Consider the following 144,179-nt stretch of genomic DNA (forward strand, 5'->3'; position numbering starts at 1 on the left):
TAAATAAATTTATAACAACAACAAGAAAAGAAGTAAGGTCTTTGTTTCTTTTGTTGCATTTATCACTACCTGAAAGTTTTAGTTGCTTATTATCTGTCTTCCCCACTAAAATGTAAACTCCTTGTGGCTGCAGGGACTTTGTCTTGTTCATCACAGTATTCTTGGCACCTAAAGCAGGGCCTGACGCATAGTTAGTGGTCAATAGGGATTTGCCAAATGCATGCAAACCAAAATAAACTCTTATTATGAAGATTCAGAGACTTTTTTGTTTATTGTGATGTGATGGTATATTAGGATGAGACAGGTTCTTTTGGCAGAAGTTTATTTAACCACAGTTAAACAATTTTAACAGAAGTTTACTTCTCACTCACTGCAACTAGAGAAAGCCTGCATGCAGCAGCAAAGACCCAATGCAGCCAAAAATAAAATAAATCAATAATTTATTTATTTTAAAGAAAGAGATGCATTTCTAAGGAATAATTTCCAATGAGCCCAATCTCTTGCATCTTCCCATTCATAGAAAAGCACTAAAATCATTAACTTGAGATGTCTTTTTTTTGTGATTAGCAGTAATCTTTTGATGTTTGACTACATGTTTTTGTTTGGGTTTTTCTGTTGTTTTGTGGGTTTCGTTCAGCAAAAACTCCTATATATCCTGGCTCTTCCCTTACTTATTCAGAGCAGTTCCTCAGAGCTATCTGAGAGGCTGTCTCCCAGGCTATAGTCCTCAGTAAGTTCCCTGAATAAAAATGTAACTCGCGGCTTCCCTGGTGGCGCAGTGGTTGAGAATCTACCTGCCAATGCAAGGGACACAGGTTTGAACCCTGGTCTGGGAAGATCCCACATGCCGTGGAGCAACTAAGCTCGTGCACCATAACTACTGAGCCTGCGCTCCAGAGCCCGCGAGCCACAACTACTGAGTCTGCGTGCCACAACTACTGAAGCCCGCGCGCCTAGAGCCCGTGCTCTGCAACGAGAGAAGCCACTGCAGTGAGAAGCCGGTGCACCACAACGAAGAGTAGCCCCTGCTCACCGCCACTAGAGAAATGCTCGGGCACAGCAATGAAGACCCAACGCAGCCAAAAATAAATTTATTAAAAAAAAAAAAAAGTAACTCGCAACTTTTAGGTTGTGCATTTTTCTTTGGTGGACAACATAAGTATTTTGAACTTTATTCCAAGTATGATGGGGAATCATTGGAGAGTCTTAAGCAAGCGAGTACCCAATCTGATAATTAAAACAAAAATACAAACAAATCACCTTGGCTGCTACGTGATTAGTAGGAGGTGGGGCTAGTAATGTGGAAGCCACCTGACCAGTGAGGGACTATGTCAAAATCCAAGCAAGAGAGTGGACAGCATCTGTGTGACATCAGTAGAGTGAAAAACGGTTTAAAATTTGAGAGTATAAGTGAAAGGATTTGCTTATGTTTTCAGTAGGGGCACAAAAGGAAAAAAGAAGATTCAAAGAAAATGTTTAACTTTTGCCTTACAAACCGGAGTCCATTCAGGCAAATTTAACTGATCATATTTCTGTTAAGTTCGTCCAGTAAAAGGATACTTTGGGCAGACAGTGGTTGAGGACTTCGGGGGGGGGGAAAAATGAAGGGAATCAAATACAGTGACGGGGGAGCATTTGGGCGGGGGGAAGCACTGTGTTGTTGTTGTTTTCTTAAACAAAGCCAAAAGATGAGTTTATTGCAAGTGTTTCGACCTGCAAGCCCGGAAACTCAAGGGTATGGGAGCAATGTGTTCACTTTTACGTTGAGTTTTAAAGGATTCTGCGGAGCTGGCCTAGAACTCTGGGAGAAGAGTCTGGACTGGGTGATACCGTATTTCCTCTATTATAACAAACACACATGACTCCCCCCTACATTTACAGGTCTGGAAATCTTTTTCTCTCCTGTGACTGTGAATTTTCAACGTGGTAGGGGCTTTTCCCTTGCGGTGCACCTTACAAGCGACGGGGTCCTCCGAAATACAGCAGATTAGGGAGTCATCACCAGCGTGATCTCTGGGACCCAAATGAGATCGCTCACTTAGTTACTCCCCTCAACCTCTGGGAAATACTGTAGCAGCGACTTCACGGGATGTAAACTTCTTCACCACCCTCCGCCCGCCCCCTCCCGGACCCGCGGCCGCTCCTCTTTTCCGGGAACGAGCCACGGAGACAATACACATGCAGGCCCTCTAGCGTTCTTCCGCTCGGCGCCGCCTCGCCGGTCCCGCGCCCGCTCCCGCACGCCGCCCGGGAAGCGGCCTGTCCGCTTTCCCGGCAGAACGCCGACCAGACGCCGGACGCCCCCGGGGCCGCCCGGGAGCGCGCGGTGCCTCCGCCCGCGGCCCGGGCGACCCTCGCGCCCCCGCCCGGGCCCAGCCCGCCGGGGCTTCCCACAGAGGCGCCGGCCCGCCCCGCCTCCCCCACTCCGCGCGCGCCAACTCCCAGCTCACGGCCCTGATTGGCCGCCGCATTCCCGCTTTCCTTCCCGAACCGCCATTTTGAAAATCTTGTTGATTCTGGGCAGCCGAGAGAGCGGCGCAAGCGTCACGCCAGCGAGCAGCCAGCGCGCGTTCTCCTCGGTTCCTGTCGCCGCCGCCCGGAGCGTCTTCGTGCTCTCGCGCGGCAGGCCCGCGGCGGCCGGGACCCGTGGTGAGGGCCGCGTTGGCGAAGGAGAGGCCGAGAGGGCGCGCGGGGCCCTCCCGCACCGCCGCGGCCATTTGGACGGCGGCCTGGGGCGGGGGAGGGGACGCGGGCGGCAGGCGGCGCGGGCCGGTCGGTGGGAGGGGCGGCTAGGCGCCCGCGCTTTCCCGCCTCAGGACGGTCGGACTGCCTGCGGGGCAAGAGGGAAGCCGCCCCCAGGGAGTGAGAGCAGCAGACCCGGCTACGCTGGGAGGCAACTTTGCGGTCAGGTTCCCCGCGGCTCCCGGGGGCGGCCGGCTGGGGCCGCCGCGTCCTTCCAGCCGGGGGCGAGGGGACCGAGACGTGTGGCTTCCTCCCCGCCCGCAGGTCCACAGCATGTCCTCCTCCGGCCCTGCTGCGGAGGGAGAGGGAGCCCCCTCCCAGCCCGCGTCCGAGAAAGAGCCCGAAATGCCCGGTCCGAGAGAAGAAAGTGAAGAGGAGGACGAGGACGACGAGGAGGAGGAGGAAGAGGAAGAGAAAGGTGGGGAGGAAGTCTCGTTCTTAGTGATCGATTTTACAGAAAACGGTTTTCTGGCTGTTTTTGCGCTTAGAGACGCTAAATCGGAGTGATTTCAGTAAGAATGTTTGCGGAATGAGGGTTTTTTTGTGTTGAGCAGTAGCAGAGAAAATAACTTCGGGAATTCCAATTTTTTAAAAATTACTCGTTCCGTTGTTACTACTTTGGAGTGCAGTTTACTTCTCGCCAGCAACAGAGAAGTTCATAACATTTTATCATTTGACAGGAAGTTTGTGAGTTTCAGATCTGCTTTTTTAAAACTGCTAGCCTTGGGGGTTACTAAGGTAATGTCTTGTTTTTGCTAATTTAAGTACACGTCCTTTGCCTTTTGAAGTTATTGTAGGGTCCTAACTGAAATCATATATTAAGACTTGAAAAAGTTATTAATACGAGTCTTGGAAATATTTTAACAGTTTTAATTTATTTGCCGAACTTCAGCAGACGTTCTTTTCAAAGGCTTAGGAGAGTTACTTTCACGGGGAAACCCCGGTGAAAGCTGTTGCTCCCTTAGAAAGTAGTTAAATACGAAAGCAGTGAACTGTGAAAGAAAGTTAAATGAGAGCTCAGAGCTGTCTCAGTTTTGGTGTTGAGAGAGAGCGGTAGTAGCCTCTTTGGACGCACGAAACCGAGGAGCCTTAGAGAATTGAGTGGTATATGCTGCGTCAGTTCATCCAGGATGCATGGGGCAGTGCCCCTTAGTTGTGCCAACTTCCTAAAATGTTTCTAACCGCTTAAAGCTCCGTGTCACAGATCTTAGCCTTCTCTCGTGGTGTTAGCCCAATCTAGGTTTGTTTAATACTTGACTACCGCTCAACCAAACTTGGGAAGAGGTTTGAGGTTTTCGTCCCAAACCCAGGTTTCACTGTCAATTTTTTTTTTTTTTAAGTCTAAACCAGTCCACCGTCAGCACTTTTTATAAATACAATCTGGGTTGAGATTACACGGTGTGCCTTTTGTTTGTCTAAAGTGGTATGTGCTCTGAGGGGAAGCATGTCCACGTTTAAGTACAAAAACGCTTAGGAAAAATAGGAATTATTTTTAAATTATTCATAATATAACAACTGAAAATTGGCCGCAGTATCTCACTACTAGTCCAAGACTTTCTCAGCGCTTTTTCCTCCAATTTTTGGTTTTGGATGCCACCGAGATGATGAATTTCTTCACATCAGGAAGAAATTATAGAAGTCATGTAAAAATTCTATAAATGACCGGTACAGTAACGCTCGGGAGATTGATGGCAGTTTAAATTGTGATTTTTTTTTTTAACATGAAAATTTTAAAAAAAATTAGCCCCAGGCAGTTCTATAGTTGTCCTAATTTATTATTGTTCTCCTTTTACTCATTTGAGGTGTTTGTGGAGCAGTCGAAATTGTGGATGTTTTTATCCTACTTGGCCCTGAAAATTTAACTCTACTACTGAGGCATCATAGAAAGAAGGCACTGAAATTTGTGCCAAGTAAGGGGGTGGATTGACTTAGCTTGGCGGTGGTTTGGGGAGTGAGGGGAAGGGCGGTAGGAGATGCCTTGTAAAAGATGACTCCTAGGTTTCTGTCTTTGGCAGCTGGTGGATAATACTGCCATTTTCTGAAAGATTAGAATTCATGAAGGTGAGTGAGTTTGGAGATGATTATGACTTCTGTTTTGGATGCATTGAGATTGGTGCCTGTAGGACATGATGTGGAGCTGTTCAGTTGACAGCCTGAAGCTCAAGAGAAGGCTCTGGACTGGAGGTAGACCAGGAAAGTCATTAGCTTATAGATGGTAATCAGCAGCAAGCAAAGGGCTTATATCACTCAGGGAAAGGAAGCCGAGTGGTCACCAGCGTTGCTTTAGAGTGCTTTCTCTCCATGCTGCACACCATTGCCAGCATACACCTGCTGGAATCCCTTTCTTTTTACTAATTCTTTGTGGGCAGATCCTTACGTCTCCAAATCTTACCTGTCCTTCAAAGCCAGATCCAATGTTTTGGTCCTTTTTCCATAATCGAAAAAGAATTACTCTTTCATCAACTCAGAGAACTTTAAATTATATCTTTCTTAAAGTGTATTATCATCTTCTACTTTGGAGTATATTTGTGTCTCACGGACCCCAGTAGACATGATCTCTTTCAAGAAATATTCAGTTTCTTAATCATCTGTTGATGCCTCCTTAGTATCTAGTGCAACTTGGCACAAAACAGGCATGCAGGTGAATGAATGGAAGGACTTCCAGCAATCTATAGTGTCCTCTTATTTATCTGACTTTATCTCAGTCAGAAAGTAAATGGGTTTTAGAAAATCCAGCCTAGGGACTACCCTGGTGGCTCAGTGGTTAAGAATCTGCCTGCCAATGCAGGGGACACGGGTTCGAGCCCTGGTCCAGGAAGATCCCACATGCCTCAGAGCAGCTAAGCCCGTGTGCCACAACTACTGAGCCTGCGAGCCACAACTACTGAAGCCTGTGGGCCTAGAGCCCGTGCTCCGCAACAAGAGAAGCCACCGCAATGAGAAGCCTGCGCACCGCAACTAGAGAGAGCCTGTGTGCAGCAATGAAGACCCAACACAGCCAAAAATAAAAAAAAAGAAAATCCAGCATAATGTTTAAATTGTAAAATATATATATTACCTAGCTCAGGAAAAAAAAAGCAGTCCGGACTAAACATTGCAAAACTTTTTTACAGGGTTTTATGACCATTATTATGAACATCATTTATTGAACTACAAAGTAATACCCTCCCAATTGATTGACTTAAATGTAAACTTGTAGAATTTTACCCTAGCCATAGTAACTCCAGGCTTCTCTGCCTTACTGTTTTTCTTCTGTCAGCTTACTTAATTATTGCTTTGCCCTGAATATCTCTTGAAGTTCTTAAAATCTCGATCTAAACTTGCTGTTTTCTGATGTACGGTAAATGGAATCCCAATTAATAGAATTATGTCTAGTCAAATCGTAGGTTTAATGAGCACCTTGGCGATTTTTCACAAATAAAGTGACTGAACTTCCATAGCAATAATTGTAGCTGGATAGAAGTTTGTTTGCTTTCTGATTTTGTTTTTTAAACTGGTTCCCCTGTGGGATTGCCAGGTAAGTAAAGTGTTACTTTTAAAAACTTCAGCGATGCTATTAACTTATCACATATTTTCATCTCTTTTGTATCATTTGCTTCTCAAAATCATGCTCAGGAGAAGAGTTTATGTTTATGTAATAAAGTTAATACCTTCTTTAAGCTTTTTGTTATTTAAGAAGTATTAAATTAATTTCTAGAAAAGAGTCTCATCGTGGAAGGCAAGAGGGAAAAGAAAAAAGTAGAGAGGTTGACAATGCAAGTCTCTTCCTTGCAAAGAGAGCCATTTACAATTGCACAAGGTAAGTTTATGTTCCTTTCATTTTATAGTGAAAATGCCTAAATGTACAAAATGATGGATAGCAGTGCTTATTAGTTTTTAGTGTTTACTAAGTAGCAATATGTAACTGGTGTAATTCTATTTAATTTGCCCTATTAGAGCAGAAGTTATATGTAAATTATCCTGTAAAAATAATTCTCATTAAATTAAATGTTCTAACACATAATGGGTATTTAACTTTAACATGGTATTTTTTCCTAGGAAAGGGGCAGAAACTTTGTGAAATTGAAAGGATACATTTTTTTCTGAGTAAGAAGAAAACGGATGAACTTAGAAATCTACATAAACTGCTTTACAACAGACCAGGCACAGTAAGACCTTTTTTATATCTTTTACCTAGTAGTATACTTATGTGTTAAAATACTTCACAATGGAAGCATAATTTTAGTTCTGGAAAGGACTTAAGCAATCAACTAGATCAATCTCCATACCCTACAAGTGAGCCAGCTGACACACAGTTGAATGACTTATCACAGGACATGTAGCTGGATATTAGCCATTAGTATTTTAACATCCAGGGCTCTTTATACTGTAGTTGTTTTTAAGGCAAACTAAAAGTTCACATTGTGAAATCAAAATTATGATGATTTTAGTGATTTGTAACTGTATTAGAAGAAATTTATTTTTTGGATTTTTAAAAATTATATTTATTTATTTATTTGGCTGTGCTGGGTCTTAGTTGTGGCACGCGGGATCTAGTTCCCTGACCAGGGATCAAACCCAGGCCCCCTGTATTGGGAGCACGAAGTCTTAACCACTGGACCACGAGGGAAGTCCCTTTTTGGATGTTTCTAACCATTCAGAAATAAATGATACAGCATATTGTATCTCATTTTGAGGAAATATCTGTTAAATTAGGTGGTAATTTTTTTGCCAGTGTTAGAATAAATCAGTGTTTCATTTACTGAATTACTATACTGTACACACAACTTCAGTAGTCCATGTAAGTGAGGAGACTTTGCTTTGAGCTGTGAGTGGACAAAGTAAAGTTTGACGGTGTTTGACTGTCTGAAGCATGGTAAAATTTATTTTCATGTGTGTTACCTCATTCGACCCTGACAACAATCTAACCTACACAAGTCCCATCACTGCTAAATGGGATTAACTTTTGGAAGTGCTTTGTTCTTTTTAAAGAATCAATCCCTGACTTTCTGTTGGAAAATAAGAAATATTACTAGCAACTTGTATTTATTTAAGGAAAGGATGTCATTTTTTTAAAAAATGTTATTTATTTATTTATTTTGGCCGCACCGCACAGCTTGTGGGATCTTAGTTCCCTGACCGGGGACTGAACCCGGGCCCTTGGCAGTGAGAGCATGGAGCCCTAACCACTGGACAGCCAGGGAGTAGGCTGTCTTTTTAGTAACTTTGCACATCCCCTGGTGCTGTCAGGTAACATTTAGTTGTGGTTTTATAATTACTAGTAAAAAATCCCAGACGAAATACATTTCAATTCAAATTGTTATTTTCAAAGAATTGAGTTTGAACACTTTATAATGTTAATATTTTAGTAGCAAATACAGTTTTTCAATGTGAAGAAAAAATGTTGAATACACCAATATTATAATGTGGAGACAGGTGTGAAAATAAAGGTGTTGGCTTTGAAATTTTTTTGTGTACATTACTGGGTAATAAGTAGCATTAATAATAGGAGAAACATTTTCAGGTGTCCTCATTAAAGAAGAATGTGGGTCAGTTCAGTGGATTTCCATTTGAAAAAGGAAGTATCCAATATAAAAAGAAGGAAGAAATGTTGAAAAAGTAAGTTATTTTTATAAATATCATAGTTAATGTGCTTCAGACTTAATTTTAAACATTTAAATATAACTGCCCTTATGTTTTCAGTAGACTGCTGATTCTTTGCTTTAAATTCCAAGAGCATGTCATCATAAAGTATTAACTATTTCCGATAAATAGCGACTGTCAAGATTATTGAAAACTCAAAAGACATTTCTGTTTCTTAGAAGAATGATACAGGTAAATCATTCACACAGTCCAAAATTCAGGAGGTCCAAAGGAAATGTAGTGAAAACTCTTCCATTCCTGTTCCCTGCCAGCCACTCTGTTCTCCCACTTATAGGTACTGTTTAAACTATTTTGAAGTTAATCAATTTGATAGAAATCATTTCCATTCTAATGCAAACAAGATGATACATTCTTTAAAAGTTTTTTTTTAATGTGATGATATATTCTTATAAGAGTTTTTGTTTGTTAAGTCACCTGTAGTTTAAAAACTCTTGAGTATTAAAGGTCATTACCTATACCTTCTTCAAGACATTGTCAGTAGGAATACTCAGGGGAAATGTGTTGTTTAATCAGTCACCAGCCAGAAGAATTAACAAGTTTGTGAATTTTATAGTATTGAAAATTTTATGTTATATTTCAGTGAACCTAGTGAACTTATTTTCATATCACCTTTAAGATTTAATTGGTAAATGATGTTTTCCATTTATTAATAATTACATCTGGTTGTATTTTGTGCAGTAGTCAAGATTATTGGGGGAGTACTCCTAAGATTCAGAGAAACATTGGCTGTTTTCTTAATGTTTGTGGCTGAGCCAGTTTGGTTAGCTATTATCTTTATATTGTGGAGAATGTTTATAAACTTTCCTACATAATCACATTGGTTTCTTCCATTTTTTGTTTCAGATTTAGAAATGCCATGTTAAAGAGCATCTGCGAGGTTCTTGATTTGGAGCGGTCAGGTGTAAATAGTGAACTGGTGAAAAGGATCTTGAATTTCTTAATGCATCCAAAGCCTTCTGGCAAAGTGAGGATCACTTTTTACTATTTCAGTAACAAATCAGTTATTTGTAGTGTCTCCATTCTCTTTTTAATTAACATTGCCGTCAACATTCAGTAATATCTTTTACATTAAAAGAATATGCCTTCCGTTGACATATCTGCAACAATTTCATGATAGAAATAACAGAGAAGACATACGGATGTGTTTTCCCCTATCAGATGTAAAGGATGTAAGATTAAGAAAAATAATTGTTAACTAAATGTCAAATGGGACAGAAATACAAGGGAAATATCTAGAGTTATGTATATAGAAGGCACTTGAACAGAAACAGGTTGAGCTGAGGGTGAGGTGTTGGGCTGGTGAGGGAGGGTGTGTGACCTATAATCAGATCAGGAAAGGCAGGATGGTGTATTAAAGCTGGATATTTACTAGATACTGGAATAAGGTTATGAGAAAGTGACAGAAAAAAGCTGGCTCTTTGGAGTTTCTTGGACTATATTTCCAGAATCATCAAGAGAGCCCAGGAGCTGGACAGGGAAGTAAAAGTCTTATAGTTTTCACTACTCTTCTAAAATCTGGATTAGGTTTGCCCTGATTGTTTAACAGTAACAAAGGACATCACTGAGTTAAAATGTTTATTGAAGTGTTAATTATATGACCTTGCATTTTCAGTTTGTTTTCAATCTTTTAGCAGATATTTTCATATTTTCTCATTTTGATAGGAAAGAAATTGGGAAGAGATCTAGAGGGCCTAGGAGTTCAGGGGAACACCATCAGTGAGGGGAGAAGGGCATTAAGATTAGAAACGAGAAAATAGCTCTTTATTTTTGTCTGCTCTTGGTCCTGTTGACCATTAGCTGGATAGTGATACCTAAGGATATTTTTGTCATACAGCTGCAAACTGAAGGCGTATGGTAATGGGGGAGGAGGTGTTCTAGTTGATTTATTTAAAAGATGAGTTTGAACACTTATTTCCCCAGAAGCAATTACTAAGTTGCCTGAGTTATGAGGGATATGTTTATATTCAACGTTTCCTCAGTGATTTTCAAATGTGTTAGTCTCATGACCCCATTACTCTTTTAAAATCAATGAGGACCTCAAGAGCTTTTGTTTATGTGGGTTATTTTGATATTTACTGTATTCTAAATTAAAACTGAGAAGTTCTAAAATAACAACAGGCTCACTACATGTTAAAAGTAATATTTTGTATGAAAAATAACTACAAAATTCTAATGAGAAGAATGGCATTCTGTTTTTGCAAATCTGTTTATGTCTGGCTTAAGAGAAGACAGCTCTATTCTCATTTGCTTCTGCATTTCCTTTTGTTGCAATGTATTGATTTGCTTGAAGTACATGAAGAAAATCCAGCCACACACAGCTATGTATCTAGAAAAAGGAGGGATATTTTAAAAACCCTTCCAGATAATTGTGGATAGTCTCCTTTGATATAACACCAAAACTCTACAGTGGGGAGGTTCTTAAAGGTTAGTTGTAATGTGGTATCTAAAACCATGTTAATAAACTTGGACCTTTTATCTGTGCATATTTTGTAATATGCACTCTCCATTTGGAAAATGTTGGTTCCTTGAATTATGCATATCTTCCAAATGCTGGCGCATTTCATTGAACACTGTCAAAAAGTCAAATTCATTAATATAACCATTGTCTCATCAGGAAAAAAAAAAAATCTTTAGGTATTGGGAGGCTGTCAGGTCCATGATAGTGGATGTGAACTTTCCAAAATTTTAATTTTCACTTGAAATTTTGAAATTTATCATTGGCAATAAATACTGTCAGGTTTTTTTTGAGGTAACAGGCTCACATTTATTTCTGAGACTATGTCTATCGAATACCTAAGTCTGAATAGGCATAGTTTTTAAATTATTCTTTTAAAAATGATATTCCATGAAAAAAGGTAGCTTAGTTCACTGCTCAGTTGTGCAAGTGCTTTTCCTTGAGAAGATCAGTGAACTTCCTTATGTAGCCAAAGTACTCTATGTGTACCTCCCATTTTGTTACACTGATGTTATAAAGACATGTACTCAAAGGTTGAGAGTTAACACAGTATTTACTGTTTCATCAAGAACTGGTGTGTGGTTGTGAGGAATATGACTACAAACAGTTTGCTGCCTCCATCTTGATAAGGTACCAGTAGGTTTACCCACCTTTGCTTTTTGCACAATTACTACAAATGTCAACGCAGTGAAAAGAGTGAACAAATAATGCCTTGGTATTATTATGAAAATAGTTCTGACCTTTTGGAAAGGTCTCAGGAAACCGCAGGTTCCATGAACCAGACTTTGAGAACCACTGTTTTATCCTTTTTTATGGAATCTTACTCTTACATCCATTTTTCATATCTGATTCTGTGATGATTACTCCTTAATCTAATGGTATCAATCTCAGGCTATCTTCTGTGCTACCATATGCTTCCATCATTTAAGGAAAACACTATAAAGTCATTAATACTAATTTTTTCTGCTCTAGAATAGTCTTAAAATTATTGATTTAACATTGTTTTACTATCTTTTTGTACTTCTAGCTTGACTGTTAATCAGATTTTGTTTCCAAAAAGGGATGATGCTCTTGACATTGGATTCTGATTAATAGATTCAGCTATTTTTAGAACCAGTATAGGAAAGCTCTAAGGCGTTTATATATTATTACTTTTTAAAAATGAAAGTCTCTTCATTTATTTTTAGAAGTTGCATTTTCTTGATTGGTTTCTTGAATGATGCAGCATTCTTTCACTTTCTTGTATAAATTTATCCAGCACCCACTCCAGTCCTCATCTTACTGATTTCACATACAGATTATATTCTTATAACCTGCATCTGGTTTCTGAGCTGACATAGGGATATCACATTTTTCAAATATATTCATGTCTTGGATTTCATTTAGTGAGTGGTGAGAGTTCGGACGGTGAGTTACCTTTTCTCCAAACAAGCATATCAAAGAATTTATCCAGATGGATTTGTTTCCTGGTAATAGGTGGTAATGGCAGTAGTTCACATAACAAGGTTATCTGTATACATTCTAGGAGGTTTCTTGTGGAGAACCTCTCTGAGAAATACCTTTGGTCCACTAACTTATTTTCTGGAGGTACCTAGATTGGCTGTTTTCCAAGTCTATCTTTAGAGAAGGCTAGGTTGTTTGGGCAAGCTAGAGGCTGTCCTGTGGGTTGTAGATAGCCTGAAAATGCCACATTACAATACAAAGCAGCCACCTTTTCTTAATTTTTGTACAGGTAACAGTGACCCCTAAGACTGAAAGTTCCTGGAAGAGAAGGGACCTGTGGTTCTGCTAGTTTCATGAGAGATAGCTTAAAGTTTACAGTAACATTTATACAATCGCGTATCTTAAGGTTACGTTACAGAATTTTCCTTGTTGTAGAAAATAACATAGGCAAAAATAAAGACAAGAGATGCCCATGATTTTAGAAGTAAATTTTAATTCCTTAGTCTGTCTTTTCAGATCCTTTATGCAAGGTTATTTTATAGTCTTCAATTTCAGAAGTTAGTAAATACTCCCCTAAGAAAGCATTTAAAAATTAAATTTGTTAGTTAATCAAATTATTTTCCTCTCTGCTTTTTAAATATACATGGTTTAATTGAATATCAGTAATGGCAGTGGCACTTATTTTGTGGTTCTTAATTCGTTTCATAATTAACATGCTGAACACTTATTGCATATGTAAAATCATCAGTGAGAATATAATCCTGGCATTATTGAAAGTAGAACCCATAGGTAATATGAATATAAACTATATGTTTCATAAATTCAAGATGTGTAAAGTGAGGTTTTATTTCCTTTATGGATGATTCCTCCTGGTCGATTAGTGGGTCCCCTGAAACAAGAAGGCAGTGACAGTTTTAATGCTTGTAGGAGTGAAATAAATAGCAAGTCTAACTGAAAATATCGTCTTGATGAAGTATAAACAAATATCTGAACTTAACACAGTGTGCACTTGGGCTTCTAGTCCCGTATCAGAATGTAGAACACATACTTCTTTCAAATATGTGAAGAGTCTCTTGCCTAGAACCTAAGGTTCTAAAAAAATGAAAGGGTATTGGTAGTGCAGACAGAAAGGTTGACGTGACACATGAAGTTAAAGATGAATTCTCTGTAAAGCTGCTAAGCTTGGAAATAAAATTTCTTGAGACAGGAACAAGAAGAATTGAGTTGAGAAGTAGTTATCTTGGAAATATAATACCTCATTGACTTGGAAATATAATACCTCATTGATGTTATCCTTATTTTATGCAGCCATTGCCAAAATCTAAAAAGACTTCTAGCAAAGGCAACAAGAAGGAACGGAACAGTTCTGGAATGTCCAGGAAAGCTAAGCGAACCAAATGTCCTGAAATTCTGTCAGATGAATCTAGCAGTGATGAAGAGGAAAAGAAAAACAAAGAAGAGTCTTCAGATGATGAAGATAAAGAAAGTGAAGAGGAGGTAAAATGTTGGGGGGTTTTCCTCATTTCTTTCCTTGGAGAGAGTTAAATACTCCTGCTATATAATAGATTAAGACAGCATAGATTTGAAGGAACTATATGTGTACCATGTTGTTTTTAATTCCAAAGACACAGAAATGATTAAGGTAAGCCCTTTCTTTCTCTTAAGGAGCTTTTAGTTTTATTGCCATGCCAGAGTGTAAGAGTTGGAAAAGAATGAGGTTGCTGTGCACTAGGTTTGAGCTGGACCTTGAAGAGTAGAGTAGGTAAATGAAGGGGGAGGCGTACATATCCTGACAGGAGCACAAAGGAGACTTAAAGAAATTTTTCATAGTATATTAATATTTTATGATTGACTTGCACCATTTTATTCTGCTTTATGCAAAAAGCAAGGGGTTTAAGGACCACCGTTTTATCTCAGTTTGGGATTATTTAATGAGACTAGTGGCATTTGAAGTTTATTTGATTGGTGGGCAAATTTTGTGTCACTTAGGAATGCCTGTCATTTTCTTTTACTTGGGAGTATTCATAAAAGGTTGAGAATATTTAGTTTCCGAAGAAAAACTTTGGGAAGAGGAGAGCTGCTGAACCATGTAAGGGGTTAGCTTTACCCTCTCCTTAATATGTATCTTCAGTCAAGTAGATGAGGGAGAGGGTACAAGGAGGTGATTTCCTGTTATTGTTAACCGTGTTTTGCTGGCTCCGTTTTAACTTGTTTTGGTGCTCTCTTTAATGATCAGAACTTGCTCTGTAAATTGGGTAATCCCCCTTGTTTTATGTAGGGGCTTGATTAAGGTGGCTTGACATTTTGGACCAAGATGATTCTTTGGTGTTGGAGGGCTGTCTTGTGCATTGCAGAGTGTTTGCCCACTAGATGCCGGTAGCACATCCCTGCCCCCAGCCTCCAGCTGTGAAAACCAAAACTGTCTCTAGACATTGCCAAATGTCCCCTGAGGGCAAAATCACCTTCAGTTGATAACTGCTGGATTAGAGAAAATAAAGATGTGGTGAACTGTGATTTTATAGGTGTGCATTTTGTGTATACTTGTCTTTAGGTATTTAAAATCCATGCTTGTTTTAATGTCAGATTTTATAAAGACTTCTATAAAGCTAAGTATAGAATGCTTCATAATTTTAAAAAGGATACTACAGATCCAGCAGGTGTTTCATAACTAGTATCTTGATATATTTTTGGTGTGAAGGAAGATGAGTAATCTGAGCACTAGGGTTTTTATGGAATAGATTTTAAGGACATGTAGGAGGAAAATGTGTTATTTATATGTGAATATAAATAGTAGCAATTTTGCAGTAATAGATTTCCTCATTCAACAAATTTTTGGTTATCTACTATTGTGTATTCACTACGCTTCCCAAGACCTTTTTAAAGGCAGACTTAAAGCATGAAAAGTTGTCGTAGAATATAAACATCTAATATTTTTGTAGAAGCAAGATGATTAGGAGCATGGCCTTTGGAAACTGGGTTCAAATCCCAGCTGTACTCTGATTATCACTGTTTGACTTTGGGCAAGTTAGTTATAAATTCTGTGCCTCAGTTTCCCATCTTTAAAATGGGGATAATGATAGTACCAGCCTCCAAGGGTTGTATTAAGTGCCCTTATTTAAAGCACTTAGAGTAGTACTTGCCACAAGTACTATATAAGTATTAGCTGCTGCTATTACTATTAGTATTAAGACGGCGTTTTACCACATGCAAGATTTATAAGTCCAGTCTTCTTGTCATTACTAAGGTGCAGGTTAAAAAGTGAGGGTATTTTACACTCGTTTTCTCATTTGCTTTCCAGATTATTGTCCCTTTGTTCTGAATAGAGTTAGTTGACATCTGTGAATGTAGATGACTCCTGATTTATAACCATATTGGTTCCTGGAAAATGATCACAAATGGAACTGTCCCACTACAAATCAAAGCCTTTCTTTCTACGTTGCCTTAAACAAGGATCATTTGCTAGAAACCCAGGTCAAATGATGAAAATCCATGGAGAAAAAAAAACACAAAAATGCCTTTCAAACATTAAGTATATAAAGTCACACAATATAAAAGCTGTATCATAATGCTCTGTTTTCTGCTTAGGTTTTTCTACTTGGGCTGGTATTGACAGACTTCATAAAATATAATGCCAATAAAATCTGGACTGAGAAATCTTTCTTTTTTCCTGATAAATCACCCTCTAGCAAACATAGGTATTCTTCATTTCTTTAAAGACTCCTTCAAATTTAGGGCCATCCTCCTCAAAAACTTTATTGCTGATTCCATTGCTGTGAAAGGCTCTGATTGCCTTTGAAAGGTAAGTGCCGGCAGGAAGGATAGTATTTCTATATTTCTTTGTTTTCCCTTATTCTATTTTTTTGAAGAGTCTGTTAAGTGGCATTCTTGCTAGGGACTTCATAAACTGAGGTATTTTGGGTCAGTACTATGAAAGGACCTCTTTTCTAAGAGGCTATACAGAGGAATTGCAGGTTGATTGGAAAAGTTGAGGATTGCTTATAGATGTAATATTTTTTGCAGATTTTTTTTTCATGGAAAATTACTGGGTTAATATTTATTTTTATTTCCTGAAATGAAATTTTCCTTCATAGATAAGACTTCTCCCTGTTAAGATCAGCTTCTTGTTATATTTTAGATTCTTGGAGTAAATAACTGAGCTTGTTTCTTGTTTCCTCTGTAAATTGAGAGCTTTGGACCAAATAATCTATTTCATATTGCTGAAGTCAGAAGTTTTAAGCAGAAATCCAGTTCAAGTTATAGTTGTTCATTAGCCAGTTATATGAGGCTGAATATTATTCACCTACTACTTTCCACATTTAGCTGTGTGAAAGAGTAGGATACTTAATTTATAAGTAAATATTATTTTAAAATGTGGGTTTGAAATGACTGAAAACTGCAGTTAAAACAGAATTGGCAGGGTTTTTAGGGGTTTTTTTAAGTCTTTTATATGAAATATGTCACATTTAGCATGTTAGCCAGCAATTGCTAAGACATTTTGTTTGAGGTTCTCTGTACCTATACCTCTGTTTCTATGATATGCAGTGAGCTGTTCACAGCGATTTTTAATTCTCTTTTTCTTTAGAATTAATTCAAATAAGAAGGTGCTCTTTCTGAGTGTGACCTGGGTAATAATTCCTTTATAAAAGAGCTGGTCTAGGGCTTCCCTGGTGGCGCAGTGGTTGAGAGTCCGCCTGCCGATGCAGGGGACACGGGTTCGTGCCCCGGTCCGGGAGGATCCCACATGCCGCAGAGCGGCTGGGCCCAAGAACTGGTCTAAACTTCTTTATCACCTTGGCTCTTGGACATTTGCTTACTTAGGGCAGTAGAAGGAAAGCAATTTGGAACCAGGAAGAAACTGATAGATGAGGTTTTTGTGGGTTTTTTTTTGCAGTACGCGGGGCGGCCCCTCCTGTTGCGGAGCACAGGCTCCGGACGCGCAGGCTCAGCGGCCATGGCTCGGGCCCAGCCGCTCCGTGGCATGTGGGTTCCTCCTGGACCAGAGCACGAACCCGTGTCCCCTGCATCGACAGGCGGACTCTCAACCACTGCACCACCAGGGAAGCCCTAGATGAGGTTTCTTTAGAATGAGAGAATAGAGGTTTAATTATTTTCTGTAAACTTATTATGAAAATCAACTGATTTACACATTGGAGTAGATCTTTAGGGGAGGATTCCTGAAATGAACCAGTGAGATGAAACCATACTCAGGCATGCTGTTCACAACAGGTATTACCTTAGGTACAGAGAAATTATTGAGAGTACAGAAAGAAGAAAGGAGAAGCAGTGCTCTTCACATTAGAGAAAACAATTCTAATTCTGTTTTAGACCCTTAAAAGCTAGCTTAATGCTTCTTCAGTTTTTGTTTCCTAGTGTTTTTATAAATACTCTTTATCTCTAGGAAAGTATAAAACAGACTATGGATATTTACTTTGTGAGTATTGAATTTATCTGAATGTTCCCAGGTACATCAGGAATATCTTCAGCTCTGAATACTTAAAAGCCCTACTGATAATGTCCAAAACAGGAGTTCCCTTTTTCTTTCAGGACAAGAAGTCCACAGAGAGGCAATTCTGGGCCAGTAGAGCGGCTCAAGAAAGGTACTGAGAATTTGGGGACTGTCTCTTCCTGAGCCACCATCTTTACATGTGGCATTAAACCTCATGATCTCAGGATGATTGTTTTACCTTTAGGCATTGTATCCCTGTTCCAGATAAAAAAAAGAGTAAAGGGATTTCTTCTAGTGATGTTTTGGCTTTTTTCCCCCCTGGCAGGGATACCTTTTACCAGAGATCTCCATGTACATCTCATTGGCCGAAACTTTTTACCCAGCCACCTCTAATTGTAGGGGAGGCTAGTAAGACCCAAGTGTTAGCTTTCCTGCATCTATAGGAGGAAGGCAGATAAAAAGTGTGATGTTGAGTGAGCCATCCTACAATGTTTACCAAGTGAGAGAAATTTTCAGTTATAGTTTTGATAAACATTTGGACCATTTGAGGAATTATTTGGTAGTGGTGGGAGGGTGAACGTGAAAGCTTTGTTAGTCCTTAAATATGTTCTAAAAAATAAGAATTCCCCCATCTCAATCTGATCAGAGGAATTGCTGAATTATATAAACTATTGAAACCTTTTGTTGGAAGGCAAAATTGAATAATTACCACAATAAAATCTGTTTAGGGTTAAACTTGCTTTCATAATCTTTTGTGGAATATAGCAGGGTTTGCACATTCTTTACTCTTGGCGCTCCCGAGTTTTCTCAGCCAAGTTGTTAAAAGAATAGTGTATTTTAAGCTAATACTTATTTTGTTCATCTGTTCACCCAGTACAACCTTTCTGCTGTGAGGACAGGATTCTGGCTCTGTGACAGGCGTCTTTTTGGGAGACCCTCCTTCAATAGCCCTGCTGCCTATAAAAGATAGGTAAGCCTTCCCCCAAGAATTTTTTTTTTGCCTTCCTTCAAAAAGTGCTTGGGTCATTCCTCTGATTCTATACCTTCACGGTTATCAGACACATGGAAAATCTCCTTCAGATTTTTTAAAATTTATATTACTACAGTACATTGTAAAAAGTTTAGATGACAGTACGTTGTACTACCTGAAATTAATGGCAGCTCTCAGTTTTATCTGTTTTCCTTTAGCACATAAAAAAATACCTACAGTATTGGATGGTCCTGATTGAACCACTCACAGCATGTTCAAAAATGGCAAGCCAGAATCTTAGAAATAAATCCCATGAGAATTTGGAAACTAGCTTTTTTTTTTTTCCACCTAATTTTTTCCCATACATTTTGCTAAAAGACTCAAAGTCTTGCATCCTATTTGATTGAATAACAAAGGTGTTAAGTATCATAAGTACTTCCAACATTTTTACTTTATAATGCCATGTACTGTTTAATTACTGAAATATTCAGAATAGTTTTTAAAAGACTTAAAATAGGGGGCCAGTACTTGGTTTTAATGTAATCACTTTTCGATTGCTCAGTTCAATAAATAGTGTGCTAAGTGCTATTGGGGTTACAGAAGACATTTTCCTACCCAAATACCATTTGATTGATGCTTAATATAGGATTTCAAAAGAAAGAGAATCTCTGTGTGTTGATGAGTGAAAGCTTTGGGGAGAGATGGAAGAAATACCAATTGAAATTGACCTTGGGGATAGAAAGGAAAGTTGGACACATGAACAAAGATGGGGAGTAGGAAAGTACTGTGACAGACACGCTTGTTTGTGGTTAGGTAGTTTGTCCAGAAGTAAAGCAGTTAGAGATGAAGCTAGAGCAACGTACCTTGAAGCCAGACTATAGAGAACCCACGTGGTTGGGCATGCCTATGTAATACAACCTTTGGGGGTAGATTGATCATTCTCCTTCCTTCAGAATGGTTGTCTTATTCTACCTGAGCATTTTGCTAAGTGGAGAAAAGAGACATGACCTCTGTCTTCCAGGAATTGACAGTCTATCTGGGGAGAAGTGCCACTCATTCATTCCATAAGCATTTATTGGCGTGTAACGAGGAGGATACTGTTGAGATATGCTGTGTGCCATGTACTTTCACACCTTGCTTCTTATTTAGTCTTGACTCCATGAGAGAAAGTGATATATCCTCATTTTTGTACTTTGAAGATATAATAAATAACCAACTTTCCAGAGCTTTAGGTCATACTTCCGTCTTCAGCTCTATGTCCATATATGATTTTAAGCAGTAGCTTTAGGAAAGTTAATATGGGCATATATCCACTTCTGCAAAAATTTAAAACTAAAAGCTATTGACATAAAGGATCCTATTGATCTCTTTATCTGGCTCTGCCTTTTCCCTATATGTCTCCAGTAGTTCATCATGTAGACTAGGAGTTGGCAGACTATGGCCTGTATGCCAGATCCGTTTTTTTGGTACAGCATAGAAGCTAAGAATGGTTTTTCCATTTTTTAAATATTTGTAAAAAAAAAAAAGATGAATGTACAACAATGACCATATGAACCAGCAAAAGCTAAAATATTTACTGTCTGGCACTTCATAGAAAAGGCTTGGTGACAGATCTAGACCATATATTTCTCTCTCATTTTACTTGGTTTATAGCTAGGTGAGTAAGCTGTGGGGCTTTTAAAAAATACATGGGTCCCCAGGCTGCACACTTGATTTTTTTTCTCTCTCTCTTAAATGTACAACCTATTTAGGTAAGTTGTGTCAGAAGACTGATACTAAAAATCAAGAAGTTTGGCTCACTGCTATTGATAGAAAAAATGTTTGTCTTAGCAAGCAGAGTGATTCTAATGAAATAGAACCTCAGGGTTGGAATAGATCGTTAAAGTTATCTAGTCTTCAAGGATCTTTTCCCATCCCAGTTTTCCAAATAATTACATAGCAACTGCTGTGTGCTAGTTCTAAGCTCTGCAGTGGAGATCAAAAGACAAATAAGAGTCTCTGTGTTAAGCCGTTCAATCTAGTTGGTAGGAGGGAAGAGGTCAAAGATTAGGAGGGAGAAAGTACAGTAAAGTATAACTTAAGAGCTAAGAAAGTGGTTTGCTCCATTTGGAGTATTCACCTCTTTATAGGGGCAGGTAGGGAGCAGAGATCCAGACAGGGAAACTTCATAGGAAGTAGCAATTTGATCTGAGCCTTAAAGGATAAACAGGAGAGGTTGGCATAACAGAAGAAAGAGATTTGGAGAAAACTGCAAAATTGGATTACACCGAAGGCCTATCTTGGCTTCAAAACAAACAAACAAAAAATTCTAGAGAAATGATCTTGAGCCCATACAGCGTTAGGAGGTGAGGGCCAGAGACAGCCCTGATACTGAGTTTGGTTGTCCTTTGTTGCCCTTCTATATTTTCTGCCAACATTTTTTATTCTTTGTTATTATCAGTAACATTTGTATGTAACAGAAAAAGTTAAATTTAACAGTATGATAAATAGATTATGATATCATTGACTTACTGCATTGGTTTAGTTCAGTAGTTTCACCTCTGGCTTAAAGAAATATGTAGGTACATTAGTCATTTCTATAAGCAACTAATGCAGCAGGAGGCACACTGAATTTAATCAAGGTCTTGCTTCTTACTAGCTGTAAGACATTGGCTCACTTAACTACACAGATAAATTTTCCTCATTTATAATGAGATCAGCTGTCTTTGGATTTTTTTTTTTTTGCTTTGTTTTTTAGGTCATATGGATCATGTATGTGAAAATAGTGCTATACAAATGCCTTTTTTCTTTATCCTTTTAATTACATTTTTAACCATGTCCTGGGTTCAGAGTACAGGTAAACCAGATCCTGCAAATGATATACAGAGGTGAACATGGCAAGAAATATTTACATGGCTACTTTATGGTGAACACTCTTGTGGTTGTTAGGGACAGATAGAGCTAAATTAGATTGGTGTCTTTTCTTGTGGAGATTGTCAGATAACGCCCTTAAGAAACTTGTAGTGTAGTGGGAGAGGAGACATGTAACTACCTACAGTTTAAAAAACATAAATACATTAAATGTTTCTTTGGTGCCTTTTATGTATTCAGTCATTTGAGCCTCACAAAATTTTACAAACATGGCCATAGTTCGTCAAATCTGCAATGCCTGTAAGGCATCATTTTAATGTAGATTGCAAAATGTACCCCAGTATCTGAGATAAGGTGTGGGAGGGGGGGAGTGTTAAATTTAGCAAACTCTGGTATTATTACCTCCATTTTTACAGATGCGGAATCAGACACGGAAGGGTAAGTGACTTGCCTGAGAACGTGAGATTAGTCACTGGTGGAGTCAGGATTTGAACCAAGGAAGTTTGGCTCTAAAAACCTGTGTTCTAATTCACTGCTTCACAGTGCCTTCCAGAAAGAAGGGGCAAATGAATTGTAGGTCAAGTACTGTGGGATTACAGATTAATCAAGTTGGTGGTATTATGAAGATTTGGAGGAGTTGATTGCTAAATTGGGTTTAGACTCATGAGTGAGGTTTTCCTAAGTTGAGGAGGGGGAATGAAAGTAATGAAGACTTGAAAGGTCATGTAAAATTTAAGTAGGCATGTTTTTTAACTTTACTTCTCAGTTCTCCCAGGGCCCCTTTTCATTACCTCCAAAATACCAGATTGCCATGTTCACCTTAACTGCCAAAAATTGTACGTTGGGTTGCAATATCAAGGTCTGTCTTTTGAGATGCCTGTTTTCCAAAGTTACCTTTTTTTCCTATACATAATACCTTATCTTCAGGGCAGCTCAAATGATTCTTAGCAGCTGCAGGGCTAAAGCACATGATGTGAGTTATTTATCTTATTGCCTCCCTGCTCAAGATGAAACCCATAAGTATGAGTTTCTACAGAGTTTATTTTACTACTCAGTTTTCACTGTTTCCCCATGCCAACACTTACCAGTATGAAAAAGAGACGTTACTGAATTCCTCCCTTAAGTTTGTCACGGAGTAATTGGTAACTGGTTACTAAAGATAAGCGAATTCCAGTGTAAATAGCATAATTTGTTATTACAGAGATTTGGTTATTTGTGGGTCCAGTTCTGTCTACCAGAATGTAATGAAATAAGCATGATGTATCATGGTTAGTTAACACAGGTGTCACTGAGGCAGTCTTACTGCTATTCTATGTATCTATTCTATGTACTTGCCTTTTAAAGAAAACTTCAAGTTATTGGAGGAAATTACATTTGTATGATGAAAGAATTCCTTTACAAAAGGAAGCACTCATAATATTAGTAATAGCTAATATTTATTGTTTCCTCTGTGCCCAGCACCATTAAAAGTACTTTTGTGTATTAATGTACTTACTCCCCCTAAGACTACTGAGTACTACTATTTCCCTCATTTTATAAACAAGGGAACTAGGGCCCAAAGATGTACTGGGTCTGGAATTTGAAACTAGGCAGCTTGCCTCCAGAGCCTACACTTACTAGGTTGTATCTTCTGTAGTACTTCTGACAGTATGTTTGCAACCTTTTTGTTAATAGATGATAATAGGCTAGTTGTCCATTTAAAAAACCGTAGAACACTCTCCCTTTTAGAAGATTTAAATATAGAAAGAAGCTTAGCTTTAATTTTTTTGTTTGTCCAATTGTAACTTTTTTTAAAATGTTTGTTTGTTTGTTTGGCTGTGTTGGGTCTTTGTTTCTGTGCGAGGGCTTTCTCTAGTTTCAGCGAGCAGGGGCCACTCTTCATCGCGGTGCACGGGCCTCTCACTTGTGGCCTTTCTTGTTGCGGAGCACAGGCTCCAGATGTGCAGGCTCAGTAGTTGTGGCTCACGGGCCCAGTTGCTCCGCGGCATGTGGGATCTTCCAAGACCAGGGCTCGAACCTGTGTCCCCTGCATTGGCAGGCGGATTCTCAACCACTGCGCCACCAGGGAAGCCCCGATAGTAACATTTTATGGAGATGGCTTGATTATCCTTTATTTATCACTGCACAGTTTTATGCTTTATCAAACTATTACTACTCCCAATATGCAAGTTTAAAAATGGCACCATAGTGTGTGTTCTTTCTAAAATTTTACCTTATACCCTGGCCTTTAAAGGCTCTGAAAGTATTTTAATTATGTAACTATCTGATTTGAATGGGGATCAAGTGGTAATGTTTATAACATTGTTGCTCTCCCTTCCTCATCCCCCCCTATGCTTTCTGTAATAATTTAAGTTTATTATAAAGTATTTGAATGACCCGCAGGTCCAGATTTTATTAACTTTTGACTAACGAGTGATATATAATAGTCATTATTCTGTGTATTAAGTGTATCAACAGAACTTATGAATTTTTAGTATTTCTTTTCAGAGCCTCGTGTGGTTCTTAGGAATTAAGTGCATGCTTAATAAACTTAAAACTTAGTTCAGGTTAGTCATAGAAAATTGATGAACCATTGATGCCTTTCCGGCAACCCCTATGTCTGGAACACCTCTGAGAATTAGGAAAAAAGTATAAATGGCCTCTAAATAGCAAAAATCCATAGGTGAAGCTTATAGACTTTATTTTTAGAAGCATGTTGGCCCTTTGACACTGCTTAAATGCATTTTTTTAGTCGCAGTTAAACTAGATAGGTTAGCTAGTTCCCGGCCAACAGTGTATTATTGAGGTAGTGTAGGGTGATACTATACTTAAGTAACTGTTCAGTGGATGGCAGTGTAGCAAAAGGAAAGACAAGCACTAAAATCCAATGAACTGCACTTAGAAACAGCCTGAGCCCACCTAAGTTTAGAACAGGTTGGTCTATGTACTTTAATTTTCTTTAAGTTCAACATAATGTCTCTGTCCTTTAAAAAAAAAAAAAAAGGTTGAATTTTGATGGTCATCTGAAATTCAGAGTATAAAACATTTGGAGAAACATTCTGTCAAAAGTGATTTGCAGTGTTTTTGGTGTGTAAAGATGAGATTTTAAGTTATCTTGAGGTACTTGCCTTATATACAGGTACTTTGCCTTTGGGAACGTTAATGAAGAATTAACGTTTCCTAATTTCATAGACTCTGCTTAAGACAAAGCTACAGTGAACTATAATTTTATCATTTTAATCTAACCGTGTGTGTATACTTTGCTTTTATTTTATTAGCTGTGAGTTGGTGTTTAAGAAAACAAGTTCTGGAGTCAGATCTGTTTGAATCTCACTTCTTTATTTTATTATGTGACCGGACAAAACCTCTCTGAGCCTTCGTTTCCTCATACATTTATAAATAGTTTTTGAGCAGCTCCTTTGCACCATGCACTGTTTTAGGAGTTAGGGATATGTCAGTGAACACAAAAAGGTCAAAAAAATCCTGTCCTCGTGGAACTTACCTTTTAGTTGGGAGAGACTGACAATAAATAACAGAATATTAATAGTACCTGTATTTTAGAGTTTTTTTCAATATTAACTAAGGTCTGATGGGGTAGACCTTAGTTAAGGGACGGGTAGACAGTTTTCTATCTGTAGTGTGTAATAAATGTGAGCACCTAATAATTCAAATGTTTGATTCTTGACCTCACCTACTAGTCTCGTGTTGGGATAAAATTAAGTTCATTGAGTGTATTAGTCATCTCAAAAATTAATAATTAGTAATAAATTTTCATTGGTGATATTGAATACATTAGTTTTCTCTCATATTGTTGTGGGGTGTGGAGGAGTTGAGGGATCGCAGGTAATCTCTCATCAATGTATGTACTTTGTTTTTCTTTCCAACAGCCACCAAAAAAGACATCCAAAAGAGAAAAACCCAAACAGAAAGCCACTTCTAAAAGTAAAAAATCTGTAAAAAGTGCTAATGTTAAGAAGGCAGATAGCAGTACCACCAAGAAGAATCAAAATAGTTCCAAAAAAGGTATGTTAGAAATGACACATTTTCAGCAACCTAAAGATACACATTATATGCTATAATACAGTTTGGTTTTTTTTTTTTTTTTTTTTTTATAATACAGTTTTTAAGCATGTGTGGAAAATAGGTAAACTCTGAGGAACATTTGAGGGGGGAAAGTAGTATACCAGTTTTTTATAGTTCATAATTTTTTTAATCTAATACCTTTTCAAGGATCTGATGAACACTTATAGAATTCTTCCTAATCTGTCTTGAATATTAATTTACTTTGCTATATAAGAAAAATTTATTTTCATGTCATAAAATGTCTTACTTTTAGAAAGTGAATCTGAGGATAGTTCAGATGATGAACCTTTAATTAAAAAATTGAAGAAGCCTCCTACAGATGAAGAGTTAAAGGAAACAGTAAAGAAATTATTGGCCAGTGCTAACTTGGAGGAAGTCACAATGAAACAGATTTGCAAAGAGGTAATTGGACAAATGCTGAGATCATTTTGCTTCTGTTTGAAAAATTCTTTCACCCATCCCTCAGTTGGAAGCTAGATTCTTATGTGCATTCATTCATTGAACAAATATTTATTGAATTACCACATGCCAGGCATTCTTACAGGTGCTGGGATACCACTTTCAGTAAAATAGTCAAAACCTCTGTCCTATTGGAGTCATTTCATAAATAACATTTGAATGTATACAGTGACTAAAGTTAAGGTGATACATTTCAAACTCCGTAGGAGATGTTCTTTTCCTGATCTAGCAACTATTTTTATTGATGCATCCCTAGATTATGTTAGTTTAAATAAGCAGGATCTTGTGGACCACCTTATTTTCAATATTACTATGATAAATGAGATGTTATAGATTAGGTTCTTAGCTCAAACTTCTCTTAAGTTCTTCTGATGCTTCTCAGGAAATGAAATGATCTAGTCTTGAATATGATTCTGTAGCGATTCCATACTGTAGATCAAAATTGGAAGGTTTTAAAATCTAGTTTCTTATGGTAAAATGAAATTAAAATTTGAAATGTACCAAAGATGGAATATTCTTTACTTTTTTAAGACATACTGTTTTTCTTATTCAGCATTCGCTGAGCCTCTGCTGCATATCAGGCACTGGGATAGATGTTAGAGGTGGAGCAGGAGAAGCCATTCGTTGGCTTTAGGGGTCTTGTGTGATCTAGTGGGTAGAAAGAGGTAGCTGTTTTAGTCACTTAGTACAGTGTGTGAGAGCGGTGTTAGAAGAGTACAGAGGGTGCCACACCACCACAGAACAGAGGGTACCTGCTTGGGAATGGGGGTTGGGGGAGTCTGAAAAGGCATCTTGGAAGAGGTCTTAGAGCTTCAGCTTTCATACAGTTGAGGAACGTCAACACATTCACATAAAACATGACACATAATGACTGCGAGGAATAGTCAGTCATCAGTTTAATTTGGCTGAAGACTAGAGTTGGAAGGAATTCTTCACAGAAGTTAGGAGAGAATACTAAAGAATTCTGCAGATTTTATATGTGTTGTTACAGAGTTTGATTTTTCTCCCTGAAGCTAATGAGGAATTGGGAGGCAGGGTAGGTTATTGAAAGGTATTTGGCAGGAGCAGTCTAGGATGACCCTTAAAAAAAAAAAAAAAAGATTTTTATTTTTTAAGGGTCATCCTAGACGCATCAAGAAGAACGGACTGGTGAAGAATGAGACAAGAGTCAAGGGAAACCTTTACATCATAATCAGAGTTACAGGGCTGCCGTAATCCAAGTCTGAAATCAAGAGAGCCTGATCACAGGTTGCTCCGTGTGGGTGTAAGGGCTTGGGCGCATTAATCATAGTAGGGAGTAGAACAAAAGGCACCTCCTGAGGGAAAGATGGGTTTTGTTCTAGACATTTTAAGATGGGGTATTTGAAACATCCAAGTGGGAGAAATTGTGAACATTGTAATTCTCCAAGGTAGGAGAGAAACCTAGACTAGGATATTGCTGGGAGTTAAAACCAGAAGATAAGGTGGCCTAGAGAAGAAGGTAAAGGATGAGAAAGGCAAAGGACAGAGTCCTGGAGACCATTATCAAAGAGTTGGGAAGTTGTAAGAAATTGTAGAGTCAGTAGTAGAAGGAAGGCCAGAGAGAATAGTGCTGTTAAAGCCAAGCGAGGAGAGTTTCAAGAAGGGGCAGGGAGGGGTAGTTCCCTGTCTAAGAAAAGGTAATTAACGTACATGGGACAGTTGACAATGGCTGTGGAAAGTCGGGTCACAGAAAAGAAATATAAATGACCCGTAAACGTGAAAACATTAACCTTCCCTACTAATGAGGAAGATAGAAATCAAAAGGAAATACTTTTGCTTATTAGCTTTAACAAAATCTTTATAAAGATTAACAGTTTTCAAGGTTGTCAATGGAATAGGGAAACGTACTCTCATCCTTTAAGTTGTAATAACTTTGGAGAATAATTAGGTAGTATATTAAAAGTTAAATGGCAAATACCCTTTAACCCAGCCATTCCATTTCTAGGTCTCTATCCTAAAGACATAGTCACGTCTGCACTAAATGATTTCAGTAATGTTAAGTGTGTCTGTAATACTGAAAAGTCAGAAACCACCTAAATGGCCATCAATAGGGAAATGTTTAAACTGTACATCCATCTTTTTTGGAATATGAACTGTGTAGCAGTTCAGAAGAACATGGAAGAACCTTCCAGGTATTGTCCAATTTTTAAAACAGAGGTATTTCCCTATTTGTGTAAATACAGAAAAACTGTATTGCCATTGACATATTTGTATGTTTGTATATAAACTCATTTTTAAAGGTCTGGAAGAATACACGGCAACTTGATAACTGGTTTTCTTTTGGGGAGGGGGACACGGGCAGACTGAAGGGAAGCTGGAAGGGTGACTAGTTCTGTTCCTTTGATGGCTTCTGTGAACACATTTGTGTACTTTTAAGGGGATTATTAATAACATGGAGGGAGAGGTCGGGTGAGAAGAACTTAAGGGTGTTTTTGGACTCAGCAATTAAGAGGCAGTTGTTCACATAATAGCAACTTTGAAGGGTGGTAAATGCCAGGGTTGTCCCTTGGACTGAGAATGAATAGTGAGGACGAGAATTAATAGTGAGGAAAGTGAAAGCTGATTTAGTCATTAAATTGGGGGAAGATACAAGTTGATAAAATACTTTTTAAGGTCAGAGGGGAGTGGAAGCATGCGTTAGGCTAAGGGACAATTTTGGGAAAGGAGAAGACGAAGGTACAGGAGCATTGAGGGTTGGGTCCCTGCAGAGTTAGAGGAAACAGGACTGTTGATGAATCCAGACAGAAATGAACTGGAGGAGAACAGGCATGTCAGAAAGTTGAAGGAATTCATAGTAATGGCTTCTTGGCTGAGAGCAGGAGTGTGGGACGCTTGAATAAGGGGATGAAATTGCCACTGATGAGAATGTAAGGGGGACCTGATTAGAAATCCTTGGGATTTCTAGGGAGGCTTTGACATTGAATACCAAGTGGGACCATTTTTTTTTAAACTTACTTTATTCAAGTATAGTTGATAAAATGGAATCATTCTTTTCAAATTTGTTGCATTTTCGCACAGAATTTAACCATATAAAAGCTGGTAGTTAGACCAATTAAGGGTTGGAGTTTTGCAGAGAAAGAACAAAGGGCAAACAATTAGAGTAATGTAAATGATTGACTATATTTGCAGCGGTTGGCAAACTACAGCCTGTGGGCCTCTGTAACACAGACATATACCCATCCCTTTAAGTGTTGGCTATGGTAGCTTTTATGCTACAATGACATAGTTGAGTAGTTGTGACGGAAACTGTCACTGGAAAGCTGAAATCATTTACTGTCTAGCCCTCTACAGAAAACATTTGCTGACCTTGAATTAGACAGTAGGAGTGAAGCCAGCTTGGTGTATATGGCAGTTCAGGACCAGAAGTCATTGTAAAGTGAAGCAGCAGGTATCAAGTCGGAAAATTTAGAAAGTAAAAATTTAGGAGTGCAGGACTCAATGATACAACTTTGGGGAGGGGATTGAGCAGTGGTCTGGAGGCTGAAATTCATTAGAGTTGAAGTTCAGGAATCATAAGTAGTGTCAGATGATGTCACAGAAAAAATAAGAGGATACCTAAAATATCTGATAGATAACCTACCAATATCAAGCATTTAATCCATTTAACCTAAGGTCTATCTAGAAGTTTTCCTCATCCATGTTTATTGTTAGTTCAACTGAAACTCCCACTTTTATAAAACACTGAGAATGTGTTCATGCTAGTTTACTGCTCTATATACAGTATTATTAAAACTACTCATTTGTTGTAGAATGCTACATGGTGAACCACTGGTGGTTAGAACGTACTGTTCAAACTTACATGCAGGGCTTCCCTGGTGGCGCAGTGGTTGAGAGTCCGCCTGCCGATGCAGGGGACGCGGGTTCGTGCCCCGGTCCGGGAAGATCCCACATGCCGCGGAGCGGCTGGGCCCGTGAGCCATGGCCGCTGAGCCTGCGCGTCCGGAGCCTGTGCTCCGCGACGGGAGAGGCCACAACAGTGAGAGGCCCGCGTACCGCAAAAAAAAAAAACAAAAAAACAAAAAACAAACTTACATGCAGCTCTTTGTGCATAGCACACATTTCTTCATTATCCAAAGACAGAGAATATTATTGGATTTTTAAATCCACTTTTAACATTGTTTTTCCTTTTCACTATAGGTATATGAAAATTATCCTGCTTATGACTTAACTGAAAGAAAAGAGTTCATAAAAACAACTGTTAAAGAGGTAGCTATGTCCAACTTTTCGAACTTTGATCATTTTGGGCTTATAAGACAGAAGAAATTATGTGTATCAAATACTGTGTATTTTTCAAAATATTTATGTCAGTAAATATCACATGTGATGCTCAGATTTCCTCAAAATGGGAAAGATAGTTATTTTCATTCCCATTTTAGAGCTTAAAAATAAAGTTTGAACATTAGTGACAAAACCTGGCCTCAGATGAAGATGTGGGTTCAGTGTACATGGGTAGCTGGGCATCTCAGAGTTCATACAACCACTTGAGCACATGTTCCTTGCTGTCCACCAGTTAAAGGCAGGAGAAGATGAACAGTAGCTGTAGTCTTATATTGAGCCCAGCTGATTTCCCAAGGTCACAGTAGTAAAATAGGAGTTAAAAAATATAATGAGGTTTTATGTGTTCCAACTATTGTATGTTGGGTATGAGGAAATAACGTTTCTCTTTCATTACAGCTAATTTCTTAAGAGGACAGAAACAGATGACCTGTACCCATGGATTTAAAGATCTGATTTATACCATTATACCAGCAAAGAGAATGTATTTCCTTTTCTAAATTTTTGCAAGCATTGTGTTGGTAGAACTTCCTTCTGACCTTTTTATCTTGAGTGTTAGGTGAATTTGCGTTTGCGGTTTTAAATTGCATTTCTATGCAGTTTTTAGTTTAAATTTTTGCATGGCAGTAATTGTCTCTTGCTTTTATAGTTGTATTTTGTACATTTTGGATTTCTTTATATAAGAGTATAGATTCTTGAACTGTTGTAGTTTTTAGTGTGCGCGTAATATTAGCTTAAGACATGCTTTTAATCGTAGAACAGAAACGATCATAACTGGCATTTATACATGCAGAGACTATTGCAGTATTTAGCATATGAAATATTTTGAATACACATCTGTCAGTGTGAAAACTCAGTGGCAGTGTGTTCATCATATTAAAAATACACAAGCTTCAGCCGTCCAGATGACTGAATCGGAACTTTTCTCCTGCATGTGTATATATGTCAAATTGTCAGCATGACAAGAGTGACAGATGTTATTTTTGTATTTTTAAAAACGAATTTGTTGTATATAAAGTTTTTTTATTTCTTTTGTGCAGATCAATTTTTAAACTCATATAAGTACGTATCTTTACAGTTATTATAAACTATGAAATGTCAGTGTTCAGCCAGATGGTATGACGGAGCAGTGAAAGTCAGAATTCAGTGAAGAAAATACTGAAGGAACAGATAGTTCTCTGCTTTGCCTTGGAAGTGTCATCAATTTATAGTTTTAGTGTTAACCCTGCAGCAGTGTCTGTAGATACATTTTATAGTGAGGATAGACCAAAATCAACACATCAAAACTTCAAAAATTTGGGAGAGTTGGATTAATTAGAAGCACATTTCGCTTATAATAAATGATCTGATTTTTATTAACTGCTTTTGCCCATATAAAATGCTGATATTTACAGGAAACCTGGCCCACCTTTATAATTATGGTGAAAGTACCAGTTGTAATTCCAGATTAAGATAATGTGTAGACAGTAGTGGGTATCTGACAAAGTATTTCTCAAAAGTGATAATAGACTTATTTTTAACATTAAAGAAACTTAACATATTTGTGGAATCAGGGGTGTTAGGCTTTAAATTTTGGCCAATTAGGATTCTGGGTGATCAACATATGGACCATTCCTGAATGAGACTAATTTTGTCTTTTAAATTAACTGTCTTAATCGGTTTATTAAATTATGTCAATTTTAAAATAAAACATGCTGCTTATACAAGAATTCGGCCTTTGATAAACCATTGAGTGTTTAAAATATCTTTGCATCATAGAACAGAAATATATAAAAATGATATATATTGACTTAACAGGTGTTTTCACAGGTTTGACTTGTTTCTTGATAAAGTTATTAAGACATTAAAGAAAGGTATACTTAATACAAATGAATGGAATAAACAACTAAATGAGACTTAATAATTGGCATTTGGTTTTAAATATTTAATTTGTTCCTATAAACCTTGTCAATAAAAACAATAAATCACCACCTCTGTCTCTTTGCATTTGATGTTTTAACATGTATTTCAGAATAGAGATTTTTAAATGGATTTAGCCCCACAGCCTATATAATTTGGAGTGCTCATCAGTGGTAACTGACCAATTTTACTTTGAATTAAATACATTACAAAGAAATCACTAGGGAAAACTTGGAAGTCCTCTCACAAAACTAAGTCGATCAAAGTTAACAATTATGTGTGACCATTTACTTGAAAGGGATATACAATAATGCCTAGGACCTAAAAAGTCTAAAGAGTGTTTAAAGGTTGAGGGGGTTGAGTTGGTGTATGTGAAAGTTTGTGGTGAAGATGTATCTGCTTAAGAGTGTGCATTCACCACTATAGTGCACACTGTATTTGAAAAACAAGTTTTATTAAGCAGTTTTACACAATCAGCGGTTCACAGTCTGCAGTTAAAACATTGTGTATATTCACTGCTACTCAATTACAAAATCTTCAGACAGCAGTGAAAAACATACTCAACTCAAGAAAAGGTACCGTGGTTCTTTAAAGAACAAAATGTTAGGTGATGTCACTTGAGACAGGAAATGAGGGGTTTTTTTTAAAAATTTACCATACTTTATTTAGGTAGGTTTTCCCCTTGTTTGCTTATAGCAAGTTTAAGTGCCCAGAAACTAAAGTAATAATGTACTGTGAACCATTTCAACTTAAAATATTTTGCATTTATCACTCGACACATGCTATTCTCTTAACATTTTAATACATAAAACACTTGAAAGCAGAATACTTCCCAATCAGACCCAATGGGTCTCATCAGATAACCTAAATATCAACATTTTCCTGTGTTAACCTTGAAACCAATATACTGCTATTTGCTTTCTTTCAATTGTATAATACTTTGCTGGGGAGGGAGGTGTGTCTCAGCTCTGTCTATAGTTCACCGTGTGTTCTTTCTATAAAATACGATTTCTACTTATAAGCTGACTTTAAATTTTAAAAATACCTAATATTTTGAAAAGTGGTTTTAAAGTCATTTTGAGTCCTTTTTTAAGCTGACCAATATATTGAAAGAATTATTCAAAGACTTTTTAAAACAAAAGCACATAAATTACCCATATTTCTAACCTGTAAACTGAAGTTTCATGGCAAGATGGGCATCCTGAAGACCCTGAAATCAATGTTTATTTTTTCTTGTCATGAGTGAAAGAAGGAAAAAGTAAATATTTACCATGTACTCAGGCTTTTAAGATATGGCTTATAAAATGTGTAATATTTACCACAATATTACACATTTTTCTGCAGTTTTCCAGTGGACCTGCCTATGGAATACTGAAAACGTAATTCTATAAAAAATATTCCTAGAGACGTAATCAGTTATTCTAAAAAGAGGCAGTGGGGAGAGGCTTTAATTATTCTGACGAGATCCTTCTGCTAGTGGTTGCCAAAATTGAGGCTATTTAAAGTGTGCCATCCACCCAAACATGACAGAAAAATAGCCATATTCTATGTCTAAAGTATGAAGACCACACTATCTCTTCCCAATTCTCAGTGATACAATAACATGTACTGTTGAAGGAATTGAAAATTTTGCTGTTTTGCCAATGAGTGCACAAATCTAAAATATTTTATTATAAAAGATACTTGAATTTAAATTTCTTTTGAACACCCAATGGGAAGAAATATGTACAATATAAAATAGAAGTTTCATTTACCTTTGAAGAGTTTGTGCTGTATTCAAAAAGGAAAGATTTCTATCTAAATTTTAAGTAAAAGCTCAATATTGGAGGTATATAAAAATCTTAAGGCTCATTGGCAAAGATACTGATAAGTTGTCATAGAGGAAAAGTACATGGCTTTTTTTTTTTTTAATCCTGCTTTATTGACTGGTTTCTCAATGTGTGAAAATTGGTCAGCCAAAAAAAATGTCAGATTTAAAGGGAATCTCCAGCCATGGAAGGATCATATCCAAGGTCTTAATTTAAGGTTATATTCTGCCTTATTCTGAGATCCGGAAGATTTAGCGCTAGTCAGACCTATGGAAAATGCCATTAAATATAAGTGCTTACAGAAGGATTCTTGGGGCTAGTGCTTTCAGAGTGGTAAAATGGGTTTACATTACCATGCCGCCTTAGAACATTTCAGTTTTGCTACCCAGAGGATTTTTTGTTTGATTTTATCAAAGTGAGGTTTAACATGTTTTTCAGACTCCCATTTGGGAGAAGAAAGCTGGGTCCAGATAAATTCTGTTTAAAATGCCGCAATCTTACTTGCTTCTCGAACACCACTCAAATATGCCCCTGTAACAGTTTGTGGAAAATGCCTGTTTGTTGCCTGTAAAAAAAAAACAAATGTATAATATGAGATCATGTATAAAGAATTTAGATGAAAATCAAAAGGTAAATACAAACTTACACTTTCTCTGATCCTCCTAAAATAAAGATTGCTGTCGCTCCTGTGTGCTCACATGAACACTCTACTCACCCATCCATAGCACCATGTTTCACCAAATTTATTCTACAATATAGTCAGTGCTCCCATGAAGTACTGTGTGACATTCATTAAGATATTTTCTATGTATGCCATGTGCTGGAGTTAAGGATAATAAGACACAGTCCCCTCCCATCAGACAATCTTAGTTGTTAAAATCAGTGATAAGTAAAACAAGCACAAAAAATGAATCACAGTTCATCCACGGCTGGAATTTTGCTAGATGGGTATAACAGAAAGAGGTGGGTTACTCCAAGGACAGATCAGTTCAACAGGAAGGGAAAAGACAAAAGGTGAGGACTGTCAACAGGAGAACCTCACTTTCAAGGAGGTTATAGTGGGAACAGAATAAGCAAACCAGGAGGACAGGAAACTTGAATTAATGACCGTTAGGTATTAAAGACAAGGTCTGGGATGTGGTTATGGGAAAAGTAGCTGAAATGGGAGTTGAGTAGGTCATAGAAAAGGGAGGATAAGAAACAGATGAAGTTCCACGTGAACTAATTTAGGTTCCATGTCACCTAAACTGATGAATGGAATGGAAAACATCCAGGTGCCAAAGACTTTAATAAATGGGGGAATGACCAGGAGGTCAGTAGGAATACAATTACAGGGGGAGAGAGTCACAGAGTGACAGAAACTTAAAAGAAATGGCTTTTATAAGAAGATGAGGTAACAACTGTGTCAAAGCAGCAAAGGAAAGTCAAAAACTTCCAAACCCTGTTCATGACCCTTTGGCACATTAGTCTAATAGGGCCATCTCTTGGAAGCAGTTCACAGCTGTTGCCTGGAATGCAACCATTATGCTCTGTTCCTACAAAGTTGGCTCTTCACAGGCCAAGGAGGAATCAAAGACAGCTGTTTTTAAAATTACATTCTTTTGTAAAAATTCAAAAACCCTGAAGGGAAAAAATTAAAAACAGTATTTTAGATGAACCAGGAAGACCTGTATAATCCCAAACTACAATATACAAAGTATGAAGGCAGATCAAAGAGTGCTGAGAATTCACTTTATTCTGCTAAACTGGGTGGATGTGGGGGGTGGGTGGGAAATAGCAAAGGGAAACCAATTCACCCTGAAAAATCCTTTATAAATCTCAGCCATTGGTGCCATCTTGGAGGCAGAGGCTTGGCAAGGGTGAAAAACTGAGGACTGGTTTAAAAGACTATGAAGAGCGGGACTTCCCTGGTGGTGCAGTGGTTAAGAATCCGCCTGCCAATGCAGGCAACACAGGTGCGATCCCTGGTCCGGGAAGATCCCACGTGCTGCTGAGCAACTAAGAAACACAACTACTGAGCCTACAACTACTGAGCCACAGCTACTGAGCCTGTGCTCTCAAGCCTGTGCTCCACAACAAGAGAAGCCATGGCAATGAGAAGCCCACGCACTGCAATGAAGAGTAGCCCCCCACTAGATGCAACTAGAGAAAGCCCATGAGCAGCAACGAAGATGCAACATGGCCAAAAAAAAAAAAGACTTTGAAGAGCAATTTGGTCCCTCATCAGGTTCCCCACTCCCCCTACTGCAACCCCCAGGAGTTCTGAGGTACAGGGCAGGGGTAAGGTTCCAAACAAAATGCAATTAAGTATAACTAAGAGTAAGACTTCGAGTTTCCAGAATGCCAGGAGGTGAGCCTCTATCATGCAAATGAGAAACTAAGAGAAAAGAGCTATAGATAGATCCTGATGTTTGGGCCCCCAACCTCCAGTTGACAAGCTTGCTGGAACTTTCAGTTGGCTTTTTAAAAAGTGCCTCACTCAAATCTGAACAGTCAAGGACTGGACATTCGGACATATGGGAGGCAAAGACTAAAGTAAACAAAATAGGAACTCAGGAGCCATGTAAGGAGCAAGTTACAAAGCAAGAAGAAAATGCTACCAAAAAGGAATACTCTTAGAACAAGAAAGTGCTCATAAAGTAAAGGAGCCAACGTTTAAAAAATCGACTCAAGGTTTAGAATATAAAAAACAGCAAAGAGTAACAGCAAAGAAGATTAGATAATCAATTCAACAGTTCCAATATATGAAATAGAAGATCTAGAAATAAGAGAAAAATTGTAGGAATGAAATGAGCAGAGTAAAAAAAATCTAGAGGATGAAGGACACGAGCTCCAGGATTATAAGGAATGCAAAAAAAAGGCACAGAAAGGATTAGGAATCAGAACAGCAGAACATTTCTCAACAGAAGTAAATCAAGAAAGAAGAAAGGCTGACTTCACACCCATTAGGACAGCCATTATAAAAAAACAGAAAATAGTAAGTGTTGAAGAGGATGTGGAGAAACTGGACCCCTTGTGTGCTGTTTGTGGGAAGGTAAAGTGGTGCAGCTGCTGTGGAAAAGAGTGTGGTGGTTCCTCAAAAAACTAAAAAACGGAATTAATATATGATCCAGCAATTCCACTTCTGGGTATACACCCAAAATAACTGAAAGCAGGTTCTCAAAGAAATCTTTGTACACCCAGGTTCATAGCAGCACTATTCACAATAGCCAAAAAAGACAGAAGCACCTCAGGTGTCCATGACAGATGAACAGATAAACTAAATGTGATAGGTGCATATAATGGAATATTATTTAGTCTTAAAAAAGAAGGATATTCTGACACATGCCACAACGTGGATGCAATTTGAGGGCATTACGCTAAGCAAAATTAGCCAGTCACAAAAGGACAAATACTCTATGATTCCACTTATATGATGAGGTACCTAGAACAAATTCAGAGAGAGAGAGACAGTAAGTTGAATGGTGTTTGCTGGGAGCTGGGGGAGGGGGAGTTGTACACAGTTTCGGTTCTGCAGTATAAAAATGTCCTGGAGATGGATGGTAGCAATGGTTGTACAATAGTGTGGATGTATTTAATGTCTCTTAACTGGACACTTGAAGGTAGTTTAGGTGGTAAATTTTGTTATGTGTTGTTTGCCACAATTTTAAAAATAAATATTGAAAAAAAAGAAAAAAGAGAGGGATCTAGGAAATAAGAACCCCAAGCCTGGAAAGTGGTAAGGAGGAGTGCTGGGAGGACAGCTCTGCAGGAGTCCCCGGGATCAACCAGTGCAGCCTGGAGCAGAGGGAAGATGCCAGGAAAGGGGGTTTTGAGAAACAGAACCTACAGGCCGGCCAGAGGGATTCAACTGTGAATTAGAGACGACTCAAGAATGGGGAGGCTTTGGAATTTCCTGGCAGTCCAGTGGTTAAGACTCTGTGCTTCCACTGCAGGGGACACGGGTTCCATCCCTGGTCTGGGAACTAAGAGTCGTGCGTACAACGCAGCCAAAAAAAAAAAAAAAAAAAGAGTGGGGAGGCTTAAGGAGTGGTGTAAAAAGAATTAAGCTAGTGAAAAAAGAGGCCATTATGACCGAAGAGAAAACAGCTGTGTAAGAAAGGAATCAGCGAACGCCTTCCTTCCTGGCTCAGCAGTAAGCAGCCACACCATATAAGCACTGACACCAATTTAGTGAAAAGTGTGAAAAAACCAGGGTGGGCTAAACCTTTAACCTGATAGGACGTCGGGAGATAATGTCTAACTTCTTAAATCAGAAGACAACAGTATAAAAATCTTAAAGCATGAAGTAAATTCCAGAAGAAACAGGAGAAAGAGTTAAAAATGGCTGCTTGGGGAGTTTGAGGAGGATGCTGTCAGGGTACCTGCTGCTTGTTGCCGTAAGACTTTTGACGGCATTTGATGTTGCTTTTAAACTCTGGACATAGATCACTTTAATTAAAAGGAAGTGATCAAAATGAAAGCAATCAGGGTGGGAGTCCCCGTACACACCTCGCCAGCAAAAAAGATGGTTCCTTGTATTTCCTCAGCAAGGATGTCGTAGGCCTCACCACTGCCCCCTGTCTTCACGAAGCTGTATGCCATCTGGATCCAGGGGTCTGTGCTCCACCGGGTGACAAAATACTTCATGGGATCTGGGACTTCCTGTGTCAAGTAGAAGGAATTGGAAAACGGGATGAAGAAGGGACTTAGACTTGATGTAACCCAAAGTATAAAATTACAGTTCTTCCTCCATCTAGAAAGTGAGTTAATCCCTGTAGCATTCTGAGAGCAGTTCTCAGCATGACCCTCCAGCCCCCTTGCTGCTCTGCCCAGGCGCCGTCTCTGTGCATTTTCCTCTTTCGCTGCCCCAACTCTCTGACCTTCCCCAGCACACACACACATCTCTCCGCTTTAATACTTTATCATTCTGCCTGAGATGCTTTCTCCCACCTACCAGGGGCCATCACCAACAGCGAAGAGTCCAGGCATTCCCCTTCCCATCGCCTGAAACGCGCTGGACCAGGGGAGGAAAGGGACGGTCAGGGTCTTAGGACCTCTAACTGGAATTCTCAACAGGCTTCTTCACAAAGCAGCTACACAGGTTAGGTTTCACTCTACGTTTCAAATAATTTTCTAGGCTGACCTCTGCCAAGTGCCACCATGAAATAGATTTCTACGGAACCTGTGTTAAGTTCCAAATAACTGATTTGAAAACAAATTTTTGAACAAAAGCCCCAAGCTAATAAGAACTACTGTGAGATAGAATCACATCACGTGAAATAAGCGATACCCCGAGGGCCCCGCTCTCTTGAATGTATGTAACATTTGAGGCATTTTCATTTCTTTGTACTTCTGCTCCTTTATTTGAAAAAGTTACATGTCACGCCATTTATACATCTCCAGAGACTGTGAGATTTAGTAAATTGGCAAATAGAAAGTACCTTGAGCTTCTTGGAGAAAAGGGAGAGAAGAGACTTGCTGTGGGGTACAGAAAATTCTGGACAATGTCCCTTTGATTGGAAAACTGTTGTCAAAGCTTGCTAGGGTTTGGGTAAATACAGAATCTGTGGAAAATGCTGAGCCTTTTACCTCCTTAGGAAAGAATGGGGGTGTGCATGATGTGAGACAAAAGGAAGGAAGACAATCATGTAAGAGGAGGAATGGGGTACTATTATGCACTGTGTCCCCCCCGAATTCAGATGATGAAACCCTAACCCCCAGTACCTCAGAACATGACTGTATTTGAGATGCGGCCTTTGACGAGGTAATTAAGTCAAAATGGGATCATTAGGGTGGACCTTAATCCAGTGTGACAGGTGTCCTTCTAACAAGAGAGGATTAGAACACAGACAAGAGACAGAGACGCACCCATGTGAGGACACAGTGGGAAGGCAGCCGTCTGTGAGCCAAGGAGAGAAGCCTCAGGAGAAACCAACCCCTTGATCTGGCGACACCTTGATCTTGGACTTCTAGCCTCCAGAATTGTGAGAAAATAAATTTCTGTTGCTTGAACTACCCAGTTTGTGGCATTTTGTTATGGTGGCCTGAGCAAACTAATCCAGGTACTTAAGTGGAAAGTTGGATACTGAAAGAAATAAGAGAAATGTGGTCCACCGCCTCAAGGTCCTTCATTTCTGGTATTGATGGATTAGCTTTGGGTTCAAACCACTGCAAACAGTGAAGTTAGCAGCAAGCGTGTCTTTCTCTCTCTCTTTTTTTTAACATCTTTATTGGAGTATAATTGCTTTACAATGTTGCATTAGTTTCTGCTGTATAACAAAGTGAATCAGCTATACACCCACATGTATCCCCATATCCCTTCCCTCTTGCGTCTCCCTCCCACTCCCCCATCCCACCCCTCTAGGTGGTCACAAAGCACCGAGCTGATCTCCCTGTGCTGTGCGGCTAGTCTTTCTCTTTTCAAAGAGGGGTGTCTGACCTGCTCCTTGAAGAGCTCGCGCAGGGTGGCCATGCACTGCTGCAGCACCTGCTTGTCCTCCAGGCTCTTGACGGCCGCCACCGCCTCCCCCGCGATCACCGACATCAACACGCTGTGCTGCTTCTGGACACGTGACGGGAAAAGCACTTTACACTGTGGACTTCGGGCACCAAAGTCTCTAGACGCACAGCTCCAAACAGAGAAGGACCTCATCCTCACATCAAACGTCATCATTTCCTACTGTCCTGTAGCCTCCTTTCCATCACCCAGGCCACACGTACTCATTATTCGAATAATATTTACGCATTTTATTGTTCCCTGCTGGAAAAACTCCGGAAGTCATGTAAATATCAAATTCCGGGTTCTTTTGGCTTTTCCCTTCTAAGAACTTGTTTTAGAAGAAGTAGAATGACATTGACAAAGGAATTCTGCCGATCAAATAATGGGAAAAAACCTTCTCAAACAGTAAGGACATTTTGCCCTTGGCTCCCACGTGGAACCTTTGAAGATAAAGTGTATTGGAACAAAGAGTCAGGAGGCAAAACAACTGTGATTCTTTGGCAGGACATCATCACAACCGTCACTTGTGAACCCCAGGTATGTCCTCTCCTCGTCTTCCTTCCCCCACCAATCACATCCACCGACTCCCAGACCTGTCCTCACCTGCGCCAGTCATATCCCATCCCCCACCAGGGCTCCCTGGGGGACTCTCGGGGGGATACATTTCAAGCACAACTCGTGACTGTGCTGACACCCACTCTCCCTCCCATCAGCCTGAAGTAACACATTTCCACAGCAACGAATTCATTTCCCAGGGGACAATATTAGTACTTTAAGAAAATATGGCAGATATTGGGGCTCCTTTCCTACAGGAAAATGTCCCATCCAAGTGTCCCCCCAGAATATAAACAGACATCTGGAGTGTCCACTATGTCCATGAGTTCTTGGACTCAACACACAAGTAGTTACCAAACCAAATTCTGAAATGTAATAAGGGAATTCAAACCACATTCCACCAATGATTTTACCTGGGGATCCATGTCATAGAACACGGCAAAAAGCCCTCGCTTGCTGGCACTAGGAGAAACGTGACCAAAAAAGTCAGCCCCTTGGACTTTACTGTCCCAAAACCTATAGGGAAATTGCAAGGCAATCTGGAAAGCGAGCAAGAGAAAGGTGGTTAACAGCTTCTTGAAATCAGAAGTACAGCAATCTCTAAGAAGCCACCTATAGCTCTTAAATATTTCAATTTAAAAAAAAAAAAGATGTTCAAAAACCTCAAACATTTCTAAATACTCCCTTTCCATTCACCTACCTCCTTTGTTCTCTTTGTGACCATCTGGCTTTTTATGCCATTCAGTCCTGTACTCCCACAGATAACGGTGGGAACCACTGACAACTTCTAGGCTAATCTGAAGATGAAGAACATCCCTGAGACCTGGTCTCGAACCTTACATCCATGAGATAAATTCTTACTAATCATACGTCTGCTGGTATCTACTGTAGCGCTGAGAGATTCTGCTAAAGGAGGTTTTCAAGGCAAAGGATGTATAAAACACTCGTCACTGGGGCTAATTAGTGCAGGGTAGACATGGAAAGCAGAAAAAAAAAAAGAATTGCTTATTTATATACCCAGTTCAAATTCTGAATAACAAGTCATTCTCCTAAAATCAAAACTCCCAGACCTTAGCCAGCTCTCCTCTTTTTGTTTTGTTAATATCCTTTTATATTCTTCATGAACAATTACTCAAAGGAAAAGGAAATCTTCGAATTTGATTTGGATTCAAAAATGACCTGCTACTTGCCAATATCAGAAGTTAAGGAACCCCTGTCATCTGATACTCATCTCTCTACTTCTGAGGCTTAAGTAATTCAGTTACCTTTTCAATGATGCCTGCACCTAAGCTGTTGATAGCCTTCATCTTCTTGTCTGACAATGGTGGATTAAACTGAAGGGAACCTTTCTGCAGTAAGGCCAGGGGCACAGTGACTAACACCTGTGGGAAATAATGAACAGTTAACATACAAACAGCAACTGAATCTAGTACTCAGTGGGTTCATTTCCAGGAAAATCTTAACGCCTAAAGAACTGCCCACCCCCCTTTTTATTGCCAGTAATGAGATTATCAACATCCTATGTTGTTACACTGGTAAGAAGAATAACTGCCATGTACAGTTGTGCAGGCTGTTCACTGCACAAGAGTGGACTGGCTGAGCAGAAGCAACATTCATATGGAGGAATCTGCATTAAGGTTTTGATGCATTAATAACCCTGGGTAAGAAGAGTCAGCAGATCTCAATCCTGAAAAGCAATGCTGTAAGAGGAAATAGCCCTAAATACAGAGTCAGGAGAACTAGATTTTGTGTATCATTCCTGACACTTTCTAATGTGTGGCCAAGGTAATACCTGCCCAACTAACCTTAAAGGATTGGGGAAATGCTTAAAACTAAAACTCTTACAATATACATCAGTATGCTTCATAAATGGTAAAGCACATCACAAACATTAGGGATGATTATAATCATGTAAAGCCACACACCTTTTCTTTTAAAGGAGGAAACAATTTATTGCAGGTTTTCAACTAGTTTACAGAATCATTTAGAGCCTCCAAGAACAACTCACAAAACCAGACCATCAAAGAGCGTTGCTGTCTCTCCATACAATCAAGAAATTTCTGGTGAACCATCTGCTGAACAATCATCGACAGGAAGACACTAGAACTCACCAAAAAGGATACCCCATACCCAAAGACAGAGGAGAAGCTGCAGTGAGACGGTAAGAGGGGTGCAATCACAATAAAATCAAATCCCATAACTGCTGGGTGGGTGACTCATAAACTGGAGAGCACTTATACCACAGAAGTCCACCCACTGGAGTGAAGGTTCTAAGCCCCACGTCAGGCTTCCCAATCTGGGGGTCCAGAACCGGGAGGAGGAATTCCTAGAGAATCAGACTTTGAAGGCTAGCGGGATTTGACTGCAGGATTCCAACAGGACTGGGGGAAACAGAGACTCCACTCTTGGAGGGCACACACAAAGTAGTGTGCGCAGTGGGACCCAGGGGAAGGAGCAGTGACCCCATAGGAGACTGAACCAGACCTACCTGCTAGTGTTGGAGGGTCTCCTGCAGAGGCGGGGGGTGGCTGTGGCTCACTGTGAGGACAAGGACACTGGCAGTGGAAGTTCTGGGAAGTACTCCTTGGCATGAGTCCTCCCAGAGTCCACCATTAGCCCCACCAAAGAGCCGGATAGGCTCCAGTGCTGGGTTGCCTCAGGCCAAACAATTAACAGGGAGGGAACCCAGCCCCACCCATCAGCAGACAAGCAGATTAAAGTTTTACTGAGCTCTGCCCACCAGAGCAACACCCAGCTCTACCCACCACCAGTCCCTCCCATCAGGAAAGTTGCACAAGCCTCTTAGATAGCCTCATCCACCAGAGGGCGGACAGCAGAAGCAAGAAGAACTACAATCCTACAGCCTGTGGAACAAAAACCACATTCACAGACAGATAGACAAGATGAAAAGGCAGAGGGCTATGTACCAGATGAAGGAACAAGATAAAACCCCAGAGAAACAACTAAATGAAGTGGAGATAGGCAACCTTCCAGAAAAAGAATTCAGAATAATGATAGTGAAGATGATCCAGGACCTCAGAAAAAGAATGGAGGCAAAGATCGAAAAGATGCAAGAAATGTTTAGCAAAGACCTAGAAGAATTAAAAAACAAACACCTAGAAGAATTAAAGAACAAACAAACAGAGATAACTGAATACAATAACTGAAATGAAAACTACACTAGAAGGAATCAATAGCAGAATAACTGAGGCAGAAGAACGGATAAGTGACCTGGAAGACAGAATGGTGGAATTCACTGCTGCAGAACAGAATAAAGAAAAAGAATGAAAAGAAATGAAGACAGCCTAACAGACCTCTGGGACAACATTAAACGCAACAACATTCACATTATAGGGGTGCCAGAAGGAGAACAGAGAGAGAAAGGACCCGAGAAAATATTTGAAGAGATTATAGTCAAAAATTTCCCTAACATGGGAAAGGAAATAGCCACCCAAGTCCAGGAAGTACAGAGAGTCCCAGGCAGGGTAAACCCAAGGAGAAACATGCCGAGACACATAGTAATCAAACTGACAAAAATTAAAGACACAGAAAAATTACTGAAAGCAGCAAGGGAAAAACAACAAATAACATACAAGGGAACTCCCATAAGGTTAACAGCTGATTTCTCAGCAGAAACTCTACAAGCCAGAAGGGAGTGGCATGATATATGTAAAGTGATGAAAGAGAAGAACGTAAAACCAAGATTACTCTACCAGGCAAGGATCTCCTTCAGATTCGATGGAGAAATCAAAAGCTTTACAGACGAGCAAAAGCTAAGAGAATTCAGCACCACCAAACCAGCCCTACAACAAATGCTAAAGGAACTTCTCTAAGTGGGGAACACAAGAGAAGAAAAGGACCTACAAAAACAAACCTGAAACAATTAAGAAAATGGTCATAGGAATATACATATAGATAATTACCTTAAATGTGAAAGGATTAAATGCTCCAACCAAAAGACACAGGTTTGCTGAATGGATACAAAAACAAAAACCATATATATATGCTGTCTACAAGAGACCCACTTCAGACCTAGGGACACATACAGACTGAAAGTGAGAGGATGGAAAAAGAATTCCATGCAAATGGAAATCAAAAGAAAGCTGGAGTAGCAATTCTCATATCAGACAAAATAGACTTTAAAATAAAGACTATTACAAGAGACAAAGAAGGACACTACATAATGATCAAGGGATCTATCCAAGAAGAAAATATAACACCTGTAAATATTTATGCACCCACCATAGGAGCACCTCAATATGTAAGGCAACCACTAACAGCTATAAAAGAGGAAATCGACAGTAACACAATAATAGTGGGGGACTTTAACACCTCACTTACACCAATGGACAGATCATCCAGACAGAAAATTAATAAGGAAACACAAGCTTTAAATGACACAATAGACCAGATAGATTTAATTGATATTTATAGGACATTCCACCCCAAAACAGCAGATTACACTTTCTTCTCAAGTGCACATGGAACATTCTCCAGGATAGATCATATCCTGGGTCACAAATCAAGCCTCAGTAAATTTCAGAAAATTGAAATCATATCAAGCAACTTTTCCGACCACAACACTATGAGATTAGAAGTCAATTACAGGGAGAAAAATGTAAAAAACACAAACACATGGAGGTTAAACAATACGTTACTAAATAACCAAGACATCACTGAAGAAATCAAAGAGGAAATCAAAAAATACCGAGAGACAAATGACAACAAAAACACGATGATCCAAAACCTATGGGATGCAGCAAAAGCAGTTCTAAGAGGGAAGTTTATAGCAATACAATCCTAACTCAAGAAACAAGAAACATCTCAAATAAACAACCTAACCTTACACCTAAAGGAACTAGAGAAAGAACAAACAAAACCCAAAGTTAGTAGAAGGAAAGAAATCATAAAGATAAGACAGAAATAAATGAAATAGAAACGAAGAAAACAATAGCAAAGATCAATAAAACTAAAAGCTGGTTTTTTGAGAAGATAAGCAAAATTGATAAACCTTTAGCCAGACTCATCAAGAAAAAGAGGGAGAGGACTCAAATCAATAAAATTAGAAATGAAAAAGGAGACATTACAACGGACACTGCAGAAATACAAAGCATCCTAAGAGACTACTACAAGCAACTCTATGCCAATAAAATGGATACCCCGGAAGATATGGACAAATTCTTAGGAAGGTATAACCTTCTAAGACTGCACCAGAAAGAAACAGAAAATATGAACAGACCAATCACAAGCACTGAAACTGAAACTGTGATTAAAAATCTTCAAACAAACAAAAGTCCAAGACCAGATGGCTTCAAAGGTGAATTCTATCAAACATTTTGAGAAGAGCTAACACTGATCCTTCTCAAACTCTTTCCAAAAAATTGCAGAGGAAGGAACACTCCCACAATATCACCAATGAATATACACTGAAAAATCCTCAACAAAACACTAGCAAACAGAATCCAACAACACATTAAAAGGATCATACACCATGATCAAGTGGGATTTATCCCAAGGATGCAAGGATTCTTCAGTATATGCAAATCAATCAATGTGATACACCATATTAACAAACTGAAGAATAAAAACCATATGATCATCTCCATAGATGCAGAAAAAGCTTCTGACAAAATTCAACATCCATTTATGAAAAAAACTCTCCAGAAAGTGGGCACACAGGGAACCTACCTCAACATAATAAAGGCCATATATGACAAACCCACAGCAAACATCATTCTCAATGGTGAAAAACTGAAAGCATTTCCTCTAAGATCAGGAACAAGACAAGGATGTCCACTCTCACCACTACTATTCAACATAGTTTTGGAAGTCCTAGCCATGGCAATCAGAGTATAAAAAGAAGTAAAAGGAATACAAATTGGACAAGAAGAAGTAAAACTGTCACTGTTTGCAGATGACATGATACTATACACAGAGAATCCTAAAGATGCTACCAGAAAACTACTAGAGCTAATCAATGAATTTGGTAAAGTTGCAGGATACAAAATTAATGCACAGAAATCTCTTGCATTCTTATACACTAACAATGAAAAATCAGAAAGAGAAATTAAGGATAGAATACCATTCACCATTTCAACAAAAAGAATAAAATACCTAGGAATAAACCTACCTAAGGAGGTACAAGACCTGTATGCAGAAAACTATAAGACACTGATGAAAGAAATCAAAGATGACACAGATGGAGAGATATATCATGTTCTTGGATTGGAAGAATCAATATTGTGAAAATGACTATACTACTCAAAGCGATCTACAGATTCAATGCAATCCCTATCAAATTACCAGTGGCATTTTTTACAGAGCTAGAACAAAAAATCTTAAAATTTGTAGGAGACACAAAAGACCCCGAATAGCCAAAGCAGTCTTGAGGGAAAAAAACACAGCTGGAGGAATCAGACTCCTTGACTTCAGAGTATATTACAAAGCTACAGTAATTAAGACAATATGGTACTGGCACAAAAACAGAAATATAGAGTAGAATGGAACAGAATAGAAAGCCCAGAGATAAACCCACACAACTATGGTCAACTAATCTATGACAAAGGAAGCAAGGATATACAGTGGAGAAAAGACAGTCTCTTCAATAAGTGGTGCTGAGCAAACTGGACACCTACCTGTAAAAGAATGAAATTAGAACACTCCCTAACACCATACACAAAAATAAACTCAAAATGGATTAAAGACCTAAATGTAAGACCGGACACTATAAAACTCTCAGAGGACGGGCTTCCCTGGTTGCACAGTGGTTGAGAGTCCGCCTGCCGATGCAGGGGACACGGGTTCGTGCCCCGGTCTGGGAGGATCCCACATGCTGCGGAGCAGCTGGGCCCGTGAGCCATGGCCGCTGGGCCTGCGCGTCCGGAGCCTGTGCTCCGCAACGGGAGAGGCCACAACAGTGAGAGGCCCGCGTACCGCCAAAAAAAAAAAAACTCTCAGAGGAAAACATAGGAAGAACACTCTTTGACATAAATCACAGCAAGATCTTTTTTGATACATCTCCTGGAGTAATGGAAATAAAAACAAAAATAAACAAATGGGACCTAATGAAACTTAAAAGCTTTTGCACAGCAAAGAAAACTATAAACAAGAAGACAAGACAACCCTCAAAATGGGAGAAAATATTTGCAAATGAATTAATGGACAAAGGATTAATCTCCAAAATATATAAACAGCTCATGCAGCTCAATGTTTAAAAAAAACAGACAACCCAATCCACAAATGGGCAGGAGACCTAAATAGACATTTCCCCAAAGAACACATACAGATGGCCAAGAAGCACATGAAAAGCTGCTCAACATCACTAATTAGAGAAATGCAAATCAAAACTACAGTGAGGTATCACCTCACACCAGTTAGTATGGGCATCATCAGAAAATCTACAAACAACAAATGCTGGAGAGGGTGTGGAGAAAAGGGAACCCTCTTGTACTGTTGGTGGGAATGTAAATTGATACAGCCACTATGGAGAACAGTATGGAGGTTCCTTAAAAAACTAAAAGTAGAATTACCATATGACCCAGCAATCCCACTACTGGGCATATACCCTGAGAAAACCATAATTCAAAAAGAGTCATGTACCACAATGTTCATTGCAGCACCCTTTACAATAGCCAGGACATGGAAGCAACCTAAGTGTCCATCGACAGATGAATGGATAAAGAAGATGTGGCACATATATACAATGGAATATTACTCAGCCATAAAAAGGAACGAAACTGGATCATTTGTAGAGACGTGGATGGACCTAGAGACTGTCCTACAGAGTGAAGTAAGTCAGAAAGAGAAAAACAAATATCGTATATTAATGCATGTATGTGGAATCTAGAAAAATGGTACAGATGAACCGGTTTGCAGGGCAGAAATAGAGACACAGATGTAGAGAACAAACGTATGGACACCAAGGGGGGAAAGCGGGTGGTGAGGGGGTGGTGGTGGGATGAATTGGGAGATTGGGATTGACATGTATACACTGATGTGTATAAAATAGATAACTAAGAAGAAAAAAAAGAAATAAAAAGAAATTTCTGGCTCCAGAACCGTGTTACCACTGTCACAATCAGGAGCCATTACTACGGCTACCAGCTCCAGAAACATGCCACTTACCGAACAAGCTGTACCAGCAAAAGGGATACCTCATGCCCTGGCTCTTGACTCCCAGGTAGTAAATGAGTGGATCCTGGGACTGCTAATGTTTCAGCTGTGGAAGAACCCAACACCTAGACCATTTTGCTTGGCAGCAAAGGCAGCAGAAGTGAAGCAAAAGCCATACCACACCTCCCAAGTCTCATGCGAGTACGTCTGACTGGCTGGACCCAATTCATATTTAGACCCTCAGCTGCAAGGGAGCCTGGGAAGTGTGTGTGTGTGTATGTGTGTACTTTCCATCATCTGTAGTACAGGATAACACAGTTGGATGAGAAAGGATCTGAACACCAAGGAACATATCGACTGCTACCCTCATCAAAGATGTAGTCTATTGAAACCCCAACTCCAGGATCACAGGAAGTTCAGAGCTCTTCCTGTGATTTTGTCACTATTTTCTGCCATGTGAAAATTTTATAAAATATAAAACATGTTCTCTCTCCTCAATGTGATTATAGATAATAGCCACCATGCAACAAAAAAAAAAAAAAAGAAAAAAGGAACAATTACCCTCTTGGGTATATAAGACTATAAGTAAATAAGATCTAGATGTTTTCTTAATGACAAAAAAAAGCTTTCAGAAACACACAAACTCAGGTAAACAAATAGGCAAAAGATATAAACATACCCTGGTAAGGAACTAATGCTAGGTCTCAGTGGAAGCAGCCTAGGCTGAATTACAGTTTGTTAAGTGTTTATCAGTGTATGCTGTTGGATTGGAGATCTTTCGCTTATAAGCTGGGGAAGCTTGCAATTGAAACTTTGTGATTTGTGCTAACTACTAAAAATAAACATATTTGCTTTCCTCATTTCAGAGCAGGCTTTGAATCACAGCCTGAAACTATGTTCTAATTATTCTAAAGAGCCGGAATACAAAGAAAGAAAGCAAATATGCCTGGTCAGGGTCAGGCAGAGGGTGAACCAGCAGGGTAAGCACACCTAGCATGTTGTCCTGGATGCGAAGAGGCAAAGCCACAAAATACCAGAGGTTGAGCCATCAGCCGACTTCCAGTTTTATAAGGTGATATTAAAAAAATTTTTTATCACCAGGAAGAATATTAGATAGTAGCCTGATTCTCACCTGGGGACTCACAGATAAGAACACTGTTGCCCAGTGGTTCTTAACTCTGGTCACATGTTGGAATCACTTGGGAAGCTTTAAAAACATGACCAGACCAATTCAGCAAGAATCTCTGCAGGGTGGGGATTGGCAACCTTTCTTTTTAAGCACCTCCCAGGTGATTCTAAGGTGCAGCCAGGATTGAGAACTACTGCTACTCCAAAGTCTATATGACCAATACTCACTATCCAGCTAGTAAATGGCAGGAATAATATGAGGAACCATCCCCCTGGGCTCAGACACTCTACCTCGTCTTTCCCATCTGACATGCAATCCTTCATTTCTCTATGAATAGCAAGGACTGTGAAATATTTTTTTCGCTAGCTGCAAAGCATTAAAACACAGCTAGTTTAGGAACTAGTGATGGTTCATCAATTACACTTTTTGGTAATCACTTCAGACACAACTAAATTTAAATAAATCTATGGGGTTTATTAATCCCCCTCCACCCCCAACACTTTATTTTCCAACACTACAGAAATCTCAGTGTGATTTCATATATTACATTACATCACCTTTCACTGTCCGCCTACTAAAGCTGTTGACAAAAAATTCAAATGATATAAAAGTACTTCTGCCACTTTCAAGATAAAAATGCAGAGTGTTCTTGATCTGATTTAAAAAAAGTTTCCATGGTACAAAAACAAAAAACACTACCAACTTGGAAACCACTGAATTACACAAAGTAAAACAGGTTTTTAAAATGCAGGACTTCTCAGAGCCTTTAATGTGCTCTTATTTAACCCTAAACTTAGACTGTAGTATATACTACTTTACAAACTAATTTGGCCAAAGTTTTCTTCTCTTGTCAACTCTCAGAACTAATGTACCATAGAACCCACTCTGAGAAACACTATTCAGAATTCCATCTGCCACGAATCTATATAGTGTTTGAATAATTAAATCTGATTTGCATATCCACACACAACAAGTAGAGACACAGAGCTCTCCAGAGATTGAACAAGGCTCTGGGCAGATTGCCAAAGGCAAACTGCTTGGTGGAAAAGACTGGTCTCCCTTACTCCCAGGCCCCTGGCAGCACCTAGTGGAATCACAGCGCTTACCTTTTGTGCTGTACACGCTGTCCCATCTGTAGTGGTAACTTGCACTTCATCTCCAGAATAATCAATACTCTGTACCTGCTCAAGAAAAGCAGTTATGAAAAACATAATGAGGGATGGAACCATATGATCCAGGATCCTTTCCAATTCTCTTATTATGGGAGTTTACATTTCCAAGGCTATGGGGAATCATTTCCTGGCATTCAGAGAACTAAACAACAGTTATTGCTACTTCAGGGAACTCTCACTCAGCCCCTTATTAATGAAAATGCATCTCTGCCACTACTGTTTCCAAACAGCAATAGCTACCTCATCGACAAGGATAACGTGACTGATCATAGTATCAAAAGTATTTGCAGACACTGGCTGAACATCAAAGCAGGCACCTGTCTCCTGTGTAATCCACATGCCCCAAACTTCACATTCTCCAAACACCACCAAACCAGAGCCTCCCACCACTGTGGATACTCACTGGAGATCTGAGCCGAATGTCCAGTCCCTCTGCCAGTTTTTCCAAGATGACGGAGTACCCAGGAGTGAGGAGGGTGTGGTCACCGGCAAACTGGGCAAAGAATTCATTGTGGTCCCAGGAGCGAGCAGACACCTGGGAAACATCAGGAGAGGTTGGGAAACAAGAGGTGGTGTAAAGCCTGGAGTCTGCACCTGAGGGACAAAAACAGGAGCCCCAGGGTGGGAAAGGCCACCTCAGGCCAGAGGGCAGAGGGCAAAACAGAAAGGTGGGGGGGGGGCGTGAATAGATAAACCCAGGTGGATACCGCTGCCAGGGAAAGGAGATCTCTCAATAAAGCACAGGAAAGCTTATTTTAGAACAAAAGGTAGACATGATTTGGGCATGGGTACCACACCCTGATAAAAATGAAAGGTGTATTATACATCAACAGCCCTGGATAAGGAGAATTCCATGAGAGGAGAATTGCATTCAATCAACTCCGTATATAAATATGCCACCTAGATGTCTTCAACATGGAAATTCCCCAGACGCTGAAATGCAGCATGATTTTGGAAAAGTGTGATTCCAATTGCAAAGAATCACCAAATGGAAACATGAATTGCTGTCCCTGCCCGCCCCACCAAAGAGGATTATTAAGTGAGGGGTCATCCACAGAACCGCCATTCAATGTACAGCATATCCAAGTATCGAGATCACAGTTGGTGACATGAATTAGGCAAGTTTAAATTTATTTTAGCAAGATGAACAGATCCTAATTGCAAAGATGCTCTATCCTGGTTTCTTAGGAGCAGTGTTTTCAGCCCACAGTTGCACAGAAATGGCTCGAGGGCCCCCAAGGAGGGCAAGGGGAAGGCAAGGAGGGCGGTGGACACTGGCTCTTGCCCCCTCCCTGGCTCAGCCCAGCAGCCCTCCTGTATTCAGGTTTACGGACTGGGTGTCTTCACAGGCATGATTTGAAGACAGGTTTCTCTTGCTTTAAAAAAATTTTTTTTCAAAACCACTGTGGGTTTCATATACTCTAAAGTCCTGGTGTTCGATCTTTTAAGTAGCAGACCCATTGTTCCCCGTTTATCCAGACCATCCCAGGCTAAATATCTCAATATATAAAACACACACATACACAGAAACAAGCGTCTTCAAAGCCCACCTGATGGAGGTTGCTGCCACAGGCATATTCCAGGTTACTGAGATGGAACTGAAGGACTTCCTCCTCCAGCTCACTGAACTGGATTCCAGACTCGTTAATAAAAGCTTTGTAGATCTCCTCTATCTTTTCTGCCGTGGGAATGGAGCAAAGCAGAAAAAAACCTTTAACATTATTCTCGAATTCCTTATCTTTTGCGTTCCACCTCCTTCAACCTGCAAGACCCCAAACTTCTGAAGACCTTTCCCAGGTAAACTCAGGGGGAAAGAGTATCTGTCTTGATAAGGTTGGTTTCTCTCAGGAAGTAAAAGCTTATCTTAATGGGGAACAAAACTATGCAGGTTCTATGTCTTCAACCATGTTTCATTTCTACTTTGTTGAGAAACTATTTCTTCTTTTGCTCAAGATAAAGGAAAAGTAACCCTTGCACATATGAAGACAGAGAGAGGATTCCCATTCCCTTTCTGGTCCTACTGCCATCACCTTAAAGTCAAGTGTTTTTTTTTGTTTTTTTGTTTTTTTTATGGTACGTGGGCCTCTCACTGTCGTGGCCTCTCCCATTGTGGAGCACAGGCTCTGGACGCGCAGGCTCAGCAGCCATGGCTCACGGGCCCAGCCGCTCCGCGGTATGTGGGATCTTCCCGGACCGGGGCACGAACCCGTGTCCCCTGCACCGGCAGGCGGACTCTCAACCACTGCGCCACCAGGGAGGCCCTAAAGTCAAGTTCTTATAACAGCTCACCTCAACTAAGAGACCTATCATAGACTGACTACTGGCTATCTTCTCTCCCAAACATTCTAAATATTCCATCATGGACTTTCACCTTGCCAACCCTCTGGCTCAACACCTTTAATTACTGGTTCTCCATTGCCTATGTAATAAATTCCAAAAACCACAGCCAGACAGTGTTAGCACATTTTTAGCCTTTCCAAAGACAGCAAACACCACCGGTCCACTCACAGGCTCCGCTGCACTGCTTCTCAATCTTTTCCTGGTAAATGCCAACCCTGAAGAGTCTGCTACTATCACGCCCCTCCCTGGAATGCCCTCCCCACCCTGGTCCCATCCATCCTTTACAGACCAGCATCACCTGGTCACTACCAGCCTCAGGAATTGCTCCTTGGTTATCAACCCCCAGCACTTATCTATCCCATTCGCCTGGAACTTTCAACTACATATGCACCGCCCCGTGACATCGTTCCAATGATTGTCTTAGATTCCTTTTTTTGGGGGGTGGGGGAAGGCTTGTGCCTGACAAATTATAAGAATCTTAGCACAGGTTACTTCTTTATAACCTTCCCAGTGATGACAACCACCCAACAGATACACTGCATTCTCAAAGCTTCTATAAAGTATTGTGCACATGCTTGACTAGAAATAGAACTGGGTATCAGTTAACTTTTCTGACAACTCAAGGTTCTCATTAAAATGTTCCATTCTTATGCTAGACTGTAGTATGGGGATGTCTGTGGCACCTCTGTGCTAGGCTTTTGCCCCTAGACCACTGGGCTTTTTTCCACTTTTAATACCTTTTTGTAGCAATCCCATTCCTGCCTCCTGCTAGGTAGTTTCTATTTTCCTTTAGGTTTTGTAGACGTCTGGGAAGAACCAAGACTGCTAGAACAGTATAAACAGACTGAGAGAAGCCTTAGTGTGATTTCTACGTAAACAACATTTAAAAGCTTTAGTATATTTGCTTTGTGAAATTCACTCTAGCTTCTTAGTATTTATATTTTTGTCTTTTCAGCTAAATGCTAATAAGGTGAGAGCTCAGACAGCTGAGATACCGCTAGGCAGGCTCTGACTGTAACCTCATGTAGAGATGTGCACACTATTATTAAAGCTTTTCCAAAAATATACTAATAAGATGCAACAACTACTTACACAGTAAGTGTTGCTGATCTTCCCTTAATAACTTGTTTTAAGTAAAGCCAAGACAAAGCAATATTATTAACTTTTGTATTTGGTGGCTCTGAAAGAATCGTAAAGAAAAACCCCACCCAGCGACTATCACACATGTGCAAAAACACTAATCAGATGCTGAGAACATCCTGCAAGTCCGCCTAGTCACTGTCTTCATTTCCAGAAAATTCAACAACTCACCACTTGGTCTGGACACCACATTTGGTTAAATGTTCCCTGTCAACCCCAGTAAGTTTCTAAAAATGTTCTGTTATGGTTTGTCAGTCAACACTTACTAAGGGCGATTAGAATGTGGGTTGGTCTCAGAGGCGAAGAATTGAGGTCACGGGGTGGTGGGGGAGGGGGGTTGGCGGCGTGGGGCAGGCGGGGAGAGAGGATAAAAAGAGGAGACAAGACAGTCCCTGCTCTTGAGAAATGTACCCCAAACAGAGACAGAGCGTATTCCAGGACGGAGACTTGAGACCCCTCACACAGAAACACATAGCTGAAGCAAATTAATACCCTGCCAATTGAATTCAAATGCTCATACTGTAAGAAACTCCGACATGTTTCCAAGAATTACAAGTGAATACATTCAGGTCATGAAATCGTAGGTTAAATAAATATCAATTTAAGAAGCAATATAGTAAGATCTCAGCGGGCGCCCGCAGGGAAATGAGCTGTTACAAGTCAGGTTTTCTAAAGGGTTGTGGTGAATACTGTCCATTTAGTACCAAAGCCTAAAAACTTTGAATTCAAGTTCTTAAATCATAATACAGAGTCTTGCATTCTTAAACAAAATATACTGGAAAAAAATCTTAACCTACTGTCCAAAAAAGAAAAAGAAAAGAAATCCTTTCACACAGGAACTCTTATCTAGAAGAGTCATTATGTGGTGGCTTGTTATTCACATAGAGCTTACCACATGCTTCCTTAAAAGTAAGCTCTTCTGGGTCATCATGTGGTGGCTTGTTATTCACATAGAGCTTACCACATGCTTCATTAAAAGGAAGCTCTTCTGGGAAGTTGAAAATTAAACATTTAAATAATTTTTTTAAACACTGGCTATTGTGTAAAGACTTATGTGTGCGTGTGTGCATGCGCACACACACACACACACACACAAACATGCATCTAAAGGTCCCTGAGGCAGTTCTGCTCCCCTCTGTGGAACAGTCAGTTCAAAAGGAACGCTCCTAAGGACTATTCTTATTGCATCCATCCAGGCTTGTGGATGAATGATGCTACCGCTAATCAAGCTTAGGTTAGAATGAGACTCAGATGGAACAATCAGAACACCATTCTCCCCATACCTCCTAAAGGGACATCTTGGAGCTGAGTCTTATCCTTCCTCCACTCAGAGACCACATCCAAGAGAGCATTAAAATGAAAATCCATGCGCTTGTCAATAGTGGGGTCAGTTATTCTTCCACCTTCCTGAATTAAGTCACATCTTTCTCCAAATTTATGCATGCTGATGCCAAGCTTCAAAATAATAAGAATAAGAAGGTGAAAAGTTTTCCCTGAAAAAAACAGGTACAGGTTCTAAGCTGAAATCAGACAGAGCTCTCATGGAGAAAAGGGTCTAGGACCTCTCAAAAACAAATGCTGATTGGGGAATGGCAGCAAAGTAAGGCAGTGAAAAACCAGCATGGAATCTGAGAACGTAAGGGTGCCAGCAACAGCTTCTATGCCATGCCCTCCACAGCTTTCCAGCCAATATTTATCAATGTTTCAGACGCTATAGCTGTGCACCGCCTCTCTCTGCTCTGACATCCTATTTCCTCTATGGAATCTCATGTGAAAGAGCACACAAACACACAAACACTCACAGAAGTTGAAATTGAATTGACTGTCAATAAATAGTTCAGAAAAATCCTTGGGCCTACCATAGGTCTTCAAAGACACTAGGTAGGTTTGCCTGATGAAAGATTTGATTCTCAGATAAACAATGAATACTTTTTTTTTTTTTTAGTATAAGTATGTCCCAAATATTGCATGCAAAATACCCAGTGTAGGGCTTCCCTGGTGGCGCAGTGGTTGAGAGTCTGCCTGCCAATGCAGGGGACGTGGGTTCGAGCCCTGGTCTGGGAGGATCCCACATGCCGCGGAGAAACTGGCCCCGTGAGCCACAATTACTGAGCCTGCGCGTCTGGAGCCTGTGCTCCGCAATAAGAGAGGCCGCGATAGTGAGAGGCCCGTGTACCGTGATGAGTGGCCCCCGCTTGCCACAACTAGAGAAAGCCCTCACACAGAAACGAAGAGCCAACACAGCCATAAATAAATAAATAAATAAATAAATTAAAAAAAAATACCCAGTGTAATATTTGGGATATACTTATACTAAAAAAATTATTGTTATTTATCTGAAAGTCAAATTAAGTGGGCATTCTGTAATTTTATTTGCTTAACCTGGCAACCCTAACCAAGTGGCCTGTGAATAATGCACAAATACAGTTAAAGACCTTGGGGCAGGGGGGAATATTTTAAGTCCTCTAGTTCCACCTTCGCAGAAAGGAAGAACTATACTTGTTCTTATTTACTTTTCAGAGGGCATGAGGGGGCAAGAAATCATTTTGGGGTTGTTACATATTATTTAGAAGCATGTTAATACTGCACACAAGCAAACTGAGACAACTTTTTCTTTTCTTTATCTACAATACAAATCTTAAAGACACCCACTTGTTCACACATTAGTGCTACTGGGTTGTTAATACAGCCGTTGACAATCTGGGCTCCTCGTCCCACTGTGACGCCTGTGAAAGACTTATCATCCCACACTCGGCCTCCAATTCTGTCTTTGGCCTCCAGGACAGTCACCTAAAAAGACAATCAGGGAAGCTGAATAGGACGCAGTATAAATGTACAGTGACATTGTTAAATGAGTTTCATATCTGGTTAATGTATTATTATATTATTAGAGAAACAACTTTAAAAAGAGGGCAGTGTGCATATGATCCAGGAATCCCATTCCTGGGCATATATCCAGACAAAACTATAATTCAAAAAGATACATGCACCTCTATATTCACAGCAGCACTATTCACAACAGCCAAGACATGAAAACAACCTAAATGTCGAACGACAAATGGATAAAGATGTGGTACATATATACAATGGAATACTACTTAGCCATAAAAAAGAATGAAATAATGCCATTTGCAGCAACATGGATGGACCTAGAGATGATCATACTAAGTGAAGTAAGTCAGAAAGAAAGACAACTACTATATGATATCACTTATCTGTGGAATCTAAAATATGACACAAATGAACTTATTTACAAAACTGAAACAGACTCACAGACACAGAGAACAGATTTGTGGTTGCCAAGCGGGAGGGATGGATTGGGAGTTTGGGATTAGCAGATGCAAACTATTATATATAGAATGGATAAACAACAAGGTCCTACTGTAGAGCACAGGGAACTATATTCAATATCCTGTGATAAACCATAATGGAAAAGAATATGGAAAAGAATGTATACATACCTATATGTATAACTGAATCACTTTACTGTACAGCAGAAATTAACACACTGTAAATCAACACTACTTCAATAAAATAAATTTTTTTAAAAAGGAGGGCAGTGTGAATAGGAGCCGAAGTAGATGTTAAAAACAAACAACCCGGGGCCTCCCTGGTGGCGCAGTGGTTGAGAGTCCGCCTGCCGATGCAGGGGATGCGGGTTCGTGCCCCGGTCTGGGAGGATCCCATATGCCGCGGAGCGGCTGGGCCCGTGAGCCATGGCCGCTGGGCCTGCGCGTCCGGAGCCTGTGCTCCGCAACGGGGGAGGCCACAACAGTGAGAGGCCCGCGTACCACATAAAGGAAAAAAAAAAAACAAAAAACAAACAACCCAGGCTCTAGCAAGGAGTAAGTGAGTGGTCTTCTGGAGAAGCCCCTCAAACTGTTTCCTCTCAAATCCCAAAATGATAAGACTGGATGAACTAGCATGTGAAATGCATCCTGAAAGCTTTTATTAAATAGTATTCCGTTAAAAAAATTTAAAAAGTATTCTTTTTAAAAATTAAAAGGCACTCTTAAAAACTAAGTTAAAGAGGTGGTTTTGTCCTATGAAATATCTATGTCTGTAGCAAAATTCCTTTAGCATTGTAAACAGGCCTTAACTTCCCTATGACTATTATTAAAAAAAAAAAAAATGTCATTATATCTAAGTATGGCCTTACAGGCTTGGCCAAAGCAGGTTGGTCCCATACCCAGACCGTTTTATCTCCTCCAAATTTCTGATGCTGGTGGTGGTGGGAGCTGCTCTTAGGTGGACAGCCCTGTGGCTCAAAGAGCTTCACTGCCCTTGGCTGTAGTAACTGAAAATGTGAATCCTCTTCAGGGCAAAACCAGTCCTTTCATTTCTGGATCCCTAAAAGCACTCCTTCAAATTGCTCCAGGAGGTTCCCCGAGCTAACCATCTCTTAGGTTAGGAGGAGTCTACTTCCTAACCACGAGGGAGAGGGGTGGCCTCCCCAGGGTCTCCTTAGAGAAAGGGGAGAATAACAGAAGTCCCCTGAATATTCTTCTTCCTTGGACCTATATTTCTCATTTTCTCCAACTAGAAAGGCTACAGCTTGTGATTCTCCCCTCCCCACCTTCTTTCTCTGACTTCAGATGAACTCAGAACCATCCGTTTCTAGTTTCTTTTTAGTCTATAAGAGGAAGCTGAACATTAAAGACAGCACCCTTCCTAGACTTTGGCTAGGACTAACCTTCCTTGTAACATAATCTGTGGGTTTCCCAAGTGAAAAACGAACAAGAAACCTTGGCCCTAATATCTAATGCTGAAATACATAAATGACCAATTAAAACACCTCATAGCTTAATACCACTTAGACAATATTTTGAAATGCAAACACACTTCTTATACATTCAACTCAGATTCTTCTGTTTTGTCAGCAATATATATATAATCCAAGACGTAGGTCTTGCATTCCACCAAAAGGAAAACATCTTAGGCAGAGCCACTGAAAACTTTCTCATCGCCGAAACTCCTCCAGCAGAGAAAAATGTTGTGAAAAAGAAGTTGTTTCTTTCAGCCAGAGAGAATACAGCGAAAGACGAATTCAATTCTACCAAATTGATTTTCACGTTTGGTTTAACAGAAGACCAAAGTCCTTGCAAAACAAGTTTTTAAAAAAGGAGAAATAAGTCAGACATAGGAAGTCCCAGAAATCTGGAAGATTTGAATGAATCTAACAGAAATTAGATACTGAATTGCACAATTTCTGTTTTTTTGTAATCGTCTCTATTTTGGCTAATTTTAATTAGATACTGAATTGCACAATTTTTGTTTTTTTGTAATTGTCTCTATTTTGGCTAATTTTGAACAACTAGAATAAGGCAACATACTAGATAAAAAGAAATAATATCCTTCTCCTTGGAGAAGAAGGCTACCTCAAAAATATACAGTACTTTAAAAGTCACATAATTCTGTCTTAACCCTGGATTAACTAATTCAATCCTGCTTCCAAAAGCAAAGATTTTTGTTTTCCAGAGTAAGGTTCAAAGTGTGATTTGCATAAGAAAATGTAACTGGATAGTTCATTAACTTTTATGCAGGAAATGGTGAATATCCAAGCTGCTATTTGTTGTCTCAAACTATTGCAGAAACAAGGGCTTTTTCTTCACTGCTGTGTCAATAATGACATGTCAAGAGTTTCTGCTTTTTTTATTTTACTTTTTATTTTATTTTAGTTTTTGGCCACACCACATGGCATGCAGGATCTTAGTTCCCTGACCAGGGATCGAACCCGTGCCCCCTGCAGCGGGGGCGCGGAGTCTTAACCACTGGACCACCAGGGAAGTCCCAAGAATTTCTGCTTTAATATCATCTTAGAGTCTCTTGTGTCTTGCCCATCATAGTCTAAAATCCTGTCCAAAGCTGCTGGAGTTTCTATTTCCTCTACCTTTCTTTAATTAACCCAATTTCAAATTTTGTATCTTTTCTAGGATCTATTGTAAAGATATAAAGATATAATGTATTTAGCATTCTTTGCTAAAATCAGGAACTAGTTTCCAAGTCTTAGAACATTTGGACCAAAGGAGCAGTTAATCATCTGTTTCCGCCTCCATGTCCCCCAAATCTTACCTTAATTCCAAAGTTATGCAGTTGCCTAGCAGCTGCTAATCCTGCTGGACCAGCTCCAATAATGATGACTGATTTCTGTACCAAAAAAAAAAAAAAAAGAGAAAGGAAAAAGAAAAAAAATCCAATTAGAGCAATGAAAACAATGTAATAGAAGGTACTAACTGCCAAGCAACGTTCGTTCATCTGTATTTCCTTGATGTCCTGTCTGTACAAGTTATTTCCCTAAAGAATACATTAGTACTTGTCCTGAGTCAGCCCTTCCTCCTTTCTACCGCCTAGAGGAATAGTGACTGATATTCTCTTCCCTTGGAGAAATGCATATTCTACAAAAGTCTTGCCTCATAACTTTTATAGTGCTTACAGGAGTTTTACTTGTGTTATGAACATTAATGTACTAGCGTTTATCACGACCGATGGCGGTAGTATTGCTAGAGCTACGGTCACCTACGTTGTGGTAATCTTTAGGAAGAAGATGCTGGTCGGTGCCGACGGTGAGAACTCCTGTGTTGATGAGACCTTTCCTCGTCATAAAATAAAGTATCCTCTCCACTTCCTGAACACATCGGATGCGCACGAGACCCCGGACGATGATGTGAGGAATACATTTCTGAGGAGTAAGAGCTTCCTGTGTTTGGAAATAAAACCAAACTGTTAAAACCAACCAACCAACCAAAAACAACTCTTGGTTCCTCAGAAAGTGAAATGTAGAATTACCATATGACCCGGCAATTCCACTCCTATGTATTTACTGCAAAGAACTAAAAACATAGGTTCAAAAAAAATTCACAGCAGCACTATTCAAATTGCTGGAACAACCAAGTGTCCATCAGTGGATGAAAGGATAAAGGAAAGGTGGTCTCTCCATACATGGAATATTATTTGGTCATAAAAAGAAATGAGGGCTTCCCTGGTGGTGCAGTGGTTGACAGTCCGCCTGCCAATGCAGGGGACGTGGGTTCGTGCCCCGGTCCGGGAAGATCCCACATGCCGCGGAGCGGCTGGGCCCGTGAGCCATGGCCGCTGCGTGTCCGGAGCCTGTGCTCCGCAATGGGAGAGGCCACAACAGTGAGAGGCCCACGTACAGCAAAAAAAAAAAAAAAAAAAGAAATGAAGTGCTGATGCATGCTACAACAGGAATGAACCTTGAAAACATTATGCTGAGCAAAGAAGCTAGTTACAGAAGGCCACGTATGGTATGATTCCATTTGTATGAAATACCCAGAACAGGCAAATCTTATAGAGACAGAAAGTAGGCTAGTAGTTGTCAGAAGCTGGGGGAAGGGAGGAATGGGGAGTCTCTGCTTAATGGGTGTGGAGTTTCCCCTTGGGGTAATGAAAAAGTTCTAGAACTACACAGAAGTGATGGTTACACAATACTGTATACGTATTTAATGCCACTGAATTATCCATTTTACAATGGTTAAAAGGGTAAAACTGGTAAATTTTATGTTGTGTGTTTTACTACAATTTAAAGAAAAAAAAAAAAAACCTGTCCAGGTAATTGGAATTCATCATTTATCACTAAGATATATAGTAAGACCAAAGGAATGTCTGGCTGGCGAACGAAAAAAAGGAGAAAGGGACAAAAGCAGCACACAGCAATCTGCGTTTTATCACCTAAGTTTCCCCTCGCAGAGAATGACCCGAATGACTGACCCGGGGAGTGTGGAGGCAGACCATACCACAAATATATTCCTGACTCAATAAGCCACACAACAAAGGCCATTACAGAAAGCCAGGATGCTGTTTGCACTGGCAGCAGAAAGAGCTGGATACTCATCACTGGTAAGACGTGGGGGGAATGGACTTAGGAACTTGTAAAAAAAAAAAAAAAAAAAAAAAAGACACTGCCTTTCTCTTTTCACCCCAGCAGCTTTGGCAAGGCCTTGGTCTGTTTCAAAGATTCAAGAGTAATGTGGCCTCTGCCCAGTGTCACGAAGTTAGAACAGGCTTGGGCCGTGCGGGCGGTGGCGGAGGGGGGACAGGGCCCACCCCGGCCTTTCCTCTACTTGTCCCCAGGCCCCAGCTCCAACAGAACCTGAACACAGGAAGATGATTATATACTCAAAATGTGAAAGAAATAACATGTACAACATTGGCTTGGATTGCTGCAGAAGATTAAAACACGTGTTTGTATTCATGACGTTAAAAAAAAAATCACGATGAAAGATCCCGCCCTCTGCAAAGAAAGATCCTGCATGCCACAACTAAGACCTGACACAGCCATAAAAATAAAATAAATAAATAAAGATTTAAAAAATCATTTCAAAGTCTGACCCCTTTAAAGCTACCATATTTGAGTTTTCCCACTAGAGTATTAAATAGATACGATACTTGCTATCTTCTTATTACAAATTAAAATAGATCCACACTGATAAGTGGAGGATGTTTTTTTATAAGATTCTTCTCCTGTGTAAGTCAAATTTCAAAGTCAACTAAAAAGAAATGGGAAGAAAAATGAACCCAAGGCTGTTTCTGAAAAGTGCATCTTGACAACTTACTGACAGGAAATTCTGACCACAGTTTTGTTTAGTTCAGCAAATGTTTACTGAATACCTCCCTCAAGCCTACTGGAGAGGAAATGAATAATTCTACCTTGCCCAACCCACTCACCTGGGTGTAATTCATATAAACTGCATTTATAGCCATAACTTAATCAAGTCATCTCAGACTGGAGTCTAATTCAGTGAAATACCAGGGTGGAACTGGAATATCTTTCTTTAACCAAGATTTCTTTGGCAGTCTTGTAAAATGTTCTGCATTCAGCAGTCACTCAGATAATTGCAGAAGAAATCAATAAATTGGAAAAACACTACGGTCTGGAAAGCCTCTGCTTCAAAAAAAAAAACAAGGGCTTCCCTGGTGGCGCAGTGGTTGAGAGTCCGCCTGCCGTTGCAGGGGGACGCGGGTTCGTGCCCCGGTCTGGGAAGATCCCACATGCCGCGGAGCGGCTGGGCCCGTGAGCCATGGCCGCTGAGCCTGCGCGTCCGGAGCCTGTGCTCCGCAACGGGAGAGGCCACAACAGTGAGAGGCCCGTGTACTGCAAAAAACAAAAAACAAAAAACTCGTGGTCCCACCCTGCCCACCCTCTAATTTATCTTCATCCTTTTCAAGGTTGGCACTGTGTGAGGGCCCTAACATTTATGCAGTCCCAGCAAAAAGCGAATCGCTGGTCTCAGATGCTTGAGGATAACCAGGTGAGTCAGAATCCCGGCCCTCGAGGGGTTTATAATCCAATCTTTAATGTTTTATTCTTTTTTCTCCTGGTATTGTCATTGGAACTCCTTGAACCAAATTTTGCACACCATATAACTAGAGAGTGAGGAATTCTGATGACATATGGTCTAAAGCGGTGGTTCTCAGGAAGGGGAGACTTTGCCCCCATTTGGCAATATCTGGAGACATTTTTGGTTGTCACAACTGGGGGAAGGGGGTGCTATGGCATGTGGCGGGTAGAGGTCAGGGATGCTGCTTAAACATCCTACGATGCAGAGGACAGCCCCGACACAGAGAATATCCACCCAAATATCAAGAGTCCTGAGGTGGAGACACCCGGATCCAAAGTTTCTGTCCACAGACAAAGCAACTTCTCTCCTTAACAGAAGTCTGTGTCCATGTGCTGCTGGCTAACGCACGCTTCACTCACCTTGCAGTTAGTGTACCACAGGGCGAGGATGAGGTTCCTCAGAGCCAGGTACATGGTGGGGTCTCGGGAATACTCTGGGAACTCATAGAGCTCATCCAGCTCCATCACGTCTGGCCTCACGCACAAGGCTTTGCCGCACTCGTTGGGCTGGTAGAAAGGCTGGAAGTACCGGTTCATGCCTGGAACTGAGAGAAGACGCAGAATGGGCAAACCTCACAAGCTGTAAATTCTAAATCTGGCTAAATTGAAGAGCAAAAAGAAACCAGAAAGGAGAGCCTAGACAAGCTCCCCAGTCTGTCCTAAATAAATATTTCCACTTCCTCTGTCCAGTTAGACAAAATAGGCGTGAATTAAACATTTTTTTTCCCATTCTTTCTTCAAAAATTCAATTTCTGTGGCATGGAATTTTTTTTTTTTAATTTTTTGGCCACGCCACATGGCATGTGGGATCTACTTCCCCGACCAGGGATCAAACCTGTGTCCCCTGGATTGGAAGGATGGAGTCTTAACCACTGGACCACCAGGGAAGTCTGGAATTTTTTTTTAAATTTTTAATTGTGGTTAAAAAAAACATGTGCCATAAAATTTACCATCTTAATCATGTTTGAGTGTTACCGTTCAGTAGTGTTCAGTATATTCACATTGTTTTCCAACAGATCTCCAGAACATCTTCATCTTGCAAGACCAAAATTCCAAACCCAACTGAATGCCAAGTCTCCATGGATATAGATCTTAAAAGACACTTTCATTGGAATTTTTCTGATTATAAAATTAATAGGTTCATAGAAGTAAATAACAATCACTAACCACTGATAATCCTTGAGCAGTGTTAGCATTTAGGAGTATAGTCTAACCTTGGTTCTGTTTCTTTGAATAGAGAATATAAATATAACTGACGTTTTTTCTTACAAAGCCAGAAAAAAATGCAATAAAAAGGCTGTTTTTTCCTACCTGCTTTTCAAGAACAATGTCCCATGTCATTAAATATGACTTCAATGGACATATAATATTATCTTATTTATTATTTAACCACTGCCCTATTGCTGGGCACTTAAATTTCATCCAATTATTTCACTATTATAAACAATGCCACACAAATCTTTGGACTTACTTTTGATAATCTTTGATAATTTATTTAGGATAAATTCCTACATCCAAAGAACATCTATTTTAAGGTTTTTGATTCATGCTGCCAAACTGTCCTTCATAAATGTAGACACTAATGGTATCTGAGTTGCCTGTTTTATTCCTCCTTCATTAACACTGGGATTTATCACTTCAGCTTTGATTTTGACCACACCTGCATTTTTAGAGGGCCCAGTGTTATTAGTTAAAAACCTTAAGATAGGGCTACAATGTCAAAATCTACTTGCACCATCAAAGATGAAGTTTGTTAGCGTGCAGGAGATGATCTACAATTCTTGCTTGTACACCAAGAATTCTGACGGAGCATTTTAAAGATCCCTTTAAAGTAAATGGTTATCAGTCTGCCTGCCTTGACCTGAAGTTTTTTCAGGAGTGGGTTGTTTGGCGGAGATTAGCAATGGCATAATTAGAAGCAGAAAGACTCAGGGAGAAAAAAGAAGGGCGGCTCATAAGAGTCAAAACTTTCTTCTGGCATGTCAGAGTGAGTAGGTATTATCATCAAATTATGCAGCTATCCAACTTTCAAAGAAATGCTCATTAAACTCCATAGGCATGATTCCTAGACAAGTGTTACAGGCTTTCCCACTGACTGAGGGAAAAATTAACTGTCCAATATATACAGATGATATGAGTGATCCACAGTGAAACCAGATCCATGAAATAATGAGGTGCTTTGCAGCAGGGTGCACACATTTAAAAAAAAATCTTGGGCTCTCCTGGTGGCGCAGTGGTTGAGAGTCCGCCTGCCGATGCAGGGGACACGGGTTCGTGCCCCGGTCCGGGAGGATCCCACATGCCGCGGAGCGGCTGGGCCGGTGAGCCATGGCTGCTGAGCCTGTGCGTCCGGGAGCCTGTGCTCCGCAACGGGAGAGGCCACAACAGTGAGAGGCCCGCGTACCGCAAAAAAAAAAAAAAATCTTTTCCGTTCTGCTCACCCACATATTTCCAGGGCAAGGGCGGAGAGAGGAGGGAAAGCAGGGAGGGCCAGGACCAGCTCTCACCCAGCACAGAGGGGACTGCCTTGGAGTGCTCCAGCTTCCCAGGACTGGTGTCGCTGGCCGCGCGGTGCGTGCTGGTGCAGGACGGGCTCATGCCAACGCAGTCGGGGTAGTAGGCAGAGAGCAGGGGTGCTGCCACGCTATCTTTCAGCAAAGGAGGTAGGATGAGCATGGAGTACCACCAGTGGTTGGAAACTTCCGACACTCTCTGCAAGGGGGTGGAGCAGAACGAAGAGGGTCAACGGCAAACAGGAAATGTACACGCAGAGTCAGCCAAGGACAGACGGTTCTCGTCGTGTCATTCACTCTCATTCATCCTGAACCCTTCTACGCTGCCTTCTCCCACTCCATAGTCCTAGACCAGAGTTCTGCACAGGAAGATTTAGAAACAAAAAATGCCTGATGAGACCTGGAGAGAATGTTTCCTAGGCCGAGTTTTTTCAGATCTTCAGCAAGGGCCTCCCACTTTCCCTCCCTCAAAAAACCCCCACCAACACCAGGTAAGTCTTAAAGCGACCCCCACAGACTATACTGCAAGCCCAGGTTTGTTTAAGTCTGACAGGAGAAACTTCTTTCTGTTCCGTAATCATTTATCAACCATCCCTTCCCCCTTTTAACTGAGGATCTAAAGATAACTGAAATTACGAAATTCAGCAGAAAAAACAATTCTCTGGAGTAGCAGTCCAAACAGTACTGCTTTTTGCCAGAGGCTACTAAAAAAACTTCAGAGGGAAAAGTACATGACAATCATCAAAATAAAATGCTCCATGTAGAACTGAATTGAAAAAGCTATTTTCAGTCTTAAAATATGTGATCATATTCCAGAGCTGATTTAACATACGGAGTCATTCGATCAAAGCAGCCCTGTGATGACTAACTATTGTGATAAAAATAAAATTTACCTGGCTTCTAAAGCGAAACTGCCACATATCCTATGTTAGGCAGCCTTTGCTAAACATGATCTTGAATGTATGCTCCAAGAATTCTAGGAATCTGATAGAGGAGAACTCTGGGCTCAGGGACCCTCTGATGTTAGTTATCCAGGCTCCACGCAAATGCCACTTGCCATCAAGCAGGGGTTTGTGAACTCAAGATGCATTTTATATGCCCTTCAAAGTCCAAATCTGGGGCAAGCATTTTTCAGCTTACTACAAACCCTAACACACCCCATAAGTTACTCCCAGCTGCTTCACACATTTATTTTACTTGCCCGGCCCGTGAAGGCTTTTCAGTTTGCATTCTTTGTCCTCAAGGCTTGTTTTAGGTTTGGCTACCCTTGAGCAGCCTGTGCTGGACCAAAAAGAAGGAAAGCTTCAGTTCCTTCTCCAACGCACCAGGGCTGCCTCTATGGACCCCCTTCCTGGCTCAGAGTAAAACTGGGTGTTCAGATCCTGACACTAGAAATGGACCAAGTAGAGGGCAGAATGTAGATGCCTTAAAAAAACAAGGACCCCCCAAAATAAAATAAAGTAAACCAACCCAAAAAAAGGGAGAAAAAAGAGAGGAAAAAAAGAAAACAAACCACGCACCCAAGCGCTTCCCATTCTAACCCACTTCCTGGGCCTTGCAGCTGTGTTGGGAAATTAAGTCAGGACCCAAGAGAGACCCTGCCATCGCTACCTGCCCCAGGTTTTCTTCCCCTTGGAAGCCCACCTGAGGGCGCGCCAACCAGCCTCTGGCTTAGAGTAGGAGAAACTCAGTGACTAGTAAACGAACACGTGGTCTTGCTATTCCGAGTGTGTCAGCACACTCACCATTCCGCACACCTGACTATATAATTTTGTCGATATGCCATCAAATGTTCCATTCTCGCTTTTAATACACAAACCACTGAAGAAACTGTGCTGGATATAGTCAGTCTATTAGCATATTTAATGAAATGCCCACTACACTCGGTTAAAAAGTTGTCTCCCCAAATTCACGTCTACCCAGAACCTCAGAATGTGACCTTATTTGGAAACAAGGTCTTTGCAGATGTAATTTGTCACACTGCAGTAAAGTGAGCCCTGAATTCACTCTAATGGGTCCTTATAAGAAGAGAAGAGACACAGGGACCGGGAGACACACAAGAGGAAAAAGGTCATGTGAAGATGGAACAGAGATTGGAGTGACGTGGCTATAAGCCAAGGAATGCCAGGGGTTGCTGGCAATGCCAGAGCTGGAAAAGGCAAGGGAGAATCCTCTCTTAGAGACTTCAGTGGGAACACGGCTCTGCTAACACCCTAATTTCAGACTTATAGCCTCTGGAACTATGAGACAATAACCTTCTGTTGCTTTAAGCCCCCCAGGTGGTGGCAATTTGTCCCGGCAGCCCTAGGAAACTAATACAGGCACTCAAAATTCAGAAACTGCTTTAAAGGTAACCCCAGAATCCATAGGAATAGAAAAAGGGTAGCAGGTATAGGTGACATGGCTATAAACCTGCTCCGGACTCTTTCTTAACCAAAGACAAAAATAAATAATGGGCAGATGAATATCCAGGGACTCTTCCAAGCTTTTTAAAGTTCTTATATCCCAAGAATATGGCCTCTGTCCTAAAGTTCAGACTCCTTGCACGCAAAATGGTCTGAATACTAGGGGAAATATTCTTAAGGTATTTGTAAGTGTATTTAAAGTTATTTTTTCCTTTCTTTCTGTAATGTCATCCTGTCTACCCTAAATCCAGAAATTATTTAGGCCACTGCTTTACTATGGAAATGTTTGACGGTACAACTGTTTTTTTTTGTGTGTGTGTGTGTGTGCGCACGCACGCACACGCGTGGGCATCTCACACAGCCCTTTATGTAACAGAATAGATATGCTAGGTGTCAATTCTCCCTTTGCCTAAACATCAGTCACAGTCCGTGAGTTTCAGACACCTAGAAAAACTACAAACTATCTTGTATCGCTGTAATGCAGAATAACTCAGAAACTCAGAATCTTAAAAAATCATTTTCTGAAACAGCTATTGGATCTAGCTATGTGGCAAAATTGGCCAGCTCAGGTGGCAAAGTTTCCTAAGACAAATGAAATGTGATGAGGCTCTGCCAGCTGCTTCCCCTTCCACATCTGGGCAGGGATGGGACAAAGCAGTTATGCTGAGGTCAGAATACGTAAGAACACTCTCACAGCTGAATCTGGGCCAAAACCATCAAATTATGGGCCTCTTGTTCTTTTCCTGGAACGATTCAAGTGGAGAGAAAGTCATAAAGTCGCCCTTGAAAAACAAGTATAATAAGTCTGGTCTCTGTAGGAAGGCAAGGTGTCCGTTTCTTCCTTTTTGTTTCCTTTTAACATAGAGCAATAACATTTTTGTTTTTTTTTTTAAGTTGGGAGAGGATCACCCACAATACCACTATTGCTAGCATTTTCATCATGTTATCCTGTTAGATTAAAACCCCTTGGATCAGCAACCAAAAAAAGAGCGATACTCATAAAACTGTTATTGTCATTTACTTATAGCACTTATCACTGAAGATGTGACGCACTCTAGTCTAGAACATGCAGAAATACTCACGAGATCCTCTGGAAGGGAACAATGATCTGAGGTCTCAGGCTGCAAAAAACAATACAAAAAACAAGCGTTAATTAGGTTTAATTATAAAATATAGTCTTAAGTGTCAATTACCTTCAATAAGATACCCCTTTTCACTGATTAGACTGGTAAAAAAAAAAAAGTGTGATAAAACACCACATGAATGAGGGTGCGGGTAAGACTGCCTCTCTTGTAAGGATGTCTGGAAATCTAAAAGAATGTAACCACTCTGGAGAACAATTTGACAAAATATGAAACTTTTAAATGCATGATAATTTGGCATTATCTTGTATATATGCCCAGCAATTCCAGCCTTGCTATACAGACATACCTCAGAGACATTGTGGGTTCAGCTCCAGACCAACCATTGCAATAAAGCAAATACTGCAATAAAAGTGACTCAAACGAATTTTTTGGTTTCTCAGTGCATATAAAAGTTATGTTTACACTATGCTGTAGTTTACTAAGTGTGCAATAGCAAAAAAAATTACCATACATACTTTAATTGAAAAATATTTTATTGCTAAAAATGCTAACCGTCAATGCAGGGTTGCCACAAACCTTCAATTTGTAAAAAAGAAAAAAAAAAAATGCATATCTGCAAAGCGCAAAAAAGCAAAGCACAATAAAACAGGGCACACCTGTATTTTCTAGAGAGACCCTCATCCATGTGCACCAAGAGAAGGATTAGAAAATGTTCAAAGGAGCACTGTTTGTAAGAGAGAGAGGATAAACACAACCCAGAAAGAAGTCCATTGAGAGTAGAATGGAGAAATAAACTGTATTATAGTCAAGAGAATAAACTACAGCTACATGTTACAACGTGGATGCCCCTCACAAACATAATGGTGAGTGAAAGAAACCAGACCCAAGAGCATACATACTGTCTGACTCCATTTACATGAAGTTCAAAAGCAAGCAAAACAGCCATAGTGTTGCTATGTCAGAGGGGTAAGTAGAGATCCACAGCCATACCACCCTGGATGTGCCTAGTCTCTCTGGTCTCAGAAGCTAAGCAGGGGTGGGCCTGGTTAGTACTTGCACGGGGGAGAAGAGTTAGTAGGTAGTTACTCTGGGGAGGCAAGGGATGGACTCTGTGAGTGAAAGGGGGTGCAAAGGGGCTTCTGAGGGGTTGGTAAGTGTTCAGTTTCTTTACTGGGCGCTGGCTAAATGGGGACTCTGAAAATTCACTGAGGTATGCATTTTGACTTGTGCATTTTCTGTTTGTATGTTATATTTCAATGAAAAAAAGTTACCTAAATAAACTGAAGACTGGCATACCATATGGCCTGGGAAATCTGGCCCTTGGAATATATTCCAGAGAAACTCTTGCATGTGTGCATGAGCTAGGAGACACGTGCAAGAACGCTCACAGAGCACTGTGTGTAGCAGCCCAAAACCAGAAACAACCCTCACACCTATGAACAGGAGAATAGACATGTTGGGGTAGATTCACACGATGCAAAACTACACAGCAGGGAAAATGAATGAACCAGACCTGCAGGCATCAACATGGATGCAGCTGAAAAACCTCAACGTTAAGTAAGAGAACAAAGCTGCAGAGGAATACACACAATAGGATACAATTTACAACCAATATAAAAATATGCAAAACTTTACATGTTATTTAGGGTTTCATACATATTTATCAACTCTGTAACAAAAAGCAGAGGAAAAATAAATACAAAATTCGAAATACTGTTTGCTCTTGTAGGAGAGGCAGAGGAAGAAAACTACTGGGGGGAACCCAGGGAGTTGCAGAGGCACCGGTAACGGTCTGTTTCTAAAACCAGGTTGCGGGGTACACAGTGAGTGTTCACCTTCATCTTTTATTCCTCACACACAAGTTATAAATACTCTTATGGGTATAAGAATTATTTCATATTAAAAACAACTGTATAGGGACTTCCTTGGTGGTCCAGTGGTTAAGAATCCACCTTCCAATGCAGGGGACACGGGTTCGATCCCTAGTCGGGGAACCAAGATCCCACATGCCGTGGGGCAGCTGAACCCGTGTGGGGCAACTGCTGAGCCCGCACACCACAACTACAGAGCCCACGCGCTCTGGAGCCCGAACACCACAACTAGAGAGAAGCCCGAGAAGCCCGTACGCCACAAAGAAGAGCCTGCGTGCTGCAATGAAAGATCCCGCGCGCCACAACTAAGACCCAATGCAGCCAAAAATAAATAAATAATATTTAAAAAAACAAATAAACAAACAAAAAACTGGATATACTCTGACACAGCAATTTTATTTCTAGGAACTGATACTTCAAATACACTGAAAAATAGCACAGATACAAAGCTATTCATTACAGCACTCTCACTAACAGTAAATGTTTAAATGTCACCTAAATGCCCTTCAATCATACCAAATTCATCATGACATATCCGTTCAGTGGACTATTTATTACATAGTCTTTAAAGAGAAAGAGATCTTTACATACTGAAGCATACGTAAAGATCTTTAAGAAGCATCTTTAAGAAATATTAAATGACAAAAAGCAAGCTCCAAAACAGTGTGTGTTGTTTGCTACAATTCTTTTTAATGTTGTTCTACAAATAAACCTTTCCAGACTTTGTCCTTGGCAGAAGACCAAACTGAAAACCAAAAGGACTCTGGGTCAATAAACACCATTTAAATAAATATTTCAAAAGTTCAGGCTATGGGTGGTAATCAATCGCAATGGAGCAGGAGAGTCTCAAAGGAGGATTTCTTGGGCGAGGTGGGGGGAGATTTAAAAGATGTGATACCATCCTTAGAGGCTGGGATCTAAGAAGATCACAAAGCCTTCAACTTGAAGACGGATGGCAAAAGAGAAAGGCATTTAAGTTTTTCAAAAACAAGGACTCTGACACCTCAGAGCTCTCCTGGAAAAAAGTACTTGATGTTAAAGTACATCCAAGCAGGTGATGAATCAAAATAATGGGATAGAAGGAACTGTAGTAACAGAAATTGTGGGGAGCAGTAATTGCATATAAGTGCAGGAGTAAACAATGAATGGGATATGGTCATAGAAAAAAAGTGATATTCCAACAGAGCAAATTAAACTAACACAAAACAGCAAAACCCTAACAAAAATGGGAGAGAGAAAAAGGGGAGGTGGGCTGAAGTATGGTGTCATTTACTTTTCCCTCTGTCTTAGCAGGGTGTCAATTGATACAACCTAAAATTGAAACATGCAATTTTGTTAAAAAGCTAGAGCCATTCCAACTTATCCTCATCATGTATCTTCTTAACCTTTTAGGGAGTTTTTAGAAACCACTATTTCTTGAGATGAAGAAATAACTGTCCTATGTCCAGCAATTTCTTATTTCACTTTGGCTTCTTTTACTGACTTTAAATTCTGTTGTATTGAACTGAATCATTTTACATAAAACAAGCACAGTACTCCTCCTTGATATGAAGTTATCTATCTGCCAGGCCTTCTCCTTGTATACATGCATGAATTCTCTTGAATGAATCTCATTTAATAATGGTTATTTCATGATGATGATTGCATGAATTTTTTTAATCATCTTTTTTTCTATATTGCTTGAATTTTTCAATGATAACCAAATATCATTTGTCTGAAAACAAACTCATTCTAAAGAAAACAGACTTTTCAAAAACTACATAAATTGAAGAAATTGTAAATGACACACCTGAAGAAAAATCAAGTAATCAAAACAAGCGACATGGATAATCTGAACAATTAGTAGAGATGAAGTCAAAGTTAGATTCAATTATCAGCAAGTGAAAAAGAGGAGAGATTATGGATAACTCTAAACAGTGGTTAAACCAAAGCTAGTCAAAGCACAGCACAAAATGATTTTAATGTGAACTTTTCATATAAAAAATCACACCTAATATTTAGTAAGGTAACATTAGTATGCAAATATTCCAATATATATATTTTTAGAACTGTTCAGAAACTTCGCAGAAATAGGTTGAGTGAAAATGACCCAAAGGCTAGTGTCTATTAAAACAGTCTGCTATTTTTGACTGCTCCTTGGCTGAACTCTTCTTCAAACGTTATAATAACATGCCACTGAGTCTGCTTTTCCCTTGAGAAGTAATCTGGAGCACAGGTGCTGGTTAAGTTCAGTGCAACCATATTGTTCCCGCCAGCTGGACATGCTCCCCTTCACCACACAAGCTCACAGTACCTTCATCACTCAAACCCCAGTTTCCTTTGCTGTACCCACTCAGTCTGGAAAATCAATTACCCATTCCCTCGGGGTAAGCCCCCTCCCATTTTTTTCTCTTCTATCCCTCAGAGAGGTCTTCTACTCTGGAGGTTGAGCTCAAGAATCAATTTAGGGCTAAACTGAAAGGTTTTAGAACAGGGTTTGTTAATTCCGGGACCCTGACCCCTGACCCTGAAAGGTCAATGCTTTCCACTCTTCACACCCAAATCACCAATATCAACAGTAAAAGGATTCCGCCATAAATACCAGTGGCATTAAAAGGAGAATTAAGAGGACACTGCAAACAGCTTTAAGCTAACAAACTTGACAGTGTAGATGAAACAGACAAATTTCTTGAAAAACACAATGTTCTAAAATGGATAGAATAAACCACCTAAGTAGCTATGTATCTGTTATAGAAACTGAATTTGTAATTTCAAAACTTCTCACAAAGAAAATTGGCCCAAATGGCTTCACTAGTGAATTGTACCAAACACGAAATAAGAAATAATATTAACCATCCACAAACTTTTCAGTAATAGAGAAGGAAGATATATTTCTCATTTCATTTTATGAAGCCAGTGTAACTCTGACAGCAGAACCTGACAAGAACATTACAAGAAAAGAAAATGACAGAGACTAAACCTCATGAACACAGATACAAAATCCTTAATAAAATATTAGGAAACTGAATCCAACAATACAATGAAAGGATAATACATTGAGAACAAGTGGAATTTTTTCCCCCCAGGAATGCAAGGTTGCTTCAACATTCAAGAATCAGTGTAATTCACCACATTAAAGATTAAAGGAGAAAAACTGTATGATCATCATAAAAGATACAGAAAAAGTATTTGACAAAATCTAACATCCTTTCATAATAAAAAGTTCTCAGCAAACTAGGCATACAAAGGAACTTCCTCAATCTGATAAAGGGCATTTGTGAAAAGCCACAGCCAACATTACACATGATGATAAAACACTGAACACATCACTCCTAAGGTCAGGAACAAGGCAAGGAAGTCTGCTCTTCCACTTCTATTCAGCTCTGTACTGGTGGTCCTGACCAATGCAATAAGGTAAGTTAAAAAAATGAGCAAAAGGATAGTTTTTTAAAAAAGCAAAACAATCTTTATTCACAGTTGATATTGCAGAATTCCTCCCACCAAATAAATCTACAAAAATATAAATGGAATTTAAAGTGAAGTCAACAAAATCTCTGGGTATAAAGTCAATATGCAAAATTAAATCATATTTCTACATAATTGCAACAAACAACTTGAAAAGTTAAAAATAAATTCTACTTACAATCACAGAAAAAATAAGTATCTAGAAATAAATTTAACAGAATACATTCTCCTTTAAAACTAGAAAACACTGTTGGGAGAAATTAAAGACCCTGAAAAGATGGAGAGACAGACCACACCCATAGGTCAGAACAGGGGTTGGGAAACCTTTTATTTATTTATTTTTTTGAATTGTATTTTATTTTTTTATACAGCAGGTTCTTATTAGTTACCTATTTCATACATATTAGGGTATATATGTCAATCCCAATCTCCTAATTCATCCTACCACCACCACCGTCCCCTTGCCCCCACTTTGTGTCCATACATTTGGGGAAACCTTTTCTTTAAAAGGCCAGATGGCAGATATTTTAGTCTCTGTGGATCACATGGTCTCTGTTGCAACTACTCTGCCATTGTAGCATGAAAGCAGTCATACACAATACATGATGAATGAGCATGGCTGTGTTCCAATAAAACTTTATTTACAAAAACAGGTGGAGGGGGCCAGATTTGACCCATGAGCCATAGTTTGCTGACCCCTGGATTAGAAGACAAAAAAATGTAAAGATGTCAATTCTCCTTCAAATAATTTATAGCTTCAATGCATTCCAATCATAATCCCGAAAGTTTTTGTAAATACTGACAAGTTGATAAAATTTTTATAGAAATGTAAGGACCTAAAATAGCCTAAACAATCTTGGAAAAAAAAAAGTTGGAGGAATTTATACTACCTGACTTACTATAAAGATACAATAATCAAGACAGCAGGGTACTGAGTTAAGGATAAACAAAGAGATCAATGGGATAGAGTCCAGAAATTGGCTACAGGTATGGCCAGCTGACTTTTTTATAATGTTGTCAAAATAATTCAATGGGAAAAAAATTGTCTTTTGGACAACTAGATATTTATATGAAAAAAATTTGAATCTTGACCTATATCTTACATCAAAACCAAAAATTAACTTGAGATAGACTAGTGTCCTAAATATAAAGGCTAAAATAATAAACCTTCTCAAAGAAAACATAGGAGACTGTCTGTGCAAGTTGAAAGTTGCAATGATTTTGCAGAAAAAATACAAAAGGTTCTAAGCATAAAAAAAAAAACATGGATAAATTAGGCTGCAAAATTTAAAAACTGCTCATCAAAGGATCTATTAAGAAAATGAAAAGGCAAGACAAAGACAGGGAAAAATATTCAAGATAACATATCTCATTTCCAGATTACATAAAGAACTCCTACAAGACAAGACAAACCCAATTTTTAAGAGACGTGGACAGATATTTCTCCAAAGAGGAACTATGAATGGCCAATAAGCATATGAAAAGATGTTCAACATCACTAGTCATCAGGGAAATGCATTTTAAAACCACAATGATAAAACAATACATACCCACTAGAATGGCTAAAATTAAAAAAAAAAAAAAGTACCACCACCAAATGTTGTAGTCTGGTACAACAACTGTGGAAAACCATTTGGTAGTTTCTTACCCATAAATTTACCATACGACTCAGCAATTTCCTATGTATTTACCCTTCAGAAATGAAAACATAAGTCCACAAAAACACTTGCACAGAATGTTCATACAGATTTATTCATAACAGCAAAAAATTTTAAACACAAATACCCTTCAACAGGAGAATAAACAAATTATGATACATCCATACAATGGAACACTACTCAGCAATAAAATGGAAAAAACTACTGATCCATGCAAGAACATGGATGAATCTCAAAAGCTGTTTTACTCGATGAAAGAAACCAAACGCTAAAAAGTATATACTGACTGATTCCATTTTACAAAGTTCAAGAGCAGGCAAAACTCGGTTTAGGGTATGGCAATCTAAATAGTGTTTGCCTCTGGAGGGAGGCAAGGAAATGACTGGAATTTTTTAGGGTGGTGGAAACATCGTATATCTTGACTGGGGTACTGGCTACGTAGTGTGGACATTATCCAAAACTCAACGAAATTCAATTAAGATCTGTGCATGTAATTACAATATGTAATTATACCTCAATTTAAAAAATAACACGTAATTTTACATCTAGTAAAAATATCACCACTCAGTGTAGGTAAGGTTTTGATAAAATGATCACTCTGAGCTATAGTTCTTTAAACCTTTAAAAAGTTTTAGATATTTGTATCAAGTGCCTTAAAAAAATGTGCCTACCCTGGCGGTCCAGTGGTTAGGGCTCCGTGCCTCCAATGCAGGGGGCACGGGTTCGATCCCCGGTGGGGGAACTAAGATCCCACCTGCCACGTGGCGCGGCCAAAAAAAAAGTGCCTACCATAAGTACATGATCAAAGCACAAAAAAAGTTCTAGCAGGATAAATAAGTCGTTAAGAATGGTTATCTATTAGGGTGGGAAGGAAGAGATGGTTAAGGGGCACTTTCATTTTTTATTTGTATATAATATGTGTGTGTATATATTTACATATACATACATATATTCAATTCACTTTTTTAAAACCCGAGATTATATTCATGTAATAATTGTGTAAAATTTAAAACAATAAAACACAGAACTCCTAAATGTTCATACCCTTTTTCTCACCATTTCACTTTGCAAAATCTTCCAAATATATTTACAATAATTATGAGTCACTTTAATAATATTTGTATCTTAAATCCCAGGCTTTTAAAAACTTGATCATAAACTTTAGAGAGCTTTTCATCATTTCTTTAAAAAGAAAATATTTTGCTCGTGATAACTGCATATCTTTGTGAATATACAGCAAACCACTGAATTACATACTTTAAAAAGGTGAATTTTATGCTATGTGAATTAAATCAAAATTTTCAAAAAAGAAAGCCTCTTGCTTCTGAGATTACAATGATTCCTAATATTCTTTAATGTACTGATGGAACTAGAGACATTTTGTAGATGAATGCTTTAACACATTTAAGCAATTAACACATTTTTAAATGCGAAGTAATTATCAAATCTCAAAACAGGCACACTATACCAACTATGGAAGACTGCTAACAGTCCAAACATATATATCTTTTTCGCCTTACTAACAGGATCCTAATTTTGATTCTGTTATAAAATATTTTCTTCCAGTTATAAAATATTTTATAAAATATAAAACACGCAACAGTTATAAAATATTTTCTTCCTTGGTCCCTACTGCTGTTCAGAGTAGCTGCATGATACTATTCTGGCCAATGAGCTATAAATAGAAATCTACTGCTGGAACTTCCAGGAAAGTTCCTGGTTTCCCAATAAAAGAGGGAGAGACTTGGCTTGGGATACCCCAGCCTTTCCCATCTTTTCTGCTTTTAAGTTGGAATGATGGCTGACAGTGCAGTAATGATCTTGTGACAGAACTGGAAACTAAAAGGAGACTTCCTTGGATACCTACACCAACTCTGGACTGCCTGTTTCTAAACTGCTTATAATGAGAGAAAAATAAAAGCCTTAATTGGTTAAGCCATTGTAGTTAAGATTCTGTTATACGTAGGACAATATAATCCTGATACAATGATCAACAGAGTTATTGAAAAATATACACCATTATTATTTACTGACAACTAAATTAACACATCAATTAATTCAAAAGGAAAACCAACAGAGATCATACCTTAACAGCAGTATTTGGTTTCATACCACATCGGTACGTCTTTGCTATCTGTGGAGTCAGCTGGATTTCCTTGGTAAGTTGCCTCCATTTTCTACACTCAGGTTTTGTACATTGAACCTAGATGGAAAGTCAAAGTCAAGATCAATGGGTCGGCACCTCATGAGCTAGCATTTCTATCTTCCACCTCTCACTTTGCCATCTTCTTCACATGATTTGGTCAACAACCGTTCAGCACTTCCAAGTAAATACCTTTTCTTCCCCTTGTGCCATGGCCACCCATAAAATCCACTTTTACCCCATCAGTCTAATTTCTGATTCAATACTAGCTCAGGCCCCGAGAAGTGCAAAGGGGATCTTAGTACTGTTGTCAGAATGGCTTTCTAGCTCTAACCTAAGGAAAAAGAGTTAAATTTAGTTGCAGGTAGTCAAAAAGTATCACACTAAATGCATCAAAAAGTATCACACTAAATGCAATGTGGTATCCTGGATTGCATCCTGGAACACTAATGAAAACACTGAAGAAATCCAAATAAGTCTGTAATATAGTTATTAGTACTGTACCAATGTTAAGTTCTTAGTTCAAAATATAATCCTGGTGTGTTAGATGATAACAGTAGGAGAAACTGGGTGAAGGATATACAGGAACTCTGTACTATCCTTGCAAATTTTCTATAAATTTTAAATTATTCCAAAATAAAAAAGCATGCAGATATCCATCTGCAGAAGAATGAAGTTGGGCCCCTACTTAACACACATACTAAACTTAAAATGGATCAAACACCTTAATGTAAAGAGCTAAAATGATCAAATTCTTAGAAGAAAATATGAATCGATCTTCATGACCTCAGATTTGGCAGTGGATTCTTAGATATGACACCAAAAGCACAAGCATCAAAAGAAAAAAATGGATAAACTGAACTTCACCAAAATTTAAAACTTCTGTGCACTAAAGGACACTATCAAGAAGTGAAAAGACAACCTAAAGAATAGGAGAAAATATTTGCAAATCACTTATCTGATCAGGGCCCAGTATCCAGAATAGATAAAGAACACTCACAATTCAACAACAAAAAGACAAACAACCCAATTTAAAAATGGGCAAAAGACTTGAATAGACATTTCTCCAAAGAAGATATACAAATGCCAGCAAGCACAAGAAAAGATGCATTAGTCATTAGGGAAATGCAAATTAAAACCACAATGAGATACCACTTCACGCCCACTAATACAGCTATAATTTTAAAAAATGGTAAACATGAGTTGGTGAGGATGTGGAGAAATCTGAACTCTCACACATTGCTGGTGTGAATGAGAGATGGTGCAGCAGTTAGCTATGGAAAAGGGTTATCAGTTCCTCGAAAAGTTAAACATAGATTTACTATGATCCAACAATTTCATTCCTAGGAATGTACCCAGAAGAACTGAAAACAGATGTTCAAAAATATTTGTATACAAATATTCACAGCAGCACTGTTTGCAGTTAACTAAAAGGTGGCGATGACCCAAATGTCCATCAACAGATGAAGGGATAAGTAAAATGTGGCAGATCCATAGAGTGGAATATTATTCCCCCATGAAAAGGAATGAGGTCCTAATACATGCTACAAGGATGATTCTCAAGTGCACTACGTTAAGTGAAAGAAGTCAAATATGAAAGGTCACATACTGCATGATTCCTTAATATAAAATATCCAAAATGGTAAATCCATAAAGACAGAAAGCAGATTAGTGGTTGCCAGGGGCTGGAGGCAGGGAGGAATGGGAGGTGACTGCTGAATGGGCACAGGTTTCCTTTGTGGATGCTGAAAATGTTTTGGAATTAGACAGAGGTGGTGGTTGCACAACACTGTGAATGTACTAAATGCCATTGAGGTGTACACTTTAAAATGGTTAATTTTATGTGAATTTTTTGTGAATTGAAAGTTATGTGGGGACTTCCCTGGTGGCTCAGTGGTTAAGAATCCGCCTGCCAAAGCAGGGGACATGGGTTCGAACCCTGGTCCAGGAAGATCCCACATGCCACAGAGCAACTAAGCCCGTGTGCCACAACTACTGAGCCCAAGTGCCAAAACTACTGAGCCTGTGCTCTAGAGCCCGTGCTCCACAACAAGAGAAGCCACCGCAGCGAGAAGCACATGCACTGCAATGAAGAGTAGCCCCCCCTAGCCACAACTAGAGAAAGCCCCCTTGCAGCAATGAAGACCCAATGCAGCCAAAAAATAAATAAATAAAATAAATAAATTTTACAAATAGTTATGTGAATTTCACTTTAATTAAAAAATTTTTAAGTATGCAGAGAGAAGCTCAAATTACCTGTAATATTAAATAAATTAGCAAATCATTTATTAAATGATGTTATATTTATATTATATATGCAATTGCTAAAATAGGTTTTCAAAAAACGGCTAGATGGAAAAATGATATAAAGTTAAATTAATAAAAAAACTCGGGGCTTCCCTGGTGGCGCAGTGGTTGGTAGTCCGCCTGCCGATGCGGGGGACACGGGTTCGTGCCCCGGTCCGGGGAGATCCCACATGCCACGGAGCGGCTGGGCCCGTGAGCCATGGCTGCTGAGCCTGCGTGTCCGGAGACTATGCTCCGCAATGGGAGAGGCCACAACAGTGAGAGGCCCACGTACCACAAAAAAAAAAAAAAAAAAAAAAAAAAACTCAGTCAGCAAAAACTTACATGCAAAGTATGATTTTAAACCTAATTAGGATTTGTATATAAAGCATGAAATTGTGTTTAAACATACATAGAAAAACATGAATAGAAAAAAAGATGAGAGAGATATGCACCAAACTTAGCACTGACTATCACCAGCTGGTAATGAGTCTTTAGTTTCTTCTTTACACTATAGGTTGAATTACGTGATTTTTCTACAAGAATCAAAAATGTGATTTGCTTTAATAGTTACAGAAAGAATAAATGTAATTAAAGAAAACTTTCCTAAAAATTGGTATTTTCATCCATTCCTCTTGCATTTAGCTCTACAAATCCTTTACAGAACAGTAAAGCGTTATCTTCTTTACCCAGTAGGGAAGCTGCTGGTCTGCCATGAAAGCTTTGGGACTAGGTTCAGTTTTTCCATTGCTAGTCCATATTTTTTTCCACGTAGTATACTTGTCATATCCATCCTTATGGCTGAAAAAGAATAAAAATAAATATATCAAGCTATAAGTTATTCAGGTTTTCAAAACAGGTGGCAGAAATCTTACATAAAGGACTTAACCAGCCATATTTTAAGGAGGGGGGTAGTTATCATGGCACCCATAAAACAGGTGGCATTCCTATCAATTTTAGTACTTAAAACTATCAAGAAGGGATGGTTACCTGTCTGTCCAGCACCCTCTAGTTGTCAGCATCCTCCCCCTAATCTTTGCATTCTGCCCACATGCATTGGCACAGAAGAAGCAGCTCCTAGACGTTTCAGAATTTGCAAACTAAGGAGAATAACTGTCTCACAGCAGATGCTTTTTGAGCGCTGAGTGTGCACACACGTAAGTGTACACACATGCAAACTACAGCATCAAAGTCCTGGCCCACCGGTAGTCAGCACAGGTGTGGCTGAAACAGTGGAATAATTCAGTAAGCCTGGGGGCTCAGTCATAACCATCTGACCCCCTCCACCACCCAAGCCACCATCCCTTCCACCACGTAAACCTCAAACAATTATCAGAACAAACCTTCTATAGTAATGGTCAAAGCATTCATTACAGAAATGCTCCCCACAGGAGAGGTGATACCACCGGGATGTGTAGCCATTTTTGGCACATCTGAAAACAGCAAAAACGGGTAGCTTTGGTAATGAATAAACATTTCTTCTCATTTTGTTTTGTTTTTTCTAACATTTATCAAATCACACTTTTTTTTTAACATTTATCAAATTGCTTTATAAAAAAAAAATTAATCAAACACCTCCTAGTAGCCCTTTTGCCTTACCTCCAACAATCAGAATTACAGCAACCAGAATTATAACAGGGGAATCCTAACAACCAGATTACAGCAAGGGAAATGGAAAGGCCAACTGATACATAACAATGCATGGTGAGGACACAGGACTTAGATCAGTGGTACCCATCAGAAGGGCCTGGGACTTAGCAGTTTTATCAAGACTCCACGGAGTGATGATAGGGTTTCAGACGTGAAAGAAGGGATGCCAGTGGCCTTGCTGCATGTGAGTGAAGGAGCGAAGTGTGGTCTTTAGTAATAACATCTGGCCCGATACTAAACAGTGAACGAATCTGGCCAGCTGGAATGGGACCATCCAGCAGGCAATCTAGTAAATATAACCTACCACACAGCCAATCATGTAGTAAAAGAATGAAATATAATGCCACTATGAACAGTAACACCACCACCTCTTTGTGATTAAAAGAACAAAACAAAAAACCAAAAACAACAACAAAGAAAACACCCAGGATATGTTTTCCAGGTTTTACTGAATGTTAACTGAAGATTTTTCTCTGGAAGTAAACGGTTATGCTTGGGGGCTTCCCTGGTGATGCAGTGGTTGAGAGTCCGCCTGCCGATGCAGGGGACACGGGTTCGTGCCCCGGTCCGGGAAGATCCCACATGCCGCGGAGCGGCTGGGCCCGTGAGCCATGGCCGCTGAGCCTGCGCGTCCGGAGCCTGTGCTCCGCAACGGGAGAGGCCACAACAGGGAGAGGCCCGCGTACCGCAAAAAAAAAAAAAAAAAAAAAAAGGTTATTCTTGGGTCATCCTAATAAAAATGGCAAGAGTACAGTTAGCTACACAGCTTTAATGAGACCTGTATATATCTGTTGGAGGAGAAGGTATGTTATATGAGGGAGAAAAGCAGCACAGGGAAATAAGCATATACTTGTCTCTCCAGGGAGGTCAAGGTTCTCTCTCCTCTGCCCCCACCTCTTACCCCCATCCCATCCTCAAACTGTCCCCCCTGCCACCCCCTACCACCAGAGATACAGCCATTGTGGATGGGACTGGAGGACACGGATTGGCAGAGCTGGGCATGCTGTATACAAAATGGACGGGCAATGTCTCTGTTGTTGGATAACAAGTATCTCTATGTATCTTCAGGAAGACTATCTTTGAGGATGAATGCTCTCACCCGCAGGAAGGTGAGGCCAAGACCCACCATCTAAACAGACCTTTCAGAAGCGCTGGCAAAGCACACGGGACACGCGGCTGTACAGCCGGCTTTTTCGCATTTCCTGTACTTCTTCTCTGACCCACCATCTTCATCCTCGTCTGTCGTCTCTGTGGCCTTTTTCTTCACCTGAGAAAGAACCAGCTGAGGTTAAGAGTACACCGGCAGGGCCAAAGGCAAAGGCGGTGGGAGGTTTACTACTGAAATCACGTCCATGTTAGAAGTTCTAAACGTGAAGATCAACAGCATCCTGACAGTGGGGGAGGGGTTGATGATACAGCCATTTCCCTGAGACTGCACTGTGCAAATAACTCGCTAATTTGCTAGAAATTTAGAACTAGCACTTTGACAACAGCTCTCTGAGTAGAGAACTAAAATGCATATGAGCTTCTCTTAGGAAAAAGCAGTTTCAACTATACTTCAATAAAAAAATTTTAAAAATTTTAAAAAGCTGTATCATCAAAAATAAAAGCCACTCTCAAATTAAGATTCTTTTTCTTTACTTAGAGCAGTTATATCCTCTCAGTATTATAGATTTTCAAAACTAGGGCTTCCCTGGTGGCGCAGTGGTTGAGAATCTGCCTGCTAATGCAGGGGACACGGGTTCGAGCCCTGGTCTGGGAGGATTCCATGAGCCACAACTACTGAGCCTGCGCGTCGGGAGCCTGTGCTCCGCAACAAGAGAGGCCCGCGCACCGCGATGAAGAGTGGCCCTCACTTGCCACAACTAGAGAAAGCCCTCACACAGAAACGAAGACCCAACACAGCAAAAATAAATAAAATAAATTAATTTAAAAAACAAAACAAAAAACTAGACAAATTCTAGAAAAAGAATTACATCATTCAATATTTTTCTTTAAAAAAAAAAAAAAGTCCTACAAGAGAGATGGCAGCAAGTAACCTGCTAACAGCACCCAACCAACTACAAGCTGAGGTCCAAATTCCTATGAATGACACCAAGCGAAGCATGATCTGGCCCCAGCTCATATCCTGGAGGCAACCCTACAGCTGTGATTCTCTGAACACCCCATGCTGATTCACACTCTGCGCCTTTTATCTCTGCAGTTCCCTCTGCCAGATACACTTTTTTCCTACATTCTATCACTTTATCACAGATTGTCCCAAGGTGAATTTCTCCACTAGGCTGCAAGCCCCTTGAGGGCTGGAATTATAGCAACTCTAATTCTTCAGTCCCAATCACAGTAAGCCTGTTGTTCAAAACAGGTGCATTGAATGAACAAATGAGTGATACCTGCCTACCGGAGCTCCTCAAAGGAAGGCTATCTGGAGAATTATCAAAAGGTGCTTTTTTCTTTGTCCTCCCCCGTGGGGTTGCCATTGTATCAGAAAATCTGAAAACAAACAAACAAACATTAAATATTAGCATCTGCTAATACTTTCAACACTCTGGAGTCAAGTTATTATGTAATTTAGTTGGTAAGAGTATATGTGCCACAGTCAGATGGCCCGAGCGTGAAGCTATTGCTTTCAAGTTACTTAAGCTCGCTAAGACTACACCTCAGTGTTCTCATATATAAAATGGGCACAGCCAGAGTGTACCCTAGCATTGGTGTGAAGATTAAGTAAAATAACTAATTTAAAGCACCAGTCCTGGTATAAGTACTCAGTAAATGTTATCCATTAGTAGTATGTACATTTACATATAAAAATGTAACCACACGAATGACCAATAAACAACTGACACTACTGTTTATAAAATTCAATGAGTAAAAATATCTCATTTTTGTTTGTAATATTCCTCTCTATCTCACTGCATCTTCTTAGTTCCTGAATTTTGCTCTCTTATTATACTTTAAAAAGAACACTCATTCATTCCTTCTCAATAAAACCCAACAAACAAATCTCAGGCACACTGTCTAGTCACTACTGAATACAGGAATCTGGGTTGGATAGTCACTAATATTTTCCACTGGACAAATGTTATGAGTTCTCAAACTAGTCTAATAACAGCACAGTTAAAGAAACATTAAGAACCAAAAGTCTACACGAAAAATAATGCATAAAACCATGAATGATTAAGTTATCATATTAGTATTTTTTCAATTAAATTTGATAAGGAATGAAAAATGCTTAGCATAAGTACTCAACAGTGTATGGATCCTACAATTATCACACATCTCCTTCCTTGATCCATATTTACTACACACACACATACACTCACACAAAACGATAGCATGAGAAATAAACAGGACATACCTATAGATAAGAAAATGGAAAGTGGAAAAGTGCTTTCATCTTAAGATATAAATCCCACATATATGATCTTAATCTTGGGGAAAAGCTTTAAAGGGCCTGTAGTCCTATTGTTTCACTATAAACCGTAATCCTATTGTTTGCACTAACATTCATAAGCGCATTTTTCATGGATTATTAACATCACGTGTGAAGACTTTCAGTCTGCCATCTATAACAACTTTGAGAAATCTTGACACCGATGTTATGGATGGTTTTTCTTTGACTCAGTCTTCACCTTCTCAAAACCATTATGTTAGTTGTGAACAAATATACCTTATGCATATTCTGAAATGCATTACAGTTCTTCAACCATTAAAAAAATTGCCATTAGTGCCACAGCACTCATTATACAGTTGGATAAAGAACGAATGATTTTAAAAGTACTACTGTCTACCTATAATTCTTATACCCAGAGAAGGCTTTCTGGATCACATTTTCAAAATTTTGTCCAATCTAACCAATCTTTTTATGTAAAACATATATCCCACATTATTCATAAAATGAACCATGAATAAAGCATGTGTAAACAATGTATACAGTATACATTAAGTATTGCAGCAAAAATATTTGAGTCTAATGTGGGGTTTAGGAACATAAATAAAATCAGGTTCATGCAACATTTGACAGTGTTACCTGGGCAAGTAAGCACTCTCAAAAGAAAGCTCTCTCAAAAGAAAACATAGGGCTTCCCTGGTGGCACAGTGGTTGAGAGTCCTCCTGCTGATGCAGGGGACACAGGTTCGTGCCCAGGTCCGGGAAGATCCCACATGCCGCGGAGCGGCTGGGCCCGTGAGCCATGGCCGCTGAGCCTGCGCGTCCGGAGCCTGTGCTCCGCAACGGGAGAGGCCACAACAATGAGAGGCCCGCGTAGTGCAAAAAAAAAAAAAAAAAAAAAAAAAAAAGAAAGCACAGATTCTGGAAATTTCATCAAACATTTTAACCCAACTGTATACTGAAAAACATGTATTTGATTGCAATGAAGAAATATGTAATTCAAGAAATGGTTAAGAGGAAATGAAAACATTAGCTATAAAAGCCATTAAGAAATCTGTGTTGTCTGGGAAAAATATGATTGAAGATTTTTAGGGCAGTAATTTTGTCTCAGTTAATTATACAATTAACAGTTATGTACCTTCATCCTTTTTTTTGACACTTACTGTAATCTCTGTATTTTCACTGTTGCTGGGTTCTTGGGGCTTAAAATAGAGGAAAAAAATTTAAGTTGGAAGGACTACAGTTAATTGTGCTTTTAATATAGTCTTAGAAATATGATCAAAAGTGTCATTAAAACAAATTAGTTTACTGGAAGTGCTTTCCCACCTGGTTCTTCAAATTAATAAACTCACCTAACGTTAAGTATGATCAATTTGTTTCAGGTTCAATATGACTTTATAGGCATGTTTCTTCCTAATTTTAAATTCATAGCTTTGGTTTTCTTTCAATGTGACAAAAGAAAGAAAAAAAGGTTGGGGGGGCATAAATATATAGGTGAATATATCAATGTCTAGATTTCTACTTTAATAATTCCCAGGCTTTTTTCAGAAATAGCTTATTCAAAAAGCTTTTTAAAAAGACACAGAATTCATAAAAATATGAATCTAAAGAACTCCAGGTTGGAATAAAAATTTATAGCGGTGTTAGCATAATTTCTCAAAACCGGACAAAATACTAGAAACTTCTTCAGAGACAAAAGGAGCAAAAGTTTCCCTTTGGGCCACCTGAAATTCTACCCACAGTAATCAAATTTTCCGAAATATGGATCCAGTTCAATTGCCCGAATGCTTTGTTGACTACTTTCTCTGCATGGAAGATAATTAATTATTAATGGCCATTTTCTCCTGTACCTCCTGACGAAACCGTCCCTCCCACTCGCCTTCCTTCCACTAAAATAGGTTAAAAAAAAAAAAGTGTAAAAGCCTCGAGTTGTGTGTGCACAGGTGGAGTGACGGATCTCCCCAAAGGGAGTGGTCTATGGACGCCCGTACGCTCTCCCGAGGGAGGGCTGGGCCTCCAGCTGGCTAGGTTCCAGACCACGGAACCCCAACTCATTACAGCTGGGCCTGCCCATATTCCTTCCTCTTTCACCTGCCGGTTGCTAGGCTGTTGACTAACAGCTACCGTAATCGGGCCGCCCCCTAGGGGTTCCAGGTCCCGGCGGAGTTACCCCAGCAACCTGGCAATGCCGTTCGCGTCTCAACGCGTGGTCGCGGCGCCGCAGTCGAACTAATACCACCTGCGAGGCCGTGCCGGCTCCTCGCCGCCACGCTCTCGGCTGGGAAGAACAGCCAGGGAGTTCCTACTCCCGGACTGTGGGTCCCCCGCCTACTCCCCGCAGGTACTCCCCAGGTGACAGGGTACTGACAGCCCCCAGGAGGGAGCCCCAACGTTCCCTGTGCCAGATGCAGCCGCCTCTCTTTCTGAAAAGCTTTCTCGTCTCTTCTCCGAAGTCGAAGAAGCAACAGCCTCCCCGGGCTCACCTTTGCGTTGGAGGCGTGCAAGGAGTCGCGGCGAGAAGGCACCGCTGTACAGAAAGGAAATATTGCGGGGAGGGGGGGTTAGGAGAAACCCGCAGCACCGCGATGAACCGGGGAACCCGGTCGCTGCAACACCCCAGCCCGGGAATTCCCCCTTTCTCAGGCTGGGATCCCCACCTCTCACCCCCTACCAATCCGGGGAAGGAGGTATAGCCCCGAGGGCACCGGTCCGCCTCCCTCCCGGGCAAGGAGCGCTGCACGGGGGCAGGAGAGCGTGCACCCCGGCCAAGCTGCTTTGTGCAGAACTGTCACCCGAAATCCGCCGCCGCCCCCACGCCCGCCCCCGGAGCCGCGTGCCCCCCACCTCAGAGCGCAGGCGAGACCTCGCGCGCCGCCCGGAGCCGCGGGCGCCTCTCCGGAGCCGCGCGCCGAGCGCACAAGACGGCAGGATCCGCGCCGCGAGCTGCAGCCCCCGCTCGGCCGCCGCCGCCGCTGCTTCCGCCCCTGTCACGACGTGACCCGGGGTGGGAGGAGCCGGCGGGACGAGGGAGGAGTAGGGTACCCGCCTTCGCCTTCGCCGCGCTACTCGCCCCGCCCTGGCCATTTCCGCCGCTGAGCAAGCCGGGGAGCGTGGGGAGTGGGGCGGGGTCTGTGCGCCGCGGGAGGGGCGGGTCCGGGGGCGGGTCCGGGGGCGGGTCCAATAGCAGGGCTGAGCCTGGGGCTTAGGGACTCAGCTGGTGAGGCCCGCGGCAGCGCCAGAACCAGCAGCAGGCGACGGACAGCGCACAAGGTAGGCTCCGCCGGGTGCAGAGAGGGTGCGATGACCAATGGGACGTTTGCTAGGTGTGAGTGTGTGATCGGATTCCGGAACGGGGCGTCCCAGCCATCCGCGCCCTGAAATGGGCTCAGGGAGCCGAGTGGGAATGGGGAATAACGAGATCAGGTAGTGAATGACCTTTCTGAGTCCATGGTTAAAGTGACCCCAAAGCATTGTTGGGTATTGTTGATTTTAAGAAAAGAGAAGTACTTGCCGGGACAGTGAGGGGAACTGGGGTGCTGTAAATATTGTCTTGCTCCATGGTAATTGCATAGGTTGTATGCATGTATAAAAATTCACTGAGCCATACTCTTAAAATTTGTGCACTTTAGGGAAGTTATTCTTCAACTTACCAAAATTTTAAAATAAATCTAAAGTAGAAACATGTTTTTTTGAAAAGGTGAGGCGGAAACCAGTCTTGGGAGTCCACCCAAGGAGAACTTGGGCGACCAAACTAGCACATCTGATATTTCTGTGTATGGGTAAGAATGATTGTGAAATTTGCCTTTCCTGATTCTTATAATTTTGCACTTTTATCTTGCTTATAGGAAGAAATTTTTTATTTCTCCAGAAAAGGATGTGGACAAGTACAGGTTGAGAAGCTATGAGAACACCTAAGAAGTGATTAAGTTATATTCATGATGTTAAGTTATATTTCAAGTTTGTGTAAGAGGGGTAGAGTTGAACAATTCCAGGCTGCCCTGGCTCAGTGATAAAATTATTTTCCCTTTTGTTTTAAGTAGAGAACTGTTTATGAAGGCTCAAGTTCAGGTTCCAAAGTTTCTGGCTGAATGTGGAAATGGGAAAACTGCAACTCTCTTTTGCTTTTCTGTACCCAGTACATCAGATACTTCCCTCTGACCTCTCAGAAAACCCTGAGTGTCACCTCTTGACGTCGTCAGGGCCTTGCCAAAGCCATTTGTTAACAAATGTTTGCTGGGAAGTGAATTTGTGTTCCCAATTCCAAGAGAGGTGCCTTCTCCTTAAATCCTAAGCACACTGAAGCCAAATTTTGTCATAAAGGGAACTTTTCCTTGAATAACTGCTTTTCCATGAATAATGATTCATGGATGAATCATTAAATTAACTCCACCAAGAGTAACGTGCTAGTGTAATCCAAACTAAATTAGTTTCACTAATGACTCAAAGGATATGTTACAACTATTGTGTTGTATCATCCTTACATGACAAATTGCACGTTGAAAGGACAGACATTTTCCTCATACCTTCAGGTAGATTTGCAGTTATGTTCACATGTCCTTTTTTCTCAGTTCCCTTTGTAAAAAGGGGGAAAAAAAGGAACAAAGAGTGTTGTTCATCATCCAGTTATACTAAGGGTTAAATCACAACCCCTGCAGAGGGGGATGTACCCCCCAGGTGGTTTAGGACTTCAGGAGGGAGAATAAGGGTGAGGCATTCTGTGTTTTGTATAAATGGCCCCTAGATAGCATGCCTCAGGGAGAATTTCAATGGCCCCAGATTCTTGCATCTTCTTGTACAAAGAAATCACTAAAATCATTAACTCGAGGTATCTGTTCTTTGTGATTAGCAGTAATCTTTTACCAAGATGTATGCTAGACTACATGTTTTTCCTAGTCAAAAAAAAAATCTTATACATGTGGAGCATATATATTTGGAGCATTTCCTCAGAGGTATCTGAAAGGCTCTCTCCCAGGCTATCATCCTCAGTTAGGTCCCCGAATAAAATTGAAACTCACAACTCTTATGTTGTGTGTTTTTCTTTAGGTCAATGCCTTTGTGTGCATTTTCCCATACCAAAAAAAAAGCTATAAGAAAATTATTTGAAAATGCAAACTTGTGGGGTAGAGATGGGATATTGAATCTGTGCATCTACTTTTGCTTCCTCCCGAAACTCCACCAAAACAACAGCAGGATTTTTAAAGACATAAAGGGAAGACAGAAGAGAAGATAAAAGCAATAAAAATTTGAAACCTAGAAAGCAGATGGACGAGTGATAAAGGATTTTGCAGACTGAAGAAAGCTAAATTCTAAACCAGCAATGGGGAAAGCCAATGAGCAATCCTATTTGCATTATAGAATCCCCCAATGCTCAGGAATTAGCAGCACCAGGTACCTCAGGGAGATGGAAGGGTATGGTTGAAATTAGGAGGATTGCTTGAAATTCTGGTTCCTAAAAGGCTAAGTCCCCAGATCCCTTTCCCAATTCCCTGCAACCAAGTATCTCTTCTTCACCACACCAGCAGACTTTGGGGAGGTTTATTCCCTGGAGAGGGTACAGTCTTGGACTGGGAAGATACAGTTCACAGTTGGGGATGGGAGTACCATACTGAAAATATGGGGTTAATTGAACACAGGCAAACTGAATGCTGGGGCCCTTTCCCACTTTTATCCTTTTCTCATGTGAGTATAGAACCATGGTCCCAAGGACTCAAACTTTCAACGGGAATTGGGAAGTCCATCTATGGAAAGTCTGATGAGTCCAAAGAAAATAAAGATAATGACATCTAAGTTTCCAAATAATATCTATTCACATCATCCTACAGAGAAGCTTACAGTCAATAAGCCCCATCCACAAACTTAAACTTATAATCAGCTTTTTGGTATTTACTCTTAAATGTGAGTAGATAATACGAATTGCTAGGAATTTGAGGACAGTCACTAGTTTGAAAGGTAGAAGACAAAACCAACAGAAAAAATGACTCAGTAACAGACCATGCAGGTAAATAAGAGAAAATATTATATACATTCTATACATGAAATAACAACAAAATAAAATGAAAAGAGAACATCAGAAACAAAAAGGAGCTCTTGAGAATTAAAGACTTGAGAGCAGAAAAGAAAAACTAAATAACAAGGTAGAAAGATAAAAATAAGGTGGGCTGTCAGAAAATAGGACAAAACGATGAAGAGTTGGAAAATAGAAAAAAAGTATGAGAAATTTAGAGCACTGGGTCAGGAGGTTCTACAACCATAAAAAGGGGTCCGAGAAAGAGAAATAGAAAAAAAGGACCAAAATCATCATCTGAATAATTCAAGAATTTTTCCATAATTGAAGGATATGAGCTTCCAGATTAAAAGAAGTCAGCCAGATGGATGAAAGCAGACCCAGGATAAGGCATAGAGTTAAGAAATTGCAAAGACTAAGGGGCAAAGAAAAGCTTTGAGAGAGAGAAAAATATTGGCCACATGGAAAATATCAAGATCCAAATGTCTTTGAATTTAAGCAGTAACTCTACAAGCTAGATGACAAGGGAATGATTTCTTCAGAATTGTGAGAGAAAATGTTTTCTAACTAAGAATTCTTACCCAGCAAAACTATACATCGAGGATGGGGAATAAATAGTGTGAAGACATTTTATACATGTAAAATTGCCAAAAACCTTTTCTCCCATGCATTCTTCCTCAAAAAGCTGCCAAAGGTTGTATTTTACCAATATAAGGGTGGTAACCAAAAAAAAGGAAAATAGCCAGTAAAGGAAACAGGAGATTCATCAAAAGATAAGAAGGAAGGCTCCAGGATGGTGATAGACAAAGATTGCAGAAGGCTAGCTGTGTACCAGGAGAAGACAGCATCCAGTTCAGAAAGCTATTCTCTGAGATGACATTGATAGGATATCTGATAACCGAAGAGATTGAGAGTGTATTGACAGAAGATTGGGAGAACTTAGAGTTGAATTAGTAATAAATATATGGAAATTTTATAAATGAAAAAGCCAGATAGTTATTAACTATAGAATAAAAAGTTGTACAGAAAAGGAAAAGTAATCATAGGATTCTATGTGGCTTACCTGTGAATAGTATTTACCTAGTCATAATAATGTGAACTTGAAATGTTTAATCACGAATATGCTATATCTATATGGAAAGGATAGGAAAAGTGAGAAGGTGGTGTGTGTGTGTTGGGAAGTTGAAAGAGGACTAAATGCTTATCTTTTCTAGATGCTTCCTAGAAATAAAAAATTAAGAAGATACAAAATAAGCATGCTATTTGAGTTATATTTTGAGTTATATTTCAAGATTCAGCTAAAAGAGTTAAAGATGTTTTTCTCTCATTGGAAATGGGGACTGCTGCTTTCATAATTCTGTTGAACTCTTTGAATTGTGTGTATTTTAACATTGATTAAAAAAATAAGAAGTAAACATTAAAGGAAATTTTAAAAATTAAAGAGTGAGATGCTAGGAAAGATTCTAAGCTTACAAAAGTTATAATGCCTGTTTTTTTTAATCTGTCCTCTCTTTTTTTTAAACTTAAATTCTTTTACTCTAAGATGTAACTCAATTTATTTAAAGATCTTTCCTAATGTGTATTACGAAGTATGCCTCTACCATCAGATTCACTGAAAAGTAATTTTTTGTATAGCTTTTCCATGAATATTGAAATTTTTTTTAAAAGCCATACTGCTGGGACTTCCCTGGTGGCACAGTGGTTAAGAATCCACCTGCCAATGCAGGGGACACAGGTTCAAGCCCTGATCTGGAAGATCCCACATGCCGCAGAGCAACTAAGCCCATGTGCCACAACTACTGAGCCTGCGCTCTAGAGCCCGCGAGCCACAACTACTGAAGCCCGCGCGCCTAGAGCCCGTGCTCCGCAACAAGAGAAGCCACTGCAGTGAGAAGCCCACGCACCGCAACGAAGAGTAGCCCCCGCTCACTGCAACTAGAGAAAGCCCGCGAGCAGCAACAAAGAACCAACACAGCCAAAAATAAATAAATTAATTAATTAATTTAAAAATAAAGTAAAATAAAAGCCGTACTGCTGAGAATAATAGGTTTTTTCTTCATTCATCAATAGAATTGAAATACACTTAAGTGACAACCTTGCAAACATTTTCCACTTAGGCATTGGAGACACTTGTTTCTGAGTCAAAAGCTATCTACAAAACCATGGCTAATACAAGAGCAGTACTTGATGCTGAAGAGAACCCCGACACTGAGGCACAGAAAAACCGAGTGCTAACTCTGGAAGAATGGCAAGAAAAGTGGGTGAATCACAAAATTGCATTTCACCAAGAACGAGGAAATCAGTAAGAAATGTTTACATTTCTTTATATCAAATATTGGTCTATAACAGAAATGCTCTATCAGAAGCTGACTTTGGAAATAGAAATAATAATATAGATACCCATTATTTGATTTTAAGATGCACATTTTTAGTTTTTCACATTGGAGCATCTCTGAAATCAGGATGCATCTGTGGCATGTCATAGTTGAATTGGCAGTGATATTTCTTCTCATGGAGTATAAGTAATGGCGTGACTTACAGTTGATGACATCTTAGATTTATGAAATGTCTTTTTTTTAATCCCCTATAACATTTGTTGGGCATACATATTTATACATATGCAGATGCTCAAGTTATATTAATGCTGGCATCTCTTTATACTGAAAAGTGGTGGTGTTCTGACTTTGCTTTCCAATAGCATGTGTTCAAATGTTAAAGTATTATCTATATGGTGGAAGAAGAGAAGCTGAGAGAAATTAATAAGTGAGCTGAATGATTAGCAATGTAATAGTAGTAGTAGTAGTGGGCTTTGAAGCAGCAGCAATAAAGATGGGTCAGTGCTGAGTAAAGTGGTCGTGACAGATGTTCCTTCTTCCAGGCAGCCACCCTGACTGCCCAGGAGACATCATTATTATTATTACATTTGCACACTAAGTAATAGTTGGGGTATCATCCTAGAACCATTGTATGAGTTATCTCTGTCATGTAGCTGGCCTTAGAAGACACACACACACAGGTATACATTTTCAAAACATATCAACCAAGGAAAAAATAATTTTTTATGTTTAATTACTAATCGGGAAAGCCCCAGGTTTGAGTCACATTAACTGCTCCCTAGTTACCTGACTGAGCAAGTTGCTTAACCTTCCTGTTTCTTCATGTATAAACTGGAGATTTTAATGAATAATGTTACCTACTTCATAAAGTTGTTGGGAAATATTAAGTGAGGTAATACATGAAATGTACTTAGCATTGTAAAATTGTAGTCCTTTCCTCTGTGTCTTGGGCTAATTAAAACAATTTTTTTTTTAATCCCCAGGCTATTAAAGAAGCATTTGGATACTTTTCTTAAAGGCGAGAAAGAACTGAGGGTATTTTTTCCTCTTTGTGGAAAAGCAGTTGAGATGAAATGGTATGAGCAGATAAGCATCAACTTACTTTCTTGTCTTGATGATAAACACTTTGGGTGAATAATAGGATGTAAGTTTAAAAAATTCCATTCTCAGGAAATGCACAGGGATTCTATATTTTTATTAGACTAATACTGATGGGTTCATAGAGGTAACACTCTCAAACAGGAAGACAGTGCAGAAACAGAGGGGAGAACTAGTCTTTCTTTTTTTTTTTTACATCTTTATTGGAGTATAATTGCTTTACAATGGTGTGTTAGTTTCTGCTTTATAACAAAGTGAATCAGTTATACATATACATATGTTCCCATACCTCTTCCCTCTTGTGTCTCCCTCCCTCCCACCCTCCCTATGCCACCCCTCCAGGCGGTCACAAAGCACCGAGCTCTCTGTATTGAGTTTCTAAGCAAAAGAATTAGTCTACAATCAAAGTGGTGGGGGAGGCGGAGGATGGAACCAGCCTTCCCTCTTAAATTTCCTTCATCTTTGTGTGTGGTTTATTTTTTGTAGGTGGTTTTGGAATGTAACGAAGTTAATTTTAGGTATTTTAAATAGAGGTGGACAGAAAAGCTCAAAATGAATTACAGCTTTTTGGCAAAACCGTGTATATTCCACAGTTCAACTCAACTCTCCCGTCCCTCTACGAGCACATAGGAGGTTTTGTTTTCATGAATCATTGCTAATAAAACCAGTGATAAAGAAAATATTTCTTATGAGTAATTCTCTGTGAAGAGAATTCACTTTAATTCACAAGCCACTGTCACTATGGGTTACCCTAAAGTCACAAACCTGGCAATCGTTTCCTATACAGAATTTGTTGTAATGATAATGTACAGGCGCTATCGTACATGCCAAGACATAATCTTGTATAAGCTTGAACGTTGAGAACTTTGATCGTCAATCAGGAAAGAAAAATAAAATATATGAAAATGATTAGTAAATGAAAAAATAGTAACTTAAAAACACTCTCTTCCCTACATAAATACAGATGGGCAAACTACAGAACATGTGTGCATTGGGAGTGGATTTCTGAGCGGGGACGGTGACATTTTTGCAGCCAGCCCCCTGCTCCCTCAACTTGTAGCTGAGAGCATTTGTGAGTGGCTGCTGTGGCTTAAGATTCTAGGGTGGCCACCAAATTGAGAACATTATATCCTAACCAACTCACTGAACCAGAAGAAAGAATTACTTTGCAAACTACCTGCAAGAAAAACATTAACTCTATGAGCAGATTGTCTTATTGCTGTCATTAGTGATAACAATCTAGTTCTAGCAGAGGCTTTGAGACAAGGTTAGAAAATGGTATCATGAAACAGCCAATTAAATGTGATTGTTGAAGATTTAGGGTCTAAAGTCCTTTGTAATAAAAATGCCAGAACTAAGCTACTGTAATTGTATAAAAGTTATTATATTAGAGGATTTTTCACTTATGTAACAAATTTGTGTATTAAGGTCTATACAGATATCAGATGTGAATAGATAAACTATGAGCTGAAGCCCAAAAGCATTAACAAAATGTTTAAGACATTTCCTTAGGTTTTGGTTTTCTTTTAGGACAATATATTCCAGTATAATCCAGCCTATGCCAGTCTATAGTAGGCTATGGTTCATTTTTCCATATGTTGAGTAGAAGTAAAAATCCATGCAGCTGGTTTGGATAACTTTTTTGTTTATATTTTATAACTTCAAAAAATGTATGGAGAATAAAAAAAATTCCATGTATGTTAACTTACAAATTTCCCAGGAAATGTGAAAGACAAGTTATTAGTATGTATGTTTTAGAACTATAAACAGTTCATGTTCTGACCACATTGAAAGTGTGTCCTCTTGTGTAGGGAATAGGTACCATCAGTTCTGCTATTGTTCAGTTGTTTTGAAAAGGCTAATTGCATTCTAACTCCACTGATACATTAAGGAACAACTTGAGCATGGTTTGAATTTCACATCTGCTTATATGTAATTTTGTCTGCAAGAAACATGAGGTGAAAGCAGATAACAATACCCAGCTCTACTAAACCGTGTATAAATAGACAAACTGCACCCATGCACAAACCTCAGCTATCTCCCAGATACCTCAGTTCACCTCGGTGTGCTGGGAACCACTTGCTCCCATCCACAGCCAGTGTTGGAACTTTCCATGGCTGCCAATAACCCCCGTTCCATTACTTTACAATAACTTGAAAGCTGCAGCCCTTCCAACGCCTACAAGTCTACAAGTAAACTTCAGGTCTCTCTCAAGGTAAAGTGCCATGTTGTAGTATTTATATATTTTGTAACCATTTAACATGTAAAACTGTGCCACCATGTCTATTAGGTTCTTGTCTTTTTTCTTTTTAGTGTGGCACTAAGTTTTTTTTCTTAAGTACTATTTAATCCATTTTATTTCTAAATACTGTTTGATTGCATATTATTGAGAAAATCCTGATTCACGGAGATGAATTATGGCAAATGTGCAGCAGCTTTTTCTTAAAAAAAAAACCTTTTTAAAAATTAAGGTATAATTGACATACAACATTATGTTAGTTTTAGGTGTACAATATAATGATTTGATATTTGTATATACATATATTGCAAAATGATCACCCCAATAAATCTAGTTAATCAATACATAGTTACAGAACTACATAGTGTTGTGTGTGATAAGAACTTTTAAAATCTACTCTCTTAGCAACTTTCAAATATGCAATCCAATGCTACTAACTATAGTTACCATGTTGTACATTACATCCCCATGACTTATTTATTTTATAACTGAAAACTTGTACCTTTTGACTTCCTTCACCCATTTCACCCATTGCTCACCCCCAGCCTCTGGCAACTACCAATCTGGTCTCTGTATCTATGAGCTTGTTTCTGTTTTTTGTTTTCTTTCGATTCCACATATAAGTGAGATCATAAGCTGTGTGTCTGTGTCTGACTCATTTCACGTAGCGTAATGCCCTCAGAGTCCATCCATGTTGTCATAAATGGCAAGATTTCAATTGTTTATAGCTGAATATACTCCATTAGGACTAAGTTGTTTAATGTGTACTCCAACCCCCATTTTCCCCATAAGCCTCATGATGTTTACTGCATGATTTTGCATGGTGTGTGATTTTTAAAAATGCATATGTTGCATAACTGACTTATGTGTTGATTTAATGTAACATAAAATCAATACTGTACCTGGGTATTTGTATCACTAGTGCTGTTTCCTTTGAAGTCCAAGATCCCAAGACTGAATTCTGTAATTCTAAAGCTTACCAGAAAAATACTGGTAAGCTTTTGCATACGGTAATCAAATAAATTTCTGGATAGGGTTTAGTGTAAGTGGAAATTATAAGATTATTATAGAAATGGATGATAATGTTCTAGAGCCGAGTGCTCCAGTACGGTATCTACCAGCCCCATGTGGCTGTTTAAACTAAGTCACGCGAGCCACGTCTCAAGGGCTCAGTAGCCTATGTGGTTAGTGGCTGCTGGATTGGATAACACAGGTGTAGATTTTTCCATCATCACTGAAAGTTTTAATGGACAGAGCTGATTTAGAGAACTTGAAAAGCATATCTAATTCATAGATAGGATGCTTTTAAATCAGAAACTCTCCCAATCAAATCCATTTGTAGTAAATCAACATGTTAAGGTATAATTTTCCAAACTTTTAAATTTTTCCTAAGGTCGTATAAATCATTTTTTCAGAATTCCACATAGCATAAGGTTTGAGAATATATAGGTCCACTTTCTGTGTATCTACATGTTCTGTGAAACGTTGTGGGTCTGAATTCAAATAAATCCCTTAAAATTAAGGAAAATGGGCCTCCCTGGTGGCGCAGTGGTTGAGAGTCCGCCTGCCGATGCAGGGGATACGGGTTCGTGCCCCGGTCTGGGAGGATCCCATATGCCGCGGAGCGGCTGGGCCCGTGAGCCATGGCCGCTGGGCCTGCGCGTCCGGAGCCTGTGCTCCGCAACGGGAGAGGCCACAACGGTGAGAGGCCCGCATACCGCAAAAAGAAAAAAAAAAAAAAAAAAATTAAGGAAAATGTATGCTTATTGGTATATATCCTTTTACTTAGTACTGTATTTGAAATAAAAATTTAAGTGTAATTATATGATTTTATGCAGGTTTGCAGACCGAGGACACAGTGTAGTTGGTGTGGAAATCAGTGAACTTGGGATACAGGAATTTTTTACGGAACAGAATCTTTCTTACTCAGAAGAACAAATTATGGAAATTCCTGGAGCCAAAGTATTCAAGGTGTGTTTTGATTTTGGTAAATAGTTATTTCCATACCCCCAGAAGAAGGTTTTTCTCAGCATGAGTAAGTGAGGATACTATACAAGTGTCAGATGACCCCACTTTATCACCAGATTCACCTGGATATTATACAGTGTAAGGAGCATAAAAAGATAAACAGTAGCTAGGTGTGAACAAATATATATAAAAGCCAAGGTCAAAGCTTATTTGTCGTGTTTTTGATTTGGGTTTGTTTGATTTTTAATTTATAAACAGGTGTTTCTGAGAACCTGTCTTGTGCCACACCCTGTATAAGACACTGAAGAGATGAAAACACAGTCCCTGCCCTAAAGAATCGCTTAGCTTAGGAGAGAAGAGGAACGGAGGAGGCTGTTTGTCATACATGGACTAAGTGTAATGACGCGGAGTATTAAGGGAACAGAGAGGAATGTTTCCTAACCCAGCCTGGGGGAGCTTCCTGAAGTGTGTCGCCACACCTGAAGTGTGGTGACAGATAGGGCGAGGACAGGCAGAGAGTCAGGTCATCCAGTCCAGATGTCCTGTAAAGCTGGTACCTGAATGTGACACAGCCAGATTTTCTTTTGTGACCGACCACCCTTGTGGCCTCCAGGGAAGTGAGCTTGAACGGCAGTAGCCTCCTGGCAAAGAGACCAGATAGGAGGTTGTGAGCAGTGGTCCAGGAAATAGATCCTGAAGGGCTGCACCGGGAGAGTGATGGGGCACTTAGAGGAACAGATAGATTAAAATGATGTTTAGGGTGTCAAACTGGGAGGATTTAGTGATTAATTGAGGGGAATCCAGCGGGTGGTGAGTTCCCATTTCCAGCTCAGATGACTGGTTGGATAGCAGAGGATAAAGGAGAAGCAAGTTGAAGAGCAGAGAAAATGAGTTTTGTTCTGGAGATGAGTTTAGTTAATGAGTTTAGAGATGTTTAAAAGACCTGTGGCATGATAAAGGGGTAACTGGCAAACGTCTCTGAAGCATGTGCCAAGCATTTGGGCTGGAAATGATAGATTTGGGAGTTGTCCTCCTCCTGTGACCAGAACGATCCGGTGGAACTGCTTCGCTAGCTTGGGGTAATAATGTGGAAATAAACAGAAACCACCCAAATGAGAACAAGCAGAGGCTGTCAATTCAGAGGGAGGCGTCGATTGCATTTGTCAGAGGCTCAAAGCCTGGCAGGGGGGTGGGAAAGCTTTCTAGAGAAAAATGCAAAGGCTTCTGGCGCTGTTGGCTAACTAGAAGCGGCATCCCTTGTGATTGGTTTGGGAAGCGTATTTGATTTTGAGCTAGAAGAGAGGAGTAGGGGTGGAGGGGAGGCGTAAAAATCAGGGAGGCTGGCAGTCATTGACCACGTCCTGCAAGGCTGTGGTTAGGCTTCCCTGGCTAGGTGCTGCAGAGGTTATGGGTCCGAGCTCTCTTACCAGATGTGGTCTGGCCACCATCCGTCTGTACATTCGGTCTCTCGCAAAGCACTCTCTTTTCTAAATATTGAAATTAATTGCTCAGTTGACTAGGAAACTTGCTAGGACGTTATTTTACAGCTTCCTCCCACTCCATTCTTAGATCATCTAAGAATTCCTGTTTGCTCAGTCCGGAGAGGCTAGTCCTCTTCCAGACTCCTTGGAGCAGTGGTTCTCAGCCCTGGTGGCACATTTGAAATTATCTGTGGATCTTTTAAAATTCCTAGTGCCAAGGCCTTGCCTCCAGCTAATTCAGTCAGAACCTCTAGAGATGGGGCCTGGCATCAGGTCTATTTAAAGCTCCTAGGTGATTCCAGTCTGCAGCCAAAGTTAAGATTCACGGGCTGTTCTCCCTGCCTCCAGGCCCCTTCCTCTCAGGACTGACCCCCACTGTGCTTCCAGACTGGTCTTCAAAGACCCGCCCACCTCTGTTGCACCTTATTTCAGAATAAAATCCAACATTTTTACATCCTGAAGTACATCTCCTACCCTGCTCCTCCCCCCACCTCCCAGACTTCTCACCTCCCACACCCGTGATGTCAGCAGATGCATCCAGCCAGTTCTTCGGCCACCTTTTGGTCCGCCTTTCCCGGTGCTCGGGCAGTGAGTTCCCTGCTCTGTCTGCTCTGTTCCCACAGTTCTGGGCACACAACCAGAACAGTACAGCCCATTCTCTACCGTGATGGGTCTTTGTTCCCACACCTCTCTGCTCCACCAGGCTGTCCTCACTGGGATCAGAGACTGTCAAATTCACTGCAGTATCTAGAACTTGGGCTAGTCCTGTCTACAAGGTGCTCAGGAAATAAATGCTCATCAGTCAGTGCATGAAAGAGAGGACACTGGGGAGTCAATACAACTGCACTTTTCATGAGTAACTTTTAAAATGTCTGTCCTTTCTCTCTCAGTCTGCCTGGTAATTGATTGATGTGTATACTTGTCATTAGGGGGTCAAAATATTAGGATTTTGCTAAAGTAAATATTGCTAAAATATAACAAGCTCCAAAATGAGTAATAGTTAACTGATCTTCATGATTAACCAATCTGATTTTCCTTTCTGAGTTGATCCAAAAGAACCCCATACAGGTTTTTAAGTTTAAAAAGTCCCATTAAAAATTATTTTCAGTAAAATTGTATTTTATTTTCAGTTAAAAAAATATTTGCATAGGTTGCAAGGTTCAGGAAGTTGGGGGGGAAGATGGGGAGGAATTCACCAAAATGATTAAAATCACTGTGTTCAGAGGGTGGCATGCAGGTTTTTTCTTTATTCTATAAATTCTCTGCAGCATGGTCCATATTTATTTCAAAATTAAAAAAATAAAAATTTACTTTTTTATAGATTAGTGTTTTTTTAAAATATGTTACTTATTTATTTGGCTGCGTCGGGTCTCAGTTGCGGCATGCAGGATCTTTAGTTGCAGCACGTGAACTCTTAGTTGCAGCATGTGGGATCTAGTTCCCTGACCAGGGATCGAACCCGGGCCCCCTGCACGGGGAGCGCGGAGTCTTAGCCACTGGACCACCAGGGAAGTCCCCCAAAAATAAAAATTTAAAGTAAGATGTCTAAAAAAATTATTTGCTGTGAAATTATGTTCTTTATGTTTAATTACACATTCTTTCTCTACCACCCATGCGCTGCTTTGCCCCTCATTTCTCCCTTGACCATTCAACTACCTCCTAATTAAGTGGAATTTTTTTCTTGACTTTTTCATTGCAGAGTTCTTCAGGGAACATCTCATTGTACTGTTGCAGTCTTTTTGATCTTCCCAGGTAGGACTGATGTCTACCTCTGCACTTTTAAAAACTTGAGTGTTTGCTAGGCAATGCTGGGGTGGGCTGAGGGTCTTTTTATCACTCCCATTCCCTTGCAGTAGCACCCATGAAGCACTGATTTGAGTCTCTGTTCTGCAGTTATTTTTAACTGCAGCCTATATGTCTGCACACTTGATATCTTTGCCCTTGGGTAGCTGCTAAGCTCTGGAAAAATTATTATGACCCTAGGAAGGTAGGGAAAAGGAGGGGAAAGCAAGAAAGTATCTTCCACTTCACACCTGTGTCTGTAACAGAAATGCATTTCAGGGTGTGGACGGAGGTGAGAGCTCATCTCCTAAAAGTCCCTGATACCTGTTCCAGGGGCTGGGAGGAGAGTTGTCTCAAACTGTCCCTTGTTCCTCCTTTGTGCCCCCAAGTCCAAGCTGCTGCCACCAGCTCCTAGATCTAGGAGAAGATGGACACACACACACACACACACACACACACACACACACACACACACACACACACACACACACACACACACACACACACACACACACACACACACACACACCAGCACATCCCTAGAAACTCAGGAAAAGCAGATATGAGATCCCCGTTCCTTAACAGCTGGTGAGGTTCTCACATGTGCCATGGGGAACACTGTCTTGTTAAAGATTTTATTTTTCTTACATAAATTTTTTTATCTTTTTCTTTCTGGTAGAGCAAATATTGGCAAATTTGACAGAATTTGGGATGGAGGAGCATTAGTCGCTATTAATCCAGGTGATCGCAAACGGTTAGTGATTTGGCTCCTTCAATTATGTTGTTTTTTCCCCCTTGTTTAGCCTCCTTAATTTAGTATATTGTACTTTTTCTGGTTTCCAGAAGATTACTAGACTTCTACTAGTTTGAAATAGCTTATTGTATTTGGAATTAGAAGACCTATATCCAATAGCATCTTGGTCTAAAAAGTATAGGATTTGGCTACGGGGACATGGGTGCAAGGCTTGTGGCTCTGTCACTTCTAAGCTGTGTTGCCCTGGTCAAAGAATTCAACTTCTCTACACCTTAGTTTACTCCTCTGCAAAGCTGTAATTTTCCTACTAATACCACCCTCACCACCTCCACTGAGAGTACCAGGTAATACTTGTTTAGCCCTTGCCATGTGCCAGGCTTTCTTAAAATACCTTATGTGAAACAACACAGTTTATCCACCAAGCAACACTGTGAGGTATTATGCTATAATTATTCCCATTTTACAGATGAGGAAACTAAGGTCAAAGAGGTTAAGTTACTTGTCCAAAGTGCGGCAGCAAGTATGTGACAGAATTGAGACTAAAACCCAAGGACTTTGGCTTTAAAGTCACGCCCATGACTAGGCCCCCTCACACGGTTGTTGTGGGGATGGAAAGAAATGACACGTGTAACAAGTACCGTGTTGACCCTAAATGACTGTTTAACTATTAGCTGCTATTGTATTAGAGCTTTTGGTCTGGATAGTTTGGGTGACCATTCTTTTGTACCTGGTCTTATTAGAAAATAAAATTAAAATATGCGAAAGTATACTGAGTAAAATGTGACCCCTCCTGTGTACTTTCCAACCCAAATATCATTCACAGCCTTACTTGGGTGTAACACATAAATACTGAATTACTTTGTTGTATGGAGGCAGACTCAACATATCAGCGAAATGAAATTTTTCTCTTTTTTTTTTTTTTTTTTTTTTTGCGGTACTCGGGCCTCTCACTGTTGTGGCTTCTCCCGTTGCGGAGCACAGGCTCTGGACGCGCAGGCTCAGCGGCCATGGCTTACGGGCCCAGCTGCTCCGCAGCATGTGGGATCTTCCCGTACTGGGGCACGAACCCGTGTCCCCTGCATCGGCAGGCGGACTCTCAACCACTGCGCCACCAGGGAAGCCCCCAAATTTCTCTTTTTAAAAATGAATTGTTTGGGACTTCCCTGGCAGTCCAGTGGTTAAGACTCTGAGATTCCACGGCAGGGGGCGCAGGGCGTTCAATACCTGGTTGGGGAACTAGGATCCTGCATGCTGCACGTGGGCCAAAAAAAAGAATTGTTTGGTGAGTAAGGCTTGTTGCGAAACCTAATCTTATTTTAATTAGACATTGCCACATCCTCTTTTTTTTTTTTTTAAGATTTAATTTTATTTATTTTTGGCTGCACTGGGTCTTCGTTGCTGCACGTGGGCTTTCTCTAGTTGTGGCGAGCGGGGGCTACTCTTTGTTGTGGTGCGCGGGCTTCTCCTTGTGGTGGCTTCTCTTGTGGTGCACGGGCTCTAGAGCTCAGGCTCAGTAGTTGTGGTGCACGGGCTTAGTTGCCCCGTGGCATGTGGGATCTTCCCAGACCAGGGCTCGAACCCGTGTCCCCTGCATTAGCAGGCAGATTCTTAACCACTGCATCACCAGGGAAGTCCCACATCCTCTTAATATACATTTTCCTCTGGTGATAATTCACACTCCTTTCCCGCTTTTCTTTCTGACACCGTTCCTCCTTTCTCTCTTCTCTGGGACCCTCACCTTCCTCACATGCCTAGAAGTCATCATTCCCGGAGGGACCATCCTCAGCGAGGCTGTGCCGTCCTCTCTCCTGTACTTGCTCCTTCAAAGATTGCTTCAGTCCTCCTATTACTTTCATTCTGGTATTCAACAAATACACATTAAGTTCCTACTATGTCTAAATACACATGATGTTGGGGAAATAACTGAACAAGTCGCACATGGTATTGGCCCTTATCGTTTCCATATTTCCAGCTCTGTTCTTTCTCCCAAACACCCACATCCCATATCCAGTGTCTGCTCGGCATTTCCCGCGTGACATCAGTGTCCATCATCAACTCAATAGTATCACCTGTGACTTCTGCGTCTCCATAAAACACCACATTTATACACTAAACTCAGTTCTGCTGAGTGTCTAAGATTGTAGGTGTTCGCCGCTTCCTAAGGTTGTCCACGCTCTTCCTCGAGGTTAGTCTCTGCAGGCTTTGGTTGCGTCGCTCAGATCCACAAGGCAGTGGAGAGCAAACCCAAAATCACAAAGCTCACTCTACAGACCGTGCACCTTGTGTTCACTTATTTCTCCACCATCTGGCTTAATTTTTATAGATAATGATATAATCTGGCAAAATAATAAATATAAATATATATGTATATAAAATTTTAGCACATAGTAGGAGCTTAATAAATATTTGTTGAGTAAATGAGTGAAAACAAACCTGACTCAAAGCAAGGAAAATATACTGTTTCCCACCAGCCACCATCGCCTCCTCTGTCCTAGATAAAGGCCATCTAAGTGGCCTCTGAACTGTTCAGTTCATGGTAAGAAAGAGTCATGAGGCCCCTCCAGAGCTCTTGGAGAATCTAGTTCTAGTTTGGTCACAGACTCTGTCTTCCTGGTCCCCCTATTCTCTTTCCTCCCCTTCCAGGCCTGTGTGTGTGTGTGTGTGTGTGTGTGTGTGTGTGTCTTGTCACTGCCCCAAGAATGCCTTGGCCTTTGTTTCCGGAATAACTGCTTATTTTGAGCCATTAGGAAGATAAATGACTTTATCTTAGCATTTATGGTACTTAGTGCTTTTTCCCAGCCCTGCCATCAGTACGGGGTGTCTCCTGCTGAGATTACACATGGGCGAGAACTGAGGTGGTTTCTGCTGTGACTCTCAGGTTTCTTGCCTACCATCAATCATACCTCTCATTTTTCTGAATTTTTTGAGACTGGTTGAGAGAGAAAGTCCACATTCCAAGAGGAAGGATGCCTGTGAGTCCTCTGAAACCCTGCCAAACCTGTCTGACTGATCACTTCCTTGGGACAGCAAGTCCCTCCTTTCTTAAGAACAAGAATCCAAAGTTAAAAAGTAAAGGTTTCTGCTCAGAAGTTTGCTGAGGTCTGGTTCTTTCACTTGCAAGGAAGAGTGACCGGCTCAAGCCAGCTCAAGTTTTAAGGGAGTTTATGTTGAGGATGCTAACGGAATAAGCTACTGACCTGAGCATTTACCACGTACCAGGCAGTGTTCTAAGCACTTTATGTGTGTGCACTCATTGAATTCTCACAACCACCTGTGAGTTGGTTACTAGTTTTATCCCCATTTTACAGATGAGGAAACTGAGGCACAGAGGGGTTAAGGCTTTGTCAAGCTTACATAGCCTGTAGCGGAGGGGCTGAACTTTGAGCTCAGGGACCTTGCAGAGTCCGTACTCCTAATCCCCATGCAGGACAGCCTCCCTGATTTCTCCCAGGGCTCTGGACAGGGATGGCAGCACAACCGGGCCCCGTGGAAAGAGCCAAGGCTCCTCAGAGCTGTGCAGCTCATCCACCTCTGTCTGTCTGTCTGTCTCCCGTGGCCTCTTACCTCCCTGTGTGTGCCTCGTCTGCCCTCCTGCGTCAGCACTCAGCTTCCTCTGCTCCAGCCTCCACCCAGCACAGAAATGCCAGCGTTTGGTCCAATGACCACAGCGAACTAGCAGAGCTCCTCTTTGGATCTCTTAACTCAGTTTCCCAGTGGAGTCATCTGATTGGTCCAACTCATCATTCTGTACCAGACCCAGGCCTGGCTCCTGGTCTGTCTGCTGATGGGCCCTGTTAGGGCAGGTCCCCACTCTGAACCCATCAGACATGTCTGGGAAGTGGCATCACCTGCTCCTCAGGACACCTACTCCAAAGGATAGTTGCCGCAGCACTCAGGGTTTATGCCACCCATGCAGAACTGTAATGTCACAGTACCTTGAATTTTGGCCTGTTTATTAGTCTTACCTCGCTCCAACTAAAGAGAGGAAAGGGACTGTGTTTTGTACCCCTTACCCGTGCCCCCGGTGACGACCCCGTCATCCAGGATATTTGTTAAACGGCAGCATCCCAGGCCCCACAGCAAACCTACTGACTCAGTCTTGGGATGAATGAAGCTCGAGCATCTCTTCTTCCAGCAGGTGCCCAAGTAATCTGGTAAACCAGCCTGGTCTGGGAACCACTGCCCCAAATCTGGCAGTGCTTCGGGAAATATACGTTCAAAGCTGATGGGCCTCCGGGGACCACATCACATTGGAAGGAGCCTCTGTTCTGCTTAATTTGACATCTGGTCTGATGGGCTCCAGAACCAGGCCTCCTTCGGATTCCCATCCTTCGCTATTTCCCAGCTTAGGCAGGTAACATCATTTGCTGAGCCCATTTCTAGCTTTTTAGAATGAGAATCTACTTCATGTGATTTTTTAGGAGAGTTAAACTCAGTAATAGAGATAAAAGGAAAAGCTGGCTTCCCTCCCTGCCTCTCGTTCTTTGTAAAGAAATGTAACACATGCCTTTTAATGTTCTTTTCAGCTATGCAGATATAATGTTGTCCCTAACAAGAACTGGGTTTCAGTACTTCTTGTCTGTTTTTTCTTACGATCCAACTAAACATGCAGGTAAAGTTTCTTGTTCTTTTTCCAGTTGCCTTGTTTCGTGATTTAATTCTATGACTTGGATAGCATTATTTTCTCCTAATTTATCTCATGTGAGGCATACTGCTGATATACATGCAGTCTGTGTCATCCATGGTGGTGGGGATGGGATGTATTGGGCTGATGCCTACAAATACATCTTCATAGGAGGATGGGGTGAGACGTGGACGTGGGGAGGTAGGGGTGTGCAGGAAAATCTCTAAACTATTGCTGTGTTTAATTTCTGGAACTTTATAATTTATTGCATTTTAAAAATAACTGTATTTGTTTTGAATGTGTAAAAGGGATGTTTTCTTCTGGATTCATTTAAATGTGTTTGAACATTAAAGCCTGACCTTTTTTTTTTAACATCTTTATTGGAGTATAATTGCTTTATAATGGCGTGTTAGTTTCTGCTTTATAACAAAGTGAATCAACTATACATATACATATATCCCCATATCTCCTCCCTCTTGTGTCTCCCTCCCACCCTCCCTATCCCACCCCTCTAGGTGGACACAAAGCACTGAGCTGATCTCCCTGTGCTATGCAGCTGCTTCCCACTAGCTATCTGTTTTACATTTGGTAGTGTATATGTGTCCATGCCACTCTCTCACCTTGTCCCAGCTTACCCTTCCCCCTCCCCATGTCCTCAAGTCCATTCTCTACGTCTGCGTCTTTATTCCTGTCCTGCCCCTAGGTTCTTCAGAACCTTTTTTTTTTTTAGATTCCATATATATGTGTTAGCACACGGTATTTGTTTTTCTCTTTCTGACTTACTTCACTCTGTATGACAGTCTCTAGCTCCATCCATCTCACTACAAATAACTCAATTTCGTTTCTTTTTATGGCTGAGTAATATTCCATTGTATATATGTGCCACATCTTCTTTATCCATTCATATGTCGATGGACACTTAGGTTGCTTCCATGTCCTAGCTATTGTAAATAGAGCTGCAATGAACATTGTGGTACATAACTCTTTTTGAATTATGGTTTTCTCAGGGTATATGCCCAGTAGTAGGATTGCTGGGTCGTATGGTAGTTCTATTTGTAGTTTTTTAAGGAACCTCCATACTGTTCTCCATAGCGGCTGTATCAATTTACATTCCCACTAACAGTGCAAGAGGGTTCCCTTTTCTCCACACCCTCTCCAGCATTTATTGTTTGTAGATTTTTTGATGATGGCCATTCATTCTGACTGGTGTGAGATGATATCTCATTGTGGTTTTGATTTGCATTTCTCTAATGATTAATGATGTGGAGCATTCTTTCATGTGTTTGTTGCCAATCTGTATATCTTCTTTGGAGAAATGTCTACTTAGGTCTTCTGACCATTTTTGGATTGAGTTGTTTGTTTTTTTGATATTGAGCTGCCTGAGCTGCTTGTAAATTTTGGAGATTAATCCTTTGTCAGTTGCTTCATTTGCAAATATTTTCTCCCATTCTGAGGGTTGTCTTTTCTTCTTGTTTATGGTTTCCTTTGCTGTGCAAAAGCTTTTAAGTTTCATTAGGTCCCATTTGTTGATTTTTGGTTTTATTTCCATTTCTCTAGGAGGTGAGTCAAAAAGAAGGATCTTGCTGTGATTTATGTCATAGAGTGTTCTGCCTATGTTTTCCTCTAAGAGTTTGATAGTGTCTGGGCTTACATTTAGGTCTTTCATCCATTTTGAGTTTATTTTTATGTATGGTGTTAGGGAGTGTTCTAATTTCTTTCTTTTACATGTAGCTGTCCAGTTTTCCCAGCTTATTTATTGAAGAGGCTGTCTTTTCTCCATTGTATATTCTTGCCCCCTTTATCAAAAATAAGGTGACCATATGTGCGTGGGTTTATCTCTGGGCTTTCTATCCTGTTCCATTGATCTATATTTCTGTTTCTGTGCCAGTACCAGACTGTCTTGATTACTGTAGCTTTGTAGTATAGTCTGAAGTCAGGGAGCCTGATTCCTCCAGCTCCGTTTTTCGTTCTCAAGATTGCCTTGACTATTCGGGGTCTTTTGTGTTTCCATACAAATTGTGTAATTTTTTGTTCTAGTTCTGTGAAAAATGCCAGTGGTAGTTTGATAGGGATGGCATTGAATCTGTAGATTGCTTTGGGTAGTAGAGTCATTTTCACATTGTTGATTCTTCTGATCCAAGAACATGGTATATCTCTCCATCTATTTGTATCATCTTTAATTTCTTTCATCAGTGTCTTATAATTTTCTGCATACAGGTCTTTTGTCTCCTTAGTTAGGTTTATTCCTAGGTATTTTATTCTTTTTGTTGCAAAGCCTGATCTTTAAGTTGTGGCTTTTCAGGAAGAAGTGAAAACGAAGTATACACACTTTTAATTTGTAAAAGTACCCTATTTGATTTTTAATTGCGCCTTTTTTTTTTTTTGCCGTACGCAGGCCTCTCACTGTTGTGGCCTCTCCCGTTGCGGGGCACAGGCTCCGGACGTGCAGGCTCAGCGGCCATGGCTCATGGGCCCAGCCGCTCCGCAGCATGTGGGATCTTCCCGGACCGGGGCACGGACCCGTGTCCCCTGCATCCGCAGGCAGACTCTCAACCACTGTGCCATCAGGGAAGCCCTAATTGAGCCCTTTTTAAAAAGTGCTTTGTTTTATAAATATCTGTGTAATTTTTTCTGTTTGAATAAGCCAGATCTTAAAAACTCATTAAAAGATGAGACCTAGTGTCCATAATTAAGTCTGGGACAATCAGATGGAAATAGAAAATAAGGGAAACAGATGTCAGCTCTGCGAATATGATGTAAGTTCCCTTCCTGAACAGTAGGCCTAAGGAAGGGCCTGTAGGAAGAAGATAGAACAGGCCTTGTCTGGGGTGGAGGCTAAGAATTCCCTTCTAGAAAGGGGCAGAAGCTGTTTCTTCTAAAGTAAATGGTAAATGGGCAGAGTTTGTAGGATGAGGGTAAGTGCAGGAATGGTAGAAGCTCTATACCCTGGAAGCAGGAAGCCCCAAGGGAATTTGTTCATGAACTCCACTCTGAGTTTCCTGTTCCCAGGTTCCAAGGCTGACTCAGCCATCTCATGTAAGCTGGAGATGGGCATCTAACATTACCAGTCCCCTCAGTAAGCCAGTCTTTGGTATCAGATGTGCAAAAGAAGAAACAGAAGAACCTGTCACATCCTCACCTATTTGGATAATTGAGTTATGTATGGAATGTGTATACCAAGGTCATTGGAAATAAGCTGAGAAGTGGGCCCTGAGAATTTATTTCTCTTTACAATTAGATCTTTTAGAATTTATTCTTCACCATGTTTCTCTTTTATTTAGGTCCACCATTTTACGTTCCAGATGCTGAAATTAAAACATTGTTTGGTAAGTTACAGACATGTGCTGTAACTTTTGAAATAAAGTCAACAGTTAACTGTTTCGAGCTATTAGCAAACTATTAATATCTAGAAGTATATAAAATTTAAAAGTCAGAAGCCATTTAATTGGAGACTATTATAATCAAAAAAGGAACCCATCTCTGTAATAGGACTTTTTAGCTAAATGGTATGCTTATGTTAAAGACATCTGAATTCTTCTAGAGAGATGGTATGTTTACTTTAGCTCTTAGGAGTTATAAGTGATAATAACAATTCAGAGCGCAGAAAATTTACCCTTAATATTTATTTCCCTGTGTTCATTAAAAAGAAAGAAAAGATCTTCAGTACGCACTCTTTTAAAAATCATCTGATATGTTTTTAGAACTGTTGCATTCTTCATAAAGTTTTAACTTGTCACACTTTCTTTTTGTTTCAGGCTCAGTGTGCAATATTCATTGTCTGGAGAAGGTTGATGTTTTTGGAGAAGCACATAAAAGTTGTGGAATTGACTACATTATTGAAAATTTATATCTATTTACAGGAAAGTAAATGAGATGTAAATAGAAGCAAGTAATATCAACATGTTTTTGAGCAATTGAAAATTGTGCTAAGGCATGAAAATATAATAGATGACTTTTGGAAAAAAATTCTTCATAAATCATATCACAGATCTTTGCTCAAAAATGCTTATAACTTTTTAGGAAAAAAAAACACGTACTTTGGAAAAGAGAGTGTGATTGGGGGGTGAAAGATTATACCTGTGTGTCTTACTTACAGATTGCAAGAATTTTTTACAATCAGCATGTATTACTTGTATAATTAAAGAATAAAAGAGAAATATAATGCATATAACAAATATAATAGACAGAAACATTGGCATTGTTTATGAAATTTAGAACCATTGCGTAAATGTAACACTTTAATGGGGTCCAAGGTAAAAGATAATGGTCTAATAAGACATTATATAAACATTAATTTTTACTATAAACCCTCATATTGTACTCAATCCTAGCACTCCTTTTCACATTTTTTTCTCCTTATATAATTTTATATGTGACAGAATGAAGAAATAAACTTTTAAATTAATGAAATTAACCAATCTATATGGAAAAAACATTTTTCCCAAACTGTAAAAAGAAATTATTTTTAAAAGTTGTTTTCGGTGTTTGGCAGTTTTTTGTTTCTTGTAATTTAATCTTGTTTAGATGATAAAGTCTTACGAAGTGCAAGGCACTTAGGGCTGGGTTCATGTCTGTTCATTATGAAAGTTTAGATTCAAAACTTTTCAGTTTTTCATTAAAAATCACATTTTGATAAATCAGACATTCCTCTCTTACCGCATTACCTAATTTTTAAATGATTTAGATTGTTTAGCTCATGTTAATAGGATGGTGTGTATTATAAAAATTATTTCATTGTGTGTTTATGAAAATTTCAGAAACTTTGAAATGTCCAGCTTCTCACTTTCAACCATACATCTCCAGCTCATTTTTCTGTGTGTGCTCAAAACCTTCGAGCCTGCACCACTTTCCCCTCCCCACCAAATCCCTCACCCCTGAAGACAAGCATGTGGGGCACGAGTTATGAAATTAGACAGGTGGTCAGAGTGGGTGCTGGAAGACCAGGTGCCCTTGGGGGAGAGCAAAGCTGGAGACCAGAACCCAGGTTGGGTCCAAGGAACCACACAGGTGATGGAGATCTGCCTGTTAAGGAGGTTCCCGGAGGCTGCCTGAAACTCGGAACTCACCAACCCAGGAGGGATTCAGGTTCGTAATGGTAGCAAGCTTTTGCTCCTGTGAGCTCACAAGCCCATGCTAAAGCACCTACAGTCTGCTCCTTCTCGGTTCAAAGGTTGCACCTCTCCCGGACTGAGATGCTTCTATTCTATGTGGCTTGCTCTCTTCCTTTCTCTCGTCATTGTCAGGTACAATCTGGGATGTAACTGTGTCATTGGACTCATTCTGGGATTCCTTCTCAACTGCGTGTATGTGGCATGTCTTCCCACACTTGCAAAACCAGCAGTCCCTGTGCCTAAGCACTAACTCCCTCCCCCAGACTCCTCAGCCTGTCACCCTCAGCCCCCTCATCTCTGCTGTAACCACCCTGAACTGGGTCTCCATTTCCCCCTCTCTGCCGTGTGGTCCTTTTCACAGGAGTCAGCCACTGACCACAAGATCTATTCTTCAAATCCTTTGCCTCCACAGGCCTCAGGGCTTGTTCTAGGTGGAAGGAGGAAGAGATGGTCGTGCTATTCCAGGACCCTCTAAGTAAGAAGTATTGGAGGGAAGCACAGAGGAAATCCATGGAGACTTCGCCATGGAGGAGGGACGATTCTTCATAGGAAACTCAGAATGTTAGAGTTAAGACTCAGGGCATCGCTTCTTCTTCTTCTTCTTTTTTTTAATGAATTTTTGGCTGCGATGGGTCTTAGTTGCAGCACGCGGGATCTTCGTTGTGGTGCGTGGGCTTCTCTCTAGTTGTGGCGTGCGGGTTTTCTCTTCTCTAGTTGTGGCACGCAGGCTCCAGGGTGCGTGGGCTCTCCAGCTGAGGCACATGAGCTCAGTAGTTGTGGCGCATGGGCTTAGTTGCCCTGCGGCATGTGGGATCTTAGTTACCTGACCAGGGATCGAACCCACGTCCCCTGCATTGGAAGGCAGATCCTTTACCACTGGGCCACCAGTGAAGTCCCCAGGGCATTTCTTTTATTAATCAGTGTGTGTATATGCGACGAGGATTGCACTATATAAGGTATTTGAGAAACCTTTCAACATTGACTCTAGAGATAAGCAAGTGCTATTTTCCTAACAATACTTCCTATAACTACTAGAGAATCATCAAAGGAAAGGTATAACATTGGGGTTTGCTGCCTGTAAGTAGTATCCTTTTTTTTTTTTTTTTTTTAAGCTGTACGCGGGCCTCTCACTGTTGTGGCCTCTCCCGTTGCGGAGCGCAGGCTCAGCAGCCATGGCTCACGGGCCCAGCCGCTCCGCGGCATGTGGGATCCTCCCAGACTGGGGCACGAACCCGTGTCCCCTGCATCGGCAGGCGGATTCTCAACCACTGCGCCACCAGGGAAGCCCAGTAGTATCCTTTTAAGTATTCATTAGTTCATCCATTTAAAAAACATGTATTGACTCCTGCTGTGTACCAGGCATGCACTAGGCACTGTGGATATGGTTCCTAATCTCCTAGAACTTAGTTTCTGTCTTCAGAAAAAGAAAGAAAGGATGAAGATAAAGAGCAATTTTAAGATTGGATAAAAAGGGAAACTGGACTCTACACTTGGTAAAGTAGAAAAAGGACAAGTGAAAAGGGAGGGAGGGTGTGGGTTGGGTTGACAGGAATGCTGGAACAGAATTTGTGTTTAACTCCATGGAGAGGCAGCAAACAGTGAAGAAAATGATTGCTAACGATGCCCAGCTAGAATGTGGGGATCCTCAGCTGTGAAAGACGCAAACCTACTTGTGTTTAGTTCCGAAGCTTTGTGTCACTGAGAAAGCTTTAACTCTGATCAAACGCCACAAAGTTACACTTCCATACTTTAAATTTACCAATTAGAGTCTTGACAGCAAATCGTCAGGGTGGATTGTCAGTGTATGTGCCGCAATGCTTTCCAGAACCACTGTGCCAACTACCAAGTGGCAGAGCGATGACTGTGAACATTCTTAAATAAGTCGTATTTATTGCAGATTTGTCTGGTTTACCTCGCTAAACACCGCCAGCTTCTTGGTGCAGTACTACTGGCTGCCGCACGGGGACAGCACAGGATCAAGAAGAAGAAAGCAGGCTACTCACCAAGCAGAGCTCCTCTCTACCGAGAATCACACTCACTGGCAAGACGTCGCTGAGGGGTGGGGTAGAAGCTCCGTCACAGTCAGCAATGAGTTGGGGGTCTTTGGATTCGTTTTAAAACAATGTTGGAGCAGAGGCAAGTTAGAAGCACATCAAGCATCAGTGAAATCCGTATGAAAAGCATCTTGAGAAGGTAATTAATCACAGACTTGGTCTAGATCTCTAACTGTTCCCCGCAGTAACCGCCAGCTGCATGTGGTTACTGAACTGAATTAGGATGTGCTCTGGGTTTGAAATACACACTGGACCTTACTTAGTACTAAAAAAAAAAAAAAAAAAAAAAAAAAAAAAAAAAAAAAAAGTAAAATATCTCAATAATTTTTACAGTGATTACATGTCATAAGGGTATCATTTGGGATATTTTGGATTAAATAAAATATGCAATTAAATTCATTTTACTAGGTTCTTTTTCCTTTTTAAAATGTGGCTACTAGAAAATTAAATATTCTATACATGGCTCATTATATTTCTTTTAGTACTAATTCTAAAAATATTCCATTTTTAGATGGAATTTAGATTTCCTGAATGTTTTTCTTGACTTAAGGTTTACTTCAGAAAGTCATTTCTATTTGGAATGAAAATGTATTGTAGTCTGAAATTATAATATTAAGTTGGTTACTGTGTCCCAATACACAGGTAATCTTTGAATCTTGTAACACTGCATAAGAAAATGTTCTTTCTTGTCTTACATTAAAGCTTCCTCCGGGGGATTTAATGGGATAAAAATCCCTTGTTTTCTCAGAAGTCTAGCAAATAAGAGGGTGAATGATCACAGTAATTATCTCTAAATGAGGAGAAGTGATCTGATAAGTGGTTTTGCCAAAGACGATGTTCATGGGATCCATCGACGGGGGACTCCTGAAAATGATTGCTTGTAGTACCACAGCGATTCCTGAGAGAGACTGTGCTATCTCCTGTTTGAGGATCTTTGAATATATTGTAGATTCTCTGTGCTTTCCATATTGATTGAGGTGGAAAGAATTTAACCTGCTGTCACGTGTGGGACTGTCATATCACAGTGGTTCTCAAACTTGGCTGCACATGATAAGCCCCTAGGGAGCTTTAAAAAAATCCCAGCTGCCCAGCCCACACCCTGGACAAATTAATCTTTGGAGGATGAGACCCAGGTATTTACCATGTGCAACCAAGTTTGAAAAGACTGGGATAGTTAAGAGTGTGGGCTCTGCAGTCAGACTGCCTGGCTTCAAATCCCAGCCTGGCCACTTCCTAGCCATGTGACCCTGGGTAAGAAGCTTAACCTCTACAAACACTATGGTAGAAAATGGGTGATGAAAATAACACACCTAGTAGGATTGTCATGTGGTTTAAATAAGATAACCTATGGAAACCACTTAAAAGAGGGCAGGCATGGAGTAAGTTTATTATTAACTAAGAGCTTTCTTCTTCTTTCATATTAATTTCTCTGGAAGACATTCCCAGCCATAGTCCCCACCTCTGACACAAATTCATCCAGTGGATTGCATATATTTTCCTATAACATTGCTTCATTCATACATAAATTCATTTTACAAGTAGTCATGAAGCATCTACTATTCTCCGAGAGTGATAGAAGACCCAAAAGAAGTACGTGCACCTGCCTCATACCCTTGGATTTCAATTTCCCTTGTACGTCTGTGTTTTCCCAGTCAGATCATAAGCATTGTGAGAGCTCTGAGACCAGGTTTCATTCCTGGCCAGCCCCAGGCCCCAGCACCCAGCGCTGCCGACGGGAAAGTGCAGGGCACTCTGCTGGGTACCAGGGAGCAACCCGCTTGTCCTCAATATGTATGTTCCCTCAAGTGTACATTGGAGATAATCCATCCGTGACTGTTGTGAAGATTACAGGTCTGACCACGCTGCTGTGGATACAGCTTGTCAGCGTCCACTGTCAGACTCTCAGGATGCAGTGCCCACCAGGGGGCAGCAGGTCTCGGCCGAGCGGCCGGCCGCCGTCGACGTCAGGACCAGCGCGCCGCCCCGTGACCGTGACCCTGGGCGGCGCGGGGGCAGCGTAAAGCTCCGTAGGCTGCCGGCGCGGCGGGAGCCCTTCAGGCCGCGCGATGGGTGCCGAGGCCTCCGGGAGCGGGCCGGCGCTGCGGGAGCTGGTGCGCGAGGCCGAGACCAGCCTGCTCGAGTGCAAGGTGTGCTTTGAGCGGTTCGGCCACCGCCAGCAGCGGCGCCCGCGCAACCTGCCCTGCGGCCACGTGGTCTGCCTGGCCTGCGTGGCCGCCCTGGCGCACCCGCGGACGCTGGCCCTCGAGTGCCCCTTCTGCCGGCGAGCCTGCAGGGGCTGCGACACCAGCGACTGCCTGCCTGTGCTGCACCTCCTGGAGCTCCTGGGCTCCGCGCTGCGCCCGGCCCCAGCCGCCCCCCGCGCCGCCCCCTCCCCCCCCGGGGTCCTCACCTGCCACCACGCCTTCGGAGGCTGGGGGACCCTGGTCAACCCCACTGGGCTGGCGCTGTGTCCTAAGACGGGGCGGGTCGTGGTGGTGCACGACGGCAGGAGGCGTGTCAAGATCTTTGACGCGGGGGGAGGATGTGCCCATCAGTTTGGAGAGAAGGGGGCCGCTGCTCAGGACATTAGGTATCCACTTGACGTCACCGTCACCAATGACTGCCATGTGGTTGTCACCGACGCCGGCGACCGCTCCATCAAAGTGTTTGACTTCTTTGGCCAGATCAAGCTTGTCATCGGAGGCCAGTTCTCCTTGCCTTGGGGTGTGGAGACCACCCCTCAGAATGGGGTCATGGTAACTGATGCGGAGGCGGGGTCCCTGCACCTCCTGGAAGTCGACTTTCCAGAAGGGGTCCTCCGGAGAAATGAACGGTTGCAAACTCACCTGTGCCATCCCAGGGGGGTGGCGGTGTCCTGGCTCACCGGGGCCATTGCGGTCCTAGAGCACCCCCTGGCTGTGGGGACCGGGGCCTGCAGCACCACGGTGAAGGTGTTCAGCGCAAGTATGCAGCTCATCGGCCAGGTGGATGCCTTTGGGCTGAGCCTCTTCTTCCCCTACAAAATAACCGCCTCCGCTGTGACCTTTGATCACCAGGGGAACGTGATTATTGCCGATACTTCTAGTCTGGCTGTCCTATGCTTAGGAAAACCTGAGGAGTTTCCAGTACTGAAGCCCATCATCACCCATGGCCTTTCCCATCCTGTGGCACTGACCTTCACCAAGGAAAATTCTCTTCTTGTGCTGGACAGTGCAGCCCATTCTATAAAAGTCTATAAGGTTGACTGGGGGTGATGGTGGGAGTCTTGGGGCCTGGCATCAGAAGCCCTGGAGCTGCCACTGCTGAATTGTTGAACCCTGGATAAATTACTTAATCTCATCTGTTCAACAGAGATAATTATAAGTGCCTGGTAGACTTACAGAGGTTGGGACAATCATTAAAGTATAATAATTAAATCTATGATTTATGGATTATGTACTCCCTGTGCTAAGAAATTTGCTAATATTAGCTCCTTTAATCCTTACAATTACCCAATTTCTATTATGAATCCCATTTTAGAGATGAGAAAACTGAGACCCAGAGAGCTTAAGTGATTTACCCAAGGTCACATTTACTCACTATGACAGTCACAAATGGAACTCAGTTCTGACTCCAAAACCCCTTGCTCTTAAATAAGATAACAGATGTGGAAAAATATATGTGGGTGTATATTGTTGCTATGTGTACTCTATTTACAGGTAGCTATTTAGTTAGATGCACAGAGAAAGGAGACTTTATCGAGTTCAAGAGAAAAAGGATTTTGTGGTGGACATCAGTTTAGTTCAACGTGCAGTTCCTTTGGTGGCTCATTGGATGGAGTTACTGTGGATCCTGAGTTAGTTGAATAAGAAAAACAGTTGAAATTGCTTATTCAAAAGGTCAACGCGTCTCTTAGTACCTGTATCTCCTCCACTGTAGGTACTCAGGAAATACTACTTGGTTGAGAAAGGCTTGTGTTGACGTAAGTTCTAAACTCCTGCGGAACGCTCTACCCCTATACTCTGTGTTAGAGGCTGGATGATATTTCTGTTCATGTTAATAAAGAGGTAAGTCACCACAATCAGTTCATGGCAGAAATGCTTTTGCCTGCCTTTTTATGATCAGTGGTAACCTGAAGCACTTTTGTGATGGGGTTTTTCTCCCGTTTAAATCTGTCCCATGTGTTGCAAACACTGTGTACTCAAAAAACAACTCCCTTGATCCTGAGTCAGCATTTAGCCACTAGTAAACAGTTAAATACTTCTTGAATTGAAGTATAGCCTTGACCAAGTTAATGCCTGCTTCACTGTTGCAATTGATTAAGTGAATAGGTGGAAATTTCGGGTGAAGTGACCAGTTCTTTGTAAGTTGTGTGTGTTTAGCTAGTGTAAACATTTCAGAGTTGAGGGCTATTGGAATAGTACCAAATAACGGACACCTCAGAAGCAGCAGAAAAAATTTTTTTTGTCAGGGAGAAAATATTGGTTCTGAAAGGTGAGAGTTTGTTTTAGGTAATAGCTGATGCTTTATCAACAATAGGCTTCTATTTTACAAAGCATTTTAATAGATAGAATGTACATTCTAGGAATAGCCCCAAAATTATGAATAAGATTATAGTTTGTCCTAAAAGAGTGAGCTTGGCTCCCGTGCCAGTCCACAGAAGCCCATTTTGCTTCAATGCTCCCATGATGCAGCGCTAATAAGATTTCAGGCACCCTGGACCATTTGTAAACGTATTCCAGATAGGGATTCTGGAAACAACCCCAAGCCCTCACGCTCACCCCACCCTTAGAAATCGCCTTGGGTCAGTGACATCACAGTATTCTGGGTTGCATAACAAGAACAGTTGTCTCAGGTGGAGATAGGGGTTCAGACTTGGACATTTGTGAGTAGGGCAACCGTGTATTGACATTAAAAACGTTTTCCTCGGGACCAATGACATTTTAATAGCCTCGGGGTCAGTTGAGCCAATCAAGGCACCCTCTCCTATTTGGAATTATCAGTGGCGTCATATTTGCCTATAGAGCTGTGCATATGTCTTTTTCAGGCCACGTGTGGTATATGCAGCACGTATGGAAATATCACTTGTTACCATGTGGATTACCCAACTGGAAGAATGGGGCGTGAGTTCCTGAGATGACCTGGGAGCGAATCAGAGAGGTGATAACAAGTGACCTTGTTAACGGCTGCCTCTGCTTGGCAGATGAACAGGCTCAGGAGTGGGTGGGCAGAGAAAACAGCTCTGTCCAGGAATAGTGGGATGCAGGAGCAGGGTTTCCCTGGGGAGGACACAAAGCTCGCTGTTCTTGATCCCCAAGCACACACATGCTGAAGGAATAGGTTCAGTAACCCGCAAGGCAGATGCTAAGTTCACCTTCCGGGCTGTGTTCTTTAAAGCAAGCTGGTTAAAGGGCTCAAACCATGGCCCACTGAACTCCAGGTTATTAGAGGAATTGCATAGTCTGAGGTAGGCAGGAGGAAGTAATCGCAGCAGAAAGTAAACGGTCCCAAGGTGATGGAGGAGAGTTGGAATGACTCTCCAGAGACCGGAGACAAAAAAACTTAACCAGGGGTAAATGGAGAAGGAGAAGGAACAGACTTTTCCTGAATGTCCCCCTCAATCATGTGCCCTTAGGCCAGCACTACCCACCCTGCGCCACCTGGTGAATCCATAAAAGCAAGCAAAGGCACACTCAGCAGCGCTTACATCACCTTCCATCTGTTCTGGTTTTGCTCGATACCTGATCCTTGGAGTGTCTCCTGTTTTTGACCTTGTTCTGCCCTCTGGACTTGCCACCTGGACTTGATTTTCTCAGTCTTTTTCCTTGGCATTTTCTAAGGACTTTGGTTCAGCGTCATAAATCTCCCCTTAGCAAGACACACTCCGGATCCCGGAGCCCAAAGCATCACCATTTTGCTTGTGCCTCGTCTAGACCTTTCCTGGTAAGTGGAGTGCAGACCTGATTGAAAGTGAATTATGTGCCTTTTGAGGAAGAAGCAGTATTCCATATACCTCAGAAAAGCGAGGAAGGACCACTGATGATAGCGATTGAATCATTCTACACCTGCCACAGAAAGAAGAAATGTAGACTGGTGGCTAGTACTCCACTAGTAGTGACCACTGTGGTGGTGTGCCATGGCCACTAAGGAGATGAACTGTTTCCTTGAAGACTCTGTAGAAAATATGATAAGGAGGCTGCCACGGCTCACCACAGCTACCGTGCTGAACAATGATGGTGTCTGCTGTGCCCACGACCCCTTCTAAGGAAAACCTCCCCTCCCACAGGCCCTGCTGATGAGCCAGCCCTCGGCCACCATATTTCCTACTACCCGACCCCCTCCAGCAATAGCTGATTGGATTAGGGGTGCACACCCAACTGAAGAACAGCCTGTCCATTACTGTCCCATCAAATATATTAATTAGACCAGGACACTGGCCTACAAATTGGCCTGGGATGAACAGGTTTTTCCAAAAAGGGGCAAGGAGATCCAATTAGATTCTTTTTTTTTGAGGTGGGGGTTGCCTGTTTCTTTTTTAATTGAAGTACAGTTGATTTACACTGTTGTGTTTCAAGTGTACAACAAAGTGATTCAGATATACGTACATCGTTTTTTAGATTCTTTTCCCTTATAGGTTATTACAAAATATTGAGTATAGTTCCCTGTGCTATATAATCTATTTGCATTTTCAAACCACTGATGGATAAATCTGGATGGACTGAAATTGGTGATACAGGAGGCCAATTCCATTACATTTTGGAATTAATTTCCACAAAATTGTACAGGCCCGTCTGGTGGACACTAAAATACAAATCTTTTTTTTGTTTTTTTAATAACTTTACTTACTTATTTTTGGCTGCGTTGGGTCTTCGTTGCTGTGCACGGGCTTCCTCTCGTTGTGGTGAGTGGGGGCTACTCTTCGTTGAGGTACACGGGCTTCTCATTGCGGTGGCTTCTATCATTGCGGAGCACAGGCTCTAGAACGCAGGCTCAGTAGTTGTAGCGCACGGGCTTTGTTGCTCTGCAGCATGTGGGATCTTCCCGGACCAGGGCTCAAACCCGTGTGTCCTGCATTGGCAGGCGGATTCTTAACCACTGCGCCACCAGGGAAGCCCTAAAATACAAACCTTAAAATTAGTAAGTTTTCTTCTCTGACAAATCAGTGAGAAATACTTTATATAAATTTGCTTGGAGCACTACTTGTATGTGTCAAACACGTGAGGACAGCCAAATGCATTCTGATCATGGACGAACTTGATCAGTTCATGGAGTTTGTTCTTCTTTTTTGGTAATGTCTTTAGGTTTTAGCATTAAGGTTGTGCTAGCCTCATAAAACGAGTTGGGAAATGTTCCTCCTTTATTTCCTGACAGAATTTGTGTGATACTGATGTCATTTCTTCTTAAATGTTTGATAGAGTTCACCAGTGAAATCTAGTGGCCTAGGAGATTTCTTGGGGGGGGGGGCGTGTCCAGAGTTTACAGTTGTTTTCTGTAGAAAGATGGGCCAGTTGGAGTTTACTCAGCCATACTGGAACAGGAAGTTTATCAGTTAAAAAATAACTTTTAAATTTCTTTGATTTTTTTTTTTGGCAAGCATTTGTTCACTGAATATTTCCTGTGTGCTCATTTTGTGTTGAGCAAGGTGTGAAGCAGTGAGGATATGAAGGTTTCTAAGCACGGATGGTCTGGAGTGGAGATGGACAAGCTAATCAGAAGAACACGGCACAGAAGTGTAAGTGTTCTGGAAAGCACATGTTCAAGGCCCTAGGAAAAGTAAGAGAGCACCCCAGATGGCCAGAACAGAGCCAGCATATTGGAAGAGATGATGTCACCCTAGAATTCCAGACTGATTAATGTCATAAATACTGGTCACTTCATCCAAAACAAACTAAACAGTTGTATTTAAGCCTGTGTTGATTCTTCATGGTCCCGACATCGTGGTCTACTTTTCTGTAGATGTAGCCAGTTAGGATTCTGGGACCATATAAAGAAGACAAAATGACATCTGTGTTTCTGAGCATCTGGGGGTACTTTTTGATATTTTTACATTTAGCTAAACACCACAGTAGTAAATTTAGTAATATCTGCCCGGGTCAAAAGTGCCCCATTTGAACAAAGCCTATTTATTATTAAATAAAATCCATCCCGCAGTGAAACATTTTATAATCCTCTCCCACATTTAGTCCTTTCTCATCATCCTGGCAGCCACAGATTTTATAGGAGGGGGAGTCAAATGGACATAACAAATACTTCAGTAATTCAGAGATTCTTTTTTTTTTTTTTTTTTTGTGGTACGCGGGCCTCTCACTATTGCGGCCTCTCCCGTTGCGGAGCACAGGCTCCGGACGCGCAGGCTCAGCGGCCATGGCTCACGGGCCCAGCCGCTCCGCAGCTTGTGGGATCTTCCCAGACCGGGGCACGAACCCATGTCCCCTGCATCGGCAGGCGGACTCTCAACCACTGCGCCACCAGGGAAGCCCTAATTCAGAGATTCTTGTCATTGGAGGTATCCTCCTGTCTCCTGTGCTCTTGGCATCTCTCGATGCTCAGCACCTGCTTGTTGTTAAATCAGGACCTTGCCAGACATCTTGGCATGAGGGTATTACTCGAGTCCTCCCATCCTCCAGCTTCAGCAACTCAGGGGGCATCGATCCCATGCACTAACCACAGGATCAGATAGAGGCAAAATATTCAAGATAAAGACATTGCAAGTTTTCACCTGGAGCTATTTTTAATGAATTGGAAACCGTCTGTTAAAAGAGATCAGAAACAGTGAACAGAGAGCAATGTTGGAGAAATAGGGAGCCTTAGAATAGTTTTGGCTCCAGGCACCCAGCACTTGGTCAGGATATCCAGAAAAGCTTCTCCAGTTCTGATGGAAACCACCCTAAATAATGTATTGATTTGATGGGATATTTCACAACTAAGTTCAGAAATATTTTTTTTCTGCCAGGGCATGTGTTAAATTGTCTATAAGATCCTATTTTTGTTGTGAAACTTGCCAAATAATTTATGAATAGTATTTAGCACCATCTCTTCATGTAATCACTGTCAGTGAAAGGCTTCCTGTCAGACTGTGACCTTCACCTGGGTTCCATGCTCTCTCTTCCAGCCAGGTTAGCTCATTACCATCTCCCTCGTGGGGAGAACGGGCTCCTACCTGCAGCTGTTCTGCTGGCACACTCTGAAGCTGGCTCCTACCCCATCAGGAGCAGTATTAGAAGCTTCTAGTTAAAGGTTTTCCTGCTGGTGCCTGGGGTCTGCCATCCGGGGTATAGGCCTCGTTACTGGCTCCCATCTAGGCTAAATCAGCGGCCTTGACTTAGCTCTTACCCTCAGCTCTATCATCCCAACCTGGATACTACATCTTGGTTCCAGCTTTGCCCTCGCTCTGCTGTTTTAGGCTTCCTTCCCTCCATCTCTAGCTGTGACCTACTGTGACACTTTCTATCTTACCTAATGCTGTTAGCGACCATGGAATGTATGAGGTTGAAGTTTTTTGGACCATTCCAGGGAAAGAGGCAGAGGATAAGAGAATAGCAAGTGGAAATGGCTGGCTTCTCACTGGATGCAGTGACTCTACTTTGGGTACCATCCTTCAGTTCTTATGTAGCCTTATCTTATTCTCACTATAGCCTAGGAAATAGTTGTTGTTGGCGTTTTTACAGATGAGGAAACTGAGGCACAGAGAGGTTAAGTAATTTGCTGAAGGTCACACAGAGAGTAGATAAACTAATCTCTTTGAGCCTTAGTTTCTTTCTGTAGAATGCAAATTTAATAGTACCAACTTTCTAGAGTTGTGAGACCTACATAAGTTTATACATGTGCAGCAGAACACAGGGTAAGCATTCAAATAATTCTTAGCATTATTTTGAAGCATTATTTTCTTTTTTTTTTTTTTTTTTTTTTTTTCTTTTTGCGGTATGCGGGCCTCTCACTGTTGTGGCCTCTCCCGTTGCGGAGCACAGGCTCCGGACGCGCAGGCCCAGCGGCCATGGCTCACGGGCCCAGCCGCTCCGCGGCATATGGGATCCTCCCAGACCGGGGCACGAACCCGCATCCCCTGCATCGGCAGGCGGACTCTCAACCACTGCGCCACCAGGGAGGCCCTGAAGCATTATTTTCAAGCATTATTTTGCTTGAACCATTTGGGGGTAAGGCAATACCTCTGTTTTTAAGCATAGAAGTTAATGATTATGAAGCTTAGACCTGTAGGAAGCCATCTGTGCTCCCACATAGGGAGAGCCTGCCTGACAACAAAGCCCATAGAAAAGAAAGCAGAGCTGAGAGACTGAGGAAGATGACATCCATGTAGCGTTGTTGAGTCCCCAATTTTTCTGTTCCCAAAGCTGGACGTAACCCTAGATGTCATGGTTATCTGAGCTGACAAGCTCCCTGTTCTCCTGAAATAAGTTTGAGTTGGGTGTCTGTGACTTTCATCTAAAGGAGCCTCAAGAGAGTCCAAGGTAGAGGCTTCTAGAAAACATCACATATTACAAGGACTTTGCTTTACACCTTCTGTCAAGTCAGCACAAAGCTGGTTTTCAGTCTATGCTCAGAGATCCACAATAGAAGAAAATGATTTGGCTCCCTTGAGTTTTGAGTGGGTTGTCAAACTACTAATAAATTGTTTGACTTTTTTGAGAAATGGGAGGAGAGTCACCTGATACCAGTTGAAAGGATTTTTTTGAATTATCAGAGCTCTTTTGATACATAAGATTTTAAAGTTTGGTAGGATCATAGAAATGTTGATGTCTAAGTTCCTTACTTTCTAAGTGAGTAAATTGAAGCCTGGAGAGGTTAAGTAACTTGGACAAGTGATTAATCTTCTTAGGAGAAAAACCAGAATTCTAAACCTTGCTGCCGTTTGAATTCTCTCTGATTTTGGATTTTCAGCAACATAAGCTGCACACAGCATTTTTTTCTACAGAGATATGCAGAATTGGAGAGAGTCAGCAGCTGATGTCAGCTCTCCTGACTCCTAACCTAGTTTGGTTTTCCCATTGTATCTTGCTTCTTCCTATAAGTAAACACTTTTCTCGTAACCACCATTTTTACTTATCATACTATAACGTATATAAGCATGTGACAAATATGTAGAGTAGAATTCTAGCCTTACAGGATGTTACTAGAATGGGGGTAATATGGAAAAAGAGGTTCTGTATTTAAATGAATTTATGAGTGAAATGGGTTTCTTTATTGCAGTAGATCTCAAAGCCACTAATAAGCTATTTTGTGCTATAAATTGCAAAATATAGGGAATGATTAGAAACAGGATACAGTGTTTTCCAAACTGATCTGACCCCAGATCTGCTGTTATGGGAAATGCTGTATTAGAAGCCTGAATTTTCACATTTTTTCTAAGGCTGAATAGCTGCCTTTTCCCATAATTCCATTCTGCCCTTCTCTTTGGTGTTCTTCTTTCTGGGCCTCCAGTTTTTTGTTTTTTGTTTTTTTTTTTGTGGTACGCAGGCCTCTCACTGCTGTGGCCTCTCCCGTTGCGGAGCACAGGCTCTGGACACGCAGGCTCAGCGGCCATGGCTCACGGGCCCAGCCGCTCCGCGGCATGTGGGATCCTCCCGGACCGGGGCACGAACCCGTGTCCCCTGCATCGGCAGGCGGACTCTCAACCACTGCGCCACCAGGGAAGCCCTGGGTCTCCAGTTTTTACTTCTTACCTTCTATTCTAATCCTCCCTCCCAGCCTTCTGTCCCCCCAAGTTTCTACATTTGGTTGCTTTTCTGGTTTTAATTCTCCTTCTCCGTCTCTTTGTGTGTGGCCTTTATCTGGGGGGTAAAAAGCTATAATGAGACAATGTCTCTGGCAGGTTTAAGGAAGAATGACCAACTTGGGCTCAGTCAGATCAGCCTTGACTTAATGGTATCTCAGTATTCCCACACCCTCAGGTGGGCTTGTGGGAAAGAGCAGCTGGTACAGATACCTTCAAGGGCTTGCCCAGAAGTGCCACGAGAGCCACTGTCCCCCTTGTTGAATCCTCCTTGTCTTTCCAGGCACAAGGCCAGCAGTGGAACATCTCTGCAAATTATCCAACCATCCAGACGCTCTCTCCAGACATCAGGTATCTCACAAACAGCCAGTTACACCTCTGCATTTAGCTTCTTCTCTCCTGAAAAGGCACCACTCGGTCCAGGATGGCATTTATACTTTGACGGGAAGAATCAGCCTCCCTGATTAAGACCTGAAGCAATTATCACTGAGTACGTTGCTGTCTTTTATCTTTCCCAAGTGTTCTTCTGTGTTTTCTACATTTGCCTTGTTGTATCCACAAATTCTAGCAGTAATTTTGAACATATTTTACACATGGGTATGATTTCTCTTCATTTACAGTTTTTACACTTAAAATCCCCTAATTTTCAAGGTTTTTCACAGACCTCATGGCAGAGTTTCAAGTAGTACCATGCTTCGTCTGTAGGATAAACAGTGTCAGAACCAACATTCATGCTGATCCAATTAAATGAATACCTCATGACGTTTCTCCTTCTCACACTTCTTTCCCCAACATTTTTCACATTCATTCTGAAACTGAGATGCATTCTATGCAAATCTCTCTTTTGAGGAGTTTCAGGTCTGTGGCCTCACTGTGGAGACCACAAAGCCAAACAGTCCATTTCCAAGGTCAGGTGTGAATTATTGACAGGTGTAGCTTTGGACAAACTTTATACTCATCAATGTTCATTTCAAATTTTGATACAATCTATAAGAGTAAATCAGAAAATATATTCTGAAATGTTGATGGTAAGTATATTTTTAGTGTTTTCTACTTTAATGGCTTTCCTAGAGACATACATACCTTTTTTACTCTTTTATATTGAATTAGACCTTCCTATGGCTGATTCTTGTCACACAGTGCTGTCAGCTAGCAGCTGATCATGTGTCATCTTTAAGCTTTGTGGTGTGTGTTGGGATTTGTTTGTAAGGAACATAAGCTCTGATTGGCACATTGGTAGAGAACTGTGACCAACCAGCAGAATATCCCGTGTACCCCTCTCCCAGCCTTGCCTTTGGGACTCACCAAATGGTGATATCCACTGCCTACTCATAAGGCACTCTCACAGGTGCAATTGAAGGAAACTATAGCAGCAATGACGCCTGATCTGATAACACCTAGATCCAGGAAAGAAGAAGCTAAAGAAGGTTACTTCTGCTATGTACCTGAGACTCAGGTAACCTGATAAGTACTACGTGGCTGGCCATTAGTTTAAATAAATTACTTGTTTGGTCTCAGGTATCACATTAAGGTGTTAAATTTAATCTCTAAAGACTTATGTGGTTTGGACTCAGAATGTTCGGTAAACACAACTTCTTTCCCTTCTCGTGTTGCATCTAAACTCTATAACTGACCCAGATTTAAGGACTTGGCTGGGACAAGGAAAATTCCACAGGAAAATTTGAGGTAGAGTCACGATTAAGTTCAGGATGTTTCCAGTTCTGGTCTGGCCCTTGATAGTATAGCCTGTCCAACTCTCCTGGTTTTCTGTCTCTCTTGGGATCTGAATGAAACCTAAAAACCTTGGACAGTAGAGCATCGGACTTTCACCATGAGACTCCAGGGTTGGAGTCTGTTCCAGACAATGTCTCTGTTCCTTTCTTCTATCATAAGAGACAAGGATAGCCTTATGCCTTCCTGAAATTCCCAGCACATAGTAATATAATGTTAGGATACCTTCAGCTGCAGGTTACAGAAAACCCAACTCAAAATAGCACAAATAAGGACATTTATTATCTTGTATCAGAATTCCAGAAGTAGGCTGGCTCTAAGGTGGGTCAAGTCAGCAGCTCAACAACATCATCAGCTACCCATGTTCATTGTATCTTCCTGCTCTGACACCTTCAGGCTCATGGCTCTCACAGTTGCAAGAGGACTGCCCTCATTCTAAGAGTCATACTCAGTGGAAGAACAGGAAGCGTTCCACCCCACCTCCCATCCTGTGCCATGCTTCATTTTAGGGAAAAATAACTCTTTTCTAGGAGCCATCACGTCACATTGACTAGACCAAGACATACAACCAATCCTAAGCCAATCACTGGCAAGAGAAGGGAGACCACCACTCGTGATTGATTTAGAACCATCGTTTGTACTCTTGGCAGCATATTTGAATATTTGAGTCTAAGTCGGAAACTTCTAAAAATACCAGTGCCAGGACCACCTTCAGACATTCTGATTTAATTGGTCAGGGGAGGGGAACCACGCATGGGTATTTTTAAAGTTACCCCCAGTAACTCTAGTGTGCAGCCAGGATTGAGAACCACTGACTTAGATTAATCAGGACTTATCCCTGAACCACATCAGGAAGAAAAGAAATCAGAGGTCAGCCAGGGGACAAGAGGAAATGGCTGTTGGATAGGCAGATGACAAAAAAAATGTTTGTTGAATTTCTCCAAAGAAGATGCACAAATGGCTAGCAAGCACATGAAAAGAAGCTCAGCATCACTAATCATTAGGAAAATGCGAATCAAAATCACAATGAGATACCACGTCACACCATTAGGATGGCTATTATCAAAAAATCAGAAAATAACAAGTGTTGTTGGAATGGGGAGAAGTTGGAACCCTTGTGCACTGCTGGATAGAAGGTAAAATGGTGCAGCCACTGTGAGAAACAGTATGGTAGTTCCTCAAAAAATTAAACAGAATTACCGTATCATCCAGCAATTCCACTTCTGGGTAGAGACCCTAAAGAACTGAAAGCAGGAGCTGAAGAGAGATTTGTCCATCCACGTTCACACAGCATTATTCACAATAGCCAAAAGGTGGAAGCAACTCAAGTGTCCACAGACAGGTGAATGGATCAACAAAATGTGGTCTATACATACAATGAAATATGATTCAGCCTTAACAAGGAAATTCTGATACATGCTACAACATGGACAAACCTTGAGAACATTATGCTGAGTGAAATAAGCCAGTCACAAAAGGACAAATACTATATGACTCAGTCAAATCCATAGAGATGGAAAACAGAATGGGAGTTGCCAGGGGCTGGGGGAAGTGGGTAACAGGTTGTTGTTGTTTAATGTGCACAGAGTTTCACAAGATGAAAAGAGTTCTGGAGATGAATTGCACAACCATGAATATACTTAACACTTCTGAATTGTGCATTTAAAGATGATTAAGATGGTAAATTTGATATTGTGTATTTTGCCACAGCTGAAAAAAAAATGTTTGCTGAATAGATGCAGAGCTGAGAAAACCATCTGCCTTCTGTACCAGTGACTTGGTGGTGGAGGACAAAGGTGAAGAAGCTGCATAGGGCAGGGGAACTTGGAAAGCAACATATTACGTTTCTTCAAAGAGCAATGAACTTCCAATTCCAGTGATGTTTAAAAAGAGGGAAGGGTGGAAAATAAGAATTGAGAAATGCCAGGAGGAGCCTGCACCTAGATAGTTATCAGCCTTCAGGAGAGCCCCTGCCAGGCGTCCTTTGGCAAAATGCCCTACTGAGGACCTGGGAAGATGAGGCAGCCCATGGCCCCGTGGACCGCAGGCCTCAGTGAGGATTTTGCAAGAGGCAGGTTGAGCAGATGTCTACTCACCCCTCACTTTTCCATTCTAATGAAGCCTCTGGGCCACCCTAAACTACTGGTGATAGCAAAGTCTCTTCAGTTTGGCTTCGGGCTGTGTATGAGGACTGATGTTTAAAGTTTGTTTGTTTTTTTGGCTGCGTTGGGTCTTCGTTGCTGCACGCGGGCTTTCTCTAGTTGCGGTGAGTGAGGGCTACTCTGTTGTGGTGCGTGGGCTTCTCATTGCGGTGGCTTCTCTTGTTGCGGATCACGGGCCCTAGGCGCACGGGCTTCAGTAGTTGTGGCTCGCAGACTCTAGAGCGCAGGCTTAGTAGTTGTGGCACATGGGCTTAGTTGCTCCATGGCATGTGGGATCTTCCTGGACCAGGGCTTGAACCCGTGTCCCCTGCGTTGGCAGGTGGATTCTTAACCACTGCACCACCAGGGAAGTTCCTGATGTTTAAATTTGAATGGGTCTGATGGAGAGGGAATTTATAGCCCTCAAGGGAAAATAATAAAGCCATACTTCTAAGCTCTGACTTGGTATAAGCTGGAAGCTCTCCAGACCCATCAGTCTCCCCTCTTGCATCTCTAGTCCAACATAAGCCATCTGCTCTGTTTCTCCCTTCTCACCACTCCCCAAGGAGTACGGACAGCAATCTGTAGGCCAGTGAAAACCGCCAGCTTTCCCTACCCTGTGCCCCCATTTCCACACCACCTCGGCTTACTGTGTTTTTCTCAACACTTACCGGGATGGAGCACCTAATTAAATATTTTGGCTGAACGGGGTTTTTCTTCCGGCTGTTGACGATGAAAGTAGTCTTGTGCTAAGACAAAGAAACACTTGGAAATTTTCAAATTGCATTTCCAGAAGTGTGGACAGCAATCCACCTGACTCAGAATTACCTGAAATAAGTGTTAAAAATGACACTTCCCAGGCTGTAACCCAGACCAACTGTTCCATGGTCTCTGGAGGTGGTGCCCAGAAACTGCCTTTTAACAAGGATCTCAGGTGATTCTTAAGCCACTGAGGATTGAAACACAGTCTTCAAAGGGAGGTGGCCAGAGAGAGGCTGCTGGTGAGTGACCTTGGGCCAAACAAGTACAGAGGCGAAGGAGGAAGCATTGACTGATTATCTCCTTTTAAGTATTTTGTATATGATTGTCATTTAACGTTATCAGTGGGAGCTTGAACAAGGCTGACTTGCCTAAAAACTCTGAGAAACTGGAACTTGAATCCAGTTGGTTTTGTTTGTTTGTTTGTGTTTTTGGCCGCACCACACAGCTTGCAGGATCTTAGTTACCCGGGCCCTCGGCAGTGAAAGCACCGAGTCCTAACCACTGGACCACCAGGGAATTCCTTGAATCCAGTTTTAACTGAAAGCCCCTGGCTATGTCAGCTCCCAGAATGTGTCCACTTTCTCATCTGTCAGGAAAGCCTGGAGGATGATGAACTCGAGTTGCTGTCTCCTGTTTACCTTCAGACCCTGTATTCATTTAAGTCCACTGTACCAAGATACCATTATATCTGTAACGAAAGCCCTTCACCCAATAGGAGGCTCAGGGACCTTCCAGGCACCTACTTCATTCCTCATTAAAAATAGAAGCAAACAACTCCTCCTCATGGGGCGGATGTGACATCTGACAAAAGGAAGCAACACACCCTCAAATAAGGAACAACTAGCCAAGTCTAGGGGTGTGGTCTGATAGCAAATATTCCCCTTCAGCTCGCACTTAGGCTTTGACCAGCTGCTATTTTCATTCACCAGGAAGAGTTCACTTTCTGATCTCTTTGTGCATTCAATGCCTCTTCCTTTACCTCCTCCGCCTTGGAGAGGCTCTGGTGGTCACAGTTCTTGGTAAGGAGATCCCACAGTTCCTTGGGAGGTGATCTTGGGCAGGAGATCAGGCAATGAAGCCAGTCAGATAGTCATTCCACACAGGTTTAGTAAAAAGCTGCAACTACATGCAAATTAAAGATGAATAAGGTATCACACCTGCTCCCAAGGAGCTTACACTCCAGTGGGGGAAGCAGCACTAGACAGTCTGTTTTAAGAAAGATACAGGCACAGTGAGTTTGGCGAGCACTGTGGAGCAATGCTTAATTATAGTGGCCCAACCCAGGACCAGGCAGTGGCAGAAGGCAGTGGAGGCTTCCTGGAGAAAATTACATCTACAGAGAGGATTAGAGGGGTGAGGGGGAGTGACCATGGTGAGCAAAGATGAGGGAAGAAATAACAGAATATTGAGACTAAGGATAAATCTGCACCTACCACAGAGACCCCCAGCAACCATTTCCATATGGCTACATCCGCTTGTTGTTTCTCAGCAGATTCTTCCAAAGACTTTACTTCCCCAAAGGTCATTTGGCTGTTGCTTTTTGTAATTTTCCTGACCAGCCTTATTAACTCTGAAATTAGCAGAAGTTCATCTGGTCCACCTTTCCCTCCGTGCAGAAATCTCTGTTTTTTCCATTTCAAGTTTAGAGCATTCAGATTCTACTTTCCACCTGCATTCAATAATTCCTTGATATTCAGACATTCTGTTGGGAGGATATTTTTAGCTGAAAAGGCCAAAACTATCTTATTTGATCATCCTGGGAGAGAAAGGAGTAAGGCTATCTATCGATGTCATATCTGGAAAGTAGAAAGATTTCTTGAAGAGGTGTAATGAGGTGTAATGACTCTCTGAGGGAGAGGATTCCCTGTCAATTCAAAACACGGCCCACTTGAGGTGTGAAATGCTTTGGTTTGGCCAACCAGCAAATGAGAAGAGTTCCATCTTTTGGCCAAAGTCTGAATTTTAAGTGACGTATTTTGTCATTGAGAGCAGGCCCAGTGCCACAGAAACACTCTCCCACATTTCTTTTAATCACTTCCTCATGAGAACAGATTTTTTTATGGATTGAGAGTCTATATTAATACAAATATGTTGAGAAACAGAGGAATCTGAGCCAACTGACTATTCCCACACGAAATGCCTCTACACATTTAGGAACTGACTGAAAGGTCTGAGAGAAGTGGAAATTTTTGGAACTTTTTCTGCAGGGAAATAAAAGTCTGTGGAATTGCAAGAATGAACACAGGCCTGGTGGAGCATTAATGATAACGCATTACAAATATAATAAGCTTTCTTTTGACCTTTAAGGAATAATCACAACCTAAGCTATGGGATCACCAATGAAATTCATGCAGCACAAAGTATAACCCCTGACAAAAGAGTGAAATTCAGTTGTTCTCTAAGTTGTTGATCATGCCTTTGTAATAGAATGATGAATCATATAATCCCAGAGGCCAGGAATAATACAGTAGATATTCAGGACACGGATCCTAAATGGAAGGCTTGCACAGCTTCTGAGGAGAAGTCAGATGTAATTTTTATCTTTGCTTCTCCTTAGATAAGCTGTTTTTTTTTCTCCCTCTGGCTTCTTTCAGAATTTTTTCTTTATCTTTGATTTTCTGTAGTTTGAAAATGGTATATCTCAATGTAATTTGGGGGGTATTTATCCTGCTTGATGTTCTCAGAGCTTCCTGGATCTATGGTTAGGTGTCTGGCATTAATTTGGGGGAAATTCTTATCATTATTCTTTCAAATATTTCCTCTGTCCCTTTCTCTCCCTCTTCTCCTTCCAGTATTTCCATTTTACACATACATATGTTACACATTTTGTAGCTGTCTCAGTTCTCGGATATTCTGTTCTGTTTTTCTTTCTTCAGTCTTTTTTTTCTGTTTGCTTTTCGGTATTGGACGTTTTTATTGAGATACCCTCAAGCTCAGAGATTTTTTTCCTCAGCCACATCCAGTTTACTAATAAGGCTATCAAAGGCATGCTTCATTTCTATTACAATGGCTTTTTTTGTTTGTTTGTTTTTATCTATAGCATTTCTTTTTGGTTCTTTCTTAGAATTTCCATCTCTCTGCTTACATTACCCACCTGTTCTTGCACGATGTCTATTTCTTCCATTAGGCCCATTAGCATATTAATCATACTTAGTTAAAATTCCTGGTCTGATAATTCCAATATCTCTGCCATATCTCAGCCTGATCTGATGCTTTCTCTGTCTCTTCAGTGTTGTTTTCCTTTTAGTCTGCCTTATAATTTTTTGGTGAATGCTGGATAGGATGTACTGAGTTGAAAAAAAAAAAAACTCCTGTAAATAGGCCTTCAGTAATGTGGTGATAAGGGGTGAGGGAAAGGGAAGCCTTTTTTTTTTTATAGTCCTATGATTAGGACTTGGTCTTTCTTTGGTTTTTTGGCTATACCACACAGCATGTGGGATCTTAATTCCCTGACCAGGGATCGAACCCACAGGCCCTGCAGTGGAAGCATGGAGTCTTAACCACTGAACTGCCAGGGCTTGCTCATTTAGTGAGCCTATGCCTCTGGACTGTGAACTTCACAATGCTTCTCAGTTACCCCCTACTCTTCAGGTGGGCAGGATGGCTAGAGTGGGCTGGAGTTGGGTATCTCTTCTCCCATGTGGAAGGCTAGAGGCAGCTGGTTAAGTATTTCCCTCCACCAATCAGTTAGGCTTTGATAAAACCCCAGCAGATTAGCTCTGGTTAAATAGTTTCTCCTGAGAGCAGAGCTTGTTAAGAACAGAATGCTCAGGTGTATTTCAAAATGGTTCCTTTTTCCTCCTCCTGCTGGAAGCATGAGGGGATTTTTCTCTAAAATTCACTGTGAGGATGTGGTAGAGATCCTGGAGGTAAAACTCACAAGGATGGGTAGTCCCCCAATGACTGGGTCCCACTGAAGTTTTTTGTTTGTTTGTTTGTTTGTTTGCAGTATGCGGGCCTCTCACTGCTGTGGCCTCTCCCATTGTGGAGCACAGGCTCCGGACGCACAGGCTCAGCGGCCATGGCTCACAGGCCCAGCCGCTCCGCGGCATGTGAGATCTTCCTGGACCGGGGCACGAACCCGTGTCCCCTGCATCGGCAGGCGGACTCTCAACCACTGCGCCACCAGGGAAGCCCCCACTGGAGTTTTTGTCTCTTAGTCTTGTCCCCATGGAACCTCCAGCAATTTGTCAATTACAGCTCAAGTTCCCTACACCAGCCCTGGTTCCCGCGAAGGTTTCTGCTTCAGTAAGTTGTTATTCTTTGTATTTGCCTGTCAATCTATCTAATTCTGGGGGCAGCAGTTTGTCCTGTGACCTTACTTCTCTTACAGATTTAAAGAGTTGATTTTCAAGTTTGTTCAGCTTTTTACTTGTTAGGATAGAGGGGTGACTTCCCGCTTCTTATATGCTGGACCAGAAACCAGAAGTCTTATTAGAGTCTATATTCGTTTTTATGTCTTAATAACAGGTTACCACAAATGTAGCTATTTAAAATAATACTGGTTTATTATATCACAGTTCTGTAAGTATGAAAACCAGGCACAACATGGCCAAGTTCTCAGCTCAGGCTCCGGCAAGGCTGAAATTATGATGTCTGCTGGGCTTGATTTGAAGATGTGACTGAGAAAGAATCTGTATTGAAGCTCATTCAAGTTGTTGACATAATTCAGTTCCTTGCAGTTGTAGGACTGAGATCTCTGTCTGCTTGGTGGTTGTTGACCTCAGGTCCCTCTCAATTCCTAGAAGCCATTTCCCTGTGTCCATCTCCATCTTCAAAACCAGCAGCAGAGAACCTTCCTGGCATTGAATCCCTCTCATGCTTCCAGTCTGTTCTTCAGGGTGAGCATAGTCCCTTTTAAGGCTCACATGATTCAGTCAGGCTCCCCCAGGTAATCTCCCTTTCTTAGTCAGCTGTGCCATATAACACGACCTAATCAAAGGAGTGATTATCATATCATAGTCACAAGTCTCGGGGATTATACAGGGTCTGTGTACCAGGGGAAGGAGTCTTAGAGGCCACCATAGAATTCTATCTACTATGGATTTTAAGTGTCTTGAGGGCAGGGATTGTATAGAAAATGCTTCAGAACCTAGCACAGTGCCTTGCCCATAGTAAGAACTCAACAAGAGTTGTTGAGCTAAAGAAGTACATCACTGAGCATTCCATTTAAAATAGCCCCTCACAGCCCCATGGGGCCAGGTGCTGAGGGGAGCCCCTCTGCCCCCCACCCATCACTTGCTTTCCCCCTCCCTCGTTGGGGGACCCACGTTGGGCACTGGCCCATTCACAAATACCTCGAGGGGGAGGGGGAGGGATGGGATTATAGCTGTTTTGTTTAACGGGAACTAGAAGAGGGGTGATGTCCTGCTATGTGCCCTTCCCAGGAAGGGGGGACTGTGATCGCACTCCTGTACTGGCCACCGCCACTGTCAGTCATCACACTGAGTTCACTTCCCTCGAGAGTTTGGATAAATTCAGGTCAGAGCTGCGGGTACGCAGCCCTCAAGTGTCATAGTAAAGCAGTGTTTTCCTTGTCATTTGTTTCTAGATATTTTTTGATTTCCTCTTTGATTTCTTCAGTGATCTCTTGGTTATTTAGTAGTGTATTGTTTAGCCTCCATGTGTTTGTATTTTTTACAGTTTTTTTTCCCCTGTAATTGATATCTAGTCTCATAGCGCTGTGGTCAGAAAAGATACTTGATACAATTTCAATTTTCTTAAATTTACCAAGGCTTGATTTGTGACCCAAGATATGATCTATCCTGGAGAATGCTCCATGAGCACTTGAGAAGAATGTGTATTCTGTTGTTTTTGGATGCAATGTCCTATAAATATCAATTAAGTCCATCTTGTTTAATGTATCATTTAAAGTTTGTGTTTGCTTATTTATTTTCATTTTGGATGATCTGTCCATTGGTGAAAGTGGGGTGTTAAAGTCCCCTACTATGATTGTGTTACTGTCGATTTCCCCTTTTATGGCTGTTAGCATTTGCCTTATGTATTGAGGTGCTCCTATGTTGGGTGCATAAATATTTACAGTTGTGTCTTGGATTGATCCCTTGATTAGTATGTAATGTCCTTCTTTGTCTCTTGTAACATTTCTTATTTTAAAGTCTATTTTGTCTCATATGAGAATTGCTACTCCAGCTTTCTTTTGATTTCCATTTGCATGGAATATCTTTTTCCATCCCCTCACTTTCAGTCTGTATATGTCCCTAGGTCTGAAGTGGGTCTCTTGTAGACAGCATATATACGGGTCTTGTTTTTGTATCCATTCAGCCAGTCTATGTCATTTGGTTGGAGCATTATTCCATTTACATTTAAGGTAGTTATCGATATGTATGTTCCTATTACCATTTTCTTAATTGTTTTGGATTTGTTGGCCACTCTATTTAAAATCATAGCCATTGATTATCCCTCCTCACCTAGAACTCTGTCCCTCCCCTGTTTTAGTTTCCTCCTTAGTACCATGTACCACTTATATTTCATTTATTTGTTTTGTTTATTGTGTGTCTTCTCCCACCAGAATGAAAGAGAAGCAGGGATCTTCTGTCCATTTTGTTCACTGTTGTATCCTCAGCACCTAGAACAGAGCCTGGCAAATAACAGGTCCTTAGTAAATATTTGTTGTATCCTTGAGAGCTGACAAGGATACAGCAACAACTCAAATGAATTCTGGATCAATATTTACCCAGTTAATTTCAGACAATTCAAACTTCCAGGTTCTCAGTCCCTCATCCCAATGAAAAGTACAACCCCATCTCCCACCCTTTGAACAATTTATAAACCTCAGGTTAAGAGGATTTGATGTCTTCTTAGAAACCTGGTCTTCTTATTCTTTTGAATAGCAAAGTGCTTAGCAACTCCTAGTAACATCTGAGCCTTGCATTGCCTTTGTATTTGGCAGGAAGAAGTAGGTTAAAGTAACTGAGCTTTTTATCTGAGCCAATGAAAGCACTTTGAGTCATTATTAGCAATGGATTGGACCTCCTTAGGAGAACTGTTGAGAAAACACACAAAATATGGTGTCTTGGGAATTCAAAGGGAAGATCAAGAAAGGCTCCAGGGGAAAGGGGAGTGCAGGAAACTGTAGTTACTATGATGCCTGGGCCATCATCCTGAGGGTTTAGGTTTGGACTGTGGAGCTGTATTTAAATCCAGTATTGGCAGCTAGTGATTGGCTCTCATCCTCTGCCCAGCTGCTATTTTCATTTCATTCACTTTACAATAATGCAACCTCACATTTCACACAATTGCAGTTTTTGAACCTCACTCCCAGCATGACTTTATTCTAATGAGCTAGCCACACACAGCAGTTTCTAATGGATTCTAAACAGTGGCTGGACAATGTCTGTAATTTGGGGTTTTCAATGCAGTGAAAGAACCCATAACAGTCCTCAGTCCTTCTGAGTCTCTCTTTGCAGTAGGTTTGTCCAATAGAAACTCAGCACATAATCACCAGCCTCAGATACCTGGAAGACACATCCATTGGTGTTTTCTCAAGAACTAACCCACTCAGAGCTGCTCTGGTTAGCCTGGCTATCGATATCTTCCTCTGACATAAGGATGAGCCAGGATTTTCTTATTTGGTAACTAGTCGATGCTATAACAGATGAGGTCATTTGGACAGGCCAGGATGTCTGTTGTTTTTTGTTTTTTGTTTTTGCTTCCACAGAGGATTATTTGGAAGATTTACTGTGCATGAAACAATTTGAAATTCTTATGTAACAAACTCTTTGAAATCTGAAATTCCTCCATGTAACAAACTATTGCTAAACATGAAGTAAATCTTCGTCACCAGCACTCTGCACCATTTTCTTTTTTTTTTTTTTTTTTTTTTTTGCGGTATGCGGGCCTCTCACTGTTGTGGCCTCTCCCGTTGCGGAGCACAGGCTCCGGATGCGCAGGCCCAGCGGCCATGGCTCACGGGCCCAGCCGCTCCGCGGTATATGGGATCCTCCCAGACCGGGGCACGAACCCGTATCCCCTGCATCGGTAGGCAGACTCTCAACCACTGCGCCACCAGGGAGGCCCTCTGCACCATTTTCTGAGCAACTTCTACAAGCACAGAGAATATATGACAGTAATATACTACTATGGGGAAAATCCCCTTGCCTAACAACCACCTTGGGTTCCCTAATTGAAATGGACTATTTGTACTGGCAACACAAACTGCTGTGCCGTTTAAAAATCAACGTTGGAAAACATTAAAGTGGGAACCTGTGGATTCTGATTCAGAAAAGTTTGTGCAACGTCCAGCAGTCTTCCCTCCTGTGAAGCTGTAGAGAGACCTTTCTTTCCAGCTATTCAAAAGTCCATTGTGCAACTAGTAACCAGAACCTACTATTTAGTAAGAAGAGTAACCCAGGGACGCTTCTCATCATAGCCAAAATGGTGGCTACTTGCATGGCGTGAAAATAGAGATACACCAACATGTCTGAATGCTGCCAACTGTCTGCCCATTATTAGAGCCATTTCTTTGCTTTAAGACATTAGGTCTGCCTCTTCCTTATATGAGAGCAGAGTCACTGGGGTCATATTAAAGGTAAAATTCTGTCTTTTCATTACTTTTGCCTAGTGCCATCACTGTTGGCACTACTGAGGAGCAGTGGGGGTTTTTTGTTTTTTTTTTTTGCGGTTCGCGGGCCTCTCACTGTGTGGCCTCTCCCGTTGCGGAGCACAGGCTCTGAACGCGCAGGCTCAGCGGCCATGGCTCACGGGCCCAGTCACTCCGCGGCATGCGGGATCCTCCCGGACCGGGGCACGAACCCGTGTCCCCTGCGTCGGCAGGCGGACTCTCAACCACTGCGCCACCAGGGAAGCCCCCCCTTTTTTTTAAAGATTTTTAGAAATTTCATGTAATGTCTGAAACATTTATATAACATATTTCCATACAAATAACCCAAAGAAAGTTTAGTATTAGTTGTTGTTTTTGTTTGTTTGGTTGGTTTTATATACTGCAGGTTCTTATCAGTCATCAATTTTATACACATCAGTGTATACATGTCAATCCCAATCGCCCAATTCAGCACACCACCATCCCCACCCCACCACTGTTTTCCCCCCTTGGTGTCCATATGTTTATTCTCTACATCTGTGTCTCAACTTCTGCCCTGCAAACCAGTTCATCTGTACCATTTTTCTAGGTTCCACATACATGCGTTAATATATGATATTTGTTTTTCTCTTTCTGACTTACTTCACTCTGTAGGACAGTCTCTAGATCCATCCACATCTCTACAAATGACCCAATTTCGTTCCTTTTTATGGCTGAGTAATATTCCATTGTATATATGTACCACAACTTCTTTATCCATTCTTCTGTCGGTGGGCATTTAGGTTGCTTCCATGACCTGGCTATTGTAAATAGTGCTGCAATGAACATTGGGGTGCATGTGTCTTTTTGAATTATGGTTTTCTCTGGGTATATGCCCAGTAGTGGGATTGCTGGATCATATGGTAATTCTATTTTTAGTTTTTTAAGGAACCTCCATACTGTTCTCCATAGTGGCTGTATCAATTTACATTCCCACCAACAGTGCAAGAGGGTTCCCTTTTCTCCACACCCTCTCCAGCATTGCTTGTTTGTAGATTTTCTGATGATGCCCATTCTAACTGGTGTGAGGTGATTCCTCATTGTAGTTTTGATTTGCATTTCTGTAATGATTAGTGATGTTGAGCAGCTTTTCATTTTGAGTCCTAAGCTGGATGGTTTTTTGTCCTGGGTGAAAGAGAGAGAAAAAAGGAACAGAGAGGCAGATGATGCATTGTTTATAATTGCATTTTATATAAATATAAGCACGTACTTATATGATATGTCTAAAACATAAAAAACTATAGAGACAGAGAACAGATCACAGGTTGCCTGGGATAAGGAGGTGAGAGCAAGGATTGACTGCAGATACACAGAAGGGAACTTTTTGGAGTGATGCATGTATTCTAAAACTAGATTGTGATGAGCCTTGCATAACAGTATAAATTTACTGTTTATAAATTCATCAGACTGTCCACTCAAAAAGGCTGAATTTTTAAACTTCTATTTACAACAGCATCAGAAAGAATAAAATGCTTAGGAGTGAAGTTAACCAAGAAGATGTAAGACTTGTGCTCTGAAAACTATAAAATATTGCTCAAAGAAGTGAAAGAACACCTAAATAAATGGAAAGACATGCTGTGTTCATGGGTTGGAGGACTTACATTGTTAAGATGTCAATACTTCCCAAATTGACAGAGTCCGTGCAATCCTGATCAAAATGCCAGTGGCTTTTTTTTTTTTTTTTTGCAGAAATTGAAAAGCCAATCCTCAAATTCATATGGAAGTGCAAAGGATCTCAAATAGCCAAAACAATATTGAAAAAGAACGAAGTCAGGGGACTCACACTTCTTGATTTCAAAACTCACTACAAGGCTACAATACCCAAAGCAATGCAGTACTAGCATAAGGACAGACACATAGACAAATGGCATAAAACTGAGAGTCCAAAAATAAATGTATGCATCTGTGGCCAAGTGGTTTTCAACAAGAATGTGAAGACCATTCAATGGGAGAAAAATAGGCTCTTCAACAAATGGATATCCATGTGTGAAAGAGTAGAGCTGGACTCCTATCTCATACCATGTAAAAAAATTAACTCAAAATAGATGAATGGCCTAAATGGAAGATCTAAAACTGTAAAACTCTTCAAATAAAACATAGGAGTAAATCTCCATTACCTCAGATTTGGCAATGGATTCTTTTTTTTTTTTTTTTTTGGAGTATAGTTGCTTTACAATGTTATGTTAGTTTCTGCTGTACAGCAAAGTGAATCGGCCACACATATACATATATCCCCTCTTCCTTGGATTTCCTTCCCATTTAGGTCACCACAGAGCATCGAGTAGAGTTCCATGTGCTATTCAGTCGGTTCTCAGGCAGTGGGTTCTTAGATATCACATCAAATACACAAACAACAAAAGAAAAAAATAGATAAATTGGACTTCATCAAAATTAAAGACGTTTATGCGTAAAAGGACATTATCAAGAAATTTAAAAGAAAACATACAGAACTGAAGAAAATTTTTACAAGTCATGTATCTGGTAGATGTCTAGTATCCAGAATGTAGAATGAATTCTTACTACCCAAGAATAAAACACCCAATTAAAAAATGAGCAAAGGATTTGAATAGACATTTCTCCAAAGACGCTATATAAGTGGCTAATAAGCACATGAAAATATGTTCAGCGTCACCAGCCATGAAGGAAATGCAAATCAAAACCACAATGAGATACTATTTCACACTCACTAGGATGGCAATGATAACAACAACAGAAAATAACAAGCATGGGTGAGGATGTGGAGAAATTGGGACCCTTGTACATTGCTGGTAAGAATGTAAAATGGTACAGCTTCTGAGGAAAACAGTTTGATGGTTTCTCAAAAGCTAAACACAGAACTGCCATAAGACCCAGCAATTTCACTTCTAGGCATATACCGTAAAGAATCGAAAGGAGGGAGTCAAACAGACACTTCTATGCCAGTGTTCATTGCACCATTATTCACAATAGTCAAAAGATGTAAAGAACCTAAATGTCCATCAACAG

General features: G+C 40.8%; 4 protein-coding genes across 10 annotated transcripts; 3 read left to right on the forward strand and 1 right to left on the reverse strand.

The window, feature by feature from the left end:
• The first annotated feature begins 2,387 nt into the window (after positions 1–2,387).
• Positions 2,388–32,336, forward strand: DEK (DEK proto-oncogene). Of its 2 annotated transcripts, none has more exons than XM_082639066.1 (11): positions 2,388–2,649; positions 3,007–3,160; positions 6,440–6,541; positions 6,781–6,890; positions 8,246–8,340; positions 9,229–9,349; positions 13,592–13,780; positions 25,416–25,551; positions 25,865–26,013; positions 30,229–30,297; positions 30,766–32,336. In XM_082639066.1, exons 2-11 carry the CDS (start codon positions 3,016–3,018, stop codon positions 30,775–30,777), a joined length of 1,128 nt encoding a protein of 375 aa, XP_082495192.1. In that variant the 5' UTR covers positions 2,388–2,649; positions 3,007–3,015; the 3' UTR covers positions 30,778–32,336. The 2 variants fall into 2 exon arrangements, with proteins under 2 accessions (XP_082495192.1, XP_082495193.1); XM_082639067.1 differs by lacking the exon at positions 2,388–2,649 and adding an exon at positions 2,784–2,904.
• A 125-nt stretch (positions 32,337–32,461) lies between these two features.
• KDM1B (lysine demethylase 1B) lies at positions 32,462–89,799 on the reverse strand. 4 transcript variants are annotated; one of them, XM_082639062.1, is made up of 23 exons: positions 89,648–89,799; positions 89,287–89,330; positions 87,967–88,005; positions 85,806–85,905; positions 84,555–84,682; positions 83,109–83,198; positions 82,455–82,566; positions 79,423–79,539; positions 70,361–70,399; positions 66,868–67,072; positions 64,721–64,905; positions 61,523–61,699; positions 61,075–61,149; positions 57,655–57,792; positions 56,286–56,457; positions 53,073–53,200; positions 51,926–52,057; positions 51,457–51,531; positions 42,375–42,491; positions 41,523–41,648; positions 40,495–40,617; positions 38,565–38,717; positions 32,462–34,638 (listed from the first exon to the last, which is right to left on the reverse strand). In XM_082639062.1, the coding sequence occupies exons 4-23, from the start codon at positions 85,890–85,892 to the stop codon at positions 34,555–34,557; spliced, it is 2,463 nt and encodes an 820-aa protein (XP_082495188.1). In that variant the 5' UTR covers positions 85,893–85,905; positions 87,967–88,005; positions 89,287–89,330; positions 89,648–89,799; the 3' UTR covers positions 32,462–34,554. The 4 variants fall into 4 exon arrangements, with proteins under 4 accessions (XP_082495188.1, XP_082495189.1, XP_082495191.1 ...); XM_082639063.1 differs by lacking the exon at positions 87,967–88,005; XM_082639065.1 differs by lacking the exon at positions 89,287–89,330 and having other exon boundaries at positions 89,648–89,782.
• Positions 89,800–89,997: 198 nt separating this feature from the next.
• Positions 89,998–113,731, forward strand: TPMT (thiopurine S-methyltransferase). Of its 2 annotated transcripts, XM_082637179.1 has the most exons (10): positions 89,998–90,073; positions 90,501–90,582; positions 94,925–95,109; positions 96,127–96,219; positions 100,319–100,451; positions 103,629–103,681; positions 104,391–104,465; positions 108,992–109,077; positions 112,371–112,415; positions 112,845–113,731. In XM_082637179.1, exons 3-10 carry the CDS (start codon positions 94,970–94,972, stop codon positions 112,955–112,957), a joined length of 738 nt encoding a protein of 245 aa, XP_082493305.1. In that variant the 5' UTR covers positions 89,998–90,073; positions 90,501–90,582; positions 94,925–94,969; the 3' UTR covers positions 112,958–113,731. The 2 variants fall into 2 exon arrangements, with proteins under 2 accessions (XP_082493305.1, XP_082493304.1); XM_082637178.1 differs by lacking the exon at positions 90,501–90,582 and having other exon boundaries at positions 90,007–90,073.
• Positions 113,732–118,265: 4,534 nt separating this feature from the next.
• NHLRC1 (NHL repeat containing E3 ubiquitin protein ligase 1) lies at positions 118,266–122,157 on the forward strand. 2 transcript variants are annotated; one of them, XM_082638279.1, is made up of 3 exons: positions 118,266–120,300; positions 121,281–121,393; positions 121,869–122,157. In XM_082638279.1, exon 1 carries the CDS (start codon positions 118,321–118,323, stop codon positions 119,506–119,508), a length of 1,188 nt encoding a protein of 395 aa, XP_082494405.1. In that variant the 5' UTR covers positions 118,266–118,320; the 3' UTR covers positions 119,509–120,300; positions 121,281–121,393; positions 121,869–122,157. The 2 variants fall into 2 exon arrangements, with proteins under 2 accessions (XP_082494405.1, XP_082494404.1); XM_082638278.1 differs by having other exon boundaries at positions 121,281–122,157.
• Positions 122,158–144,179: the final 22,022 nt, after the last annotated feature.

The sequence above is a fragment of the Mesoplodon mirus genome, assembly GCF_964341445.2.
Source record: "Mesoplodon mirus genome assembly, chromosome: 12".
Taxonomy (NCBI): domain Eukaryota; kingdom Metazoa; phylum Chordata; class Mammalia; order Artiodactyla; family Ziphiidae; genus Mesoplodon; species Mesoplodon mirus.

Bases quoted from the DNA above. Each gene is read 5' to 3' on its own strand.
- DEK (XM_082639066.1), top strand. From the start codon at position 3,016: ATGTCCTCCTCCGGCCCTGCTGCGGAGGGAGAGGGAGCCCCCTCCCAG. The intron at 13,781-25,415 runs GTAAAATGTTGG...TCTTTCCAACAG, and splicing joins ATAAAGAAAGTGAAGAGGAG to CCACCAAAAAAGACATCCAA. The intron at 25,552-25,864 runs GTATGTTAGAAA...TCTTACTTTTAG, and splicing joins TCAAAATAGTTCCAAAAAAG to AAAGTGAATCTGAGGATAGT.
- KDM1B (XM_082639063.1), bottom strand. From the start codon at position 85,892: ATGGCAACCCCACGGGGGAGGACAAAGAAAAAAGCACCTTTTGATAAT. The intron at 83,199-84,554 runs GTCTGTTTAGAT...TGCTGTTTTCAG, and splicing joins TTTGCCAGCGCTTCTGAAAG to ATGTGCCAAAAATGGCTACA. The intron at 40,618-41,522 runs GTAAAATCATTG...TCACGTGTCCAG, and splicing joins TCTATGACATGGATCCCCAG to AAGCAGCACAGCGTGTTGAT.
- NHLRC1 (XM_082638278.1), top strand. From the start codon at position 118,321: ATGGGTGCCGAGGCCTCCGGGAGCGGGCCGGCGCTGCGGGAGCTGGTG.
- TPMT (XM_082637179.1), top strand. From the start codon at position 94,970: ATGGCTAATACAAGAGCAGTACTTGATGCTGAAGAGAACCCCGACACT. The intron at 96,220-100,318 runs GTATGAGCAGAT...GATTTTATGCAG, and splicing joins AAAGCAGTTGAGATGAAATG to GTTTGCAGACCGAGGACACA. The intron at 112,416-112,844 runs GTAAGTTACAGA...TTTTTGTTTCAG, and splicing joins TGAAATTAAAACATTGTTTG to GCTCAGTGTGCAATATTCAT.